The sequence below is a fragment of the Acartia tonsa genome, chromosome 13 (assembly GCF_053477335.1).
Source record: "Acartia tonsa isolate MP-2025a chromosome 13, ASM5347733v1, whole genome shotgun sequence".
NCBI classification, from domain to species: Eukaryota; Metazoa; Arthropoda; class Copepoda; order Calanoida; family Acartiidae; genus Acartia; species Acartia tonsa.
In genome coordinates, this window is record NC_137272.1 from 38,913,457 (window position 1) to 39,050,096 (window position 136,640).

General features: G+C 32.8%; 5 protein-coding genes across 8 annotated transcripts; 2 read left to right on the plus strand and 3 right to left on the minus strand.

Annotated features, from left to right (window-relative positions):
* Positions 1-726: 726 nt before the first annotated feature.
* Positions 727-30,677, minus strand: LOC145303737 (methyl farnesoate epoxidase-like). Its single transcript, XM_080145340.1, has 22 exons — positions 30,603-30,677; positions 29,721-29,790; positions 29,069-29,132; positions 28,516-28,560; positions 28,004-28,057; positions 27,671-27,775; positions 26,876-26,965; positions 23,088-23,164; positions 22,605-22,656; positions 12,352-12,382; positions 11,863-11,961; positions 9,134-9,210; positions 8,868-8,928; positions 8,188-8,264; positions 6,777-6,822; positions 6,216-6,347; positions 3,712-3,784; positions 3,270-3,309; positions 2,949-3,010; positions 2,564-2,599; positions 1,130-1,200; positions 727-839 (listed from the first exon to the last, which is right to left on the minus strand). The coding sequence occupies exons 1-22, from the start codon at positions 30,661-30,663 to the stop codon at positions 799-801; spliced, it is 1,464 nt and encodes a 487-aa protein (XP_080001466.1). The 5' UTR covers positions 30,664-30,677; the 3' UTR covers positions 727-798.
* Positions 30,678-35,654: 4,977 nt separating this feature from the next.
* LOC145303723 (uncharacterized) lies at positions 35,655-40,894 on the minus strand. Its single transcript, XM_080145328.1, has 6 exons — positions 40,837-40,894; positions 39,873-39,979; positions 38,344-38,442; positions 37,687-37,806; positions 36,973-37,055; positions 35,655-36,171 (listed from the first exon to the last, which is right to left on the minus strand). The coding sequence occupies exons 2-6, from the start codon at positions 39,938-39,940 to the stop codon at positions 36,077-36,079; spliced, it is 465 nt and encodes a 154-aa protein (XP_080001454.1). The 5' UTR covers positions 39,941-39,979; positions 40,837-40,894; the 3' UTR covers positions 35,655-36,076.
* LOC145303720 (uncharacterized) lies at positions 40,871-60,032 on the minus strand. Its single transcript, XM_080145325.1, has 32 exons — positions 59,947-60,032; positions 59,493-59,552; positions 59,179-59,259; positions 58,561-58,614; positions 57,573-57,646; positions 57,247-57,342; positions 56,825-56,888; positions 56,331-56,423; positions 55,920-55,979; positions 55,669-55,725; positions 55,173-55,262; positions 53,375-53,445; positions 52,712-52,864; positions 51,930-51,992; positions 51,605-51,664; positions 50,659-50,793; positions 50,267-50,367; positions 50,039-50,134; positions 49,499-49,610; positions 49,107-49,180; positions 48,680-48,737; positions 48,033-48,143; positions 47,566-47,677; positions 47,297-47,362; positions 45,880-45,999; positions 45,266-45,432; positions 44,732-44,868; positions 43,960-44,019; positions 43,507-43,573; positions 42,781-42,878; positions 42,186-42,292; positions 40,871-41,425 (listed from the first exon to the last, which is right to left on the minus strand). Exons 1-32 carry the CDS (start codon positions 60,016-60,018, stop codon positions 41,345-41,347), a joined length of 2,850 nt encoding a protein of 949 aa, XP_080001451.1. The 5' UTR covers positions 60,019-60,032; the 3' UTR covers positions 40,871-41,344.
* A 2,451-nt stretch (positions 60,033-62,483) lies between these two features.
* Positions 62,484-101,195, plus strand: LOC145304710 (uncharacterized). 4 transcript variants are annotated; one of them, XM_080146655.1, is made up of 32 exons: positions 62,484-62,536; positions 64,980-65,019; positions 67,161-67,207; positions 67,957-68,047; positions 75,210-75,247; positions 75,758-75,832; positions 76,384-76,493; positions 76,744-76,796; positions 76,988-77,070; positions 78,279-78,350; positions 78,613-78,666; positions 79,017-79,177; positions 79,780-79,981; positions 80,305-80,414; positions 81,738-81,909; positions 82,375-82,493; positions 84,716-84,791; positions 85,320-85,401; positions 85,801-85,869; positions 86,239-86,322; positions 87,582-87,657; positions 87,924-87,968; positions 90,209-90,274; positions 91,149-91,204; positions 92,566-92,625; positions 92,968-93,034; positions 94,326-94,430; positions 95,327-95,419; positions 97,317-97,433; positions 97,839-97,912; positions 99,386-99,442; positions 100,048-101,195. In XM_080146655.1, exons 1-32 carry the CDS (start codon positions 62,512-62,514, stop codon positions 100,169-100,171), a joined length of 2,703 nt encoding a protein of 900 aa, XP_080002781.1. In that variant the 5' UTR covers positions 62,484-62,511; the 3' UTR covers positions 100,172-101,195. The 4 variants fall into 4 exon arrangements, with proteins under 4 accessions (XP_080002781.1, XP_080002780.1, XP_080002784.1 ...); XM_080146654.1 differs by lacking the exon at positions 91,149-91,204 and adding an exon at positions 91,305-91,360; XM_080146658.1 differs by lacking the exons at positions 91,149-91,204; positions 94,326-94,430 and adding an exon at positions 91,305-91,360.
* A 7,127-nt stretch (positions 101,196-108,322) lies between these two features.
* LOC145335037 (speckle-type POZ protein B-like) lies at positions 108,323-110,539 on the plus strand. The gene is made up of 3 exons (XM_080180724.1): positions 108,323-108,402; positions 109,884-109,986; positions 110,313-110,539. The coding sequence occupies exons 1-3, from the start codon at positions 108,328-108,330 to the stop codon at positions 110,531-110,533; spliced, it is 399 nt and encodes a 132-aa protein (XP_080036850.1). The 5' UTR covers positions 108,323-108,327; the 3' UTR covers positions 110,534-110,539.
* The last annotated feature ends 26,101 nt before the right edge of the window (positions 110,540-136,640 follow it).

Below are 136,640 nucleotides of genomic sequence, written 5' to 3' on the forward strand. Positions count from 1 at the left end.
AACTGGTTTTCTTTTCATTTATTTCGTACAATGAGTCAACTATAAATAGTTTTATTTATAAGGATAAAACAATTGCTAAAATTCTTTATCGTAAAATGTACAAAACATATATTAAGCAATAGTCAGCTATCAATAGTGGAATTCTTAGGATAAAGTTAGCTTCCGGAATACTATATCATCAAAACATGTCTTCGCTTGTAAAAAGATCGTCGTCTTATTAGATTTCCTTTTTAATTTTGGCGGTTTATGGGGCCAGATCGACCATCTAGATATACTATTTCATTTGATAATACGTACTTTTCTGTAAAAAAAAAACAATTCAACGAGCTAAACTGTGTTCGTATATGTTCAAAGAGTTCAATCAAACTTAATATATTTTAGGGTAATTTTGTATGTATTAAAAAATAGTCTATAGATCGCGCAAATTGCTGATGTCTAGAGAGAAAAAGAGATCTCGCTAATCGCTGAACCGAAATGGTTCTCCTTTACTGGGTAGCTCCTCATAGGTCCTAGGATGTTGGTGGCCTCTAGGGCCGGGGGGTAGCCCCTAGTTATAAGATATCGTAAACTGCTCGACAGACCATTTCACAATTAACAGGAAAATTTTTAGGATCCGAATTTAAGGGTACATTAGACTAGAAAATTATACTATAAGTTTTATTTACAGGTTTTTTCATTATTATACTAACAACTTTGGGTACTTTTACGAAAATTAAGAAATAAAAACACTTTAATGTAATTTTTATTTCATGAAAAAAATTCAAATAAATAGTAAAACAAATATACAAATAGTGCTTTTTAGTTTCTTGCTTCTACTATGACACTAAACTTCTGCGGACCTAAAACATAAACAAATATGATTTGATTATTAAGCAAAAATTCAAATATCAATAAAAGATGTATAAATATTTTCTTTAATTAAGTATGAATAAAATGTTTAAAAGATTTTAGATTACTGAGACAAAATATTTTTTAGTTGTACAATTTATATTTATTTCTTTTGAAACATGATAATTTGCAGATAAAATTTATTAATACGCTTTAGTTTTTTAAAGAAAAAATAGAAGTAATAAAGAGCTAAATATGTGTCCTTACATTATTGAGACAATAAATGAGTACTTTCTCCTACCTATGGTTAAACCTCCTTCAGGATCTGTAGTCGGCAATGGGTGCGATTTACTCACAGAAAACTCAAAACTCCTTAAAAATAATATTTGTATTTGGAAAATTGGAAGAAGTTATTTTGCTATTAAAGGGTGCGCAAAAAAATGCGGACTTTTTTAAAATTGAAATTGCGCGGCTTGTGTTAATAGTAGAAAAATGTTATGCATATCGTTAGAACCGTTAAGAAGTCTATTTTTTAGAAATATAAGAACGATTCCTCTGCTACGTTTAGTTTAGGAGCTATATGTTAAAATGTCCCAACTGACTTAAAATTTGACTTGCGAGTAAATTTTGGGACATTTTACCCCCTAGCTCCTAGATTATTTGTAGCACAGGAACCGTTCTTATATTTCCAAAAAAAATACAGTTCATAGCGGTTCTTACGGTATGCGTAACATTTTTCTACTATTAACACAAGCCGCGCAATTTGAAATTTAAAAATGTACGCATAAATTTTTGCAAAATATCTTCTCTAATTTTTAGTTATAAACCCCTAACAAACATATTATGCAAATCTGAATTTTTAAAATAGCAGCGGCGAGGGTGAGGTAATAATGAGTAGCTCTCATGAGACAGCGGGTCAAGTCATAATGTGCTTGAACGTGGAGCTTGATAGCCCTAGTGGCTATACAAAAGTGTATCAGCTTAATCCATGACTACTTAGGCCCAAACCCTAAGAAACTATGGCTAATAAATCAATCAATCAAAAGCATTTTCCAGCATTGATCCACAGTATTTTTTAAGTGAATATCATAGGTTTATGTTTAATATTTGGTATATCGACTAAAAAGTTAGGTTTCACCATGGTTTATTTGAAAAAAAAACTTTGAAAAGTAAAGCATTTTTAGTGCAATATCATCAAATGTTTTGATGAGTTCAAACTGTTTATTAGAAGCTTTGACACAAAAGTATATTATTTTGATTAAAAATGTATATTTAGTAAAAGGGCGGGTAACTTGTATTATTATAAACAGTTTAATTAAAGTACTTTTGCAATTTACAGCATTTGATGCTTTTTTGCCTTGTTATTTTATTTTGTTCTTTGAACTCAACAAAGCATTTGATGAAATTGCATCATAAAATGATTTACATTTCAAAGTTTTTTCATATAAAACCATGGTAAAACCCAATTTTTTAGTCGATAAACCAATTAATAAACATAAACCTAATATATTCCCTAAAAAATACTAATGATCAATGCTGGAAGGTGCTTAGAATCACTTGCTCTTGTTCGTGGTTAGTTCCCTTTGAAGTAGTTGTAGGTGGAAAGCTTTAACCTTGTGTCATTTGGATTAAAAAACTTTACAGGTCTTATGTTAAAATACTTAACATACTGACGTTCGGACGGACATTCTCTGTTTAAAGAGTACCTGCTAAACTAAACCTAAAATTAGCTTACCTTATCATGTTGGCATACATTAAAAATGTGTTATTTCTGATAATATTTTTATTCAGTTTTTATTCTAAAAAGATTTTATTTATAATATACCTAGTATTTATTGTGTATTCCAATTCGTTTATTATCCGTTTAACTTCCCTCTAGTACACTGTACTGTACAGTTTACAGCTAAGAGGAAACTTGATTTTCTTGGCTATATAGCTGAAGTTTTTAGTGAAGATTTCTATGGCCTAACGGTTGTTGCCTTATTTCTCTAAAAAAAAATTTTTTTCATCAAATATTCGAATTTTAAAATTCTCCGATATTAATTGACGTAGATCATTAGATGTCCTTGTTAAATCTGCAAAAAAAAATATTTAAAAAGCTCAAGAAAAACTAAATATTCCTGGCAATATTTTCGCCAAGGCATTTCCTCTTTCCATATCCAAAAGGTTGCACCCACTCATCCTAGTAAAAATATCTTTTCATTTTTTTTTTGACTTTGTAACAAAATGATACAATTTTTTTTGTATCAAGGCATAATACAAGACTAGTACCGTCAAGGGCCCTTTGTGCATTGCTGACAAGAAAATAATTAGGATATAATGTATTAAAGGACAGGTTTTTAACAATAGTTCTAAAAGACTGAAAGATGGAATTAAATATTTATGAATCGAACATGTTGTCAAACGCGTTGGCAAAGTCAAAAGAATTCAAAGTAACAAACCTGCTTGAATTTCCCCTCACTGTCTAAAAATCTTTCTGGTCTAAAAGAAAATTAATATTGTTTATTGATCTACTTAAATAAAAGTAACAGGATGTCTTTCTTTCTTTGTATCTTTTTTTGTAACTTAAGATCTCGCTAACTGCTAGACCGATATGGTTCTTCTTTATCCTAACATTTTCTATAGGTTCAGGGAAGGTACCTCAAATTTCTAGGAAAAAGCGTTCATACCAAAACATTTTTTTATTTTATTTCCTGTTAAAAATTAAAATTGGAAGACAGGGTTGATTTTCGCCCTCCTGTCAAGGCAATAGGGTTGTAGATAAAGTGCCAAAGAACTAATTTAGCAGCAGTTAGAGATTGTTTAAATTGTTCTAATAGAATAAGAAATCATTGTTATATCTACATTTTCCTAGCCTTGTCCTTTTTCAAAAAAAATAACTACCTAAATTTGTGTGGCTCCACCCAATGTTCAGAATTTCTGTGCATTGCATAAAGATTCATTTGTACCAGGCTACCTGCAATATAGAAAATGTTGTGATTTTGAAACAAGGTATTAAAAATTATTCCAGGATGATAACGTTCAAGACAAGCGAAGCGTAACTTATATGATAAATTCCTGTAAAGCAAAGACTGAATTGTGGCTAAACGGCCAGCCACTAAGCACTATTTTTAAAAATCATATGACATTATGACAGGTACAAAAAGATCAACAAAAATGTGAAAAAGGATTTATATAAAAGGTTGAGGAAGTGCGCAAGGCATGTAATTGTTCTAAAACGTCCTTTACGCGCGTTTTCTCTTGTCGTGCGTTTCCTCTCAAATGTAACCAACAATTGGATCAATAATCTAAAAAATGTTTAGTAGTGCAATTTTTTGGGATGTTGGTTTTTGTACTTGTAGTAATGACTATTATTTGATCTAAGCTTTTTAAAGGAAGCCTGCAAGAAATACCACGCTTTAACTGCTGAAAGACTGCCACAAGTAGACCAAATATCCCAAATTTGAAGCCTTCAGCTTCTGTAACAAAAAAGTTCTAGGCATTTTAAAATGACATTTTATGTACAATGGAAATTTTGAAAGAATTGCAATGCTCATGTTGAAAACTTTAAAATTAAACTACGTGGCCTAGAAACAAAATTATAAGCTTATTTTTGTCAGGGTGGGGAAAAACCCAGGGTTTTTTTAAAAAGCCCAACCCAACCCGTAAAAACCCTTAAAACCCTGGGTTTTATTGGGTTTTTTCGGGTTTTATTGGGTTTTTTCATTTAGGAGTCAAATACATTTGATATATTGATGAAATATTAATGTTTATGTTGTTGTAGGTAAAAGGTAAGCAAGATTTCACAATAAACAAGATAGATAATGATAAAAACTGGCATTTCGATCAATTATAAACCCTTATTAGCAACGGTGCACAAAATATTCTATTAAGGGGGAGGGGAGGATTATGTAATTTACACAATTTATATATCATCAATTTAGTAGCAAAGCATTTTCTGAAATTAAGTTTTGAGAGAAAGTAATTTCATAAACATTTGAACAATAAGTAGAGCATCATTTTTATAAGGGGGGGGGGGGTTAATGCAACCATCTCGTAATCAATGATTAAATAGCACTTAGAATTCGAATTTCGATCTGAAATTTTTCATGAGTAATCCTTGGTATGTCTATTTTCCCTAAATCGAACATAAAGTTGGAAAAAGTAACGGCTGGCGGCTATGCCGTTTAGCCGTTTTTTGCCTATTTTGAGGGCAAATTCATCATTAATTACGTAGGAACTTTTTAAAACATATTTTGGTTTAATTCATGTTAAATGATAGCAATAACCATTTTTAAAATTTCTAGTACCTACAGCAACTAGCTAGAACCGTTTTTGAGCGACAAAAAGTATTATGTGGAGATATGTTTTGTGACTAATTTGCTCTTAAGATAGCCGAAAAATTGCAAAACATCTGAGCTGCCAGCCGTTAGCCATTACTTTTCCAACTTTTTGTTCGATTTAGGGAAAATAGACTTACCAAGGATTATTCATGCAAAATTTCAGATCAAAATTCGAATTCTAAGTGCCATTTAATCATTGATTACGAGATGGTTGCATTACCCCCCCCCCCCCTTACTTCATATTTTTTTTACGTTTTTTAGGTAAAATTTGCTTTAAAATGTTATTAGATCCTAGTCTTTGAGTAAATAGAGGTTTAATTTATAAATTTTAACGTGAAATTTCAATGTTTTTTCAAAAACCCAAAAAACCTTGGGTTTTTTTTCAATGGGTTTTTAAAAAAACCCTGGGTGGGTTTTTTTGGGTGGGTTTTTTGTATGCCCACCCTGATTTTTGTCATAAATTTAGGTTTCCAGTAACTAATTATATTTTTACAATAAAAATACCCATTTTTATAGTCAAAATCATTAAAAAAAATTAAGTTTTACTTGCGTTGTACCGAATGTACTGTAGCAAATCAGAAGTCTGAATCAGCTTAACAACCAATCACAGCTAAGCTTGTATTAGTTTACCCCTTTGTTTCCGCTATGATTTTCGTTTAAAAATGCAATTTAAATCGATTTTTTTTCATAGATTTTGACTATGAAATGTGGTGTTTTTATTGTAAAAATGTAATCAGTTACAGGCAATCTAAGTTTCTGACAAAGATAAGTTATAATTTTATGTCTAGGCAACGTAATTTAATATTGTTTTTTCTTTTATGAGCATTGGAAATCTTTCAAAAATTCCATTATACATAAAATGCTATTTTGAAATGCCTAGAACTTTTTTGTTATTGAAGCTGAAGGCTTATAATTTGGGGTATTGGGTCTTCTTGTGGCAGTCTTTTAGCAGTTAAAGCGTATTATTTCTTGCAGGCATCCTTTAAAATAATTTGTATCAGGATGTGTCTGTTTTATTGATGTTGAGACTTTTAAAGAAGACAAAATAAAGAGATAATTTTAAACCTTTAGGAATAACAAATCCGCCAACTGTGATATCGCCCGTTGTCTGTCTGGGTGGGGCTATGGGTAGAACAGAAGCCAGCCTGCTGATTTCCATAACTGTGGCTTCTGTGTACGGTAGGTTGGGTTTATCCTCTGTTAAATCAAATAATAAATAATTTTCATCAAGGAATTAGAATAGGAATCCTATTACCTATATAAAGTAGCAAGCTTTTTTGTTTGTAGGTAAGGATCTTGCTATCCGCTGAACCGATGTGGTCTTCCTTTATATGGAAGATTCTTATAGGTCCCTAGATGGTTTTAAAATTTAGGCTCTAACATTTTTATAAAGAGTCCGAGTATGGTTTTAAGCTATTTTTCTGCCCTCCATTTTCCTTCCAATATAGAGCCTCTAGATGTTAGGGGAGGAGTCGCTAGTTCCTTATATTCCTTGTGTGTTTACCTGACTATTGAAATTGATACAACATTACTTTCCTTTTTCTAAGAAGCTTAGCTCCTCTTATGCAAATTCTTTTACTTGTTTAATGATAATTAAAGCTTATCAGCTTTTATTATTTGATTTTCCTAATGTAACAAAATCAAGTCCAGCATTGTTTATTTCATCATATACCTAAAATCAAATATGATGTCAAATATATGGAATAAAATCAAAAAATATATATACAGGGTGGGGCAAATAAGACCGGACAAATTCTAACTTCTAAACAAATAAACATAAAATCGTCAATTTTAAAGATTTTATTGAATTTTAAAAACTGGCAAGCAAAATAGGTATATGACTAGTAGATAATTCAATAAAATTGCCGCCAGCCTCAATCACCGCCTCTATCGGCCTCCTCAACCGCCGGCAGGTCCAGGTCAAAATGTACCTGTCAAAGCTGGCGTAGGTTTGCTTGATAGTGGCAATGAGGGAGGTCTTTGTGGTATGGGCACGTCTATTGGTGCATGCTTCATAGTAGCCCTAGGCCCAAAAGTCCATTGAATTAAGATCGGGCTGCTGGGAGGCCACATTTCCTTAGGAACATGAGTAACCGCCAAATTGACAAAATCCATGTTTTTGCTCTCATTTGGGCTAGGATTTAGCTACAGTGGACTTTAAGTACTCAAAATGCGTGTCTCGATGAGCTTAAGACACACACAAAATTTTGAGTCAAATTTCCAACTCCTTCCCTGTCGGGCCCTACTGTTTGTGATTTCTTAAGGCTCAAAATCTTGAAAAATCGATCTCATTTCGGCTAGGATTGAGCTAAAATGGATTTAAACACGGCAAAATGTGTGTCTCAATGAGCCTAAGACACCCACAAAATTTGGGGTCAAGATTCAAACTCCTTCCCTATCGGACCCTACGTTATGTGATTTTGAGCATTAACCACCGGCGCATTTGGAATCCGCTTGTTGAACATATGCGCGGCCAGCTCAGTGTACACGTCTATCTTCGTCCCAAATTTTTTTTGTGCTAAAAGGTCATTACCTAAGCTTTTTATAGTGTGGTCAAACGTCCTGATTGGTCAAGTAGTTTTGGCGCTATGGCCGTTTAAAGTTTGTCCGGTCTTATTTGCCCCACCCTGTATATATTTAACTAGTTGCTTTGCCCTTAGCCTCAAGGGGTGGGCGGGGGAAGTTAGAAAAATGGCCAACAAACCAACCAGAGACATTTATATAGCTTTTAGGAAAAACTATAACCAATTTTAACCAGTAATTTCTGAGATCTTTAGCTTGAGACAAAAATCCCTAACTACTTTGAATTATAGGATAGTGTAACTTTCGCGAATATTGGGTCTATCCATAAGTCATAAGTAAGTAATTGCGAAATTAATTTAGTCATTCCACTTTTTTTCTTCTTAAACAATTTTGAAATATCTAATGCATAAAAATTTTCAACACTGAACTTTGCTATTTTTCTCATCTATATACAAATGTTTGGAGCTTCTTCTTTGTGCGCTACTTATGAACACTATTGTTTTAGTTATTTAACCTGTTTTGCTACATGCGGGTGTAATGTGGAGTAAAGAATTCCGAATGCCAATGTTTTACTCATTGTTCCACTTCCACCTAGTTGGGTAAAATAATGGATATAGAATACGTGGATTTTGTGACAGGGTAATTTTTGTTGTCAATTTAGGTTGCTAATATAGTCCTCATATATTGGCCTGTAAGTTCCTCCGTGGTCAGGGAGGGGATGGGGTAGAAATAAGGGGGTGTAAGCGTTATATTACCCAGCTGGGAGAAACATTTTATCAGGGTATGCGAGAATCTCTCACAATATCTACGTTTTAAATATGGTTGAAATTAGTTAGCCCTACTCTTCAACATAAGATGCGCTATGCGTTCAATAAAGAGTAGCTTCACTAACTCCGCACATGTATGTCTTTGTTTATATTTTTCATTTTTGAGTCTATTCTTCCCCTTAGATTTTTTAGGTACCATTTTTGATCATCTATTTGAATATTCTTTTTGTTTAAAAACTTATATAATAACCTATTTGGCCTCTATCGACACATTTTATAACTTCTAGATTGACATGGGTGTCATGTGTGATGTGTCTATAGAATAATCTAGATATTACTAGACATCCAGACAGACATACATCCTGTTACTCTAGTAAGTTTAATCTTTAAATAGATTATAATACTCAATAATAATACAACTTTATACCTGTGAAAAAATCAATTAGTGTTACAATTAGTTGTTCATCTTCGTAATTTTTACTAGAATCCTAAAAATCATAATTAAATAATATGTTTTAAATGATTTAAAAAACAGGGATCTTAAGGGATAAGACAATGGCTCATCTCTAATGATAATAAATAAAATTCCCCTTCTATAATTAAAATTATTAATTGACAATATTGGACAATGCTAGTTTAAACCACCCAATCAATATGCTGCAAACCGAACCCTGATAAAAATTCATGGCTTACCTTATTTCTTTCACTTAGAAAATAATCAATATATCCTTTCATTTCAGATTCTTCAAATAATGCTGTTTCTTTAGTCACTGAAGAATAAAATAAGTTGATATTCATAATAAAGATTTTGGTGCATTCCATCATTCCACCCCTCTTTTATGAAATAAATTGATAATAAGGGGCGGGGGTAGTGTTTTACCCTAAGCATAACCCCCCTGCTTAGGGCCCTTACCCTGCTTGGCTACTTAGCATCCGAAACAACCTTACCTGACCTAAAGAAATACCAAAATCGAAAAGAAAAACCCCGCCTTCCTTCACTTATTTTGTTTTTTTTTTCTATCCAATTTAAATTTAATAAAAGTACCCAAAGTTTTAGGATACTAGTGTAGGTAGTTTAAAGTCCAATGCCCACTCCCTTCCTATCTTGCATCTTGCTTATAAACCTATGGAGTTCAGTAGGTTATTAGTTAATCACCTCACAGTGGTCTAAGGCCGGACATTTCGCCAAAAATCAACATTGGAATTTCTCAAAATTAATAATTTATTTTGAAAATATATACCCTATCTCATATAAAACCGAAGAGTTTTAGTCTATTCAACTACTGGTTGATGAATTATGAACTTTGAAACATGAAGGTTCAGGATTATTTTCACGTCATAAATTTTACCTTTTGAATTTTCACCATCTTTGGAAAAAAAAATTTTTTTCAGTGTTGCATTGATACAATGAAGTTTCTTCACCTATTTATATTCATAATATTGCATGATATATTAGGAAACTGGGGTTTTAGTTATATTTTTTACTTTTTTCATCAATTTTATAGTTGTTTTTAAAATTTTTTTAGGTCATTTCCTAAATATTTTTGCAATAAATTTTGGCAATAATTTTCAGTTTTTTAAGTTTTTGACCAAAAACCGGGCTCCGTAACATACCAAACCATATATTATTCTTAATATACAGGTATAATGTTATAGTTTGATGTTTAGTTGAGGTTGTTACGGGGCCCGGTTTATTTCAAATTTTAACTTTAACTTTATAGGGAAACTCTAAAATTGCAATAGATGAAAAAAAAATTTTTTGTTTATTCTTTTTTAATATTAATCTTAAGTGCATTTTAACTTATTTCTTCTCAATAACATAATATCATTAATGTTTTAATTTGTGTGTTTGTTATGTAAGATATCTTAAACAGATTTTCGAAAAATAATTTGATTTTTGTTAAACTAGTAGGTATAATATCAATAAAAAATGTCTTGTTACATTTATCAATTCAAGGGCCAATGCGATGCTCATACTCTAAAAGTAACGTGCCTAACAAAGCTGCAGCCTTTATTAACGTCTCTAGTATGATTACATTTTACACAAAATAAAAACTAGCAAACGCATTACCCTTTATGCTGTAGCCTCGGGTTTCAGCTTGACTAATGGATATAGAATATACGTGGATATTATGACAGAGAAAAATTGTTGTCAATTTAGCTTGCTAACATGTTACTCGTTTATTGGCTAGTTCATTTATCGAGTAGGAGATGGGATGCGGTAAATGAGGTGGATTAGGGGGTCATGTTATTTTAGTCCGCTGAGAGTTTCCCTTGCTAACATGGAAATCGTTTATTTGCCAGTTCATTTATCGAGTAGGAGATTGGATGGGGTAAAGGAGGGGGATGAGGGTATAGTTATTTCAGTCTGCTGCGAGTTTCCCTTTTTTTGAGAACATAAAAATATGGTGTAACATTCAAGTAATAGTATATCCAATGCTAGACTAAAACCATCTGGAAATTTTATTTTCGTCAAAGATATGGCATCTAAGGAACAAAGCCTCAGGCTTTTCAGTCATCGAATTGAATCATTTTCCTTCCCATTTAAGTACTATTGAATGAGTAATCTAAAGGGATTAGACAATGGATGATTAATTAATAATGATATTCATCCCTAATAATGATGAACAAAATTATCCCTTTTATTATTGGTAAAAAAAAATTTGGACACTTCTAGTTTGAAACCAACCAATCAATTTCAATAATAAGTTTTTGGGCTAACAAACAAGATAACGTGTTTATAAAACTTTGGGTACCAGTGTAATTTACGGTCGTATGTCCCCTTCCTCGTTGCAATTGCATGCTGTATGAAATATTCTTTTGGAGCCAAAAAGATTGTCTTCAAGTAACATAACCCTTTGTATTTATTTCGTGATTAGAAGCAACGACTTGGGTTACCACAAAAACAACATTTTTAGATAAATTCCTTTCCAATAAAATAATTTTTGCCAGTAACCTACCCTTGTTCTTTATTACTAAATTACATTAAGTATTATTAATTATCTAAGAGAAAATAACTTCGTAAAATAAGGGCGAAGAAACTTCAATTAGTTGTATCAAATGTATGTTGTACAAAGTTTGGTGATAGATCATTTACCTTTATATAATCATTTCTACAGTAATAATTACTCATGCTTCTAGGACTTCAGAAAAAATTTTAAAAATATGAAATTTTAGCTCAGTTTCAAAGTATTTTCTAGGCCAGTTGGCTTTTGTTTTTCTTCTCTAGATGCATATACGAGTTGTATTAGGTAATAATAAGGCGCACACTTTTTATTTTGAACGATTCTATCAACTACAAGCTGAGAAAATTTACTTTGAGTAGAGGTAGGTGAAATGTCCACCAAAAGGCCAAAATAGACCACTGTGCACCTCTTAGAAACTAAAAATAAGAATATCAACACAAAAACTTTAATATTTACCTAAATTTCTCATATGTCCTTTAAATATATCCATGTTCTTTTTAACATTATTATAAATAAAACTGAATGGTGGAATATATCTCAGCGGTCTCATAGCAACTTAACAAAAATATAAAAGTAGTAAAATATAATTTCATTAATTTCATAATGACCGAATTTTATTATTGTTGCAATGATTTTAAAGTGGAAAAGACAAACAAACAGCTGTGTTAAAAATCAGATGGAAAAAGTTTTCATTTGCATTTTGTAATCATTAAATTAAGCTGTTGAAAAGACAAAACCAAAACATAGGTATAAATGCAGTAAGGGTAAGTATTACATAAGCTTAAATCTACCCAATAAAATAATTTTAATAGCAAAGAAACAATCTTTAATTGCATTTAGTAAATCTGAAAGACAGTCTCTAGTTATAATGCCACTGCGAAACTAATAGTTTAAAAAATTATGAATAGGATTTTTAAATAATCTAACGTGTTTCAAAATTCTTACCTAAGGGGCCTATGGCACTTTCCATGGTAAACTAAAAATCAAAAGTTTGTTAATAATTAAACCTCGATATTGTTTTCAAAGCTAGTTCCATAGATTATTGTATTGGAAGTATAATAGTGTGATGCGTTTGTGAACTCGAACCTTTATCCTTTTGTTTTCCTTATCATTAATGTCAGTTTGGAAAGCGGTGAGATTCAAATGTTCATAATTGGACGCGGCATTCAAAACAATGCTTGCACATGGACCATAAACAAAGCGAGCGTAGCCATCTTTAATCTTTCTTTCAAAATGTGCGGATTATCTGCGTGATAAAAAACCATGTATAGTCAGAATTGTGGTGTTGTCCGTACTGAAAAATACCTTTGAGTGCTTCCCGGCTTTACAGGAACAAAAACTTCGGTAAGAATTCTTTCTTTAAGCATTTTTAATGGAATGGAGTGAATTTTAAAAGACGGCAAATTAATCTTTCATTTTTACTTAAAGGGCGAATATAGGTTTGATATAATATGAGCTTATTTCAAAGGTGCCATTATATAGATTATAAATAACTTAAGGATATTGACATATCTAATTGTATAAGTCTGTTTATAGCTTAAAACCTTTCTAACTCAAGATAATATTATGTAATAAGTGTGGTTCCCTAAGAACCCAATTACCCTAGCATCACACAAGGCTTCGTAGCAAGGTTGAATTAAAAAGCTTTCGTAAAGGATAGTCGTAATAACGTGGAAACTAATTAATCAGGGGTAAATATACCCATCTTCTACCTTAATACAAATTATATAAAGTAAAATATTTAAAAGTTTAAAAAAACATCAAATAATGTAAAAAGTAAAAAAAAATAATTGATAAAATTTTCTTGGAGGAAGAATGATTTCAAATCCCTGTTTTTTTAAGGTTCGTGTGAGTGTGTGTTAAAATTGCGTACATCAGGGTTTTTATATTTTCCAGAATTAACCAATGATCTTTGTACAGAAAATAAACTTTAAGACGTATTATTTACCCTAGTCAAAACTTTTACGCAAATTATTTCTATGCTTTTAAAAAATTGAATTAAAGAGTATATAATCTAAAATAATAAACATTTAAATTATCTTTTAAGGTGCGTGCCATTGTAATAGTCAATCAAACTTAAGCAAAATAGTCAAAAAAAAAGTCTTGTAAAGGGCTAAAATAAACCATTTGTCGTCAATCTCATTTATCATATGTTCAATTGAAACAGAAAATTGCAAAATCTACTTAAGGATTTTTTTGAATTTTTAAATTTGGCATAGATATTCTAAAAGTATGAAATGGCACCTTTCATATAAGCTCATATCATATCAAACCTATATTCGCCCTTTAAATCAGACCAAGTAATTAATTTATTTTTGTATCAGAATATTTTAATCGTAGTCTATAATGATTTTGTTTATGAATTTCAAACTCGTATTTATTTTTGATTAATTTTAAGCAAAAAGTAAACCCTAGCATTTTATATATCTTAAAATATAATTTCGAAGTCACGCAACCTCTCATAATGAATATTTACTTTATTAAAAAAAGACGATTGTTCCAAATAAGAAAAGATTTATTCTCTTTTACAAGATTTATTTTATCATGTGTTTAACATTTTAATATTTGATTATTAATTTTTTTATTTTCTATTTCAGCATGACAGTTTTCATACAATAAATTGTATTAGTAACTATGCTGGTTTTGTCTCTTGTGGGAAGTAGCAGGTTTCGTACGTCTGTACGTAAAGATCTGGTAAACGGCCAGCCAAATGCCGTTGTACCGAAACAATGAAAACGGTAAGAAGTCCAGTCAGCCAGTCAAAGCCAGTGACAGTTACCGTATGTGTTGAATGTGAATAAAATTCTACATGTGACTATAGTTGTAATCAGTGTTAACAAAAGTGAAAATGGCACCTAAAAAGACTAGGTATGAATTATTGTCGGGCAGATTGCCTATGGCAGTTGAAGTGATAACCGAAGAGTTAGACAGAGTGATGCAGGTAGTGCAGCGGTCTTCAACAGCTGGATGTGTTAATCCAAGATGATATTAACCTAAAGGATTTTTATAGTGACGTTATCATGGCACAAAAGAACTATAGCGAGTTAAAACTTACATTAAGTGCCATAGATGAGCTAAGAGCGATAAACAATGAGGTCTTAGTTCTTGGTGATGATCTTGCAGCTCACAAAAACAGTTTGCAACAACGTTGTATGCAAATAGTGAAAGTTATTAAAGGTGATTATATACCTTTACCAACTAAAATTATTAGTGATATGATTAAACTGATGGAGACGCTGGCAAAGGCTAAGCAAGAGCCTGTTACGCCAGTCTCGGGTGCCTCGGTAGATCCTATGCTGCCGTCATTTGGCGCCCAATCGTTTGCTGCCAGTCCGATGTTTTCGTCTCATGGGTACATGCCACGCCTAGACAAAAAACTCCTTCCCAGCTTTGATGGGCAAGAATCTTCTTATGCGCAATTTAAGGAGAATTTCCAGAAGCTTACTACTGGATATGAGCCCAGCTACCTGCAGATGGTGTTAAGTTGTGAACGAGTTATGAAGGATAAACCGTTGAGGCTGCAGTTGCAACAGATTGCCACGCATGCAGCGCAATGGACATATTTGGACCAATTGTTCAAATCCAGAACCAGACAGATGTTGTGTATATTCAACAGCTGGGACAAGAAAGGTAAATTGTCCGAGAGCGGCCAGATTGTTAGCGCTCTTGCCGAGTTCTCAGGTGCCATCAACCAGCTCGAGCAGATGACCAAGGCTGATGGTAAGGATGCAGTTTCTACAAGCCAATGGCTCACAGTTTTATTGTTGGAGATGTTATCTAAGAAACTGCCAAAAGAGTTTCAGGATAAGCTCGACCTTGCACTCGGGAGCATGGACGTGCCTAAGCTGCTGGATATACTAGAACAGCAGCGTGGCGCATTATTGATGCGTAGCAGCCACGGCTTGGACACGCCGTCCAAGAGGAAAGGTAATCCTGCCGCAGCTGCGGCCGCCGTAGGTAAACCTGGTACACCTAGCAAGTTCAAGAAGAAGCAGTCCTGTCCGTCAGACGGCTGCAGTGGAGATCATTTTTTGTTTAAATGTTCGAAGTTTACAACCATGTCTGTTCCAGAACGGAAAGATTTTGTGATGAAAATCGGCGGGTGCCTTTTATGTCTTAATAAAGGGCACCGCGCCTCAGAGTGTCCGCGTGCTGAGAAGCTTGGAGGCTGCAGGATCAACAATTGTGGACAGAAACACAACTCCCTCCTCCATGAGTCCGTCGCCCAGGTTTCAGCTGTGTATGAAGCGCCGTTTTTGGGTGAGAATAATTACATGTTGATGCTCCAGAAGTTGGACGCCCTGGATGTCTACAAGAGGAAGGTGCCTGTGTCTGGGATGTGGGACACAGGTGCCAACCTCACCATGGTTACGCAGTCTATTGCCAAGAAGTTGCAGTTGCCCTCTACTGGACGTGTAGCTACCATTTCAATGGCTGATGGCAAAGTTCAGTCATGCACAACAGTTAAACTCTGCCTGGTTGACCGTAACAAGAACAAGCATGTTATGGAAGCAGCTGTTGTGCACACAATTGGACATACAGATGGGCTGCGCAGCATGGACCCAGTCGCCTGTTTGATATGAGGCCACAAGATTTTTCATTGGTCAATGGACCACTTGATATTCTCCTCGGGCATGTCACGCCCACGACGTTCCCAGCGGCGGATAAACTCATCGGCGAGTCAAGATTATACCGCAGCATTTTTGGTACAGGTTTCCTTGTTGTTTCAGCCGATGGAAAGCCTGTTAGCAAGCCAGTTGTTTGTAAAGTTACTAAGTTGGAAGTTGCAGCTATGGACTTCCTATCGTCGGAGGCGTTAGGCGTGCAGCCGCCGCGGCTGTGCAGTGGATGCACGGGCTGCAGGCATTGCCTGGCACTTGCGTCAGGCAAGTCAGCCGTTGATCAGCGAAAACAGGATCTGATAAAAGAAGGTTTAACATTGGATCTTGTGAAGAAAGAGTGGACGGCAGCTTATCCATATCGGCTGCCAACACATACGCTGCCGAACAATTCGCGGCAGGCGTATAATATCGCGCTTCGTGATCGCCGGCGCATGATAAAAAACGGCGAATATGACGTGTTCGTGAAGGTGTTCAAGGAGGCGGTGTCCCGTGGGGTGTACGTCAAAGCCACGCCACAAGACTTAGCATTTGAAGGGCCAGTCTATTTTAATTCATTAGTGACGGCCTTCAAGGATAGTATTTCTACCCCCTTGAGAATCTGCGCAAATTCTAGCTTGACCTGCAATGGTACAAGTTTAAACCATATTATGATGGACGGCCCACCACCTACCTACACTTTGTTTCACAATCTTATTCGGTTCAGAAGTTACAAGTGTGCCTGTGTGTGTGATGTCTGTAAATTTTACAATTCTTTGGCGGCCACATATGAAGATTCGCAGCTGAAGAGAGTGTGGTTTGCAGAGGATGAACATGCCAACCCCGAAGTTTACTTGACCAAAAAAGTTAACTTCGGGGAGAAATTGGCAGGCGATTTCGCCGTCACAGCCCTGAGATTGACAGCACAGATTTTTGGAGGGCGCAGCCGCCAAGATGTTCATGATGTTTATGGATCTGAATACGTCAAGGGAGCAGAGGTAGTTGCGAAGCAGGACCTGTGGAGAAGTGAGCAACAACCTACCGGTTCCAAATTTGTACTGCATCAGGATGCTCCAGCTATCAAGCTGGAGCAGTGTACCTACATTGATGACCATACTGGCGGTCATAATAGCAAGCCAGAAGCCGTCAAAATGGTCGAAGAGTTGAAGGAAATGATTGAACCTGGCAACTTCAGCTTTAAATCAGTTATTTATTCTGGAGATGATGTTGATCCTGTTAAGGTACTGGGCATACAATGGGCCCCCAGAGAAGATGTTCTTACTTTACCTGCTCGGGTGAATCATGGCGCCAAGATAAAGGGCCGAAAATTGCTGGAGGACCTTGATCTGTTAGATTTATGGAGAGCCATGCCAGATTGTGTAACGAAGAGAGAGATTTGGCGGGTCGTACAGCAATTATATGACCCTCTTGGCCTTATGTGCCCACTACTCCTGAAGTCCAAGCTTATACTTCGGGAGGTTTGCATTAGTGGCGTATCATGGGATGAGCATGTGCCTGCCAAGCTGAGAGATGATTTTGTTGACAGTTTGGCCGACAGGGCTAAGCTTGGAGAAGTGCCATTTCAACGTTCTTTAGTTCCTGATGAGCCACTGGGGCTCCCAACCATCATTGGGTTTTCTGATGCTTCAAGTTCAGCCTACGCAGCCATCATCTACCTACGTTGGCCAACGGCCAGAGGCTTCGAAGTGATTTTATGCAGTGGCAAGAGTCGTGTGGCTCCTGTTAAGATTGAGTCCATTCCAAGACTTGAGTTGTTGTCATGTCTATTAATGGCGAGATTGGCGGACGCAATTGTCCGAGCCCTGCCCTTTGCAGTAGCAGGCAAGATGTTTTTTAGCGACAGCACTTGCGCTATATCGCAAATAGTGTCTGAATCAGTGATGTTAAACATATTTAACAGTCATCGTGTGAGTGAGATCCAACAGCTGACCAGCCCAGAGGATTGGCGCTGGCTTCCTACAGATCAGAACATTGCAGATCTTGCCACCAGAGGTGCCTGTACCATTCAAGATGTTTCACCAGGATCCAGGTATCAGGATGGGCCTGAATGGCTGCGCCTGGAGCAGGACCAGTGGCCTGTAAAGACGGCGGGTGAAGTAAATCACCCCATACCAGAGGCTGAGATGAATCAGCGCATGGTCCGATTGAAGTGTATGGCCGTCCAGGTAGTTGATACTGATTTCTGGAGAACTTTAGCACGACGTACCTACAGGCAGGCACGTAAAACTATGCAGGCGGTGATCAGAGCTGCCAACTGTTTTAAGTTGTTGCTTGTTAAGAAACGAGTTCCGGCCAGGCAAGAGCCGATGAATGATTCGGTTCCAGCCGGACAAGAGCCGACGGGAGTTTCGGTTCCGGCTGGACAAGAGCCGATCAGTGTTGCGGTTCCAGCTGGACAAGAGCCGACGGGAGTTTCGGTTCCAGCTGGACAAGAGCCGCTAGTTGATTCCAAGTTTTATAGCAATCACACTTTTTCAATTACCTACCTAGATGTGGTGTGTGATTTATTCCTGGCATCATACAACCAGGAGAAGGAGATGGTTATGGAGGCTGAAGGTAAATATGATAGTCTTCAACCTTATTATCACGAGACTGAGGTGTACTGGCCTATCGTTGGTAATAATGGCTATTATCCTGTTCGTAAATTCAGAGTCCTCAAGATGCGTTCCCGTGGAGATGAGGCCTTGGAGGCAGCAGCCGAGGGGAAGAGAAAGCTGTTCAAGGATTCCCCTGGCCTTATTTTGATTGATCGTCACAATAACTTGGCCAGACTGTTCCTACAGCAGGCCCACGATGAACTTGGCCATGCCGGTCATAGAAAGACTTTGGTACAGAGTCGCAGGTATGCTTGGATATCACGTGGCCGCCAGGAAGCTATGAAGGTTGTCAAGTCATGTTCCAGTTGTTGTCTAGAGTATGCACGTCGTTCAGCCCCAACTATGGCAGACGTCCTGCCAGACAGGTTAGAATCTTCAGTTCCATTCTTCCATGTTCACCTTGACCTTGCTGGCCCGATGGAAGTTACAAGGCCTGGAGTCCGCACCAGGAAGAATCCAGCCAAGTACAAGGTTTGGTTGCTAATTGTTTGTTGTCGTTTTACACAAGCAGTGTTCATTGATGTTCTGCTGGATTACAGTACTGAGGCTGTCATTATTGGCCTCAGAAAGCTTCAAGCATTCTACAACATGCCCAGAGTCGTGACTACTGATCGCGGCACCAATTTTCTTGGCTCGAAAAGAATACTTGATGAAGTTATGAAGAAATCTGATGTGAGTTTTGAGTGGCACCTTGTACCGACTGGCGCTCATTCGTATGTAGGAAGTGTTGAGCGCCAGGTCGCCATGGTCAAGCGTGTCCTCAATAAGAAGTTGTGTGGAGCTGTTGTCAATCACAACGAGTTGTTGCTGCTGACTGCTGAAACTGCTAGAGTTTTAAACTCTAAACCCTTGAGCTATGCTACACAAGGGAATGATGTTAATACATGGAGAATCATTTCTCCTGCTGATTTGTTGGGTGGCAGAGCTAACGACGGGATTTGCTCGTTCGAGACCGGTTCCAGAGATCGAATTACACGCCGTTTAAGCCATCTGGAGGAGCTGACTAGACAGTTCCATGAAGTCTACAAGCAGCAGCTGCTGCCTGAGCTATTGCGCACGGTAAAGTGGAGGCGCAATCAAGTTCCGCTAAGCGTTGGAGATGTCGTTCTTGTTGACGGGTGCACCAACTTGGTTAAGAAGTATCGCCTAGGCAGAGTTCAAGACGTACGAGGCGGTGGCCGTACAGTTGTAGCCCGTTTCAAATTGTCCGATGATGTTGAAGCCACGGATAACGAGATTTCTTCAAGACGATTGTTGAAAGTAAACCTACCCCAAGATGATTCCCAAGACGATTAAGTATTTTTATTAGTATCGTTCTTATCGCGTATTTTTTAAACTTTCAACAATTGCATATTTTTAAATTTATAATTGACGCAAATTTCCTTACAAATTCGTTTAAAATTATAAATGAGCTCAAAATTTTATTTCCAATGCATAAAACTAAAGTTTTCTATTCGAATACATAAGTTTTCTTTACGGATTTATTTGATCGGGACCTGGGATTTTTCGCGTAAAAAATCTTAGGTACGTATTTTTTTTAATTTTGGATGCGAAGCATTATTGTCGTTTCTTGTTTAACAGACGTGAAATATGATATATACAGATAAGAATAGAAATGAAACACATTTGATCATTTTAAAAAAATATCTTTTTATATTACAAGCATTATAAATAATTTAATATTAACTATATATTAAGATTATTATATTTTAATTTCGTTCTGAAGATTACCTAAAAACAAAAAAGCAGTAATTTTATGAACATAGCAGATGCACTTAGATTTGTTTTGAAGAATTTAGCCTAATAAGACCGCTATAAAAAGCGTACGAGCTCTGTTTCCTCGGCTGCACTCTTTACATAACGGCAAAACTAAAGCTTAAGAAATATTTGATGATTTCAAAAAGATTCTTTTGTAGTTTCTTTGATTCCTTCTTTATTTGAAGATTTTAACTTTGGAACATTTTTCATTCTATCTTTTTCAGAAATGTTCGTGAATTGAGCCCCGCGCCAGGAATCCTGTTCACGGTTACACAAAAAAGAAACAAAACATAACCATAAACAGGACTCGTCGCACGTGGCATTATTATAATTGTAGTGCGTCGGTTTGATCTGCAAGCTTTCGAGGTTCAGGTTGAACTGAGGCCCCAATTGCTCTTAATTTTAAAAGACTGTATAAATAAGTACACAGAAAAGCTTATTATCTATTCAGCCAAAGAGAAATTGCCAAATAAACACTTTTTGAGACTTTTCTTTTACTTTGAGCTTAATTTAAAATTCGCATATGCAAAAATGCAATTTTACTTTCATTTTGATGTTTTATTGATGAATTAATACAGTTCTTTTATATGTTCTTAGATATAAGGATATTTTATTTTGATGATATGTTTATATTAAGGATAATTTTACTTTATTTGATTATTCTGTTTATCTAGATTTAAGGATTGTTTCTTATCTATCTTTTACATAAAGATTTGATCGAAGAAAGATTTACGTATGCATTTTCACTTTTCTTTAGCAAAAAATATTTGTTTGAAAAGAAGTTTTTTAAGTAATTATTCTTCTTTTATTAAAAAGTTTGAATGAATTATTTGATGATTAATGCAGATTATGTTTAGCATTAAGTTTATTTTAATATTAAGAATATTATTATTATCATTATTATTGATTAGGCACCTAATTAAAGTTTGGGTACTTATTTAAATTATTATTATGTATTGCATTACATGGTCTAACAATTTCAAATAACCATTTGTTTATTTCGAAAAATTGTGAGGCAATGAGAATAAGTGTTATGAGTGAGTAGTGAATGTGTAAGCTTTCAATGAAGAATGTTTTATTTCCTATTCCTTTATTCCTACATTTTTGTGGAATTGTGTCATTTGTGTTAGTGCGAGTATTCGTGAATATTACTACTAGCAGATTTGAGGCCAAAGGGCCAAAATTTAAAACTCTTGTAATTTATGTGGTTTTGAATTGTGACTTTTGTGGACATTGTCTGCACACAAAGTTGAAAATTTGAATAGTGTGGTGTTCGATTCCCCACTTTCAGGCGGGTGTGTATTGGAAGTATAATAGTGTGATGCGTTTGTGAACTCGAACCTTTATCCTTTTGTTTTCCTTATCATTAATGTCAGTTTGGAAAGCGGTGAGATTCAAATGTTCATAATTGGACGCGGCATTCAAAACAATGCTTGCGCATGGACCATAAACAAAGCGAGCGTAGCCATCTTTAATCTTTCTTTCAAAATGTGCGGATTATCTGCGTGATAAAAAACCATGTATAGTCAGAATTGTGGTGTTGTCCGTACTGAAAAATACCTTTGAGTGCTTCCCGGCTTTACAGGAACAAAAACTTCGGTAAGAATTCTTTCTTTAAGCATTTTTAATGGAATGGAGTGAATTTTAAAAGATGGCAAATTAATCTTTCATTTTTACTTAAATCAGACCAAGTAATTAATTTATTTTTGTATCAGAATATTTAATTCGTAGTCTATAATGATTTTGTTTGTGAATTTCAAACTCGTATTTATTTTTGATTAATTTTAAGCAAAAAGTAAACCCTAGCATTTTATATATCTTAAAATATAATTTCGAAGTCACGCAACCTCTCATAATGAATATTTACTTTATTAAAAAAAGACGATTGTTCCTAATAAGAAAAGATTTATTCTCTTTTACAAGATTTATTTTATCATGTGTTTAACATTTTAATATTTGATTATTAATTTTGTTATTTTCTATTTCAGCATGACCGTTTTCATACAATAAATTGTATTAGTAACTATGCTGGTTTTGTCTCTTGTGGGAAGTAGCAGGTTTCGTACGTCTGTACGTAAAGATCTGGTAAACGGCCAGCCAAATGCCGTTGTACCGAAACAATTATATATTTTTTCTTTTGGTAAGGGTGATCTATTTTCTCTCAGAGGTGGTGTCAAAACCAGTTCTAATCCAGATGAATCAGATTATACTAATATCTCTTTACCTTATCTATCATTTGAATTTGTTCTTTTAATTTCTCATCCTCATAATCAAACCTAGTGTAGAAAAAGCAAATGCAGTATATTCATGGACTAAAATCATATAAGGGTTTCGAATTAAGCTCTATTAAACCATTAATTTTAAATAAAAAAAAAGAATAAGTAATAAATAAACAAAACAAGGATGACAACATCCATAAAAGCAAAGCTCTGAAACAATAGGACAAACGAACATTAACACTTGTAGAGTGTCAGAACTGAATAATCAGAATAAAATGTATGAAATTAAAACACATTGAAAGTAAATTTGTTAAAAAACTGCTTAAATACAGGATAATGTTTAATTACATTTTTAGGACTTGATTATAGAGATTCTTCGCTTATAGTATTTTACTTTGTTGTCCTTAGAAATCAGTATTTTTTGCCTTAATTGGAAATTGAAAAAAGTTACCTTTCTGTCCCTTTATGTAATATACTTAAAGATTTACCTTGTTGAGTTAACTAGACCCCATATAATGTTTAAACATGGCAGATCGAAAAATGCATCCATTTCAACCAAGCTTCCCTAAAAATATGAAAGAGTGATCAATTGAAATAAATCCAATAATCGTTTGATTTTGTTACACTTGTCCTCGGATAGGAAAATAAAATAGGTTGAATTTCAGTTTTGTCCACAGGCCTATGCAATCAATAAATGGATTTATTGGCTTTTTAGAAAAAACTTTTAAACATGATTTGTTTAAGATAATAATTATATCCATCCAACAAAGTGATTAATGTACTTTTGCCTTTTATAGCATTCGATGGTATTTTTTCAGTGATCTTCTTTTACAAATTGAACTTAACAAAACATTTACTAGGTAGTAAATCGACAACAAAATCAGTTACAATTTTTATTTTTTTTACATAAAAACCGAGCTTATTTTTTATTGCACTTTAGTTAACAAAAAAAACTAGTTTATTCACAAAAAAAAAGTTTTTAACCCCACTGTTGGAAGGCACGCTTTTCCTCAACAGTTTAGCGGATTTAAAACCAACACGCATCAAGCGGCCAATGGATCCTATAAATATACACATTTGCTGAATCAAAACTGGTTTTACCTAAATTGTATCTGCTCCTTCTTCGTGTCTATAGTATTTCAAAGATTTTTAATAAAAATATGTGATTATTTGACTTTAAAATAACCTTTAATCCCTTTAATCAAAAATCATCTTATAGTTTAAAGCTTGTAAATATAATTTTGTCATATTTGTTGAGGCTTTAAAACAATATTTTTATAGACATTTCAACACTGCATATTTAGGATGTATAACAGTGGTTATTTTATGCATTATTAGTTATATAAAAAGCACTAATCCTAATTGATTAGATACTTAGTCGTTTATTACACAAAAGTCTATCTTTTCTGTTCTAAACCATTTTAAATTTTATATGGATAAAATTTTGATAAAATGAAACAGTAAGTAGGTTAATATATGACACGAAAGGTTCATTTAAAAACATTACTTTAAAAGACATACTTGAATACACTTCATTTACAATTTTATTACTTAATAGTTACTAGGTAAAGTAAATGTTTTTTGATTTTAATTGCATTAAAGTTGACAAAAATTTGATAATGATCATCTGATATGTTTTGTATGTAAACAGTATGTATTTTATCTGTAGCTTAAGATTTCGATAGCTGATTTAGTTCTACACTCTAGGAAAGCTTCACGTACATAGGACCCAGGATGGGTTCAGGCTATTTGATTTTTAGATTTAAGTCTCTGAATGATTTTATGCCTTACCCCTTAGAAAACAGACCAACTAGATGCTAGGGGCACAATCGCTAGGGTTATATAATATATATAGTATATTTTAATTTAACATCAAATTAATGTCTGGTGTTTTAAAGATTATTTAGCAATTGAAAACAATTTTTATTTAATTTTGTATCTTATTTAAGACATGGCAAAACCTTTTTCAAATGTGATCATAATCTACATAGGTCAAAGATTTTGGTCGTTGTGGATCTATAATTATAATTTAAAAAAAACATGACTTTTTCTCATGCTTGATTTTAATAGTAAAGCTTTTCTTTATTAAGGGTTGGTCTGTCTGTCCATAACGGATAGCTCTTATCATTAATTTAGGCCTTTTATAATTGTCCTATTGATTTCATACTTGGCATGGTTATTCCTTTAGTAGTAAGGTACGATTTAGAAAGCATAGCAATTCTACAAAAAGTTTTAAACCTTTTTGTAATAAGTACTACAACAAGGTACAGCGTTATAAACGAGGCACATCTATAATAAAGTCCTAAAAATGTAGGAATGTCCTTATACAGTATGTTGTATTTCGCAACAAATTTACTTAATAGTAAAACTATTTAATGTATAATGAACTATTCAGTTTTTAACTAATTAGACTATACTTATTAATAACTTTCCTTTGATATAATCAATTAAATGCCTAATTTCTTCAACAATCTATTGTTTATGTGTTTAATAACTTATACTATTGTGTCTTTCATACAAAATTTGAGTGTTAAATTGCTTATTGTTTCTATATAAACAAGGATGAAAACATCCATAAAACCAATCTATGAAACCGTAGGACAAACGAACATTATTAATTGTAAAGTTTCAGAACTAAATAATCAGAATATAAATTTATTAAAGTCTAAACAAAACTATGAGTAAATTTTTTAAAAACTGTTTAAATACAAGTTAATGTTTAAGGACATAATTACATTTTTAGGACTTGATAAAGAGATGCATCGCTTATAACATTGTACTTTGTTGTCCTAGGAATCAGTATCCCAAAATTCAGTTCAATCGGATAATTTACCACATAAAAATATGTTGTTTTAAAATTTTTAAAAATCAACAGTTTAAATTTGGCGTTCGGAAATTCTGGTAACGATTTAAGAGTAGCTACACTTTCTAAGTCGTACCTAAATACTACAGGAATAACCTTGCAAAGTTTAAAATCGATAGGAAAATTCTAAATTAACGGAAAAAAGCTAACCGTTCCACTAAAAAAGCTAACAATTCCACCTTCAAATCTAACTTTTACTGACGGACAGACGGACGGACCGACCCAAATTATAGAAAAGCTTCGCTTTTAATAACAGTAGATATGTTGTAAATAAATTCTGTCAGTATTTTTAAAAGCGAAGCTTTTCTATAATTAGGGTCAATCCGTCCGTACGTCCTTCACAAACGGATAGCTTTTTTCGTTAGTTTAGGCATGTTAGAGATGTCATTTCGATTTCAAACTTTGCATTGTGATTCCTTTAGTAATTAGGTACGATTTAGAAAGCATAGCAACTCTATAATCATTACAAGAATGTCCGTACATCCATTTTACATTTTACTTTACTTTACAACAAATTTTTATGTGATCTAATCATCCGATTTATCTGATTTTTGGATTCCTGGGACAACAAAGTATAATGTTATAAGCAACTCTATAATCAAGTCATAAAAATGTAAGTATGTCCATAAACATTATCCTGAATCAAGCAGTTTTCAACAAATTTACTTACAATTTTGCTTCGACTCTTATACATTTATATTCTGATTATTCAATTCTGACACTATATAAGTGTTAATGTCCGTTTGTCCTACCGTTTCAGTGCTTCGATTTTATGGATGTTGTCATAATTGTTTAGTTAAATAATATGTTGATTTTTCATTACTGTTTTTACTTTCTTAGTTTAAGATTTCAAGGTAATTTGAAGAAAAAAAGCATTTTTTAAAACCAGAAGGTACCGCCGTCGACAATTTCATGAGTTATAATTAATCTACAAAAAAAAGTTTTTAAAACTACTACTGCTTTCATGTGTTAGAGGTAATATACATTTTACATCAAAGGCTATTTTAAAGTCAAATTATCACACATTTTTAGTCAAATTCTTAAAAATTCCATAATCCGGAAGAAGGAGCAGATACAATTTAGCTAAAACCAGTTTTGATTTTGCAAATATGTCTATTTATAGAATCCATTGACCGCTTGTTGCGTGTTGGTCTTAAATCCGTTAAACTGTTGAGGAAAAGTGTGAAGGTGCTTAAGATTTATTTCTCTCGTACGTGCATTCACCCCTTTTATAATAATTCCAGAAAGGCTTCGAAGCCGAATAATAGCTACTGGATTGGAATCGGTTCTCATACATACTGAAAAAATCATGTATATATTCGTATTATTAATCTTATACATTTTAATATCCGCGGAAAGATGTCTATAACGATGCGATAAATAGCTTTATAGTATAATATAATATTATTTTACCTTAGTATTAATAAGATTGTTCATGTATTGAAGCATATTTTTAGTTTCTTCCAACATTTTATCTTCCAATGACGACTTTCCAACTCCTAACTAAAACATGGAATAGTTATTTCTCGCATCGTATTATAAACAGCTTTCCGCGGATATAGAATGTACAATTATAAGATTAGCCGGTGCCTTCGGCTAAAATAACTGGTTTTAATCTTATAATTGTACATTTTTATATTCGTAGAAAACTGGATATAATACGATGCTAGGCATAGTTTTTTCGTGTGGATGAGAACCGGTTCCTATCCACTGGATTCGAATGAATACGAGAAAAAGATATAACTCATAGAGCAGATGTTCAGTTGTCATAAAAAAGATTAAAGAACTCAAGAAAAATCACGAAACCTTTAAAAAAAGATTTTATTTCTTTTGAAGTTTGACTGATAAACAAACGGACAAAACAATGTAAAGAATAGATGCCCTTAGGGCATAGGAATTTTAATTACAAATCTCTATCTTCTATATCAGCAGAGAAAATCACAATTCCCTCAAATCGTTACGGACTGACTGAAAGACATAAAAATTATAAAGTAGCTTTGCTAATAAAATTAAACAAGGATGACAACATTAATACGTTGCAAAGCATAGGAATAAAAATTATTTATAACAGAATAGACTAAAGTTTTCTCAAAAAAGTTAGATATTATTGAGATTTTTTTTATCGAAAATTTTAAGATCCCATTATTATTTCTTCAACAAACAGGGCTAATTTTTTAAAGTGAGGGGTTGATTCTATTTATGTGTTACCTGTCTCAATGTTTTAACTCCAAATTTTCTTTGCTCCCTCCAGAGTTCGCCATCAGGAAAGATTATGCCAAGCGGACGGTCAAACGAATAGATCTCATCAAATGTCTAAATGCAATAAAAAATAGATAATGATCCAGCCGAAAAAAGAAATTAAAATCCGATGATAAACAAAAAAAATATGTAAAACCTGCAGGGCCTATCCAGACTGCAGGGCTACCCAGTTTCCAAAATAACCTAACCTTGCCTGACCTAAAGTAATAAACAAACAAAAAACTAATCTCCCTTATTTTTAAATTACTTCAAATAATGCAAGGGAGTTGATTTTACTCCTACCTTTGATGGAAGATGTGAAACTGAGTTCTCCGACATTGAAAATTCTTGAATCTCCTGGAAAAAAATAATATTTGAGTAGCTTTTTAGAAATCAAATGGACGTGGGCAAGTGTTGTCCGCTTTTTTGGAGGATCAGATAAATTTCTGTTAAAATAAGGATGACAATAACCATAAAAGTGAAGCTCTGAAATGGTAGGACAAACTCTTAATAATTACTCTTGTAGTGTTAGAACTGAGTAAGCAAATTATTTATGTAGGAAAAAATTGTATATGATTTTGCTGCAAATCTGTTAAATACAGGGTACTGTTTCCATTTTTAGGACTTGATTATAGAGATGCTTGGCTTATAATATTGTAATGTGATGTCCTAGGAATTAGTATTCCAAAAATTAGATATATAGGATAATTATATCACATAAAAAGTTAAAGTCAAAAAGGTTAAATCAACCTGATTGAAATGAACGTACGGATATTCTAATATTGAGTCACACAAATGACTGATTGTCAAGATACCTTAAATCCTGATAAAATAATCCATTGCTGTAAACCTAATCCAACCTAAAATATCAAAACTAGTCAAAATTCAAAACGATTAAATTAACTAAAAATGAGGATGTGCATAAAAACTATTTGGGCAGGGGGGGGGGGGGGTTACTTGAGAACCATCAGAGGGTGTGCTAATTTCGGATTTAAGCTTCTGTAGGACAAAAGTTACAATGAAGAATATTGGTGATCCCCGCTCTCAACATTCGCCGCCGTTTTCCGCAACTGTCAATTTTTTTTTTCATTTCTCGCCAAATTAGGCGATTTGAAATCATGTGAGACCATGTTTTTTTTTCTTCAAAAATGTTTTTTTGCACAACCCCTTTGTCATTCGAATTTCGTCAAATCTGAAAAGTACTTTTAAAATATCCAAAAGCTTTCTAGAATAATGCTTTAAATTAGGGATGACAAAATCCATAAGTAGTGAAGACTTAAGAAAGAACAGCCAGACAGATGGAAGGAAAAAAGGACGAACAGACATTTCGAACTGTAGAGTAGCTTCGCTACTAAAAATATATAACACCTTCATAACATTTCCATATTTAACAGATAACTTGTACATTGCTCTGTAGGGGTATGATAACATTCTAATGAAATAAATAGCAGTCAAACTATTTGGATTATTGTAAGCTTTTTATAGAAAACTATAATTTTCTCAGCTGCTATTATAAATAGACAGTTGATCTTTTTTATCAAGTTTTCTCAAACTGTAATTAGCTTATAAGAATAATACTACTATACTATTTATTTTGTCTGTCTATAATGTTAATTGACAAATGATTTGTAATTTTCTTGGCATGGTATCAAAATTGACTTCGAAAATTTTCGTGCATGGGATTCTCCTGATTAATGAGCCTCTATATTATATTACACTGTCCGTCTGTTTGTCCAACTTATATGTGATCGCTATTAATAAATGATTTCTTCTTTGACAATTAATAAAAAAAAATGCCACATTTAAAGGGCACAGCATAAACTAAACCAAAAACAAGCAGCTAAAAACAGTAAAAATAACTAGTTTACTTACACTTTGCTCGCCTGTCTTAAAATACCTGAAAGATTAAGACAGACAAGCTCAAATTAAAAAGTAGCTCCACTACTGGCAAGATAAAATAGATACACAATTTACAAAATTAAAAAAGGAGCGTAGCATTTCACTGACTGCTATTATATTCCTTGGTTCATATAACATGATGAAAGGTGCTGAGCCCGCCAGAGGTAGGAACCACGGTCCAGGAATTTTACCTGAATTATGTCAGAAATAGTTAACAAGAGCAAAACAGGGTGCGCCCCTAGCATACAGAGGATCAGTATTTGATGTAGGACACACTGTGCGCGAACCTTACCAATCTACACACTTCCAATCTCCGTGTGCATCTGAATCCTAACTTATAAGGATCAAGTCTACAAAATTACATTCACAGGATGTATTTTAAGGGGGAGGGAGGGGTAAGGAATAGTTATTTCTCGTATTGTATTATAAACGGCTTTCCGCGGATATAGAATGTACAATTATAAGATTAAAACTAGTTTTTTTAGCCCCGGGGTGCCGGAGGCACCGGCTAAAAAAAACTGGTTTTAATCTTATGATTGTACATTTCTATATTCGTAGAAAACTGGATATAATACGATGCTAGACATTGTTTTTTCGTATGGATGAGAACCGGTTCCTATCCACCGGATTCGAATGAGTACGAGAAATGTCTTTATCACATGTCAAGACTTTAATCTAGAAATAAAATCTTAAAAGTTTCGAGATCTAAACAGAGAAATAATAAAACTTATTCTTTACAAAACTACTGGCTATTTGATTCTTTGCTTTGCAGTGCAGTGGTTGGAATTAAATGGCCTAAAACCGAAAAAGTTAAATAAGATCTTTGGCGTTCTACTTTTTATCTCCCATAGTCCCTACAAAAAGATCAGGTATTCTAGATAGCTAAGACTTAACTTTGAACCTTTATTTTATTTTTACACCTTTGACAGTAAAAGACGATATTTTGGAGATCTTAGCAGAGTGACAAACAAACATCCCACTACTTCAGAAAACATATGTTTACCTGTATTATACTTTATCAACCATACTATAAAAACAAACAAAACTATAATGAATATAAACATTTTAAAAATCTGATGAAAAAATTTATATTTTGTTTTAACCTCAAAGATTAATACATGCAAAGAATTATTACAGACAAACAATAATTTGATTATGTTAACTTTTTTTTGTAAGTTCTAACTTTGGTTCATGTAAATAAGTTAATAAGCCAATTCACTAGTTTTTTACTTCTATGTGATGATTTCTCATGTTGATTACGACAAGGCTCGAACCAGTTACCTCTTCTAATGACAACTAGCGGACCAATATCACAGTCATGTTTTATCTTATTACAACAAAATAAGGACAAAATTTGTCCGCAGTAGGGCAGCACTATATGTTTTGAAATATAAAAGCAAGTATTGATATCTTCATAAGATTAGCACATCGGTAAATAAGCCATATACCTATAAAATTATAAAAATGTAGTAAGTATTTCAGTTTTTTACTTTTCAGAAAATTTTTATGTATACCATGGAATAGTTTTAGGCCATTTTTCCACTGAAATGTAGAAAAAAAGCCCCTACAGTTTAGGGGCAACGCCATTAGTTGTAAATTCATTACCAAATACTTTATTTACGGTATTTTTTTCTAGGCATGTTTCTCATTTTAACTCATGTTTACGTAATTTACAACGTACAATAAGAAATAAATGAAATGAACTGCTCACATAGTAACTGGTCTAAAGTTTAAACGCAACTAAAAGAAACCAAAATATTTTAACATACACTTCCCCTTTCTTCCAATGCCCTCTTACGACTCCCAGTTTTGGTGTTTCTATAAAACTTCTAAATATCTAAATCGCAACTTTAGCGTAATGTGTCCATAAAGAGAGGGTTAAGTTTCTGGTAAAATCCGTAAAGGTTATGTGTTATAAGTTAAAAACAGTAGTAGAACGATGAAAATTTATGTTAACTTAATTTTTTTTTGTCTTTAGTTCTTTTCAATAAGAAATACACATATTTAGTGAATATTATCGTTCTACTACTATTTTAAAGCCTTAAAACTCACACCTTTACGGATTCTACCAGAAACCTACCCCTCTCTTGTTTTAGTAGATACCAAGACGTTGTAATTTACATGAAAGAAAGCCATATAAATCCTAAAAATATATTTATATTTTTCTCATTATAAGCCAAATCGAAATAGATTTTAATAGACCAAAACCTGACCGGACTTACAATATATTTATTATCTCCTTCAAATTTTTGGACTCATGGTTCAGACGTATTTTAAATGTTTCTGGACACACATACATATAGCTATGAAAGTTTTAAATATTTGCTGTTTTGTAAGCAAATCTACTAAATTTCGTATACAATAACACCTCACTTTAAAGCTATACAATATTTCAATCCGTTCTATGTTCATATAGCAGCGAAGCTTTTACATTTAAGAAATAAGACATCTTCTTAAATAAATTAACAAATATTATAGCTATTGTCCTATCCTGTTATCTCAATAGTAAGTTTTTTTGTTTGTTAGAATCTCGCTAACCAATGAACCAATTGAGATTTCCATTTTAGAGGAACTTTGCATAGCTCCTGAGTTGGTTTTACGCTATTTTATTTTTGAATTTAATTCTTTGGATAGTTTTAGGGTGTTTTATTTTTTATGTTAACTCTATGATGAGTTTTAGTCCATTTTTAACCTTCTTCCCGCTCCGAAAATAGAACCCTTAAATACTGTTGGCGCTTGTAACTTTGTAACTAAAAAGGGTTTAAAATAGTTCATGTTACAGAGCTGCTAAACTCTACATGTCGTATCATTTAGTGTAATATAAGCCATACGATGGGACGTACTATGGTTTCTACATAGAATGTAAGTACTTTGTTCAATTTATACATAGCAAGTCAGGATCTAAAGGGATAAGACAATGACCAAAAAATTATGTACTACAGAAAATCAACCCTTATGTAGATTAAAAATTAGTGGTAGAAACGTTTGAACATTCAACTTGATAAACCAACCAATCAAAATTCAATAAAGTCCCCAAAGTTGTTCACCCAACGAATAAGAAAACGTTATTATAAAACTTTGGGGACTAGTGCAATAAACATCCCATTGTCCCCTCTCTCTCTGACCTAACACATATATGATACTAGAGGCGGCGTTCTTAAATTATCCCGCTATTGGCTAGATTGAATATTAATATTTTTCTTCCATTGTCCTATCCCTGAATATTAATCTTTTTCTTCCATTGTCCTATCCCGGAATATTTATCTTTTTCTTCTATTTTCCAATCCCTGAATTTCAACCTTTTTCTTCCAATATTTTAGGATCCTAGTATTTTTTTTGTTTCAAATTATCGTCCTGAAAGGGTTAAAATGTTTAGTTTAATATCTGAACACATTACGGACGCGTCACTAGTATCAAATTATTTTAAAACTAAGTTTTCTTTGATTTGATATATAGATCTGTCATGGATATTGATACAATAAAGCAAGCCGTTTTTGTAAAAATCTGTCAGAAATAATTTATAAGGTAAAAAACATAAAAAGTAGTCGCTCATATAGGCAGTGTGGCCACAACCAAAAAAATACTGATACTGAAGAAAAAAAAGGAAATACTGAAAATACTGAATCCTAAAATAAGAAAAAATACTGAAAATACTGAAGAAAAAAAAGGAAATACTGAAAATACTGAATCCTAAAATAAGAAAAAATACTGAAATACTGAACAAAAAAATACAAATACTGAATAAGTATTTTTTTATATGATTCCTCATTTCAAAATTTCATATATCATACCTTTATAATTTTTTGCCTCTTAGATTTTCTTGCACCAATTAAGCAGAAAATGACTGATAAATATTTTAAATGATTACAAAACTTAAATACTTTTTAGTTAATTTAAGAGCATGCTAAAAAACTTTGCCTTTAATAATCATGCAAAGTACTCACCTTAGATTATTCATTCTATTAATAGACAAAAAAAATATCTGAAAAAAAGGTACTACGTCAAACACTAGATACGTCAAACAGTAGATGCGACAAACGCTAGACAGACAAACAGTAGATGCGTCAAGCGCTAGACAGACAAACAATAGATGCGTCAAACACTAGACTACGACAAACAGTAGAATGTTTAATTTCGCGACAAACAGTAGAATTTTTAAAGTGCGACAAACACTAGAAGCGACATACGCTAGAATTTAAACTTAAAAAAGTATTCAAAGATTTTTTCGTTCATGAACACTAAATTTATATTACTATCAATGCAGGGATCTAAAGGGATAAGATAATGGCCGAAAATGTACATCCCCTATAGCATAAAATTAGTGGTTAAAACGTTTGAACACTCAACTTATTAACCAACCAATCAAATTCATTAAAGTGCCAAAAGTTGCTTAGCCAACGAATAAGAAAACTTTCTTATAAAACTTTTGACCCCCCCATCAACCTCATTTTTTATTTCAGTATATTTTAAAATATTATTTTTTGGGGGGAGGAGTAATTTCTTCTAGGGGCGAAATATCTGGGGAGGGTGGTGGTACCCTCCCCCAAAATAGTTATAGTCCTTCCCAGGACCTATGAGAAGCTACCCTGCTAAGGAGAATCCGATCGGTTCAGCATTTAGCAAGATCCTTTGTTATAGACAAACAAACATCCTTTTACTTTTTTATAAGGATTAATTCTAGCGTTTGTCGTTTCTATTGTTTGTCGCCTTTAGAAAAAATCTAGCGTTTGTCATATTCTAGCGTTTGTCGCATTCTAGCGTTTGTCGTATCTAGCGTATGTCGTGTCTAGGGTTTGTCTGTCTACTGTTTGTCTGTCTAGCGTTTGTCGCATCTACTGTTTGACGTATCTAGGGTTTGACGTAGTACCGAAAAAAATACTATATAAAAGCATCTCAAATATCTAAAAAATTTATATTTGAGATGAAATTGAAAAAAAAATGCAATTTTTTTTACCCCACCCAAAATTTTTACCCCGGGGGTAAAATTTGCTTGGAGGGGGGGGGTTAATTACCCCCCCCTGAAATCTGTTGGCAGGGGTAACTTTTTTTTACTCCCCCCAAAATTTACCCCCTGGTGTAAAAATTTTTTTTTTTTGGGGGGGGGGGTAATTTAAATTTTATTAAATATTTAGTATGATGCTGTGAGAATTGGTGCAAAAAATATGACGTAACAAAAAAAAATAGCCAATGAGAGGCCGTTATTGACCAATGGCGGCAATGGTAGTGGCCGCCATTGGTCAATAACGGGTAAAATGAAAAAAAATTTGGGGGGGTAATCGCCCCTTTACCCCCCCCCCCCTTGGACGTCTATGATTACCATAAAAAAAACCAAAATTAATGTACAAAGTTATAGGGTCATTTAAAGGAAATTAAAGTGAGGCGCGAAGCGCCGAAAAAAATCTGACATCAACTACTTGAAAAAACATCTTATTTATGCAAAATTTTTTTGGAATTTAAGAAATAATGAAAATACTGAATCATGAAAATTTCCAAAAACTGAAAATACTGAATAAAATTTTTAAATACTGAATATTCAGTATTTACTGAAAATACTGAAGCCCCAATTTACAAATACTGAAGAATACTGAAGATTTTCAGTATACTGAAAAATATGGCCACGCTGTATAGGTATAGAAAAATAAAATGATCCTATGCATGGAAATAATAATGTCTGTTTGTATTTGTTTCCGCCAAGATCTCGTAAACGGCTGGACCGATCGTGCCACAAATTTCAGGGATATTTTTACAATGGTCTAAGAAAATTTTTAAGATGCTTTTGCGACACCCCTTTAAAATTTCTGTTGTCAAGACAAAACATAAATTGAGGGGGGGGGGGATTACCACCCCCTGGAGGCGAAATTAATACAAAAAAAGTATAAAAATAAACAGGGGGTAAATCAACTCTAGGATCGAATTAACAAAGATAAGTTAATTATGAAATATGGGGGGAGAAAACAAGTTTTATGTTACAATTAGTACAGACCGACAGACAGAACAACTAGATATAGAGTAGCCCTACTACTACTAAAAACCAAGAGTATGAATAAAAAATAAGTTATTAATAAAAAGAAATACATGATTTATTGTATAAGTTACAGGTAACAAAATAACAAAAAAATAAGGGAAACTTTATAAACAGGTATTTTTATGCTCTCTTTTAATAAGTATTTTCTTGATTAAAACAAGTTCTGAGCCATGTTTTAAAAATTATGTAACATATTGCATTGTAAATAATTTTCCCCGAATAATAAAATAAAAATCATAAAATTAATAGGTATAAACATTATTGGTCATGTCCTCCGGCCCCCCAGGGCCAAAAAAACTTGAACTAAACTTACGATTTTTCATTTTCTATCCGCGGAATGCTGTCTATATACGATGCAATAAAAAACTATTAAAATATTGCAATTTCAATTTTAACCACTATTTCTCAAATTAAACAATCAGAGCAAAATTATAACAATAAAACAAAATTTGTTAGGGCCAGGTAATCTTTTTTCTTTTTGTTGGTGAGTCACTCCCCTCGGAAGATTCAGATTGGCTTCTTTTTTTACTACTTTCCTCTGAGGAATCTACAATTTGAATATCCGTTATTTTCTTTTATTTTCAATGTCTTAAATAGGGTTGGCAATTCGATGAATTTTTTAGTCTTAATCGGATTCTTACAAAAATCCGCCAAAACAAAAGCGGATTAATACGTGGATATTTTTTTATTTATTTTTTGTATTTATAAAAAAAATGCTAGAATCTAGTCCCTACAGTGGGCTTAACCTAACCTAAAATAAGCATGAAAAGCTACTGTGAAAATAAAATACAATAAAACTTTGGATACTAACCACCTTTTTACAAGAAACAATAGGATAATACTTTTTTTTTTGAGGGGGGGGGGGGGGGTTGTCTACTACACTTTAAATAATTTTTTTTTAAGTGCTAAAAGTCATAAAAATTAAAAATCCGATTACGAATCCGCAATTTGAATTGCGGATTCGGGGTCCAAAAAATAGGGCAAAATTGAGTGGATTACGGATTGCCAAACCTAGGTAATTTAAAACTAATGCTCTCTAACGCATAATTAGACATATTTATTGAATGTTCAGTTCTTGATTTGTTAAATTCAGCTTTCTTTAGGCCTTACATTGACATTTGCTTACAGGTATATTTTTTCCAACCCCTCTCCCCTCCCCCTTTCTTGTATAAGTTAAATTCTGTCCTTGATAGTCGCTAAACCTATAGCATTAACGAGAAAAAAGAGCTAGCAGTATCTGGGCATTTTGAAGCTTTCCTAAAATGGAGTGCTCAATCGGTTCTATGGTATTAAGCTAGATGTTAACGGACAGACAGTTAAACTTAAGCGAAAATTAATGGATAATTTCCTTTTTCACTGGAAGCTTTGCTTGATGAGAATGTGGAATATTTCGGTCTTGAGGGTGACGGGCTTGAACTTGGATCGGAAGATCTAAAAAAAGCATGTTCATGAAATAAAAGTTTAACTTGAGAAAGAATAACAGATATCAAATATAAAATCAAAGGGTAATGGGAACTTAATCATTTTTACCTATCAAAAAGTAAAGGGGTAGTTGCACGAAATGCATTTGAACATGAAATTAGTGAACTGAATATTTTTTTTCAAAGTCAATGGTTTAAACTACATATGCAGAGCATATTTTTGAAAGAATTTAAATTTTCTACCACGTAGTTTTAAAAATATCAAGACTTGAAAATCATATTTTGTGATAAATAAAATTTGTATGACGACTAAATTAGGGATGTCATTGTCTAATTGTTTGTTATTTATTGTAATATAAAATTATACATTTTTGATGGAATATTTGTAACTTATGCTTGTAATTATCTTTTTGAAATGCACTTTGTGCAACTATCCCTTTGAATTCAAACGAAAACCTTTAATATAGCTAATCTTTTATAAATCTACAGCAAAGGTATCGCATATTTTTTGGGAAATTTTATCATTGAAACATTTTGTTGTTCGTATAATTGGAATAATTTCTATAAAAATATATACATATATAAGGGGTTCTTCTTCTTGGAAATTTCCGTTAGTCAACCCAACAAAAAACATTAGGTACCTTTTATTATTGAACGCACTGGAAGTATGATCACTACAGCTGATTTTATCATGAGCTCTTTTCATGGCGCGATTTCTCTTGGTCTGCTTTTCCTTTAGCCTTTTACCAATCCGGTTTTCTCTATAAAAAAACATAAAGATCAAATTCAGCATTCAAGTATTGAAATTTAGTTTCTTTCTATATTACTTTAAATGGAAACTCATAGCACTGTAGTGTACTTTATACTGGTCCCCAGAGTTTTATAAACAGTATCTCTCATTCTTTGGATTTTAAAAAATGGAGACTTAATTGGAAATTTTATTTTGTTAAGTTTGATCTTTTCCACCAAATATATCAATCTACCTACAGAATTTAACGGGGTCTTACATCCTCCCCAAAAAGAGTTATAAACCTTGGTTTTTAAAAAACAATTGAGACTTATATGGAAATTTTATTTTGTTGAGTTTACCTAATCTTTTCCACCAAATATATCAATCTACCTACAGAATTTAACGGGGTCTGACATCCTCCCTCCTCCCCTTAAAGAGTTATAAACCTTTCTTAGACCTATGAGAAGCTTCAATGTAAAGGATAATCATATAGATTCAGTGGTTAGTGAGATACATATACAGACAAACTTTCTGTTACTTATGATAATGTAGAAAGTCTTGGAGCTACCTGTGTGTACGTTGAGGTTTTGGAGACAGGTTAACAAGAACAAATTGTACAAAATCTTCGTGGCTGGATAAATTTTGTTTCTTATACTGGGCTGCTATTCTGTTAAAATATCACAATTTAACCCGTGTATGTATAATAGATTAAGGATAGAAAAATGTCTACATTCTTGGGAATTTTTACCATGGCGAAGAGTCAAAATTTGTTTTTCAAGAGGTTTTAAAGTTTATTTTGGGAGGTTGAGGGGGTCTATGGCAATCCCAACTTTGGGGTAACTTATTATGACGCGAGGTGGGTTTTAAATAAATTAGGAGGGGGGTGGGAGGTTAATGAGCTTTTTACATCAACATTGAACGTGACCAGTTGACATGACGCATTACTACAGACGCCAAATCTATTACGAGGGGGGGGGGGGGGGAGTTTTGAAGGCCTCCAGGTTAAGGAAGCTGCAGGCCTCCAGGTGGTCTCTGGACATGTAAAAATAGAGAGAAAAAAATCATTTGAAGAGTTAGAGGTCAACTTATAAAACAAAGTATGCATCTTTTATCTTAGATCTGTAAATAACATTCAAAAAGATGAATATTTTGTTTTATATATTGACCTCTAAAAATTGTAATAGTTATTTCTTTCATCGTATTATAAACAGCTTTCCGCGGATATAGAATGTACAATTATAAGATTAAAAACAGTTTTTTTTAGCCCCGAAGTGCCGAAGGCACGGTTTGAAAAACTGGTTTTAATCTTATAATTGTACATTCTATATCCGCGGGGTATAGAAAGCTGGGTATAATACGATGCTAGACATTCTTTTTTTGTATGGATGAGAACCGGTTCTTTTACACCAGATTCGAATGAATATGAGAAAAAATTTTACTTTCAAAGAACACCTGGAGGCCTGCAGCTACTGAAAATTGAGGCCTATCCAAAAAATCTTAGAATTTGGGAAAAGGGGGGTTTTAGAGATAATTGGGTGAAATCTTTTGGGCTGGGTCACTAATTACCCCAACTATTGGTATCTTTCAAAAAAAACGGCGGCGGGTCCGCCGCTCCCGCCGTTCGCCGCCATTTTCCGCCGCCGCCAAAAAAAAATTATTGCATTTCTCGCCGAATTAGGCAATTTGGAATCATTTTAGACCATGTTCTTTTTTTCAAAAATTTTTCCCCTTGCATAATTCGGCGAGAAATGCAAAAAAAAAATTTTTTTTGGTGGCGTTGGAAAACGGCGGCGGGCGGCGGAAGCGGCGGTCCCGCAGCCGTTTTTTTTGAAAGATACCAATAGTTTGGGTAATTACTGACCCAGCCCAAAAGATTTCATCCAATTATCTCTAAAACTAAGGGAGTAGCACCCAAAATAAAATTGCTGGTATGTCGCGGCACGAGTCACCACATTTCCCCCCCCCCCCCCTTTATCATATCAGAATGATTTTATCCATTATAACCTCTCCTTTCAGTCCAAATATAAAGCCTTTACTTACTGTTTCAAAATACATTTTTTTTATGTCCATTAAGATCTAGGAATAAATTGTAGATTCCTGGAAAGCGTATAATCTGACAGCATCTGGGGGTTGCATAGCTCGAATAGGGTACAAATACCCTCCATTTTGATAATTTCTTTATTCTCCTGCGACTTACAGATAACCTTTTAGCAAAACAAAGTGAAGGATTCTATTAGGAAAAAATCCACGTCGGTCTTCTGACAAGTATTCGAGCTTATATTTATTAAAAATATCATTTTCTAATTTGCACTAGCTATTTGCCTTGAAATCTAAAATCTTAAAGGGAGTATGTGACACTTTTTAAGACTATCATAAAAAAAAGAAACTTTGACTAACTAAAAGAGAGAAGTAATGTGACTTTGCATGACAGTTGTTTTAATGTAGTACCATTTGGAACTCTAAAGAAACTACGGCATTATCACCACTGCCTAAAAATACACCCACATTCCACAACTACTGGTCAGCATTAAAAACAAATAAGGCAAGAAAATACAGTATTAAGCGATTTCGCCGCCGATTCCTCAAACTACAATGAAGCAAACTCCCAGTGCAGTGGTATAACTTTTTTCAGGGGTGTATATTCTGCACAAGATTTATTTTTTTTCCCCTGCTACAAAATTTTTTATTTTTTTTCCCCCCTAGTTTTTTCTCACCAAGAAGGGGGGAAAATGGAAAAATATTTAAAGAACTCTTTATTTTATTTATTTTATCCCTCCTACCACACATTTTTTTTGGTTTTTTCACCAAAGAGGGGGGGGAAATGAAAAAAATGTTTTCAGTTTTCTTGATTTTTACATTTTTTTTCTCTCCAACCACTTATTTTTTATTTTTTCCCCCCCCCTGAGCAGGGGATCCCATGTAGAATATACACCCCTGACTTTTTTTTGGAGGATTTTCTTTGGTTTTAAAAATTGACATTTCCATTTTCCATCTGATATCTTTTATAATGTGCTCCATGCGGAAACATTTTTGAATTTCAAATCCTTTTTCTGTTTCCTGCCTTTCACTATAACGTCTTACACATTTTTTTGTAGTTCTGAAAAAATTAACAAGTACAAAAATTATAGGTTGCCTAACAAATTATTTCTTTAATATGAAATTGATGTTTTTATCTAATGATCATTTTACAAGAAAATAGTTTTCTGTGAGAAAAAAAGATTATTGATGAAAAGAAAATTGTTCTTTATTTTACAAAGGTACAGATTTATACATAAAATAACAACAAACGAATATTTTACATAAAATACAAACAAATCATGATTTTTAATACCTACCATAGTTCTTTGAAAAATGTGGTAACTAATTTTTACCGGCTGCTGTAAAAATCTTACAGTAACTTGTTAGAAAAAGTGTAAACGAAGGGTAAAATGTACCACTTTTCGTACTGTAAGTACTAAGCATATTTTTGAAAGGTTAGAAAATCAAAAGCGAACCATTTACTCTTTACTGACACAAATAAATCTAATTCAATTTTCAAAGATTTCTTAAATGTTTGGAGGATTTTTGTTTTATTTTTTGTCCTTCTTTGATTTTGATTTGTTGACAAAATTCTCAAGCTTGGCTTTCAAATCAGCATCTTTCTTCTTATCCTACAATAAAATTGAATTTTATTTTGAAAATTAATTTATTTTCGTTCCCCTTGACTATAAAGAATTTTTTTTGACGCTAAAGCGATTGTCTGAACCGACATTATTAGGAACAAAGGGGGGGGGGGGGCGAAAGTGACACCAAAACTAAAAGTCAACAAAGGAACTCAACTAAAAAAAAAGAGTTACAGGTCTGAGATTTTGCATGGCAGTTGCTTTATAGGAGTAAAATATGGAACTGTGAAGAAACGGCGGCGCAACCGCCGAAAACCGCCGTTTCCCGCCGAATTTTTTTTTTGCCTTTTCTCGGCGGTTTTCGGCGGTTGCGACGCCGTTTCTTCACAGTTCCATATTGTACCCCTATAAAGCAACTGCCATGCAAAATGTCAGACCTGTAACTCTTTTTTAAGTGGAGTTCCTTTGACTTTTAGTTTTGGTTTCAAAAAGTGTCACTTTCGCCCCCCCCCCCTTTTTTTCTTATTTTATCTTAAGAATTATCTTTTGGAAAATGTGATTATCCCGTTTACCCTTATAAACAACAAACCTCTTCGAAAATGTTGGTTTATCCCGCTTATAAAGTTTAGAGGGAAGACTTAATCACATCCCCCCCCCCCCCGATGTAAATTTTAAACACTCCCCCTAAAACCAAATTTATCTCCCTTCAGAGAATCTTTCCACTTGAACGTCTTAGTCAACAGGCGACAACAGCCATAATATTCAAAGTTTATACTTAGTTCTGAATTTTATTAATCTAATGTATTACCTCTGATGTTGGTTTAGTTGAGCTGTTATCCGATGTAGATTTCTTGTTCCCACTTGACGATGACGACTTCTTTTCCTTCTCACCGTCTTTCGTAGATTTTTTCTCATCTAGTAAATAAAGAATAATAAATCCTAAATACAATGTTGTGGTTTTTATTTTAAGGGAAAATGCCGAGAAATTGTTTTATTGTTGCCGCATTTCTTGCCTTGAAACACAAACAAATATTTTCATCTCTTGAAAACTCACCCCAGATGTTAGTCTTTAATCACTCAATACATAACCACACAAATGTATTAAAAAAGAAAATAGTTGTGCAAAATAAAACCGTTGTTCTGCCAGGGGGTGTAAACAATAAAGGGAATGAAAAAAATAAAGAGGGGTGTTGATACTTCTTCTCCACAAGCTTATGGTTAAGACTAATACATTGATAACTATTGAGTATTGATTATAATTCAAAAATTAAGTCTTAAAAATTAAATTTGAATTTCAAAAATTAACTAATTTTTTTAAGAGACAAGCTCAAAAATTGCACAAATTCTTAAAACCAAATCAAACACAACATAAAGTGTATTAGGTATTGACATTTCTTGGTTACCTTTGCTATCAGGTTTAGATGATTTCTTACTGGATGATGATGTGGCCTGCTTGCGTTTCGAGCTGCTGCTAGAAGTTTTCTGGTCTTTCTTGCTGCGGCTAAAAACAATTTGTGTTTTTGAACATTATGAATAAATACTCTGAATAGCGGGACCTATTCGATTCGGACTAGAATTTATAATATTTCAGACTTAAAACTTTAATATTTGAAACAATAGAATACACCGTATGCCTTGTTGCATATGATGTTATATGCTAACTTTGAAAGTTAAGGTTAAAAATATGTTCCTAAAATTGCCTGTTCTTTTGTCAATAGCAGGGTGCCGGAGCCGTATAATTTTGATGCGGCTCCGGCGAGCCATATTTGGAAATATGGCTCCGGCTCCAGCTCCGGCTCCTACCTTAAAATTAATATATCAATTTTTTTTTCATTATTGAATTTGATAAAATAAAATAAATAATATAAAATATTTTGCTTTTATTTGATTAAAGCTATATAAAAGTAGAAGGATGTGTGTCTATTTGTTAAGTAACAATAGTTTTTCAGTTTATTATATGGAAATAGACCGTTGCCAAATTATAATATTACTTTAAAAAATCGTTTTTAGCTAGTCCGGAGCCGTTTTCAACGAAAAATACGGCTCCGGATCCGGCTCCACCAAAAATGTTGCTGCTCCCGGCTCCGGCTCCAGAACACTGGTCAATAGGTAATAAGTAAGAAAATAACCTGCTGCTTGACTTGTATTTTTTCTTTGCCTGTGGCTCGCTGTCTCCATCTGATGAGCTATCGCTATCTAAAATAACAAGAAAAATTTCAGTTCATTGTTGATCTATGAACAAATTAAGAATATCTATCTAAATAACACTTCATTAATATGTGATGGAGATGAGATTGGTTCGATCTCGGTTCAGCAACGCGTCAAAACTAAAAACGTTAAAAATAATTCTTACTGCTGCTGCTATGTCAGATACACGACCTTAATTATAGGAGTAAAAGGAAATTAATGTTTTGTACCAGTAACATGCACTGCACTGTGTAAGACAAAGGTCGTGCAAAAAATTGGCTGTCTGTTGGGTTATACTTAACTAATACCCCGGTTATTTGGCAGGAAAAGTAGAGATTATCATTAGCTCCCAATAGTTATCCTAGGTTGTTGAAATCTGACGCTAAAGTGTGTACCTGAAGAACTGCTAGATGAGGAAGAATCGTCCGAATCACTTGAACTCGAGCTTGATGAATCTGCTGACACAAATACTTATATTAACCATCCTATTATATAAAGTAGCAAGGTTTTTTTTGTCTGTCCGTTAGATCTTGCTAACCACTAAACTGATTTAGTTCTCCATTGTGAGGAAGCTTCACATAGCATCCCCACCCCCCTCCCCTCAGGTTAATTCTTATATAAAAGTATCAGGATGTATATCTGTCTGCTAGTTATTTTACTAATATATCTTGTCCACCGCTACACAGATATCATTTGGCTCTCCTTATAATTCAAGCTTCTTTTTTTCCTAGGCTTTGTTTTGTTTTAGACCTACACCTTCCAGAAATTGAAACAGGGGTGTATATTCTGCAAATTTGACCATGCTAAGGGGGGGGGGGGGGGTAAACAAAATGTGGTTGGGGGAGGGGGGTGGGAGATGTAAAAATTAAGAGAACTGACAACATTTTTTCCCCTACTTGGTGAAAAAATACTAAAAGAATATGTGGGTGGGGGTATAATATATGAATAAAATAAAGATTCTGAAAATATTTTTCCATTCCCTTCCTTGCTGGTAAAAACAAGGAGGGGAAAAAATAAAACATTTTGCAGCAGGGGAAAAAATGAATTTTGTGCAGAATATACAACCCTGAATTGATATAAACCTCTCAAAAATGTCTATAATTGGAAGCGAGTGTCAACCCCACCCCTCCAGGGGCGTAGCCGCTATCAATATAAGTATTAATGTCCCTGAATCGTCACTATCGCTGTCATCACTGTCTGATCCGCTATCGCTGTCCTCCGAGGAGCTGTAGTCAGAACTGCTGGATGAAGAACTTGACGGTGAACGGTTTTTGCGCCGTTTCTTGGCTGGTGAGGCTTTGCGTCTGGAAACAAATGAATAGGTATTCATTTAAGTTAATTTCTATATGGATTTTTTAGATGGGGAAACAACACATTATTATATTTTCCAGTATCGCTTCGAAACCGATTAATATCCGTTGGATTAGAACCAGTTCTCAGCCATACTGTATGGCATCGTATTATATCCAGTTTTCTACGAATATAAAAAAACGTAAAATTAAAACCAGTTTTTCAGCCCCGAGATGCCAAAGGCGGAAAGCTGTTTACAATACGATGCGATAAATAACTATTCACTAATAGTCATATATCAATGAATTATATAGGTATATTTTTTTGTTATAAATCTGAAGATTGAGCCTATATTTTAAATTGATTTTGACATTCTTGGTTATTTACCTAGTCCTTTATATTAACCATTACCTTGATTGACGTACAGGTTCGGGGCTCTTGCGCCTGCGTCTGTCCTTTGATGCGGAAACGGCAGGTGAACGACGACTTTTTTCTGCAACAATGGCGGGAGAACGGCGGCCTTTGTCTGAACTGCGCACAGGAGCGCAGTCTTTGGAACGACGCAGCTCTTCTTTTTCCTGCGAAAAAAAGAGTTAAAATTAAAAGAACCAATTAAACCAATGATTTACTGTTACTTTGCCTAAAAAGCTATTTTCCTTACCCCCCCCCCCCCCCCCCCCTCCTACATATTATTCTAGTTCATTCCCCAAGGATGTGAAAAAATGGGAAATAGTTTTTCTCGCATCGTATTATAAACAGCTTTCCGCGCCCCGAGGTTCCGAAGGCGCGGGCCAAAAAAACTGGTTTTAATCTTATAGTTGTACATTTTTATATTCGTAGAAAGCTGGATATAATACGATGCTAGACGTAGTTTTTTCGTATGGATAAGAACCGGTTCCTATCCACCTGATTCGAATAAATACGAAAAAAGATGTTATCACTCTTTATTTTTTCATCCCCCCCCTACTGCAGGTAATCCCATGCAGAATATACACCCCTGAGAAAAATAATCCACAACAGCCTACCTGTTCCATTTTCTTGAGTTTATAATTCAATTTATCGAGTAACTCTTTCTCTTGTGCCTTGACATCCTTCAACTCTCTCATACGCTCATCTATCTCTCTTCTCTCATCATCAAGGGAGTTCTAAAAATGGATATTGAATAGGTGGATATTGTGAAAGATTTTCGCATACCCTGATAGAATGTTTCTCTTAGCTGGCTAATATAACGATTCCCCCTATGCCGCCCCCACTCCCCTCCTTATGACTTTATTAAATCCCCTCTCTGACCGTGGAGAAACGTATTGACCAATATCTGAGGACTTTATCAGCTGCGACAAAAATTCCCCTGCCCCAATATCAACAATAACATATTCCTATTAATTGTTCTAAATTAATCCTATTATTTAAAGTAGTAAGAGTTTTTTGTCTGTCCCGAAGGATCTTACTAACCGCTGAACCGATATTGTTCTCCTTTACAGTGAAGCTTCTTATAGGTCCTGGGAATGTTTTAAACTATTATAGGTAGGGTCTTCACCCCCCTCCCCCCAAAAAAATATTTTTTTTACTCTTTTGAAACTCAAATTTAAAATGGGATGAGGTCGACTTTTTCCCCTACTACCTTAAGTGCCCCTAAAGGTTTCTAGGGGCGTAGCCGCTAGTATTATTATAAGGGAGAGAGAGGATATTGGACAATAAAATACTGTGGCACCCAATGTTTACAACTATCTTTTATGTTATCTTATTCTAAGGCTTAATAATTTTGTGTACATAAATTGAATTTTGGTTGGTTGGTTCCACACAATTAGTGTTCATACTTCAAACACCTTAAGACGCAATATACAAATCAGATTTTTTTTTTTTTTGATTAGCCATAGTTTCTTAGAGTTTGGATCTAAGACTCCTGGAGTATGTTGAGACACTTTTGTATAGCCACCAGGGCCAGTTCAAGCTCCACGTTCAAGTATGACTTGACACGCTGTCTCATGAGAGCTCCTCGTTATTACCTCACCCTCGCCGATTTTTGAGTATGGCAGGTGTTTCAGATTAAGTCACCGTAATGAATGACACTCTCCTCAGAGGAGCCTGGAATTAAGGGATGTGTTGCTATTATACACATGATTATTAGGCTTCCAAACTACCTAACAATCTCCCTTCCAACGCAACTGGGGGAGGTTGCGTGAATCCGCATTAGAGAATTTGAGACAACATGTTGTGATTGCAACACGAGTGGGTTTGAACACGAATTCTCATCACCGTAACTCTGTGCATTACCACAGAGCTACGGTGCCGATATATCCCAAAATAAAAAAAATTTAGTTGTTCGGATAGGACAATGGTATGTGATAAAATAAAATTAACACTATTCAAACTGTTCTAAAACCATAATTGAAACTTGAGTTTTCCTTTAATATGTCAAATAAAATATAAAAAAAATTAAACCTGAGATTTATCTTTTCCACGTTTATTCTCTTCTTTACGCCTTTCCTCCTCAAATTCATTTTTAACCTGATAAATAACAAGGACAGTTATACTTATAATGATAGATAGCACGGCAACAACAATGAAATATATTCTAAATTGTTTCATCATGAGTGCGAAATGAAATGAAAAATGAGTTGCTGTGTTTACTGTGTAATAATTTAGGCCCCGCAAGGATTTGGACATACAAAAAAAACTACCGTCAGGAAAAGACCCAAAGTTTTTTTTACCTTGATTGATTTTCCAGTCATACGTTTCCTAAGATCATCTACGGGGCTTCGAACCTTGTCCCTTCTTGAACTACTTGTGTCAACATCCATATCATGTTTTCTATCACGTTTCCTAGGACAACATGAGTTTATGCTTAAAGGTCAATGATCAAGAGAAAGTGGGACAGTAAGTTTTACCAAAGGAGTTCAACTTGACTAAAAAACAAATCGAGATTGGCTGAAAAAAAGTCAAGATTGTCACGTGTTTCTAGTCTTTGTCATATAAGTAACTTGTTTTTGCCTTCAGAATCAGATTATTCTGAGTTTAGTAACATCTTATGCTTTTTCTTACCTCTAGAATTACATGTAACATCAGTTGACCTTCTGTTTGATTCAGCTGATTTTGTATCAAGTGACTTACTGTGATTTGCCCTACCTGTTAGAATCAGCTGATATTGTGACACGTTACATTTTGTGAAAACCCTTACCTGTCAGAATCAGCTGATTTTCTGTCACGTGACATCCTGTCCCTAAGATCTCCGCTGGTTCTCTTATGTTCTAGGTTTTCCTTCGCTTCACGTCTCTTCTTCAATTTAGCCCTAATAATAAAATAATTCTTTTATTCTTATACAATGTCATTGTATTTGCTCACTTGTTTTAAAACTTTATCAAAACCTGTGATTGTTCCTTTCAATTTTAACAAAAATGTCATATCATGTATGACTAAGAAATCCCAAGAACTTATGAACTATTTATTATAACAATATATTAAATACTAGCGGCTTCGCCCCTAGCCCCAAGAGGTTTAATCAAACCAGTTTTTCGTATTTTAGATTTAAAAGAAAATAAAAAAAAAAAATTTTTGGACGGGGAGAAATTTTTTTTTGGGGGGGAGGTATTTTTCATTTTTTTTTTTGGGGGGGGGGGGGTCGGAGTGTCCCATCCCCTCCCCCCCCCCCCGAGAAAATTAAGTTATAAACCTTCCCGGGACCTATGAGAAGCTACCCTGTAAAGGAGAACCCGATCGGTTCAGCGGTTAGCAAATCCTTCGCTACAAAGAGACAGACAAACAAAAAGACATCGTTCTACTTTGTATTATAGATGGTTTAATATAAATAGTATTTTTTATAGGTACCTGGCATCAATTTGTCCATCATCTACATCCATCCTCTCATCCTGGTCAGAAGAATCATCTATTCAAATTCAGATGTATATTTAACACAATTATGTTGAGTTTTGCAGATTTGTCGTTATTTTTTTAAGTTAGTTAAAATTGAACTATTATTTTATATGAAACTAGCGACTACGGCCACCAGAAGCCTCTAGAGGCACTAAAGAGAAAATTTAAAAAAAACACGATCATCAAAAACTTTGGGACGATTCTAACCTATAATGTGGTCGGAATGTATCTATTGATTCGATAAATGGATTGTTATTTCTACATTTAATATATTCATTATTTTATCCAATTTATAATGTTACCCAAAAGAAACTGATTTTTTAATTAGTAAAATGGCATGAATAATGCATGTATACATAATAGATAATGATATACAACATCCCTGCACGAATTTGAATTTTCATATTTTCAAAAGCTCCGCCTCTGTCATCTTCGTCGGAATCCGGTCCGGCAAATCTAAACAAAAGGAAAATCAATAAAATAAAGAAAAGTTTTCTACAAATTAAATTTTTGAATTTCTTGTAGCGATTGCAAAAAGATTTAAAATAGTTATAACGTTTTCAGATAGGTAGGTACAAAATATGCTAAGTATATTTTAGGATTGATACCATACTATTTTCTTTTTAAAAGAACAACAATTTATATTTTTCTCTTATACTATCGTCGCTTTCCAGATACTATTTTTTTTTAAATACCGAACTATAAAAGTAAATTTCTTAAGAACAAATGAAAACAATTAAAAATAAAAATATCTTTTTAAAATTATTTAATCACCTATTAGAAAGACGCTTAGTAGCCTTAAGAATTGGTCTGTTGGTTTGTTGATTTTCAACTCTCATAGTCAGATGGTGGCGCAAATCTTCATTCTTGGCCTCCTCGAGTAAATCTAGAACAAGTGAAAAAATACATATCAATTTGATGAAAAATATAACGGAAGATTCTTTTTTTAAGGGAATAATGACCTTGATTTTTGAAAACAAATACCAATGATAATTCATTTCAAAAGGCTTCCTTTATTTAGGTATTCCCTTTATATACTTTTTATTCCAAAAACCTGTCTAACACCTTGTTTACCCATTAAATTCTAGGTTCATGTTCTGTAATAAATAATATTTACTTAGGATCATACTGTTACGATATCAGACGATTGAAGTTATTCAATAAATAAAATATAGGTAATGATTAATGAACAAAGGGCCGTAAAATTTATTTTTACATAGGTATTTGAATTTTAATTAGTAAAAGATGAATTTCAGATTTTCAAATAACTAAAGACAATTGTTTAATGCTGTGGTAATAATCTAAACACCCCACCTGGATCATTTAATTCATCCTCATCTGAGCTTTCTACAACTATTTTCTCTGATACAATATAGTTGTTGCTGATTTTTCTCTTGATTCTTGGACCAGCTGAATAGACATGCAAATTTAAAAAAAAAATATGAACCTAATGAAATATATTCTATTTTTTCACTAGGTACCTAGGAAACTGCTTATAAATTTTTTATTGTGTAATTTAGTGATGTAAATAAATTTGCATGCCTGATGTTTTCATTCTCTTAGCCGCGCCTTGACCGCCCAACAGGCGACCTTTGATGCCAACCTTCTGCTTCTGTTCTTCTATATCCGCAACCATACCTAACCTAATTCAAACAACGATATCAACATCCATAAGTAGCAGACAACAAAAAATCGTTGTAAGAATACGGATAAGAAGATTTTTTAAGCATTTAAAGAATCACGAAACCTTTCTCACTTATTTTATATTTTCTAAGATGTAATCAATCAATCACTGAAACAAAACTTCCAAGAAATCAATCAACTATTAATAAATCAACAAAATGTTTCTTAATGTTTTAACCCAATCGGTTAAGATACTTTATCAGCATTGCATCTCTATAATAAAGTTCTCTAAATGTGAGTACGTCCATTACCTTGGTCTTTTCAGCTTCTTTTTCCACTCCTCCTCCGTATCACTGAGCTCCTCCCCCTCCTCTCCACTGTCGGGTATCTCCTCTTCAAAAAATGTCTCTGGACCTTCATCCATGTCCTCGGAAAACTTTCTCTTCCTAAAAAATATAAAAAAACACACAAGAACGTGCAAGGGAAAGGAAAGGGGATTGAGTGTTGAATCAACTCACTATTGAGATTTTGTATAATCGAGTAAACAAAAATCTTGGACGTTTAAAGTTGTATCTAGTTCTTCTCTGTCAGATGCGCGACATTGATAGTATTATTGGATCTACTGCAGTTTACGGTAAAATATTGCTGGTAAGCAATATTTCCAAAAATCTATGAATTTTAAAGGCTGCTGGCTGCCAAACGGCTGAACGTACAGATCTTGCCCGCACAGGGTTTTAAGCAGCATAGGAAGGCCTACAAATAATCTGGAATAGCCATAAATCAATAATGCATAATTATCTCTCAGTGCAGAGAAATGCGCGAAAAAGACCTATTTTACGAACTTTTTCTTCAGTGAAGCTTTCCCTGTGCATAATTGGATCTTGGCTATTCCAGATTATTTGTAGGCCTTCATATGTCGCTTAAAATGGTGTGCGGGTATGATCTGTACGTTCAGCCGTTTGGCAGCTAGCAGCCTTTAAAATTCATCGATTTTTGGAAATATTGCTTACCAGCAATATTTTACCGTGAACTGCAGTAGATCCGTATTATTGTGGGGAAAACCAGCGCAACTCATAACTATACAATTAGAACTTCCAGACAAAGTTCTTCGAATCAAAGGACGATTTCATCAATCACCCCCCGAGTTGTTTATCATAGGTAAACTAGATTATCTGCAATATAAAACACTGAAATCTGCCAAACAAGGAAATATCTATAACATTTATTTAGTAGCGGAGCTACTAAAGAATATAATACCTGGATTCCCTAGGTCTAATCTGAACTGCATGGTGGGGATTTTCTGGATTGTCCCAATCTCTTAACATTGCATATATACATTAGATACTACTTTACTAAAATCAATAGCAAGTTTTAAGCTGTAAAACTAAAGTATCACCCTTCTAACAAACCCCCCTAAAAAACATTTTGTTAAAATAAACATTTTACATCATTTTCTTCACAGTTAAAGAAATCCATATCGATTCAGCGACTAGTTAGAGGGAAATCTTTCGGTACACAAAGACAGACAGACATCCTGTTACTTTTATATAAAGATTAATAAATGATTATTGTATATATGTTCCTTAATCCAGTGGCAAGTCTACGAGGGGGGTGGTCCAGATCTGCTAGATCTATCTCATACTCTCTGAATTAACATAAAATGAATTATTTAGATGATAAATCATAGAAAACCACAAAACCTTTGTAAAATAGTTATTTATGCTTTTAAAGCATGACGGACTAAGTAAATTGCATACTGGATGCTCATTGGTAAAGGAAATCTAATCCAAAAAATAGTTTTATTTGAAATAGCAGCCGAGAAAATTAAATTTCTACCATATAGCGTTATGGACGGATAGCGAAGAGAAACATAGCAAAACTTTACTTCTTGAAAACTATGTCCTAAGTAACATAACAAGTTTAAAATGAAAAAAGACAGTGCGATTGACTTATTTAAACAGTAACCAGGGGTGTATATTCTACATGGGATGCTCAGGGGAGGGGGGGAATAAAAAGTAAGTAGTTGGAGGGGAAAAAATGTAAAAATTAAGAAAACTAAACACATTTTTTCCATTTCCCTCCCCCCTCCTTGGTGAAAAAAACTAAAATAATGTGTGGTAGGAGGGATAAAATAAATAAAATATAGAGTTCTTTAAATATTTTTCCATTTCCCCCCCCCCCCCTACTTTGGGGGAAAAAAAAAAACTTTGTAGCCGGAGAAAAAAACAAATCTTGTGCAGAATATACACCCCTGACAGTAACTAAAACAAACTTAAAGGAAGATACTTAAAAATTTCAAAGGTAAACTGAAGAAAGGGCACAGGTACTAGTTGATAAGAAGATCAGCTTAAATTCAAATCTAACCTGTCTGTAGTATTTTTCGTAGCATTGGACCAGCTCTCGCTCAAATCTGCCCACGGATTTTTCTTGTCAAAATTCTTTCTGCGGATTTTTTCCTCCTCTTCGATTAACTCTAGATCTGCCGGCGGCTGTGCCTTCCAGGCACCGCGGGACGACCTGCAAAATAAGAACGATTATGTCCAATTTCATTTCAAATATTGAGGGTACATTTTTAATACAATACTTTAATCTTTGTAAAAAAAATATCAGGACTTCTTTCTGTCTGTACTATGTATATCATATGGTTTTCCTTTACATGTGAAGCTTTTCATATGTCCAATGAAGGCTTAAAACTATATTGGGGGAGGGACCTTCATTCTCAAAAGCGATATCACCCCTAGAAAAATTACAGAACGCCAAAAAAAGTTTGGTTTAAATAACTCAGAAATAAATGAAGGGAAGACAAATCAATATCAATAATCCCAAATATTTCAAGCTCCTCATGACAGAACACCCAAAAAAGTTTGGTTTATATAACTCAGAACTAACTGAAGGGAAGACAAATTAGAATCAATAATCCCAAATATTTTAAGCTTCTCATGACAGAGTTATGTATTGTTTGATGTTTCAATTGAGAAGATATTTTTATCTGCAATTTACCTAACCCTGTTGTTAATTTGAACGTACCTGTCATTTTGTAAGTAGTGTCCCTTCTTCAGACCTGCCTTCAGAGGGAATCTCATGAGTATGGCACCACACTAAACAAATTAATTTTTATAGGGAGATTTTTTGCAAAAAAAAAACAGGCAATATCCAGGGATAAGGGATAGGAAACCTGGCCATAAATTAGGTCTCGGCCTGGTTTTGAAAGGGATCATGCAACTTTTACCATTTGCCTAATTTAATGACCTTACTGGCGGACGGCTCATATTGGCTACCGCTCTAAACCAATAGTGTTCTGTGATTGGTTGATACAAAACAAGCCCAAATCACAGATGGCGGAAATTTTACAAGAAGACAATTCTAGAAAAAATAATGATTTCGTCTGCTACGAAAAAATAAATATAAATGGTGTTAGATCACATTAGTTTAATTATTAAATCTGCTTAGAGTTAAACATTAAAAAAGGGCCACATAGAAAAAACAAAAATAACGGGATTATTTTTTTGGAAAGAAGGTAGCTACGAATTTTCATTTGGTAGTTTATAAATTAGATGTTGTATTTTGAATTTAAAAAATTTAGTACGGAGTTGATACAACACCTTCACCCTAATTTTTGTACAATACAACACAGTACAGATATATCATTACATTATATCCAGTATAGTATCCAAAGAACTTGATAGAATGTTACCCAAGTGCATATTTATTTATTTATTTTGAATTTTAATTAGCAATGAAATTTTCAAATAAAATTTTTACTCATTAATAAAAATGCAAATAATACAAACTAAAATCTGTCTGAGGGAAACCCAACGATAGCTTTCTGACAGTTCAAATTACCAAAGTAAAAGATAAAAAATTTTGGGAGAGAAAAAACTTCATTTTAACAAAAGCCATTAATATATAGGTTTATAAAAAGTTATGTTTTTTACTTTAAACTAGCTACCTGAATTTGATTCTATACTTTATCTACACACACACACAGCTTTTTCATTAGCATTTTATACGAACCACTGCGCTATCCCAAAACTGGTTTATTAGGCTAGAAATAGGCCTGAAATAATATTTTCCTACGTTTCCCATCCCTTATCCCTGGCAATATCATGTTTTTTGAAAAACTTGGCATTGTTTCAACAACTTTTTTTTGTAAATTTAAAGATTGTGCTTAAAAATACAACAGTATAAAAACAGCATAATATCAAAATATAAAAGTAAAACAATGTATAATTACAATACACATATCAAAACAGTTATAACTTTTATTCAACTACCTAGTGAAAATGTTTGGATCTACTGCAGTTCACGGTAAAATATTGCTGGTAACGAATATTGCCAAAAATCTATGAATTTTAAAGGCTGCTAGCTGCCAAACGGCTGAACGTACAGATCATGCCCTCACACTGTTTTAAGCAGCATAAGAAAGCCTACAAATAATCTGGAATAGCCATAAATCAATAATGCAAAATTATCTCGCAGTGCAGAGAAATGCGCGAAAAAGGCCTATTTTACGCGTTTTTTCTTCAGTGAAGCTTTCCCTGTGCATCATTGGATCTTAGCTATTCCAGATTATTTGTAGGCCTTCTTATACTGCTCAAAATGGTGTGCGGGTATGATCTGTACGATCAGCCGTTTGGCAGCTAGCAGCCTTTTAAATTCATAGATTTTTGGCAATATTCGTTACCAGCAATATTTTACCGTGAACTGCAGTAGATCCATTTGTTTTAATTTAATAAACCCAAAATAAACGTTCCCCTGATAAAAATGTCATTATTTAGGGACAGTATTCAAATTATCACCCCTAATTTACAGAATATAAAATTACCTTTTTGTGGTGTTTGCCATATCTCCATTTTCCCTCTGGCTTCTCATTAATGGGTATATCATCTGGATGAACCATAGTGTCATATTCATCCTTAATAATAACAAGTATGAAAACATAAAAAGCAGAGACTTCATTATGAAAGATTGACCAATGGCCGTACAAAGTAGCTCATAATAGTCAACATAAACAAATACGGATGGTTTCACGATAAATTTCAGAAGACTATTTAATACAGCAACCAAGTATATTAATTTTTCACCATGAGAGTGGTTGCACAACTAGCATAAAAGAGAGGGAGGGCTGCAAATTACAACATCTGTAAACAAAGTTTTCCCAATAACATTTCCATAATTCAAAAGTAACGATTATTATACCTAAACAATTTTAAATTTTATCGAAAGGGGATAATTAAAGTACGCCCTTTAGAAATGCAGAAACAATAGATTGAAGAAGAAAAATCCTTAAAGTGCCATAAATTGTAAATAAATATATTTACCTTTACATCTTTAGTGATGACTTTTCTTTCTGGGGATCCATCCGCAGTTAAAACATGCTGGAAAAAAATTATATTAAAAGCGTCAACATTATTCTTTACCTAGCATGTGGTACAATTTCTTGCCAATAAAATATATTACAGGGAGTTTAATTCTTATTAGTACTGTATTTTTGTTTAATGTTGCTTGAAAAAAATAACAAACTGTGCGCTACTTGTGGGTAAAATTTGTTGTTGTTAATATTAATTATTACCTTGATAATTCTTTCTTCCTTCCTTGGTTCTCCAATAGGCTTAGAAAACTTTATCATGGCCTAATATTAAAAAAGAATTAAGAATTTTTCAATCTTATGATACTTCCATCCAACCCTTTGATTGCACGAGTGTTGGGTCAAGATAAAGACATTTGACCTATTTTAAATCCTTATGACAAGCATCTGACATAGCAGCAGAAGTAACAATCTTACGTGTTTTTATATTACGAACGTTGTTTGGGTGGAATTCGAACCAGTCAACCATACCGACGGACTACATGCAGGTGCACTGTATAATATTAAACGCTAAAGTGTAAGTAATAAGTTATGTTAATGCATGAAAAGACTTGCTAGGATAGTACCCCGTTGGATTAGGACTCTATAAATCTTCTAAACCAAGAGAAAACTTACCCTAAAAGCATTGATATCCGTCCTGAACCTGATTATTCCTGTTTCGTCGTCGAGAAATCTCACGTCCTCAAAGTGATAATGTCCGAAATATTCCTAAATTAAAATGAAAACATTTTAAGCAAAGAGTATCAGATTCAGTGATTCCATTTCCGCAGCAAAGCTACTCAAAATGTCAATCATCCGTTTGTGTGACTGTTAAAGGTACGTTTTTACTTTAGAGATTTATATCCAAGTTTATTGTTAATATTCCCATGACCAATATTCATCTACTCTGGTACTTAATTAGTCCGAACTTCCATTCATAACCCAGTAGTAGAAATAAAAATTACATCATAGCTTCTAAATAAAGTTAAATTTCAGGCTTTTCTTATAAAAATTTCCATCTACCTTTGTCCGCCTGTCATTTGTTTATGATCTATTCATAATCAAGCTTAAATTTCCTGACATAGGTATTGATATTGTAATCCTTATTTGTGAAACAAAGTGAAACTTACTCTCAAATCTTCTTCTCCTACACTAAATATTCCATACATCTCAATACAATCAAGCTTGTAACGTCTGAACAAAAACATTTACTGCGTTAATTGATTAGTATTTTATAATAGGAATTGAACTGACACTTTGCAATTGAGAACTAATTGCTTGTCAATAGTTGTAGAAACTGAACTGTTATGAACCAAACTAGACATTTTTATCTACAATTATATATTTCATAAAAATGATGATGCTCAAAATTAACGTGCATTAGACTACTGTGACGTAGAGGACTTAAATAAAATTAACGACAACTAAAGCTTTTGTATATTTGCTGTATATTTATGTTCAGTACATTCTCTGTCGCTAGAAATATTAACAACATACATACATTCCTTTAAAAAGTACAATAGAGTAGCTGCACTACAAACAAAATAATTACCCTTGTGCACGTAACTCTCGTTCTTCAATGGGAATGTCCAAGCTACGCAGGATCCTGTTACAGTCCTCGATGGAAATATCATTTTCTATGTTGAATCTAATAGTATCATATTTCAGGCGTTTGTGAAAAATAATTTAGTTTCTTGATATTTTTTTAATAAGTCAAATAAAAAAAACTATTTGAAGTTTATAAAATCAAATGTTAAATAAGTACCTAAAGTATTATCAATTTTATTGACAAAAAAGATTTAAGCAAAAGAGTATTTTTCGTTATTGTTGGATTACGTAGGTATATTTTTATCTAAAACACGCCATAAAATAAAATTCCTTTTAGCTCTTTTTTCAAGCCTCTCTATGTTTTCTGATGTTGTAAAAGGATCATCTTCGTCGTTGTCTATTCCCTAAAATATCTCACTTCAGAAAAAAGTTGGGTACGAAAAGGGTGATGATATTCAAATATAGCAAATTGCAGAATTTTTTAGAGCTCCGATATAACTGCCGTGTAACCCATACATTCCGTACTTTGTGAGGTCTTGGCTATACAGGATATTTGTATATCAGGTTCTAAATTATTATACAACTTACTATTGGCTACGCCCATAGAGGCCTTTATTTTTAGTTTTATTAATGAAAAGCAAAAAAAGTTTAGGGAGAGGTTCATTTTTTTTTTTTTGGGGGGGGGGGCGACTTATCTTGGAGGTATACTCCCATTAAATATTTATGAGAGGGAAAATTTGTAATGGAGAAACTAGTGATGGGAATCCGGATCCGGAATCCGAATCCGGAATCCGCCCAATTTTCGGCCAATTTTGGAATCCGAATCCGGATCTGGAATCCGTTTTTTATAGCGGATTCCGGATTCTAAATTGGTGTGCTAAATTTAATTTAAATAGGTTAGAAAATACCAAGCACATTTTTAGGACATACGTAGCACTTAAATTTTTAAATTTACTAATGTGATGTGAATGTTTTAGTTATGCTGGAAGTCAACACTTTAAACAAATCAAGGCTTCAACCAAGTAACATAGTGATAATTAACGAAAAAAGCTATCCCTCTGTGCCGGACGGCCTTTTAAAATACTGCTAGAATCCGGAATCCGAATCCGGAATCCGCCAAAAATAAGAATCCGGAATCCGCAAGAATCCGTCACTTTTTTTGACGGATTCCTTCAGAATCCGGAATCCGAATCCGGCCCAAAAATTCGACGGATTCCCATCCCTAGGAGAAACATATCAGTCAAGCAGTTAAAGAGATCCTTCAGTAAAAACAGACAGTCATACGCAATTACGCACACATATAGATAAGAGGATTTACCTGAAGAAGGTCAGGTAGATGGACTCTTAATGTTTTGTGGCTCTTCTTTTGCTCCTATAAAGATAAAAAAATGTATGCAGGGGTGTATATTCTGCACAAGATCTATTTTTTTTCCCCTGCTACAAAATTTTTTATTTTTTCCCCCCTAGATTTTTTTTAAAAAGTAGGGGGGAAAATAGAAAAATATTTAAAGAACTCTATATTTTATTTATTTTATTCCTCCTACCACACATTTTTTTAGTTTTTTTAACCAAGGAGAGGGGCGAAATGGAAAAAATGTTTTCAGTTTTCTTAATTTTTACATTTTTTTTTTCCTCCAACCACTTATTTTTTATTTCCCCCCCCCCCCCCCTGAGCCGGGGATCCCATGCAGAATATACACCCCTGAATATATGTGAAGACTAAAGACACGATGCTTCATAAAAAGTATAAAATTGCTTCCAATGTCACAAATAGTTATAACGTGTAGTTCTTCTTTACCTATTTGTATCATTTTTTATATCTATCAATCATAGAAAGTCTTTGCCTAAATACTTCTTCAACTATATTCTATATATCTTTAACATATGAAATATTCAAAATTTCTAATCCAATTATCTATGTAGTCACATTTCATACCTCTTCAATTTCTCCATCTTCAACGCTTCCTTCCTCAATGACCTCTCTTTCATCGTCTAAACCTTCATCTTCTACACCAACCTAATATCATAGAAGTTTATGTTATCATCAAATAATTAAAGAGTTCTTAAGCGTAACCCTTTCAAAAAAAGTAAAAATAATATGCTTAGGTATTAAATGTCCTTTCAAAAAACAAACAATAGTTATCATCACTGGAATTTTATTCTCATAGTACTAAGACGATTTTCATGAATCATTATTTTATAGTGGTATCAGAATTTTTTATGTATATTTTATGATTTATTCATAAGAACCTGGAGGATATCATCATCTGCTGAGTCTCTGAGCTTTACAATTTTCTGTGGCTCTGGCTCCTATAAACATACAGATAGAGTTAAGAGAGCCCTGCAGGGCTTCTTCATCTTATGCTACAGGGACGAGAAAGGAGTTTTATTTTTGGACAGAGGAATAGGTTTATTTTTTTTTATAGATTTGTAGTTTTACGATAAATGCAAGGGATATTAAATCTACCTAACCTAGATTTAATAGAAACCAAATACGCTATAAGATAATTTTCTATTAAGATCGTAATCCTAGATTTACCTTAAACTTAAATGTTGTTTATGTAAAGGATTCGTCTTACTAATAATAATCTGACAAGCATTTAAACACGTTCTACGGATGGGCGTGCATACGTACACTCAAACACAGGGACACGACATTCACTAATTGTAACCACCAACACGCCATGGCCGTAGTATGACTTACCGCATGCATGCTCTCTTCCTCCTCCTCTATTATTATATTCTCCTCCAACACAATGTGGTCATCATCATCCATTTTCAACCTGAAAAGTAAAATTGGAAAATGAAAATGTCCAACTAAATTAGAATTTACTTATGTAAGCACATAAACAAATTCACCTTTTTAATTACTATCTCGGCCATTTGAACAAAATTATTATGTAATTTGCCGGTTAATAACACACAAATATTTCGATTGGTGAAAACGATTCCATGAAAAAACTTTACAAAAAAATAAATAAATAAAATGAAAATTTTACATTTTTATGCTATATTTACGACTATTAATTTAATTACATGTATGATATTCTATATATTAATGATTTAAAAAAATGAATCCACAACAGCAATGTTTTGACTTGACTTATAATTATGAAAAGGTACGCGGCATTCTACGCTTCAAAGGCTTATAGTAAAACTTTTAATTATAGGCTTGTAGTAAACTTGTCCTTTTATTTTTATTATTGCAAAGTAGCCATATTAAAATAAATCAAAATATTATCATGGAAAATTAAAAGCTTTTCAAATACCCTAAAAATCACTAAGCAACTATTGTTTGCATTTTAAAGATTATTTATATAAATATAATGTTTTCCTTTTGGCAGCTTCATGAAGGTCACGTGACTTTGTTGCTATGACGTAAATATTACGAAACAGATGTGCCGGATAAATATTATAATAGTAACATTTATAAAGAATATTTATATTTTTTATCATATAGTTAACAATAGAGTGGTAAAAATGTAAAAATAAAGTAAACATTAATTATATAATTTTTCGCAAAAAGATTTTTTAAACAATACGGCAACTCTGTCTGACTGCCTTAATAGGCCCAAAGCCATAGAACAGAGTACTTGAAGCAAACAAGTGATTTGACAAAAAAAGTTAAAATAAATCAAAGTTATGAAACTATAACCACCAACACACGCTGTTATGCCTTGGCAAGGTAGTTTTTACCAGTGAATTGGCGTTCTTATAGCATGACTCACCAAATTAAGTGATCAAAAAAGAGATTTTATGTTAAAAAGTGATTTTTTAGACTTTTTGAATTTATACAGTTATATAATTGTGTATAGGTATTATATAAAACCTGAATTGATAAAGTGATATTTAGTGATTCATTGATGCAAATGTGATTTTAAAAGAGTGAAAATGTAAAAAAAATATAAAACAAATAATAATATATAATAAACCAAATTATATATATATAATTAAATATTTATTAGGTGTATAAACTATATTTATAGAGGATATTAACGTATTTTTAGATAGATAAGAAGATAATAACTGGTTTTGTAGCTTATATCCTTTTTTATAGTTATAAATTTGCATTTAAAAGATTTCATCATTTTTCATGGCCCGATTTATTCATATGCGGAAGGGTTGGGGTTAATAAGTACACTATTCCCCCCTTTTGATCATTCCAAGAAGGAATCTATCTCCAATTTTAAATAGTATGGGGTGGGGGCGCGATTTAGTCAAGTTATTTAACTCCACTTATCAAAGCGTTCAGGAGTGTGTGGAATGCAACCTTTTTTTTTGGGGGGGGGGGGGCGGGGGTGATAAAAAAAATTCCTGCCGTTATGTTTAGAATTCTTTTTTAGATGATTGTCAACAACCTCCCGCGCCCTTAGTTTTGCTACGCCGAGTTTGATCAAACGTTTGAAAGTACAATACGTATATACAGGGTGCCGGAGCCGTATAATTTTGATGCGGCTCCGGCTCCTACCTTATAATCAATATATCATTTTTTGTTCATTATTGAATTTGATAAAATAAAATAAATAATATAAAATATTTTGCTTTTATTTGATTAAAGCTATATGAAAATAGAAGGATGTGTGTCTATTTGTTAAGTAACAATAGTTTTTCAGTTTATTATATGGAAATAGACCGTTGCCAAATTATAATATTACTTTAAAAAATCATTTTTAGCTAATCTGGAGCCGGAGCCGTTTTTAACGAAAAATACGGCTCCGGCTCCACCAAAAATGTTGCTGCTCCGGCTCCGAAACACTGCGTATATATAACTGCTTGTTTTTTTTTTACTTTTTAGTATTTTAATAGAATTGAATTTATCTTTTAGTGTAAATAATGTCAACAAAAAAAATATATTCATATAAGGGGGGAGGGTGGTGTTATGCAACCATATCGTAATCAATGCGCAAATGGAACTTAGAATCCGAATTTCGTTATGAAACTTGGCATGATCCTTGGTATTATCCCTGATTTGATTAATAAGTTGTAAAAGTAACAGCTAATGGCTAGCGACTCAACCGTTTGGCCATTTTTAGGCTATTTGCTATAGAAAGGCTTGTGTTGGATTTGCCCGGAAAATAGCCAAAAAATGACTAAACGGCTAAGTTGTTAGCCGTTACTTTTCCAACTTTTTATCTAACAGTTTCCCTTTATTATAAATTGTTTTGTCATATGCGACTAATAAATAACTATTCTAAATTATATGATTAAATTGATTAATCACATAGTAAAAAAGATTAATAATTTATTTTCAGAAATTAAAAACATAAAAATGAAAAGTTCAGAAGAAGAACAACTAGGAATTTAAATGACTTAGAATTTAATAATATTTTCTTTTTAGTCTTGAAAAGCCAAATAATTAGATCAAAATTTTTTATATAATCATATATTCTAGATATGTTTAGAACAGGTTTTTATCCAGCGGCTATGGAGCTGCGACGAAAAAAACCGGTATATGTTTTATTTGAAATTTTCTCATCCAATAAGTAGACCTTTTATGTTATTTCTTCACATATATTTATATAAGCTCTAGTATTAGGATTTGCGTGTTAAAGTCTTAAGTTTGATCAGCAAGTTTTTTTCCCTAGTACTAGGTTGATTTAGGATTATTTCTAGTTTTGATGATTTTGTGTCCACAATCAAGTTTTTAATTAAAATAGCGAAATTAAGGATAATATATAATCTAATTTGCCTTTACGTAATTAAATATTTATACAGTAGGTAGATACTTTGGTCGAAAACATGATTTTTTTCATTGTCACAGTAAAACACAGTCCCCTTGAAATAGATTTAAAAGTATTGAACTCAACCATTTATGTATTAATAATGTAGTTTGATTTAAGAAATATTGCATAAAAACAAAACATGTCAAAAAAATACTACACGGAATAAGTTTGAGTTACTTTTCTCGAATAAAAATATAGCAAAATTTAGACGTTTCCAGCTCATTTTAAGGTATATCCCATACTCTTACTTTTATTAACATGTGCCTGGCATAGAGGTAGTAGAAAAACAATCATTAACTTGTATAGTATATTGTAATGCGGCCTATAATCGAACCTGGCGACTCCAAGCGACAGTTTACTGGTTTACTATAAATTATCCTTTCTCACTTTAATAAATCATGTTGCTGTGCCGTGGTTGGAGTTACTATAAATGAACCAATACAATAAAATTCCATAACCGCAACTCGTTGCAAAAGCAATGTTTTGACCACCAGCGCGCTGAAAGGGGGTGCAGAGGTTGTGTGTTGTTAACTCCCCCTCCCCCCCCCCCCTCCACTTAAAATTCAAAAGGTCAGCTTTCCCTTTCATAGCAAAACCCTCTGCACGCCCCGTTTTTGTTTTATTTTAGATCTGCAAAGTGTTTCAGTTTCATATTGACAAAAAATAGCAAATAATTTAGAAAGGGCGTTTTTCAGTCTGACATTTGTTACAATGGAATATGTTACAAAAGAATATTTTGATTTTAAGTGATTCATGCTTTAGGTTTTTTCGTGGCAACACCTTTATGTTTTTTTTTTATTTTTTATAGAAGACATTTAGGGATAGGCATATTGAATATATTATTTGATTCTTTATTTGTCTTAATTATATACATAAAAAAAGTTTACATCTGAATTATAAAAGTTATTATAACAATATTAAATAAAGATTATTCCAAGATATTCTCTTTAAAAAAAGTGTTAGTTGATTTTAAACCAGAAGTAAAAAAAAAGAAAGAAAAATTGCCGTTTAAAGTCAAGACTATTGAATATAGATATGAAACAGATAGGTATCTGTCGTATACATATAATAGGAAACATATAAAACTTAATGTGTTTTAAGTTGTCCGACAGTCAAAATTAAAAGTTTCTTTTTAATGTTGTTTTTATAAGCAATAAAAATTAGAGTCATTTTAAATTGGCTGAAAAAATAAGGCAAAAAAATTTCTTTGTGTGTCATTTGTATGTTATTAAAAGAGAATTTACGATAGTTATACTTTTCATTGTTTCCCTGATTTTTGTACAATTTGTCAATGGTCGCATTATAAATCAGGGGTTTTAGGGATATGTAATTAGTTTTATTTTTAATATCCACACATAAGTATTTCTTACATGGTAATAAAGAGAAAATTTCTACCTACTTATGAAATATAAGGGGAAAATTAATTTTATTTTTCATTGTCCTATCCCAGTATCCATGGATTTAATGATGAGTCATTATTTTCCTAATTCTCTGTGCAATTTGTACATTTTTTTCATGACAATATACAACTTTAAAATGCAGCATTGCAATCATACAATAGTGTTTAAAAGTAATTATATTTATTTTGGATTTGAGGGTTTATAAAAGATAATTTTTTCTAAAGGGAAGACATATTTTTCTGGATTTTGTTAATTCGTTACCACTTTTTTTTAACCTAAACCCTACACTTGATCTAACCTAGGTCACACATTTAATTTGCTTATACAGGGTATAATGAGAATTTCATAAAATCGGATTTCAATATTTTTTTTTATATTTTGCATGATTTCCAACCTTTAACATAAAAGTACGAAATATTTGTGGTGAAAAATATGCAGATTACTTTAAGATTAATCTATTTATGAAATAAACAAGCGTTACAGACATTCATAAAGACAGACAATTAGAGGGATCCTAATCTTTATAGAATACGCTTTGCGTGCTAAAGATATAAACCTTTGCGGTTTAATAGTTTTTTGCATTTCTATTCTAAGTCATTTAAACTTATGCTTCGTAGATTTCCTCCTGTCTGTGGCAGCTAATAGTTTTGACAGGTAAGCTTTTTTAAAACTAGGACAATTATTTCCTTAAATGATATAGAAAAAATCTAAGTATTAGTGTTTCTGTGGGCTAAAACTAAAAGACACATTAGGACTATCCTATTATTTAAAGTAGTTAGGTTTTAGTCTGTCTTTTAAGATCTTGCTAACCACTGAACCCATTGAGTTCTCCATTTGGTTTTAGGCTTTTTATTTTGAAATTCTCAAATCTTAGGATGTATTTGGGTCATTTTACTGTCCTTCCTTACATAGATGTTAGGGTCGAAGCTGCTAGTATCCTAACAACAAATGATTAAGAGTAGGTGTTTAGAGATGAAAAGATAGAAGTAAGGAGTAAGTTTTGCTGTTGTTATAATATGCAATTAACATGTGTTGAGGAAAAACCAGAAAAAATATTAATCAACTAAAAAAAAACTTGTCTGAATATCTTTTACACAGTCCTAAATAAAAGAATTTTATACCTAGTTATTTTAAGTTAATTTTTATTATTAGATAATAAAACAACTCATTTTTCCCAATGCTATGCGCACGATCTTACAATACGTTTACAAATCCTTTCAATTGGAAACAAAAATTATACAAAAAGTCAATAATTCCAAGAAATCAAATTTTGATGTATATTTAATGCAAACAGATTATCCTAATTAGATATATGCTTTAAAAAATTGTATATTTTTTAACATATTTTTTATTTATTAAAATATTTCTGTCATGGGAGATTTCTTTCATATAGTTTCCATGTTTTTCGTGTATTTGTGTTTTACTTTAATTTGCTTAGATTAGGTTCTATAGGATACTGGTTAGGACACATCGGTTTTATATTTCTTTGTTAGGGCAGGATAGGTTACGTTATATTGGTTACTTAGTAACAGCCACGCACAAGTTAGGAATAGGGAATAAAACTTAACTAACTTACTCCTAAGGGATGGGTGTTTCACTTTCATTGTTTAACAATTTGAATGAGAGCTCAGATTTGCCTACTAAGAATGCACAAAACATATCCTTTAACTTATATGAAATCAAAGAAAGTCAACTTTGTTTAGAATTAAATGCCCACAAACTTTTAAATTATGAAGTATTTAGAACTCTATGATATTTAACTCTTTATTCGCAAATTTGAATTCTCTTATCTTTTAAGATTCATTAATAAGTTTTATAATATGCTTAATTATATTTTTACTATAATTCTTGTAAATCGGTCCATTAGTAAGCCTGTCTTTTAACCCGCGACCGTGGCTCAACACGTAGCGCATCCGCTCGTCGCCGGGAAGGTGATAGGTTCGAATCTCGGTCCGACACCGCGTCATAACTAAAGACGTTAAAAATTGTTCCCACTGCTACTATGTCAGATGCGCGACGTAAATAGTTAGAGTGGGGGGAATGCCTTGGCCCAAAACAGGCGCAACTCGCTACCGTGCACAGTTGGGACTTCTCAGACAAAGGTCGTGCATCTCAGAGAGTTGGTTGTCTGATGGGTGAATGGACGCTTTACACCGCAATAATTGCAAGTATGTTCCAAGGTGCGTGGAGATATAGGTCTAGTACCCGAAGCGACACCTAGCCCCCTAGAGTCTTAACTCTTAAGCCTGTCTTTAATATACTTAAAATTGTCCTACATTTTTATTTTTTTTTATTATGAATCACCGGACAAGTCAGTATATACTCTGAAAGCACAACTTAATCGTTTCAGCGGTTTGCAAGATCTTAAGCTTCAGACGAGGGGCGGGAAGAATTTTTGCTACGCAACTTATAAAAGTTCTTGATATGAATCCTATCCCTCGTTTATTCTTTTAACCTGTATTTCAGAAGTTATCTTATTTTCGCGGATTTTTATATATTTCTTTTTATCTTTTCCATTTAAAGGTCAAGTGCATTAATTGGCAATTTCCCTAAAATTGTCTTGTTGAGCATAGAAATACCCCCTTCCCTTTTTTTTGAAATACATTAGAAATTCGGGGTGGGGGAAATTTTTTGTTAGTTTATTTCTTTAATTTAGGTTAGGTTTAATGGGGAATGGGTAGCCCTGCAGGGGTTAGACATGGTATAAAACATCCCCATTATGTCACAAATAAAAGAAAGGGCATACAGTGCTCTATAGGAGCTTTGAGGGAAAGCATGTATTTAAATTTTTTTAGGGGAGGAACAGATTTTATTGAAGGAGGAAACTCGCGGATTCTAAACTTTCAGGAAAATAATTCATTTAATTTCCAGATTTTTAGATTTTTATACCTTTTAGTTAAAAAGTTTAATATAGAATGTCAGAACGCAAAATTGCTTTCATATTATTACTAAAACCTGCAAATAAAGCTAATACAAAATACAAATATTTAAACCAATGAATGCGAGAACGTTTTTAATAAAACTTTGGCTACTAGTATTATTTACAGTCCAATGCTCCCTCCCTACCTGCCTAGTGAGTTAAATCAATAAAGGGGGGGGGGGGGGGTTAATGCAACCATCTCGTAATCAATGATTAAATGGCACTTAGAATTTGAATTTTGATCTGAAATTATTCATGAGTAATCCTTGGTAGGGCTCTTTTCCCTAAATCGAACAAAAAATTGGAAAAGTAACGGCTGGCGGCTCAGGTTTCATGACTAATTTGCTCTTAAGATAGGCAAAAAATGGCAAAACGGCTGAGCCGCCAGCCGTTAGCCGTTACTTTTCCAACTTTTTGTTCGATTTAGGGAAAATATACCTACCAAGGATTATTCATGCAAAATTTCAGATCAAAATTCGAATTCTAAGTGCCATTAAATCATTGATTATGAGATGGTTGCATTAATAAACCCCCCCTTAGAAAAAGATTTTTATAAAACTTTGGATACTAGTATGATTTACAGTCAAATATCGCCTCCTCAATCCCCATACCTAATCCTGGCCTTTAATCTATGGGTGAAATTCAAATTCTGTGTAGTAAATGAATGATAATTCAGTCTGAGCTACAAGCGTTGCTTGACCAGCAAGAGAAGCTGGAGGCAAATAATTCTTCTGTGGATAATATGGACGAAGACATGCAAGGGTAAGTCCACTAGGAGTGCCTTCACTTCCGCATAGGGTTTCATTTTCGCAAAAACACACGAAAGCAAATTAAAAGTTTTAAAATGGAGTAAAGCTAGGCGTGAGGACTAAGTGGAGAGATTATTTGTCCAAGTAAATCTGACAATTAACGCTTTGATTGCATGACTTTTGTTAAGCAGTCCTATTAGTTGATTCGGGTATAGTCCTTTCCACGACATCCCTCCATAAGGAGCGATTGTTCGTATTTTTAAAATGGCTTTTTACAGTTTATTTTAGGTTAGGTTAGGTTATATTGTGTTAGGTGATTGCCCCACAGGGTTAGGTAATTGGCCCCGCAGGGTTAGAGCCCCCCCGCAGGGGCTAGAAATAGGAGAAAAGCTACTGTGAAAAATACGAAGAATCGCTCCTTATGGAGGGATGTCGTGGAAAGGACTATACCCGTTGATTCCTTTTATTTGCAACTGAGAACGCGACAATTTGATTTACAGCCCTTTCTTTCTTTCCAAAATATAATTAAGTTGATTATGTAATGCTGATGTAAGTATTGACATACTTACATGTTAAGACTTAGAAGATGCTTTGCTCATAACATTATGTCTAATCGGTCTAGGAATTAATAACTTTTCCACAATCAAATAAATACTAAATGTAATTTAAAAAAGCAACATATGATTATTTTATAAATTAAAATACTGTCAGTCTGGTAATGATAATAGAATTGATCTGAATTATCAATGTTTCGGTATGTTTTCTTGTATTCCCTGGCAAGTTCGAACCCATTAATCCCTGTTTCCTTACACCAAATTTCCTAGAGAATGAGTGTGTTACGCGGCATTCCTAACTATCTCCGCGCGGCGCGTGGCTTGTAAACGGACAAAAGAAACGCGCACTTATCCTTTGATTAGTCCCACGTGAAGAGCTACGTGATTGAAAATAATGTATTGCTTGAATATACATGCGCTCTGATGTGTGGAATATCTCAAATAAGCCTTCTGCTTAGTTTGACATCATAATGTGGTAAGAATTTATCTTTAATTCTTAATAATAAGTGTAGTATGGTATATTTTTACGAAGAAATTTAAAACATTAATTTTTCAACAAATAGACCATTTAACTGCTAACTTTTGACATACGAATATTTTCCTTAATTTTATTGATCATTTGAATCTAAAATTATCAATTTCTGATGCTGTTTAATATGTTTCGTGCCAATTTAAAGTTTTTTAGAAATTTTATATTTTTAATTAAATTGAAATCACGCAACCTTGATCTACAAAAATAATAAACCATTAATACTATGTAATTAATTTTTATATTTTTGTTTTAGATTCACCGTTTTCATGGTAATAAATACACATTTGTAAACATTCACATGTTGGTCATTCGGAGGGCTTGGAGATTAAGATTTCGTGTACGGCAAGGCATGCGTACCGAAACAATGAAAACGTGACAGAACAGATGCAGCTAAGAACATTCTGTGAAGTTTTGTGAATGTGTTGGTTGTGATACCTTACCACACATTATTATTATAGTCATAATCAGTACAGTTAACTTTAGTGACAATTATGGGTCCTAAAAAGAATAAAGGTGATCAATTGAGTAAGCGGCTGCGTCCAGCCGTTGATGCCCTAACCAGTGAGCTAAATAGAGTGATGAAGTTGGTCAGTGATACTTCAGAACTTAATGTTAGACATCTCACTAAGGAATCAATCCTTGTCCATGACAAGTTCGAGACATTTGACAGCATCATGGTCGGTTTTAGCAAGCTTGGTTTGAGAATCCAAGAGCTTGATGAGTTTAGTGACATTTATTCTGATATAGTTACTGTACAAAAAGACTATAGTTCTTTGAAAGATGCTCTTGATGCTATAGAAGAGCTTAGTGACATTCAAAGTGTTGTTGATGTTGTTGGTGATAATTTGCCTAACCATCAGGCTGAACTTTATGATCGATGTTTGAAGATTGTGAAAGTTATTAAAGGGCCATACTTTCCCTTGCCTGATGCAATTATAAACACTTTGTCTGCTTTGATGAAACGTCTGGCTGAGGTTAAGCTTGAACCTGTGAAGCCACCCACGACGACGGCGGGTGCCTCGACAGCATCGCCATTTGTGTCACCGTTTGGCACACCACAGTTCGTCGCCGGTTCTGTGTTCACGCCAGGATATATGAATCGTGTCGACGAACGTCTTCTTCCATCGTTCGACGGCCTGGAAGCTTCCTATGTAAGTTTTAAAGACACTTTTAAAAAGCTTACTGTAGGACAAGACCCGTCGTATTTACAGTTATTGTTAAGCAGTGAAAAGGTCTGTAAAAATAAAGAGCTGAGACTCCAGTTAATTCAGATTCAATCGCATGAATCTCAGTGGGCCTACCTTGACGCACGTTTTAAGTCCAAAACACGTCAGATGCTCTGCCTTTTCAACCAATGGGAGAAGAAGTCTAAACCGTCGGACTCCAACCAGATTGTGACTGTGTTAGCAGAGTTTGGCGGAGCAGTTAGCCAGCTGGAGCAGCTGACTAAAGATGATGAAGATGATGAGGTCACCACCAGCCAGTGGTTGACCGTGATACTTCTTGAGATGTTATCCAAGAAGTTGCCACGTGATTTTCAAGATAAGCTCAATTTATCATTGGGCTCGATGGATGTCCCAAACGTCCCAAAGCTGTTAAAGATTATTGAAGAACAGCGTGGCGCCATTTTAATGAGGTGTTCGACTGATATGGACACCCCCTCTAAGAAGAAAGGTAACCCTGCGACAGCCGCTACCGCCGTAGGTAAACCTGGTAAATCTAAGATGAAGCAGTCATGTTTTGTAAATGGCTGTAATGATATGCACTTACTTTACAAGTGCCCAAAATTTCATGACCTGTCAGTGTCAGACAGGAAGAGTATTGTGGAGAGTGCTGGATGCTGTTGGATTTGTTTGCAAAAAGGGCATAAATCTGTGGATTGCCCGAAGGCAGATGTAATAGGCGGCTGCAAAGTGGACAATTGTGGTCAGGCCCATAACAACCTTTTGCATGAGAGTGTTGATATGGCTGCCGCCGTCTATGAAGTACATACTTCCCCTGAGGCGAACTTAATGTTAATGTTACAACAATTAGACGTCGTTGACATTAATCGCCAGAAGGTCCCAGTGAACGCTATGTGGGACACTGGTTTAACTACCACAATGGTAACCCAGTCACTTGTTAATAAACTTCAGTTACCTTTTACTGGACGTTCAGCAAGAATTTCTCTAGCTGACGGTGAAGTTAAGAGTCTCCCGACGGTCAAGTTATGTTTAGTTGATCGACACAAAAATTATCACATATTAGAACCTGTGGTAGTGCCTCTCATTGGTCCAAAAGAGGCGATCTGCTCCATAAATCCTGTGGAGGCAGCTGTTTTGTTTGATATGAAACCTGAAGATTTTACTTTGGTTGATGGGCAGGTTGATTTGCTCGTAGGGCACCTGCACCCATCGATGTTTCCCTACTCTGAACGTTCAGTAGGAGAAACCATGCTTTACTCCAGCCTGTTTGGATCTGGATATTTTGCTGTTAGTGCTAATGGTTTAGCAAAGAGTAGGTATGTTGTCTGCTCAGATGTTCAGCCGCAGCTGACTGTTGGTGCTGCTTGTGATGCTATTATTGAACCTGTTGGTTCTGTTTGTAACGCGGCTGATGAACCTTTTGGTTCTGCTATTGCCGCAGCCGTTGACAACATGGCTACGGCGGGTGTTGCCGTGGCTAATATTGATAATGATGTTAGTTGTGCTGCAGTTATTCCTGATGATATTGGTAACGATACTGTAGTCGTTGATAACTTTGTTACGGCGGGTGTTGAGCCGCTGAATGATTCGGTTCCAGCCGGACAAGAGCCGACGGGAGTTTCGGTTCCGGCTGGACAAGAGCCGATCAGAGTTTTGGTTCCAGCTGGACAAGAGCCGACGGGAGTTTCGGTTCCAGCTGGGCAAGAGCCGATAAGAAATTCGGTCTCGGCCGGACAAGAGCCGACGGGAGTTTCGGTTCCGGCCGGACAAAAGCCAGTAGATGATTCTAAGTTTTATGACAGCCACACTTTTATTACGTGCCCTGGTGGTGTTATGAATCAAGAATCGACTTGGTTGCTGCCAAGCTGGCCGCCCGACGCAGGGTAAGAGGCCTGCCAATGGCGGGTGGAAATATGGCGGGTGTTGCCGCCAGAAAGTCATTGAAATTTTTCAAACCACACATATCTAATCTACGACATAAACTATTATGTGAAAATGATTTTAAAGAAAAAATTACAAGTTATATATTAGGCTTGTGAAGGGAACCAAAATGGGTTCTGTAAAGAATAAGTATTCATTATTCAACTAATTTTATTATTCATACCTAAGCACAAAAATTCTACAAAACTGTTTAGACTTTTAAAGCAGATTTTAAAAAGATTTTGTTTCTTTAAGTATGATTTTGAAAAGCAAAAGTTCGTGTATATTAAATACCAAATGATTTTGCAGATTTTAAATTGAGAAAAATAGATTTTTTTTACAAATTATTTTTCTAGTTTTTTTTATGATTCACGTTTACTTAAAAAATGTTATTTCTCAGATTCTCATATGAAATAATGCATTAAAGTAAAGAACAATATGTAATATTATTATGATAATGTTTAAAATATTCCCCATTATTATTTTAAAAGATTATCGCAAAAAATCAAGATATTTGTTTAAATTTGTAAGCGAATCAAAGATTTCCTTTCATTCCGGAGGCAGAGATTCTTAACAATTCATGTACAAAAGTTTTTTTTTTTGTTCACTCCGGGAGCTGGGATTCCTATTAATCCACGCGTAAAGATTTTTTTTCATTCCTAGAGCAGAGATTCGTAGTAATATACGTACCTAGCGGTTTCGGACAATTTTAAACCTTGAGAAAATACTTTAGCAATTATTTTCCTAAGTATATATATTTTTCGTTCATGTTTAAGCATTTATAATAACGAACGCGATGTATGGTATTATTAAAATATTGATTATTATTTTATCTGAATGCCACAGAATTAATTTAAGATAAACTATGCATATTTTAAATTAACTCTACCTTCATTTTTATCGTATATATTAAAATACTGCTGCAATGTATTTTTTTTGTAAAAAGAAATTAACCATTTCTTAAGATTTATAAGTAACGCAAATTTTGATACAATTTCGTTTAAAACTTTCAAATCGATGAAAGATTTTTTTCATTTGAAATGCAAACTTAAGTTTTTTATACGTTTACGCAAGTTCTTTCAATGATTTAAATCTTTCCGGGACCAGGGATTTTTTCGCGGAAAATTTCCTAGGTACCTGCACAGATATAAACATTTTTATCCTTGTTGGATTGAAATTTGATATGATAAGAAATTAACAAAATGAGAGTTTTACATCATTTAAATATTTCTTTATGATTTATTATAATCACATAAATAATTTAATATAACATTTATATTAAAATTATTACTATTTACCTTTGAACTGATGTACCTAAAAAGAAATTGCAGATTCAGCATTTTAAAGTTCTTTTTTATATTGAGCTTTTGTTTTATTTTGGTAATTTAATTTGCATATTTCAATTGCAATTTTATTTTACGCAATTTTGATTCACGAAGATTTAAAATTATGAAATTTTAATTTTCCGATGTTTGATGATTTTTATGGTCATATTTATTTAGATTTAAGTATCTATTTTATTAAAACATGTTAGATTTAAGGATCTTACCTATCTTATCTTAAAAATGTTTAGATGTAAGCCCGAGTATTTTTCCGCTGGAAACAATGCTAATTATTGAGAAGTTTTTTATGAAATTCTACTTTTCTTTTCTAGCAAAAAGATTTAGTAGAAAAAATGTCATTATTTAATCTTTCTTTCTTTTGATGAAAAAAGTTTGAGTTGATTATTTAATTATTGATGCGATTTTTAGTATAAAAATCATTTACCTATTTATTATGTAGGTGCCTAATTGAAGTTTAAGTACTATTGATTATTAATTCATGTATTCGCAATTACATGGTCTGTAATTCTAATTTTATTGAGATTATGAGGCCATGATATAATGAGATGTGTGAGTGGTAAATGTGCAATTCATGTATATTGAATGCTTTTCCCATTCCTTATTCCTATCCTTATGTGGTAGTGGACTCGGTTTGAGTTATTGTGGTATTCGCGAGTTACCATAATTAATTTTAGGCCTTATGGCCATAACATTTTAAACTCTTGTGATTTATGTGTTGTGAGATTGTGATTTCGTGGACACTGTCTGCACGTATATTGCAAAGATGAGGTATTGTGTTCGATTCCCAGTGAATAGACGGGTGTGTTTCGGTATGTTTTCTTGTATTCCCTGGCAAGTTCGAACCCATTAATCCCTGTTTCCTTACACCAAATTTCCTAGAGAATGAGTGTGTTACGCGGCATTCCTAACTATCTCCGCGCGGCGCGTGGCTTGTAAACGGACAAAAGTAACGCGCACTTATCCTTTGATTAGTCCCACGTGAAGAGCTACGTGATTGAAAATAATGTATTGCTTGAATATACATGCGCTCTGATGTGTGGAATATCTCAAATAAGCCTTCTGCTTAGTTTGACATCATAATGTGGTAAGAATTTATCTTTAATTCTTAATAATAAGTGTAGTATGGTATATTTTTACGAAGAAATTTAAAACATTAATTTTTCAACAAATAGACCATTTAACTGCTAACTTTTGACATACGAATATTTTCCTTAATTTTATTGATCATTTGAATCTAAAATTATCAATTTCTGATGCTGTTTAATATGTTTCGTGCCAATTTAAAGTTTTTTAGAAATTTTATATTTTTAATTAAATTGAAATCACGCAACCTTGATCTACAAAAATAATAAACCATTAATACTATGTAATTAATTTTTATATTTTTGTTTTAGATTCACCGTTTTCATGGTAATAAATACACATTTGTAAACATTCACATGTTGGTCATTCGGAGGGCTTGGAGATTAAGATTTCGTGTACGGCAAGGCATGCGTACCGAAACAATCAATTAAACCTAACTGTTACAGTAATCATCAAGCCAATTTTGAAATCGATAGGACGATTCTACCACGCCTAAGTTAACGGACCGACCGAACCTAAGTGTAGAGAAACCTCGCTTTTATTAATACATTTATTTCAGACGAGAATTGAGCGTTGATGAAATTCAAAGAATTCTAGGTAAATTAATTTTGGATCATTTTAATAATTTCAGAAAATTCATTTTTAAAAATCATTCTATTGTTGCATATAAAAATTAAAAAATACCAAATGATTCTAGGGCATACTAAAAAAGTCATTTCCTATGAAAATATAACGAAAATTAAAAAAAGACAATACTTTTAATTTGTTATCTGCAGACAATTGTATAGATTTATTTACATTTACTTTTTATCTTACAGAAAATAAAGTATTAGGAAATGAAATTGACTTTTTCTTTTTTTTTCAAAAAATTTTTGTTTATTTTTGTATGGCAAATAAACAGTTAGATTTAATGTCTTTACATTTACAATACTGTCATTGCTCTTTTCTTACATTTCAAAACTTATAGCTAAAAAACTCTTGTATTCTTAGATTATTTCTTTAGATTGGGAATTATATTTCTTATTCGAGTTATTAAGATAAAGAGGGGAGGAGGGATCAAACATAATTGTGTACACGCGCCTCTTGAATACTGAATTATTTGTTTAGATTTGCCCTCGTATGCTATAGAAGATATTCGAACCCGTCACCAACGACAAGAGCCGATGGGTCATGGTTTTAGAGGTACACTTATCTTTTTTTAAGTCCCTGTTATTATTATTCTTTCCTGTTATTAGCTGACATAAAGGGAGTTCAGTAGTTTGTGCTTGTATTGCGTAAAATCCGTGAGTTAGCTTCAGTCGAAAGCATTTATTATGCAATTAATAGTTTAATTAAACGCATATTTAATAACAATTAGACTTAATAATCGCTTTTGACTGAAGCTAACTCACAGATTTTACGCAATACAAGCACAAACTACTTTTCCCTTTGACATTTATTCATTCGAATTGTTTCTGACAGAGTGAGGTTAGGGCTACTTAGAGAACCCGTAAAAACAAGTGTTTAGTACGCACACAAAGGGCGGAGGGGGGGTGGAGCACAGGAATAATATCCCTCCTTATTTAAAAGTTAATTAAAAAAAGGGAGGTAGCTTTTCGTTTTAGTTTAGGTTAGGGTATATTGGTACTGGTTAGCTCCTCATAGTTTATGCAGGGGTTAGACATAGAGGGGAAAAAACTCCCTCTTCCACCTATTTTAAATTTTAAAAAATTCAAAAGGCACTATATGTTCAGGTGGAGGAAGATTAATGTCTCTGGAGGAACCTGAACAGCACCAGTACGGAGGTGGAGGAGGGGAGCATCCGGATGCTCTGCTGGTAGCTACCAGCATACCATATTCACAGGTGGGTCACAGTTTATTTGTAAGCGCAGACATTTTAAATGATTGGCTTGTCTGAACGTCAGTTTGTAAAAGTCACTCTTTGGGATAAGGGAGAAAATAATTTTTCCATTTTCAAACATCTACTCCTCAATATCTTGCTTTCCGTACGCATTTGTTTCATATTTATGAGCTTCGCTTCCAAAGAATGATATCATCTTTGTTTTAATGAACATTTAGATTTTTTGTAGATTTTTACTTTTATTATATCATAGGAATATACTGATTCAAATGGTGGCTACGTTCTCAGTCCTGAAAGTGGAATAAGGTTAGTTATAAAGCAGTTTTGTTCTTCAAAATAACATTGAAACCAATAAAAGATAAATTGATATTTACTCCAATTAAATTTATTTATCCACCAAGTATCTTAAGAAAATAACAATATTATTGATCTATTTAACTGTCCATCCATCCATCTATTTGTTTATCTATTAATCTAATAAATCTTTCTATTTATAGTAGCGGATATGAACAAGGAAGCCTAACCAACCATAGCAGCCCTGCCAGCCATGTTAGCATTGTTCTTGGTAGTCCACATACTGGTAGTGGTATGTAGTTGTTTCTTGTAGCAGTGTTGCACTAGTCACTACATAAATAGTGTATTTCTCTGCTATTATCAGTTTTAAGTAGGGTTGGGCCGGATATCCGGTTTGGACGGATATCCGGCCATTTTCTATATCCGGGCGGTTACCGAATAATGAAACTATCCGGATACCGGATATCCGACTGATATTTCCTGCCGGTTATCCGGTAATTTTCCGGATATCGAGCGTTGGCCAGATATCCGGCCGGATAACGGATATTGAAACTAGGGTTGGGCCGGATATCCGGTGTTGCCGGATATCTGGCCGGATATCCGGCCATTTTCAATATCCGGCCGGATACCGGATACTGAAACTATCCGGCCGGATATCCGGCTATAACTTTTTTTATATTTTACACCAAAAATCTCTGCTTTTTAAAATTTTAAATGGCTATAATTTTCTTATTATTGAAGCTAGAAGAACATTTTTTGAATTTGTTTATCTTTATGTAAATTTTATATATGAAATCTCAAGAGTTTATTAATAAATTTTTTTTGCTACTTTATCTGGTAATTTAGCCGGTTATCCGGCCGGATATCCGGTAATTTGGCCGGATAACCGGATATTTGCCGGATATCCGGCGTTTGGCCGGATATCCGGCCGGATACCGGATATCCGGCATTTGAAATCAGCCGGATATCCGGTATCCGGTATCCGGCCAAAAAAGTATCCGGCCCAACCCTAATTGAAACTATCCGGATACCGGATATCCGGTATCCGGCCAAAAAAGTATCCGGCCCAACCCTAGTTTTAAGGCGTCATTTTTGCAATATTATATGCTAAGCTGATAAACATCTAAGATAGGCATGAAGAAATTGTTCTCTTCTTTTAAAGCTTTTTTTTAGCCACTCTAAGTACTGAAACCTTTATGAAAAATTGGGAGGTATGTTGTGCTATAATTTCGTAAGGGTGTGAGACTGAGTTTTAGGGCTTAAAAACAGTAGTAGAACGATAATTAATATTCACTAAATATTTGTATTCCTTGTTGAAAAGAACTTTAAACTAATTTTTTTTGTAAAGTTAACATAAATATCGTTCAACTACTGTTTTTAAGCCTTAAACTGAAACCTTTACGGAATTTTAGCACAAACTACCTCCATCTTTTTAATTTATTACCTACATTTTTACATATTTTATACATATTCTTAAATTTTTTTTTATTTTAGGCAGTATATTGATGGGGGGCCAAAACTCCGTGGGTTTGGGGGGCGGTGGTAGCCCCGGTAATAACATGTCAGGTACAGATTTAAGTACAATTTATCAATTTCAATTTCAATTTTATATTTATACTTAAGTAAAACCATATTGTTGGTATTTTTAGTTCAAGTCGAAAACGAACACTATTAAGCCAAAATGTATTGTTTTTTGTGATTGTGCAATCGTAACTGCAATTACAACAACACACAAAAAAAACAAAGCTTAATATACTATTTAAAGATTCTATATGTCAATAATATGAAATCTGAGAAATATTTTGTTATTAATCTGTGAATAAACTAGGACACTATGGCAATCCTATCATCTATGAAAGTCCAACACATACGGACGATCAAGGTATAAGTCTGATGGAGCTTCACATCTTCTTTAATTTTGCCTACACGTCTTTATGTAATTTAATTTACAAGAGTATTTATTATTTAAAGATTTTAGTTGAGTCGTCAAATACTTTGTTGTAGTCTAAAATGCACAAAGATATAACAAATCCTACTTTTAATTCAGTATTTTTCGTATTTTGTACCTACCTAGTCAAATATTTCAAAAACATTTCGGTAACTTTTTAAATATAATTTTAATAGGTAATGTCTTACGTTAATAACCCTTATAGGTATAATTTTAGAAAATGTTTTTGTTGGTGCATTTACCCTACAGCTAATTCCGTATACTCTTAACAGTCCTCCTTGCAGGTCTCATGTTCCCTGTTAGCCCTGGGAGTGTGCTGTTGTCCCATTCACCAACCTCAGCCTCTCAGAGTGTGCTGTTGTCCCACTCCCCAACCTCAGCCTCTCAGAGCGTGGTTATGTCGGATTCGCCGCCTTCAAGCAGCCAAGGAGACCAAACCAACAATGTAAGGATTTTGTTGTTTTTGTGTTGACTTCAGTGTCAACTTGTGTTGTTTTAGTGGCGTCGCCCATACCCTCAAGAGTTTATGGGAAGTCCCCCCTCAATACTATTTATATAGAATTATGATATTTTTTTTATCAAGTACCTAGCGGGTTTTATCGTATTTTCACATTAGCTTTTGATAGGTTATGTTAGGTTAGGTTTGGTAAATATTAATGATTGTCCCACAGGGGCTAGAAATAGGAGAAAAGCTACTGTGAAAATAAGACGAAACCCACTAGGTACTTCGTTTTCTTTCCATGATCCTATTTTCTTTAATCTGACGGGTAAAAAAATAACGTATAACCAACACAGGGCCAATATCTGTATTCCCTAAAGGTAGAGCAAAATCGGTTCAGCGGTTACCGAGATCCTAAGCTTTAAACAAACGGTCAGGCATCCTTCTACTTTGTGTTATAGATAAGAATAAGATACAGCACAGCCGTAACCAACATTGGAATTCTAGAGTGTTCAACAGGACTTTATGTGAAAGAACCTAGCTTGCCCATTTTGAAAAAGTTTAATTTCCTAGGTGTTCTGCATAATTATCTTAATTCACTGTTTTAGATTTACACAATAATTGTGCCACAACAACCGGGCAGAGAAGCGTTTAAATTTGACGCTGACCGCTTTATGGCGGCTGATACTGACAGCTTTATAGCCGCCGACTCGGTCAAGAGCCAGCCTTCGGATGTTTGGACATTCAACACACAAGAACAAGTGGCGTCAAAGAATGAATATCTTAACATCAATATACCTCAAAATTTCGGTAATTATTATTATCTTTTATTAACAGAATAAAGTGAGCTTTTCCCCTCTCAATTTCTCAAGCTTCATATGATATAGTAACTTTTATTTGAAATATGGCACCCCAATATAAACATTTTGTCCTAATTATTTTGTCAGATTTATCTTGGCAGCGCGCGCAGCTACTAAATAATGAGGGTGTGTCCGTAAGCCTCTTGTGAGTAAAAGTGTTAAAAAAATATCCAGTTCTCATTCTTCACTATCTATCTCTATGTTAGCTAGACCGTCCTTAATTTCTTGCTGTATAATAATTTACTCATCTTTTATAAACTATAAATTTTAAAGGAACTGACAATGAAAAAACCTACAATACAAGCGAAGTCTTTCAAGCCGAGTGGCAGCCAAAACAAGAAAAACCTCTATTTTCGTTGCCGGGTTCAATTTCTTTCAGTCAGGTTAGTGTGTACAGCATTAGAGTAAAACACTAGAGGAAGGAAGGGTTAACATAACTGTAGGTATCTCCCCTGCAACGCAACCGCCTTGTGCAACCTTTCTATTGGGTCATTGAAAATCAACCAATGGTGTCGCTTATATTAACACAGCCAAGTAGATGAAAATAATTAAGAAGCTGACGAAAGAAGTCTTTGAAAAAGGAAGGGATGTCAGTATTATGACGCGCTAATGCAGCGTATTACAAAGCTCATCCTATCACAGATGGTTAGGTGATAGTAGTTCGAGTCTCAGCCCAAACTGGGTCATAACTAAAGACTTAGAGAGATATACTTACTGCTGCTATGTCAGATGTGCGATATAAAAAGAAAAAGGAGTGGAATGCCCTGGCTTTAATTTTAACAGTGACTTACTTATAATATTCTAACTTAGGTATCATATTAAAACTTATGAATTATACATAACCCGAGAATCAAGATGCTATATGTATTCTTTAACCGGCGGCTTCCCCCATGACGATCGCCCAAATCACTCCCTTAACCAGTGTTAAATTTTAATCCGTTCTCTAAACTACACATGTTATCTTTTTCTTCGTGTTTTTCTTATCTCTCCCTAACAAAGTTTAGTTTCTTTGCTACTACAATGTTTTAATAGAAGTGAGTATCTAAATGTTTATGTTTTGTAACAACTTTAATGTATTACTTTTCTACTACTAGCTTTTTGTTCTCCTGTTTTCCTTTTTATATTTTTGAAACTACCTGAGCTGAGGCCTTGCACATTTCTATGATTATTTTTAATTTTGGTGCTTTTACCTAAAGTATTTTCTCGTATTCATTCGAATCCGGTGGATAAGAACCGGTTCTCATCCATACGAAAAAACTATGTCTAGCCCGAGCCATCGGCACCTCGGGGATAAAAAAACTAGTTTTAATCTTAAAATTGTACATTCTATATCCGCGGAAACCTTTTTATAATACGATGCGAGAAATAACTATTCTTGACACTGTTAACCCCCCTCCCCTTTTTTGAGAAATTAATTGGAAATAAGTGGTGGGAGGTGTTTGTTTTTTGGTTTGTTTGTTTATTATTCTTGGTCAGGTGAGGTTAGGTTATATTGAGTATTGGGTAGCCCCGTAGGGTTAAGGCACCGGAGGTATAGGCAAAACTTACCCAACCTCGGTTTGGTTAATATATTTTTTAAAAATAGTGGAGGGGGGGGGGGTTCAGAACTTAACATGAACTTTTGTGTGAAAGCAACTTCCTTTTCTTTATCAAACTTTTAATTGTCAAGTTATTTGATTATTTTTCCTACATGTTTATTTATTTAGGAGAGTGTTGATAGCGTGTATATTCCTCGCAGAGCTTCAAGCACAGATTCCAACGGATCTACGACAGGTGTCTCCTCTGGATCTATGACAGGTGTCTCCCCCGGCTCTATGACAGGTGTCTCCCCCGGATCTATGGCAGGTGTCTCACCCAGAGCCGTTTCATCCACTTCAGGCAAACATCAAAGTTTTGTGGATATAATAAAGGATGATTTCACACAAAATGCCTGTTGAGTACTAATACCCCCCCTCCCCTTAGTTTTTCAAATAGGTGGTGGTTTTATTATCCCTATCCCTGCAGGTCCTTTACTTGCGGTAATCTAACCCTCAGGGAATACCCCATTCTCAACAGAATGTAATCTAACCTAACCTAAAATGATAAACAAACGAAAATTTATACCCTTTATTTTTAATTTATTCTATAAATAAGAAAGGGGGGGGGGTGTAGAGATATAAACAAGATTTTTTTGGGTGAATAAGCCCAATCTCAATACAAAATAGAATAAAATTCCTCATGGCCAATTTCTATAAAAAAAGGACATTACAATTGTTTTTTGTCGTTTCCGAGATCTAACTGGATAAACACAAACATATAAAGTTACTTTGAGTATTATCTTAAATATTCTTTGGTGTTGTACAGGAGTATCACCGAGAGCTGCAATAGTTTCCGACAACCAAGTATCCTCACCCTCTTCAAGCTATACCTTTGTCAACGACAAGGGAGAGACAGAGTATTTCTGCGCGGTCTGTGGCGATAAGGTACACTTTTTAAATTTTTTGTAGTTCTGCTGTTTTATATTTTACTTACTTAAATTTTGGGTATATGATCTGATACCTCTACTAGGATATATAAGTTGGAACGAATTTTAATGTTAGAGGGAGATTTGAAATCTGCATCAAATTTTAAGGATTTTTTTTTATAAAATTCGTTTTTTTGTAAAATTCTTTATCTAAAAGCGGAAATACAATTTAAATTAATTAATTTTGACATCTGTAATTGGTGGATTTAAAAAATCTGCGATCTAATTGGAGAAGCTTAAGTGTCGTCCATAATTCAACCAATTAGAGCGCACGTAGTTTCCAATCAACCTCTTTTAGATAAAGAATTATACAAAAAACGAATTTTATAAAAAATCTTAATTTGATGCAGATTTCAAATCTCCCTCTAACATTAAATTTCCTTCCAACCTCCACCCTTTCAAGATGAATCGCCCCTGGATAAACGTACCACTCCCAAATTTATTTCTTTGTTTTGAAAACTAAAATGTAAGGTGTAGGGTCCCTAACCTTTCCTCAAATATCCCTAGAGGCCTCTGGAAGCGCATCCGCTAAAGCCAAGGTAACTCCCCTAGTAATAAAGAAATAGCGAAGCTACTAGACAAAATCAAATCAAGCTTTTATAAACTGTTACTTAAACTTTAACAAAGTACAAAATACAAATTGATTTTGTAATTTACTTAAAAAAAGTAAATATTAAAGAAAAGACATACAAAAATGTATACATAGGTAGGTATAATATATATAGTTCATTGTACTTACAAAACCAAACATGGTATTGTTCATAACACCTAAAGATTAGATTATAGAGTAGTCCGTACATAATAAATAACAAAATGTCTGTGCCTGTACTGAAAGATCTCGCTAACTTAACCGCTAGACCGACATGGTTCTCTTTTACAGTGAAGCTTCCAGGGAAGGAGTATAACTACCAATTGTAAATGCAAGAAAAGCTAACGAAATTAAGCTTTGTAGAACCTGCTGTGCGTGTTACATTTATGTTCATTAAAAATATGTATGTTTGTGCAGTGCTATGTTTATTTAATTGATTATTCTTTTAAACATGGAAAGATTATTGTCAAAAAAAAGAAGGTAGGTAATAGATGTATAATGTATATCCAAATTATGATTCTTAATATTAGTATTTATTCTTTGTATTGCTTTAATTATTTTGATTAAGGTTTAGGTTTCCTAGAAGCGCAGGGGTTAGAATCTACACTAAGCTCATATTTTATTTGTACAATCATTTTAAAAATCTTTATTCTTTTCCAATATAAAATTATAGTAATGTATTTCAAAGGTGTATAATTATCCAATTTTTACTTTGTAATGAAGGTATGTAATATATAGACTATATTAATTTGTTCCATTCATAATTCACTAAAATCAATATGGTTAAAATTCTGTATAATATCTTTGTAAACCTCTCTCCCCCCTCCTCCTTATAACATTATAATAACAAAATTACAAAATTTAAGGAGGGCAAGATATTGTTACATGTTTGCCTAACAAATCGTCTGATCGTTGGAATAATTTGCTTTACCATTATATGTTCATTTCTATATATTAAGTGTGGGGAGGGGGTTGAAGTCACATTTCAAGGGAAAATATTTAGTTTCCCAACAAATGTAAATAAAGAGTTATATAAGCATTAAAATATTACAAGTTGTATTTCTATTAATGGGGTATAGTCCCTTTCGTGGCAACGCCCCTTAAGGGGCGATTCGTCGTATTTTGAAAATGGCTTTTGATAGGTTATTTTAGGTTAGGTTAGGTTTTATTGGGTTAGGTGATTGTCCCGCAGGGTTAGGCAATTGGCCAGACAGGGGCTAGAAATAGGAGAAAAGCTACTGTGAAAATACAAAGAAACGCCCCTTAAGGGGCGTTGCCACGAAAGGGTCTATACCCTATTAATTTTTTAAAAACTTTTTTTATACTTTTCAAAACAAGAAAGTTCTTAACTAAATTCTCTCTTAAAATATCTAGCTCAGGTTTAATATTTATCTATATGTTCATCAATCTTTTAGGGAAGATTTCTCTTGGGAGGGTGATTGTACCCTCCCCAAAAATAGTTTTAAACCTTCCTAGGAACTATGAGAAACTACACTTTAGAGGAGAATCATATCTGTTCAGCGGTTAGCGAGATCCTTCAGTACACACTGACAGATTTTCTGTTACTTTTAAACAAGGATTTAACTTTTTAGGCTGGCAAGCACTCGTACTATGGAGGACAAGTGTGTGCCTCCTGCAGAGCATTCTTCAGAAGATCAGTTCAAACTAAGGAATTATATTCAACATTAAAACGTTTTACAGAATTTGTTAATTTTTAAAAGCACAACCAAAAATTAACAATTAAGAGTGGAAGATTTTTTTGTCCCATAAGATCTCAAAATAGTTAGAAGGTTATAGTTCTGCATTCAATATTAAGTTGGTTATTTTGTGTACTCTTGACTTAAACAAACTGTTTGGTGATATTTTCTAAGCTTATTTTTACAAAGAAAGAATAGTTTATCTTTACCAATTTTTCTGGTAGCCTAGAATTAGATCCCAAGTCAAGTGCTAAATTCCTCTAAGTGCATACAAATCAATGAAAATCAAACTTAAAAAAAGATAATTGGTTTTCCTCAGTCACCCCCATATTTGAAATATTACTCTAGGTCGGATTAAGTTAGGTTATATTGGGTAATGTGTAACAAAAGTATGGCTTCAACCTTATTTTCACTTTATTTTAAAAATAAGGCGGGGGGTTCTATGCTCTATAGTAACTTTGAGGGAAATCCCTTGTTAATAAATGTAATTGTTGCTAACAGTACTATGAGCTGTTTGCCTGCAAGAAAGAGGAACATTGTGAAGTTAATGTCAAGACAAGAAAGAACTGCCAATTCTGCAGGTAATGTAATCAAAATTTGTGAAAGGTTTGGAGATTTTTCACTTTATTTATGTGGTATTTAATAAACTAGAGTGAAAGTTAGGGAAATCGATAAAAATAAATAGTTATAGTTAATTATTAAAATCAATATTATTCCCAGTATGGCTCCGAAACCGATTTCAATTTGCTGGATTAGAACTGGCCTTTGTGCCATACTGAAAAAAATCATGTGTTGTATAGTGTTATAGACAGTTTTGTACGAATGATAAAATCAAATCCTAAAATGAATACCAATTTTGCTGGCCCTGGCCTTCGGCCTCTCAGAGCCAACATAACTGGAAATAATCTTAAAATTTTTAATTTTACTAACCGCGGAAAGCTGTCTTCTATAATACGTTTTGATATATATAACTATTATAGGTTTAAGAAATGTTTGAACAATGGTATGAAAGTGTCCTGGGTACTTTCTGATGAAGAGAGAAACAGAAGGTAAATATATTATACCTTCCTAGGACCTATGAGAAATACCCTGTAAAGGAGAACCTGATCGGTACAGACAGACTTCCTGTTGAATTTTTATCCAGTTATTTACATCTAACAAGTTTTTTACAAAAATTAGAAAAGAAAATTTACGAATTTTATGTAGATTTTAATTAATCTACCTACCAATTACTTATATAAAGCTTTATACGTATTTTGTAAGACGTGTTAATGTACAAAACAGAGGTTTACAGAATTTTCATTTCTAAACAAGCTTTTTTTTATGCTAATTTGCGACTTTTCTTACTAGAAATGTAAGATGTCACGCGCCTGTCATTGCCGCAAAACAACTTTAACAATATAATAATTTATTTTTAGATTTAACAAGTTTAACAAGACAGGAACAAGCAAACAAGAAGCACAAAGTATGGCGGTGCAAAGATTTAATTCTAACAAGACAAGGTAGTACACTTTATACTAGGGTTGGGCCGGATATCCAGTCTGGCCGGTTATCCTGCCGGATATCCGGTAATTTTCAATATCCGGCCGGATACCGGATATTAAAACTATCCGGTTACATGATATCCGGCTGATTTTTGACGCCGGATATCCGGTTATCCGGCCGGGTATCGAACGTTGGCCAGATATCCGGTATCCGGCCCAACCTTACTTAATACAGGGACGGAGGGGACATTGGGCTGTTTTTTTTAAAATAATGTTTTCTTATTCTTATTTGCTCACCATATTTGGGACTTTTATTGAAATTTAATCGGTTGGTTTATCCCTCTATTATATATTCCAGACTAAAGGAGACTATCCACGAACAAGAGCAAGTGATTCTAAGCACCATACAGCAGTGATTCTAAATATTTTATGGTGAATATACTAGGTTTCTGTGAAATATTTTTTGACTATATATCATCAAATGTTTTGTTGAGTTCAAACTGATGTGACACAAAAGTAAACTATTTTTTAAAAATGTTAATTTAGAAGAAAGGGATGGAAACTTGTAAGATTATAAATAGTTTTATTAGTTTACTTTCGTAATTGAGAGCAACAAAACATTTAACGATATTTCGTCAAATAATGCTTAACATTTCAAAGTATTTTTTATATAAAACCATGGTGAAACTTGATTTTTAAAATCGATATAGTGATATTTTACAGAACCCTAGTATATTCACCAAAGAAACCAGTTAGAATCACTGCTGGAATGTGCTTAGAATCACTTGCTCTCGTTCGTGGGTAGTCCTCTTGTGTTTAAATAATTAGAAAATTGTACCTAATTGTTGCAGAAATCATCATAAAATTAAGTTTGCAAGCGATATGACCCGTCTAACATTCCTAAATCAACGAAAAGATTTAACCAATATGTAAGGGCAGACGTACGTAAAGAACCTAATCATAGAAAAGCTATTTCTGTCTGTCTAGAACAAAATTAAGTACCTGACCCTTCATTTAATTGTATTTCTCGTATTCATTCGAATCCGGTGGATAGGAACCGGTTCTCATCCATACGAAAAAACTATGTCTAGCATCGTATTAAAAACCGCTTTCTGCGAATATAAAAATGTACAATCACAAGATTAAAACCAGTTTTTTTAGCCCGTGCCTTTGGCACCTCGGGGCTAAAAAACTGGTTTTAATCTTATAATTGTACATTCTATATCCGCGGAAAGCGTTTTATAATACGATGAAAGAAATAACTATTATGTTTCTAGTATGATTGCACAACCTACGATGACCTTCACAATGGAAGAATTCAAAGTTCTCGACGATATTCTTAGAAAATACGAGGTACAGAACATATTGCTATTGCAGCTTAGCCACCAAGATTGATAATACTTAATAATTAAGTATATACCTATCGAAGCTACTCTATAACAGGGGTAGCTATTCTACCCAACAATTCTACAAAAATCACGAAACCTAGGCTTATAAAGTATGTAGTGGTATAAAAAAAATGTTTAAAATACATATTTTATAAAATTCTTTACCTCTAATGGATGTAATCATCCTTCAATTTTTAATCCAACTTTTGATTAAAGGTCAATTATTTTTAGATTTGCAAGGATACGTTTGTGCATAACATCATCACTATGAGCAAGGTAATTAAACAAATTCTTTTTGATATCAATCTTTTGGAATAGTCCCTTTCGTGGCAACGCCCCTTAAGGGGCGATTCGTCGAATTTTTAAAATGGCTTTTAAAAGGTTAGGTTAGGTTATATTGGGTTAGGTGATTGCCCCACAGGGTTAGAGTCCCCCGCAGGGGCTAGAAATAGGAGAAAAGTTACTGCAAAAAAACGAAGAAACGTCCCTTAAGGAGCGTTGCCACGAAAGGGACTATCCCCAATCTTTTTTTTGACAAACTTAGTGGTTGTTTAGCTAAGACGTCCATGTATTTTTTTTTGCGTTTGAGGGATTGGAAAATTCTTGCACCACTATTTATAGTATGAGCTTTGATAATTCATCATTGGATTTCTATCCAAGATCTTGCTTATCTAGCTATTGTTTCTTATGCCGCGGACAACAGATGTCATACATGAATCCACCTTCGTTTATGAGACCTAGCTGTTATTGGTAGTCTAAAACTATTTTCCCCCTAGAATTTTAAGCGTTTGTCTTGTACCACTGACATACTGAAATCTTTCTTACAGTTTTACAACTAAGCCTAATCAATATAGTGGGGATCCGGAGCCCGGAGCCGCCATATTTTGCCGGAGCCTTAGCCGTTATTTTCAGAGCGGCTCCGGCGGCAGCTAGAAAAATATCTGGAAAGAAAAGTTTTTTATACCTTGATAAAACTTATTGTTTAAATTTTATAATTTGGAAACCCTTTTAAGTTTAAAACCTTCAAAAGTCCAAAATAGACTTGGAATTTTTTTTAGTTTTTTCTTGATTTTAGGCAGGAGCTGGAGCTGGTGTCGGGGCCGTTATTTTTAGAGGCGGCTCCGCGGAGCCGGAGCCGCAACAAAATCAAACGGCTCCACATCTCTGTTATAAGGTATCAGTTGTTATGGTAACTAATCTTATTTTATATGGGGTAGTTGCACAAAATGCATTTTAACTTAAATCAGTGAACGGCATGTTTTTTCCTGGTTAATGGTATAAACTACATTTGTATGGCAATGGCATATATTTGAAAGAATTTCAATTTTCTACCATGTAGTTTTTAAAATATCAAGACTTTTAAATCGTCTTTTTTGATATATGTAATTTCTATAGGTAGCTTATTTTCACAAAAACAGCATGACGACTAATTCAGTGATGCCTCATTGCTTGTTATTTATTGTAATACATTATTAAACATGTTTGATGGTATATTTATAAAGGGATAGTTTCACGAAGTGCATTTAAAAAAAAATAGTGAACTCTAAGTTTTTCCTATTTTAATTAACGTAGTAGTGCATAATATAAAGTTATTGATTAAAATTAAAAGATTTGACCAGGGATTTTCCTTAAAAAAGAGTTTTTCATTTTTATTTTCAACTTCGTTGCATGTTATATTTGTCAAAAACTTTTTTGTCATAAATACAACTTTAGATAGCATTTACTAGTTAATAGAACTTCAAACTTTTTATACAACAAAATACACATGACAACAAAGAATGACCAATAAAATATTTAGTATAGTACTTAGAGTAGTGATCTTATTATATGTCTTAGTAGAATATATTAGGCATTGGATAGATATGATTGCGATAAAGAATTTTAACATTGACCTGACCGAACTTTTTTTATTTGACAGTATTTCAAAAAGTTAGTGATTTGCAACATAAATTACATGAGAATGGTCTTTTTATTTATATATATGAACCTGACGTTATTTTTTATGTTTTTTAAGTAACTTGTCCCAAGTAGAACCCCTGTTCAATTTTTTTATAACTCTTGTGAAATATGTGGGAAAAGATTCTCTGATATTGGTGTTTTGGCTATGCATATTTGGAAAAAATAGACCATTCTCATGTAATTTATGTGGCAAATCACTTAAACTTTTTAAAATAAATAAAAAAAGTTTGGTCTGGTCAATGTTAAAAATTCTTTAACATATAATCATATCTATCCAATGCCTAATATATTCTACTAAGACATATAAAAGTTCACTACTCTAAGTACCTTAACTCTTTAAATACACTTCGTAGAACTATCCCTTTTGCTTAAAATATTTTTGTTAAAATGCACTTCAGGCAACTATCCCTTTACCATCAAGTTTATTGTTCCTTTAGATTTCTAGTAAATATAAAAAAAACGATAGATTCACTCTGCCCCCCCCCCCCCACCTTAACTCCCTCCAAAGAAAAAAATGTCAATGTTGAAGGAATTATTCATTTGTGTAAACTTTTCAGAGAGCGGTGAAAAGTTTGATTGAGAACGCGTATGACCTCGGGGTCATGGAATACCAAGAATTTCAGGCACATTAGCATTTTTAAAATTAGCTACCATAACCTTTTAATTTAGCTATCTTTATATAAAAGTATCAGGATGTCTAACTGCCTTAGTTATCCTTCTTTAAAAGTAACAGAAGGGGGGGGGGTTTAATGCAACCATCTCGTAATCAGTGAGCAAATGGCACTTACAATTCGAATTTCGATCTGAAATTTTGCATGAGTAATCCTTTGTAGGTCTATTTTCCCTAAATCGAACAAAAAGTTTAAAAAGTAACAGCTAACGGCTCAGCCGTTTAGCCGTTTTTTGGCTATTTTTAAGGCAAATCTGCCATAAGTAACGGCTAACGGCTCAGCCGTTTAGCCGTTTTTTGGCTATTTTTAAGGCAAATCTACCATAAGTTATGAAGAAATCAACTTTTTGAAACATATTTTTGTTTTAAATCATGTGAAATGATACAAAAAAAAACATTTTTAGATTTCTAGTACCAGCAACTAGCGGCTAGAACCGTTTGAAAACGTTTTGGAGCAGCATAGATTATTATGTGGAGATAGGTTTCGTGATGATTTCCCTTGAAAATAGTTTTAAAAATGGCTAAACTGCTGAGCCGCCAGCCGTTAGCCGTTACTTTTCCAACTTTTTGTTCAATTTAGGGAAAATAGACCTACCAAGGATTACTCATGCAAAATTCCAGATCAAAATTCAAATTCTAAGTGCCATTTGCTCACTGATTACGAGATGGTTGCATTAACCCCCCCCCCCCCCTTATTTACTGAGTTGGATAACCAACTCTTTTATATATTGGCTTTGCTCGAAATTGGGTTTTTAAGATATTGTTTTTGTGGGTGTAGTAATACTGATATAGGTGCCTTATGAAAACTAATGCAATTTTTTGGTCAGTGCTTAGTGAAGATTTTGAATCACATCCTTTCCAACACTGTTATACCTCATTTCAGGTACAGAGGGACATACAGACAGACAGACAGATATATAGACAGACAAGTAGAAAGATACTTACAGATAAAATAATATATTCTAATGCATTTTTGTGAACAGTGCTTAATGAAGACTATGAATCTCATCCTTACCAACACTGTTTTACCTCAGTTCAGGTACAGACAGACAGAGAGGTGGACTTACACATTTATTGACTGACAGATAGATAGACAAATAAATTCTACCAACAACCTTACACCTCAGTTCCGGTATATACAGACAGATAGACAGTTAGTTAGGCAGATTGATATACTGACAGTTTTTTAGATAGTAAGACTAACAGACAGATAGACAGAAAGACATCCACACTGACTTACAGATTCACAGTCTCTGTTATATCTCAGTTCCGATACATACAGACAGATAAAAAGTTAGTTTAACAAATGGACAATGAATAATAACATACAGACTGATTGTTAGATAGGCAGACTAACAGACAGATAGACAGATAGACAGAAAGACATACAGACATAAAGAATGACAAACAAATAGACAAACAAATCTAACCCTGAATCTTAGTTTAAGTACATATAGACAGACATATAGATAGATAGACAGAAAGACTTACAATGATTTACCTCATTTTTGGCACAGATAGATATAAAGACAAACAGAAAATCAATTGAAGAACTAAGGGGGGGGGGGGGGTAATGCAACCATCTCGTAATCAATGAGTAAATAGCACTTAAAATTCGAATTTCGATCTGAAATTTTGCATGAGTAATCCTTGCATTGGTAGGTCTTTTTTCCCTAAATCGAACAAAAAGTTGGAAAAGTAACGGCTAGTGGCTGGCGGCAAAGCAGTTTAGCCATTTTTTTGGATATCTTTCGGGCAAATTAGTCACGAAACCTATTTCCACATAATACTCTTTGCCGCTCCAAAACGTTATCAAACGGTTCTAGCCGGTAGCTGTTGGAACTAGAAATTTTAAAAATGGTTATTGCTAATATTTAACATGTATTAAACCAAAAATATGGTTTAAAAAGTTGATTCATATGTAATTAATGATGAATTTGCCCTGAAAATAGGCAAAAAATGGTTAAACGGCTGAGCCGCCAGCCGTTACTTTTCCAACTTTTTGTTCGATTTAGGGAAAATAGACCTACCAAGGATTATTCATGCAAAATTTCAGATCGAAATTCGAATTCTAAGAGCCATTTACTCATTGATTACGAGATGGTTGCATTATCCCCCCCCCCCTTGGTAGACAAACTACCGATTGACAACTCTTTAAACAAAATGAAAGATAATGAAACCTATACACACTAACAAATATTCAAACAAAAAGACAAGTTTTATTACTTTCCTTTTATATTTTAGTGAGATGGGCTCTTTAACATACGTGGATAGAAATGTCCTTATGCAGAACCAGACTATGAGGTTTGTCTATTTGAAAATTGTAAAAAAAAAACAAGGATGAAAACATCTGGAAGTAGAGAAGCACAATAAAATCATAGATGACAGTCAAAGGGAGTTATGGAGAAAATGTTTGTTGTCATAAGAAAAAGATTAAGAAAAAAAGATTATAAGGTATAATCACAATAAAAAAGATTTTGTCCTTTGGAGCATGACCTACGGACCAAATAAATTAAATACTGGATGCTTCACCAAATTTTTATCTGAAATAGCAGCCGAGAAAATCACATTTCCACATCACTGGGTGGCAAGATCTTTAGGTACAGACAGACAGACAAAGTTAACCCTAAATAAACTTTAATTTAGGATATTCAAAGCCCAACTAATGATCGACACAGAAGAAGAAACTGGCATTAAAATAGAATGTAAACAGGTCAGTCTTTGGCAATTTTTTTAACGAAAAAGGGTGGAGGCCATTTTCTTCACGTTTTGTGCCAAAATATTTAGAGAAAGGGGACAATGGGCTTTTTATTACACTAGTCTCCTAAAGTTTTCTTATTCGTTGGCTTAAAAACTTTTGAGACTTCGGTGGATTTTGATTGGTTGGTTAATTAAGTTGAGTGTTCAAAGGTTTCAACCACTAATTTTAATTTACAGAATGGGTAATTTTGTGTATCATCATTAGGGATATACATCAATTTTCGGCCATTGTCTTATCCCTGCAGATCCCTGCATGAGCACACAAATAATTTGCAGGTATAAGACAATGGCTGATAAATTAATGTATATCCCCAATGATCATACATAAAACCACTCCTCTGTAGATTAAAATTATTTGTTGAAAAGTTTAGACACTTCTTGTTTTAAATTAACTAATCAAAATTCATTAAAAGTACCCAAAATTTTGAATCAACGAATAAGATAACATGGTTAAATTTTTGGGTATCAGTGTAATTTATTTTCATCAAAGATTTCAACTGCCTTCAAGGAGCATAAAGTATTTGTTTGTTTTATTGTATAATTGTAAATTATTTGGGCAAATTATGGTTTGTTGTCCTTTTTAAAACTTTATAATGTACTATGTATGGGTAGGGTTTAACAATAAAGATCCCAAATATATTCAGGGAAAAGGGAATGTGATTCTGACAACTCTAAGTGATAATTTCCCCTCAACCCCCTTCACTTTTTTCTCCCCTTCCTACTCACTTCCCCTTCAGTTACGGCAAAAAGCAAGATTTACTCCAACTATGTATACTCCAATAAAATATTTAATTTGCGGCAATTTCAAATGAAATTAATTGTCTGAATAGCAGCCCCTGCATATATTACAAACAAATCAGGGATATAGGGATAGAGCATTGGAGGACAAAGTAATCTTACCCATAATTCTTATTTTGTAAAGATTAAATCTTTTGTTAGTGTGAGAAAGATTACTTTATCTGCCATTGTCTCTTACCTTCCTGAATTTAACTAATGTTTAAAACTAGGGTTGGGCCGGATACTTTTTTCCCGGATATTTGGCTGATTTCTAATGTCGGATATCCGGTATCCATCGGGATATCTTGCCAACGTCGGATTTCCTGCAAATAATCGCATATCCGATATTAGAAATCAGCCGAATATCCGGTATCCGTATAGTTTCAATATCCAGTATCCACCTGGATATGCGACCCAACCCTATTGAAAACTAATCCCGGGTCATAAAGTACAAGGCTTGTTTTCAGGAGCCTGACCCAGAGCTGGAGGTGGAGGGAACCGAACCCGAGATCACGGACAGTGGCTTTATAAAATGTTTGGAGAAGGCACCCTCTTGTCCCATGAAGAAACATGTAAGGGCTTTGTCACTGTCTTGATTTAATTATTATATTTATTCTATTTCAACAGTTTCTTTTAATAAGATTTTTTTATTAGGGGCTCAGCAGCCTTTTTATGAGCAAGTCACAGATGAATGTTCAATTTTGGACTATATAATGGCTACAAAATCCTTGCATAAACTTACTAAATAAAATGGAAGGTTCCTTAAATTTTAAGGCAGCTTACTTATTGTATATAACCTATAAAATTACAGAAACATTCTATTGTACTTTCGCCTTAACATTTACATAGACTAACCATTTTAAGATTAGTATCAATCTGGTTTGGGAATGTAAATATTACATTCATTTTTACTTATTTTTAACATTGTAATAATTTGTGGAAAATTTCCCTCCAACTGAAATTGGACCAGAAATAAACTTTTTGATTGAAAAAAAATTGCAGATAATTGAAAAACGTTTTTAAAAGTTAAAATAAGAATGTGGCAATTTCTGTGGTTCAAAGGTCGGTTAGAGGAAAATTTAAACTTAATGAAAAAGGGGTAGTTTCACGAAATCCATTTGAACTAAATTTAGTGAACCGCATATTTTTCCTAGTTAATGGGTTAAACTACATTTATATAGCATTTATTTGAAATGAATTCAATTTTCTACCACGTAGTTTTTAAAATATCAAGACTTGAAAATTGTCTTTTTGTAATGTATGTAATTTAAGAAGACGATTTTCAAGTCTTGATATTTTAAAACTACGTGGTAGAAAATTGTAATTCTTTCAAATAAATGCCATATAAATGTAGTTTAACCGATTAACCAGGATAAAATATGCGGTTCACTAAATTAAGTTCAAATGCATTTCGTGAAACTACCCTTTTAATAACAGACTTAAATTCTAATACATGATAATTTACAAGGTGAGGTCCATGTCGATGGACAAATCATTGATGAACAGTTTGGGACTGGATGAAAAGCTTGCTAAGCTTAATATCAGAGAAGCTTGCCCCAAGGTAAGTTTTGCAGCTTTTAGCAGCTACTGTTCAATAATTAGAGCGTTAACGTCAGTCCACCACAGTCAATGTATTCTAACGGAAAGGATATAAGGTACGTATTAGAACAAATAGCATGTATATCTTACATACAATTACATGTAGTACTTTTCAGCTCCTCAGTTGCGCTAGGTGGCCCGTCTCCTCCTTTTTATAGAGTGGCCCTTCATAAGAATGAGAAAAGTTATTGGGATTAACAGCGAATGCAGCTTGAAAATACGTTCTTGGTTTAACATACATTATATACCTATTAAAAATGAACGATGAATGAAAATGGTACCTACTGAAAACATTTTCTTTTCTTGGGGAAAATCATTATATATTTTGCAGCCGGGAAAAAATTAATTTTGTGCAAAATATTCACCCCTGAAATTACAAATCTCTAGATCTTTACATAGGTCAAAAATAACAAAAGCTTGGGAAACACTAATTAATATCTATAAAACTCAAAGAGGGTCAATTATTTCGCTTATTTTCGGTAAAGTTGTGTGTTAGCGTTTAGTCAAATGTGCTTTTAACTCAAACTGTTCGTAATTTTGACCATTTCATATACAGGGTGGGGCAAATAAGACCGGACAAACTTTAAACGGCCATAGCGCCAAAACTACTTGACCAATCAGGACGTTTGACCCCACTATAAAAAGCTTAGGTAATTACCTTTTAGCAAAAAAAAATCTTTGAACGAAGATGGGCTCGTACTCCGAGCTGGCCGCGCTTATGTTCAACAAGGCAGATTCGAAATGCGCCGGTGGAATAATCTGGATCCTCGACTAGGGCCCACTAAATCGGATCTCAGCCCATCTGTAGATGAGGTATAGTTATGCAACTTGCTGGGGATACTGTTAGATACATAAATAAGACACTAGAAAAGACTAGAGCTCTCTATCTAAAGTGGCTTGGCTGTAGTACTCCGGCAAAGTGAAACATGGCAGATTTTAAGATGTCAAAAATTGTGTGAAATCGTGAAAATTTCTCGGTTCTCGACGTTAGAGACCCATATGGAACTTAAAAACTCATTTTAGACTATGGATTGCGCTGACAACCCTAGCTAAATCTTCATGCCATTTCGTCGTTCCAGCTCAACTGTGGTCCAAATAAGAGCCTCCGTGTCAAAGGGTAGCGTTAAAGTTGGGTGAATAGGGATCCTGCGGTTACTGACGTTCCTAAGGAAATGGGGCCTCCCAGCAGCCCAATCTTAATTCAATGGACTTTTGGGCCTGGGGCTACTTTGAAGCATGCACCAATAGACGTGCCTATACAACAAAGACCTCCCTCATTGCCACCATCAAGGAGAAATTCGCCAGCTTGGACAGGGACATGTTGACCAGGGCCTGCGGGCGGTTCAGGGGGCGGGTGAAGGCGGTGATTGCGGCTGGCGGCGATTTTATTGAATAATCTAATAGTTATATACCTATTTTGCATGCCAGTTTTTAAAATTCAATAAAATCTTTAAAATTGACGATTTTATATTCATTTGTTTAGAAGTTAGAATTTGTCCGGTCTTATTTGCCCCACCCTGTATATGCATTTGGTCAAAATTAGGAACAGTTTGACTTAATAAGCGCATTTGACTAAACGCTAACACAACTTTACGGAAAATACGCAAATAATGACCCATTTTCTATCTATAAAACTCAAATTTACACATAATAAGATGTACTAACAGCCGGATAAAGATAAGCTGCATTGTACAAAAGCAACACCTTTGTAGATATTTCAGATTTGCCCTTGATTTTTAATTTTACAGCAGAAATTTTATCAGTAAATGTCAAGAAAAAATTTCATATTTTGTTCAATATTTTATATTTATTATCTATCCTTATTTTATTTATTAACGGATATAAAAATTTTATTTTAGTTACCAAAGTACCGTCACTTGTACCGTCCTAACTGGTCCGGTGGTGACCTCAAGGCAGAGGAGAGACACAGGGAGCTGACGGTCAAAATAACCTGCTGGCCTGTCGTCAATAATAAGGTGAGACGCGCGCCTATTGCCACTAGAAGAGTAGCTACTCTCATAACTCAGGGATCTAAAGGGATAAGACACCCCCGATGATGATACAAAAAAATATCTCAATCAAAATTCATTATAAGTCCCCAAATTTGTCAAGCCAACGAATAACAAAACGTTGAAAAAATATTTAGGACTAGTGTTATAAACAGCGCATTGTCCTCTTCCTTTTTGCATATAACTAATCTTATTGGACAATAAGAACTTTGAATCAAAATCACCTCAAACATATTAAGCTAAACATACCTATTTATTTCAAAAGATAAATTAAGATCTCGCTAACTGCCACATTTTAAATATTTTTTTTGGAAGTGCTACAAAAGTCTTCAAAATTAACAATCCTAACAACGCTTCTTATGATATTTGTAGATGGATCCCAAATTGATTGCCTTGATGACCACCATTCTTATCTTCAACGTGGACACTTCAGAACTTGCAGACAGGTATTATTGGTCCATTAAGATCAAACAAATAGCACTGAACAAGGCTAGTAAAAATACTACACTTTTTTTGTTGAAAAGTTATCTCATTTACTTTCCAGTATGACTTCGAAACCGATTGATATCCGCAGGATTAGAACAAGTTCTGAGCCATACTGAAGTATAATTTATGTATTATAACACATTGTAGACAATTCTCTGCAAAAATAAAATAAAAAACATAATTTTTTATTTTACTTCTCGAAAAACTGTCTATAATACGATGCGATAAATAACTATAATTGTATTTCTTAGAATTATAATGATTTTTTTTTATTTTAAAAACTAAATATCATCTCCACAAATAAACTTCAAGGCCTATAAGAATTTTTAAAAAATTGTTTGAAATTTGGGTTATACATTCAGATAAAGTGCAGTTAACGGTAAAATGTTCCTGGTAATCTCCAAAAATCTCTGAACTCTAAAAGTTGTTAACGGTCTAACGTATAGATTAAACTCGCACAAAATTTTAACCGACAAAAGAAAGCCCACAAATAATCTTTCATGAATGCCCGAGAAAGACTTATTTTATGCACGTTTTTCTTCAGTGAATTTATACCTGTGAATCATTGGATCTTGGCTATTCTAGATTATTTATGGACCCTTTTCTGCAAAATTAAACCGTGTGCGGCCATGATATGCAATGTCATCCATTTAGTTGCTAGCATCCTTTAAAGTTCATAGATTTTTGGAGATAGTTGTTACTTGAAACATTTTTCTGTGAAATGCACTAGATCCAAACATTCATAATTTGTTTTTTTAAGTTTAAAAAAATGAATCCTTTAATTTAAGTTTTATTAAAGCACAGAAAGTAAAAGTAAATTAAACATATATATATATACCTTTTAAGTAGCGATGCTACACAATAATTCAATTTGTCTGTCCGTCAGTCCTTCAGTCCTTAAAGGGGGGATTTCTAGGCTCCTATTGAAGATAGGCTTCTGAAAATTTAAGTTAAGATTCTTATGTCATATGGCATCTAGTATATTCATTGTTTTCTTTGTCCGTCTGTCGTTCATGCTTTAAAATTCATAAATCCTAATTTGTTAAAGGTTTCGTTATTATATTTATTTGAGTTTTACCTACTTCTCTCAATTTACCATCTGCTCTTTAACTCACTTTGTCCGATTGTCAATTCCATGATTTCATTTGTATGGTTTTAATTGCCACGAAAATTTACCATTTAGTTTTCTGTCTGTTATTCAGGTACACTTTAAAGACTTAATTAGACAAATTTTATCTACTTTTTATAGCTAAAGGGATTTTTTAGTTTTAAAACTTAGTTTCTATTACCTGGATTTAGTAAATTACAGATAATTTCCATTGGCTTATAGGGTTTGTACGTTTGTATATCAAGTAACGATTAGATTATTTTTTTGCCAAACCAAAAGTAATACAGTTTCATTTCAATTTTAGAATAATTAATTTTAATTTTAGACACAGCGTTGAGAAGGTTCAACTGAAATATCTGTTGTTGCTGCAGAGATATCTAAAGTAAGCATCTTATAGTAAGCACAGCTACTCTTTAGTTATATAGGTTCCAGGACAAACGTCGGAGTGTACAAATGCAGGAGTTTCTAAAATATTAAATTATTTTAGTATTTCTATACAGGTTATTTATATTAGGCATTTAATAAATCTACGAGATAATTTGAAATAGGTTAGGTGTCCATTCCGTCATTTGTCATTCACACATTTGTCCTTTGACTGTTATTTAGGTATGTCCGTAAGTCTGTCCGTTAATCATTACGTATCGCGCAGTTATGTTTATTCGTTCTAATTTGCTCTTTCAACTAATTATTATCATTAATAGTAATACTAATGTCATAACGTATTTTTGTTTCTAACTGAATTTCATAAAAATTGTTTTAAGTTTATTTTTAACTAAAAGTCTAAAAAAACACTAGTCCGTACTTTCGTGTGAGCTTTTTTGCTGATGTTTTTACTAGTGATTTTTTTTACTTTTCAGTTTTATTTTTCAATAAATTCTGTTAGGTATTTATCGACATATTTTTGGTTTATTTTCGACCAATACTGAGCTCAGTCCAGCCGTTGACGAGATACTTCTAGACTTATACACGTGTATTTAACCTTTTTAGATCAATCTTACCGCCAAAGGCAGCCAATGAAAAGTTTCTGGAGGCAATGTTCTTATTATCCTATACAAGAGAGCTAAGAGACCTGGAACAGCTTCATGTCAACAGGAAACAGATTGTCTGTTAATTAAGAGCTCTAAAACGTCTCCTTGTATTATAAAACTCAGAAAAGTGGTGTAAAGTAAATTTACAAGCAAATAATGATGTAATTGTTAAAATTGATGCGATTTAAAATTGTGTATTATAGGATTTTCTTTCTTTGTACTTTCTATGTCAATAAAATTAAACTTAAGATTTTGTACTGACTTAAACAAGTTTAAACCTACTTTTTAACATCAAAATTACTTCAAATTCCTTTGGAAGCAAAATAATGTAAGGGTTGTTAATTATTAATGTATTAAAACCTATATTGTTTTGACTTTTGTATATATAATCAAATATGTCAAAATACATTTGCACTGAAATCTATGGCTATGGCTAAAGAGAATTAAACAGACTAAACACACTAGTTTTGACATTTTATTGGAAAAAAATCACCCACATAGTCCAAAAATGTATTTTACTGTTCTGAACATTGGAAAACCAAAAAAACGGATTAAAACAGTGAAAAACTATTTTTCAAAAAAACAATTTAACCAAAATGTATGGATATGTTTATAAAAATATTGTTAAGCCAAGTATATTTTATTTTTTTTGTTCTTATTGTAAATAATATCCATATGTTTTTAATATTAGAACATAACAAACAAAGATTTAAATGCATATTCGACTGAAAAACAATATGGTATTTGTACATAAAAGGGTACTGTGTTAATATAAGCGTCTAATTCCCCTTTTCCATGGAAATACACCCCCCTTAACAGCCAAGTGGGGTGTCAAGCTAAATAAGTCACACCTCCCTAAATTAAAAAAAAAAAAAATCCTGAAGTTCACTTATGTTTAGCTGACTAAAACATTTGCTTTTATAAACTGAAAACTTTGTTTGTCCCATTCTGATATTTGTTATTCAGTATCTTTGAAACAAAACCAGTGAAATATTTGAAAATTGTGATTTAGAAAAGTGATTTGAATATAGTTTATACAAATTGTGGCCTTTTGCAATGTGATTTTAGTCAGAATAGACTTAAATTGAAAAAAAGTGTTTACGCAAATTCTCTATTTTTCTCTCTTTAAAAGAATATTTTAGATGATTTGAAAAGTGAAGCTTTTTTTATATTAATGGTTGGTCCGTCTGTACATCCGTCTAGATCGGTTAAGTCTTTTGGTTAATTCAAACATGTTAGAATTGTCCTATCGATTTCAAACATTGCTTGGTGATTCCTGTATTAGATAGGTACGAGTTAGAATGCGTAGGGACTCTATAATCGCTACCAGAGTGTCCGTACTTCCATTTTAAACATATTGAATTTTAACTTTTAACTCCTAATTTCTATGTGATAAAACTATTCGATTTATCTGTTTTTTTAATACTGATTTCTAGGACAACAAAGTACAATGTCATAAGCGAAGCACCTCTATAATCAAGTCCTAAAGATGTAAGTGAGCCCTTAAACAATTTCTGTATCTAAGCAATTTTTCAACAAATTTACTTTAAATTTTATTTCTACTTTAATACATTTATATTCTGATTATTCAGTCTTGACACTCTTCAAGTGTTAATGTTCGTTTTGCCTACCGTTTCAGAGCTTCGCTTTTATGGATGTTGTCATCCTTGTTTAAAGATATTTTATTTGTTAAGATTTGTGAATATTTTATTTTATTATTAACGGGAGCTAATTATAGCAGTAATTATTTTAATGTATGTATATTTAAAAAAAAAATAGGACACTATCAACTATACTTATAGTGAGTAACTGTGCTATATATTAATTTTTAGCCTTCTAGGGTGTTTTTGGGCCCTACATACCTCTAAGGCATTATTAAGATACTCAAATGAAAAAAAAATCGCCGTATCAATGCAAAGGGGGGGGGGGGGGGGAATGTGGTGACTCGTCACACGACATACCAGCAATTTTATTTTGGATGCTACTCCCTTAGTTTTAGAGATAATTGGATGAAATCTTTTGGGCTGGGTCACTAATTACCCCAACTAGTGGTATCTTTATAAAAAAACGGCGGCGGGACCGCCGCTCCCGCCGTCCGCCGCCGTTTTCCGCCGCCACCAAAAAAAATTTTTTTATTGCATTTCTCGCCGAATTAGGCAATTTGGAATCATTTGAGACCATGTTATTTTTTTCAAAATTTTTTCCCCTTACAATCAACCCTGCTTAGTCTTACTTAGTCATTTTTTTCAAATTCTCGTTTTTCAAGGTATATCTTAAATACAGTAATTCTCCTGTGATTTTGAAGATATTGAAACAAAATCTTTTTAGGTTGGTAAGTTTAAAATATTTGAATTAAGAAAACGGCGGCGGGACCGCCGCTCCCGCCGTCCGCCGCCGTTTTCCGCCGCCACCAAAAAAAATTTTTTATTGCATTTCTTGCCGAATTAGGCAATTTGGAATCATTTGAGACCATGTTATTTTTTTCAAAAATTTTTCCCCTTACAAGCAACCCTGCGGGGGGACTTTTTTTTAAATTCTCGTTTATCAAGGTATATCTTAAATTCAGTGCTACTCCTGTGCTTTTAAAGATATTGAAACAAAATCTTTTTAGGTAGGTCAGTAAAAAAATATTTGAAAATATTTGAATAAAAAATGGCGGCAGGACCGCCGCTCCCGCCGTCCGCCGCCGTTTTCCGCCGCCACAAAAAAAAAAAATTTATTTCATTTCTCGCCGAATTAGGCAATTTGGAATAATATGAGACCAAGTTATTTTTTTTCAAAAATTTCCCCTTACAAGCAACCTTGCTCCCGCCATCCGCCGCCGCCGTTTTCCGCCATCGCCCCAAAAAATTTGAAAAAATAACATGGTCTCATATGATTCAAAATTGCCTAATTCGGCGAGAAATGCAATAAAAAAAATTTTTCGTGGCGGCGGAAAACGGCGGCGGACGGCGGGAGCGGCGGTGCTGCTGCCGTTTTTTTTGAAAGATACCAAAACTTGGGGTAATTAGTGACACAATCAAAAAGATTTCATCCAATTATCTCTAAAACTAAAGGAATAGCTACTGTATTTAAGATATACCTTCATAAACGAGAATTTGAAAAAAATGACTTAAGTCCCCCCGCAGGGTTGCTTGTAAGGGGAAAAATTTTTGAAAAAAATAACATGGTCTCAAATGATTCCAAATTGCCTAATTCGGCGAGAAATGCAATAAAAAAATTTTTTTTGGTGGCGGCAGAAAACGGCGGCGGACGGCGGGAGCGGCGGTCCCGCCGCCGTTTTTTTTTAAAGATACCACTAGTTGGGGTAATTAGTGACCCAGCCCAAAAGATTTCATCCAATTATCTCTAAAACTAAGGGAGAAGCATCCAAAATAAAATTGCTGGTATGTCGTGTGACGAGTCACCACATTTCCCCCCCCCCCTTTTCGGCCAAAATTGATTACCTATTTATTAGAGGTAGGACATATAATGATATAATACTACCACTTTTTTTAAAAAAATACTCATTTGCATATATGGCTCTGAGTCCGATTCATTTCCGTTGGATTAAAACCGGTCCTGAGCCTCACTGAAAATAAATGCATCGTATTTGTAGCAGACAATTTTTCTCAAAGAAGAATATGTATTGTGTATAGTTCCTTTCGTGACAACGCCTCTTAAAAGGACTCTCCACAGAAAAATCAACTTTGGATTTTTGAAAATCTAACCTGAAACTATTATTCTCTGTTCAATTTTAGGCATTTTTTGTTTTTGTGGCATCGCGATCGAAGCCCTTTGAAAATTTTGTCCGCCGCCTATTTGTACTGCCGCTATAACAATATATACTACACTTTCCTCCACTTTAATATATGTTCGCCGCTAAAGAACATTTGCTCCATTGCAACCGGCCGCTCTACGATTTATCCTCTTCCTTGACTGGACAATCCTGCCGCCTCCATTTTGTGTTCGCCTCCGCCAAATATAACCATCTTTTGCCGCAGTTGCCGCATTCATCGCCCTTCTCCGCCGCTACTCCGCTATACATTGCGTACGTAGCTATACACAACACCCCCAGCCTCCATTTCATTTCTGAACAAGGGAGAGGGGAGCATGTATTAAAAAGCGACGTACAGCGGAGTAGCGGCGGAGAAGGGCGATGAATGCGGCAACGGCGGCAAAAATAGAAGCTAAAAATCACTAAAGCAGCACAAATTAAATGGCGGGAGGATTCACTTAAAGGAGGTAAAAAATTTCAAAGGGCTTCGATCGCGATGCCACAAAAACAAAAAATGCCCAAAATTGAACAAAGAATAATAATTTCAAGTTAGATTTTCAAAAATCCAAAGTTGATTTTTCTGTGGAGAGTCCTTTTAAAGGGCGGCATTTCGTCGTATTTTTACAGCTTTTCTCTTATATCTAGCCTCTTGTGGGGGGGGGGGGGGGGGCTCTAACCCTGCGGGGTCAATTGCCTAGCCCTGCGGGGTCAATTGCCTAGCCCTGCGGGGCAATCATCTAACTTAACCTAATTTAAAATAATTTAACCTATCAAAAGCTACTGTGAAAATACGACGAAACGCCACTTAAGAGGCGTTGTCACGATAGGGACTGTAGCCGAAAATGTCAATAAGTATAATATGACAAAAAATTTAACCTTGGATTAAAACCAGGATGTTTCTGTGGCTCTGGGCCGGTTTTTATTTCAATGAAAATTTATTATGTTAAAGAAGAATGATAAAGAATAAAATTTGGTGCAATAATCTTTTTAATACACTATTCAATCTATCTAAATCGATAATATTAAGTTGCAGAATTTGTTCTTCGATTTTACTCACATTTAATCGTGTAATATATGAGGGATATTTATTAGCTGGTAAATATTAATAATAACCTTTCTCGTATTCATTCGAATCCGGTGGATAGGAACCGGTTCTCATCCATACGAAAAAACTATGTCTAGCATTGTATTATATCCAGTTTTCTACGAATATATCCGCGGAAAGCCGTTTATAATACGATACGAGAAATAACTATTCTCGTATTCATTCGAATCCGGTGGATAGGAACCGGTTCTCTCTATATGAAAAAACTATGTCTAGCATCGTATTATATCCAGATTTCTACGAATATAAAATGTACAATCATAAGATTAACACCAGTTTTTTTAGCCGGTGCCTTCGGCACCACGGGGCTAAAAAAACTAGTTTTAATCTTATAATTGTACATTCTATATCCGCGGAAAGCCGTTTATAATACGATACGAGAAATAACTATTCTCGTATTCATTCGAATCCGGTGGATAGGAACCAGTTCTCATCCATATGAAAAAACTATGTCTAGCATAGTATTATATCCAGCTTTCTACGAATATAGAAATGTACAATCATAAGATTAAAACCAGTTATTTTAGCCGGTGCCTTCGGCACCTCGGGGCCAAAAAAACTAGTTTTAATCTAATAATTGTACTTTCTAAATCCGCGGAAAACCGTTTATAATACGATGCGAGAAATAACTATATTTGTCTTCTCCCTGTAGATATAACTTGAATGGGGTATTCCTGTCCAGTTTTTTGTTTAGGAATGAATATTTCTTACCCGAGGGAATAAATGATGGACCGATAGGTCATCATTTATTCACGAGGGTAAGAAATATTCATTCCTAAACAAAAAACTGGACAGGAATATCATTCTCCTTTAAACAAAAAACTCATTTTTTTATGCTAAAATGTGGTTTAATTTTAGTTTTTAATTTTCATTTATTTCCCGGCTATGATCATTTATATCCCTGATATCAAGTTTCTTTTAATAATTAATAAAAATTCTAAAATCTTCCAAAAAAAAAATTAAAAATCTTCTAAAAATGACTACCTCCGGGAAATAAATGAATATTTACATCCACTATTTAATGGGTCGTTTATATGGGAATGACTATTTCTAATCAAATGTGTATTTTAATTAATCTTCTATATAAAGAACAAGTATTTGAAAAACAATTAGCAGAGCAGAACAAATAAATCCAGAAGTTTTTTTTTAAATTTTGATTCCCAATAATGATACACAAAATTACCAATTTTGTAGATTAAAATTAGTGGTTGAAACGTTTGGACACAAAACTTATAATTAAAATTCAATAAATGTCTAAAAAAATTGTTTCGCCAACGAATAAAAAAAAGTTTAAAACTTTGGGGACTAAAAATATAATAATGAAAATCTGTTCTACTAATTGTTTTAATTATTAATACTTGTTTTTAGAAATGTACAAATTTTAGATATAACATTTATGTATTTTAAGCATTTATCAGGTATATCATATATGTATGTTTATTGTAAACTATAACATAAAATATATTTATGCCTTTCATTTTTTTCTCATGCTCATCGCTTGATAAAATGATGATAACCCCTCATCTACCTCCCTTCTTCCTACTGGATTAACGAACTGACCAATAAATGTAGCAAGCAAAATTGTCAAATTTTCACCTGTCCCTTATCCGCCTATATTATGTATCAATTGTTATTACTCTTTCTTCAATGTTACGCTCCGGCTCTAGCCTAGCTCCAGTGAAAAAAAACTTAGATCGATGTAAGAAATGTGAAGCCGCCTTTACTTTTGGATGGCTTCGGTTCCACATCGCTGCTTAGGACTGAAAATTATACCGTCTCCTGAGGTCTACTAATTCTGCCATTCGTCAGCTTAAAGTAAAATTGGGGGTGCGCAGCGAAATAAAGCAATATTGAACAAACGGGTGTAGTCCCTTTCATGGCAACGCCTCTTAAGGGGCGTTTCGTTGTATTTCACAGTAGCTTTTATCCTATTTCTTACCACTGAGGGGGGCTCTAACCCTGCCGGGTCAATTTCCTAACCAAACCTAAGACAACCTACCGAAAGCTATTGTGAAAATACGACGAAACGCCCCTTCAGAGGCGTTGTCACGAAAGGGACTATACTAGAACAAACAAGTTCACAAGGCTAGACTAAGAGTTACCCTATATTATACATACCTAAATTGATATCGAGCAGATGCGATACTTTTTATGCCACACATTCGCAGGTTAAACAATAATTAGTTTGTGAGCTTAACTTGTAAAAAATATGTATTATAGTTTTATATGTTAGTCAGTTAGTTAAGAGCAACAATCGCGGCTAGTCGGCTAGTATTACGTCTAACTCAGCAAAATATTATTATTCATTAAATTCTAGTGTTATAATTATGAATCAAATTGTGAAAAATATTTTTTAGTAGCTAAGCTACTTAATAATTTAAAATGTCTATCCCTCCGTAAGTTATGCGATGGGGGAACATGATTTTCTACGCACCTATTCAAGTTGGCGACTGAAACTTATTGTTAATATTTCCATCCTTTTTGAGCATAATTGACTATAAAACTCCCATAGTGGTTCGAACACCATATAAGCTGCTTTTTGGCTGTTTTTGTATGATTTAAATATTTCCCCATATCTAGTGTTATTGGTCCGATTTTCAAAATTTTAGCGGAAAATACTATCTCAATTAATTTCCCCTCGGGCAAGTAGCTTTATTTTTCACATATTTTCTCATATCTTTGGTGTTTTTGTCTGATTTTTAAAAAAAAATCTGGATTATAGTATAAAAAATAAAGGATGACAATATCAACAAGAGGAGAAGCACAAAAATATGGATTGACAAAGTGAATCAATCACATGTTCAATGGTCATTAAAAAAAGTAAGAGAAAGAAGGACATAAGATAACTGAAAAGATAATAAAAACTAACAATGGGGGATAAAAATAGTTTCTTTTATTCGAGGTGTAATAAATATCTTAGTATTAAAGTCTTTGAAAATTAGAAATATCTTTTTTCTCTCTCCTCTTCGTAGACAAAGAAGATAGAAAATAGAAATGATAAATTTTGCCCAGTGATCACCCAAGGGTCAAAAGAACTAATGTGTACGTAAAATAAGAAATTCCATTAAAATTAGAAAAATCTTAGCCCTTCAAATCCCACCTGGTATGATTGGCATGAGAATTTAAATAAACTATTTCATTATTTAAGATAATTAACAAGAATGGCTACTTATGGAAAAATATCCACTGGTAGTGATTTTGTTTATTACTGGAGATTGGACAATTTTCTCAAGCTACCAGAGGGGATCGGAGAAAAGATTCTCTCTCCAAACTTTGGAATAATTGATAATAATTTTAAGAACCTCTTTAAAAAATTTTTGAATAGTAAAATTGAAATGACAAAAAGTAGAAATGAAAAATTCCATTTAATCAAGGCGATGCTGAAAGATGGTTTTAAGGAAGGTGAAACTGGTATCATTAAGATTGACAATATAGATTCTGATGTGGTCAAGGTAAACATTATATATTAGAAAGTAGTGATGCCACTGTAAGTGACACATTTGCATAACTGTGAGAATAGGATCTATCATTAGAGTTAGATGATATGTTATTTACTTTTATGACGATTTTTACTAAGATTTGAGTTTATTTTGAGTGGTTTTCATTTTTAGGTGTCCAGGTTGACTTTTGATGGGTAAAATTTATTTCTTAGTCAAAAAGGGGGTCATTATTGGGTCATGTGCAGGAAACGAAGTTGCAGGTTTTGTCGTATTTTCACATTTGCTTTTAAAAGGTTATTTGGTTAGTTGATATCCCCGCAGGGTTAGGCAATTGGCCCCACAGGTGCTAGAAATAGGAGAAAAGCTACTGTGAAAATATGACGAAACCCACAACTTTGTTTCCTTTACATGACCCTAATTTTTTCCATATTTTCTTTAAGTTGTGTGAAAATATGTTAAAAAAAACCCTCTTTTATAGGCCAACTTAATAGATTGACATAAAAATATCTGAGCACATGGGCACAGGAAGAACATAAAAGTCAACCATGTTTATCCGAAACCCATTTCATTCACTAAAGATGTGTAATATTATTTCTAGAAGGTAATTAACACTACTTCTTGACAGTATGTAGTTCCCATTTGTTGACAAGAACATTAATGAGCATCTACTTTTCAATTCATTTTGGCAGAACACATTTGTGTAACTTTTAAACTAATGTTAGTAAAGAAGCTACTCTAATATTCACTTTATCATTCCATCTGTCAGTCAGTCAGTCTGTAACACTATGAGTGAAACATGATTTTGACAGCTCCTATTCAAGATAAACAGCTGAATTCTTTAGGGATTATACAAGTTCATATTCATCATATTTCAACCAAGTATCATTTGCTTATTGGTTATGGTGCTAGATTGATTCCTAGATTTTAAATTTTTCTTGATTTACTCAACTCCCGTTTAAGATAGATGTTTACATTCTTTAGATTTACACATAGTTTTATTATGATTTGTCTATTAATTGCGGTGCTAGATCGATTATTAGATTTTTAAGTTTTTTAATTTCAAATGTTTATCTTTATTTCACTGCTCTTTAGTTGATTTTTTCCTGATATCCATTAATATATCTATATGAGGTATTACTCCCTGTAACAACCCATCCCACTTGGATTTCCTTGACTTTGTATATAGAATTACTTTGACAAATCCTAATTTAGAAGTTCATATTATTGGTATTACCTGCTCCTTAAAGCCAGTTTACCTGCACGTGCACACCTATGCCCATTATTTATATTTGTTCTATAGTTTACCTTATAAGAAAGTGCCTCCCCCTCAGTATGATTTAAATTTTGTTACCTAAGTATAAAAATTCAAAAAAATCTTGAGTTATTTCTTGATTTACCTCTCCACTAAACCTAAAACCTTTTATATATAAAGCCAAACTTTCCGGAGATTAGAGAGCACACATACATTCCTTAGTAAATATATCTATATTTAGGATGTTGTTAAGTTTATGTACTGTGGGAAGTTAGACAATATAGGAGACAATGCTGCAGAACTGTTCAAGGCTGCTGATATGTATCAAATTCATAATTTAAGAGGTAGAAATAAACCTTGCCATGTTATATTTTCTTGGAATGGAGCTTTTCCTTAAAGTGACTATCTAGCACTGGGGGTGGGGGGCAGATTTGGAGCCTGACACCAACAAGCAGTGTTTTGGAGCCGTGGAGCCACCATATTTTGGACTTATGAAATTAAGGAAATTGCTATTTACATCTTGAATTTTTTTATTGCTTTAATTTGATAATCAACGAAAAACAGAAGATCAAACTAAAACAACATTACATAACGGTATACAAATCTTATACAGTAGGAGCTATAAGAGTTTCAATTTTTGTTTGTTTTTCTCATTCAGTTTATATTTTAGATATTTGTGGCAGCAACATGAAGGAAAACATTTATGTTGAAAACGTGCTTGACATGCTCACACTTGCTGACACCTACAGTTATGAAGACCTCAAAACTGCAGCAATGAACTTCATTGTTAAGAATGTGAAAATGGCAGTGACAAGCCCAAAATGGAAAGACATGCCTCAAGATCTAGTAGTGGAAATATTAATGAATGTTGTAAGCCAATATGTAATATAATTATTTTTCTCCAACAGTCTGAATGTGAAGGCAAGAACAAACCCGCCCCCCCCCCCCGCATAATTAAATAAGGGGGGGTTGTTTCAGTGCTTGTTTGGCACATTAAGGGAAAGCCCCAATAATCTAGTGAACTCATTTGGCATATCATGTAGAATAAATGCTTAGGTCTGATAGATTTTGGTCATTATTAAAAAAATGTTATTACTTTTACTTTAATTATATTTGTGTTTTTTTTTAAATTCGTAATACCTTTTTGTAATAATCTTGATTCATTATAAAATTTTAAAAATTAATCTTACAAAATTGGAAATTTGTGCAAATCTGAATCAAATCAAAATCAAAACATTTATTTAAGTCAATATATTAAACACAATGATAGGATTAAAATATTTAACTAGAAATATTAATATACATTAATATAAATTTTTATATACAGGGTGATTCAGAATAAACTGCGTTTTCCGATTTTCTGATACAACCAGAAGGAATGCAGAAAAAATAATTATACATCCTTTTTCTGTGTTTAAAAATACATTAATCTTAGATAAGGTGTTTTTCAATATTTCTGAAAATAACGGCACATTTTAGAGCATAAATATTTCAAAAGGTGCATATGATGCTTTTTTTCTGGTAGACTTTTGTGATTTAAGGTTGGTTTTAAAAAAATTATTTACTTAAAAACAACATCTAAACATGGCCAATAAAATATTCTACCAATTACATTAAAAATTTTATTTAAAATTTCTTTATTGAAAACAAATATTCAATTTATCTTTTTGTATACTAAATAACCATAACCTTAAAAATGGCTCATGTTCGTTAATCCCAACCCCTCATTTATTTCTATAATCCTTCTATCTGATTGACAGATTAAGATATAAACTCATAATTTATAAATAATTTGTAATTAAATGTTTTTATAAAAAAAATTCTAACTTCAATAACTTTTTTGTCTTTAGAGATTTTTTTGTCACATAAAAAGAGTTTTTTTTTCTTTGTACTGTAAGCTACGTTATTAAAAAAATTCTTAAACTGCAAATGCATCACAATCAAGAATTGTGAAAAAATGACAAATTGTAGTTTCTTAAAAATGCTTTTGTGGCAAGTTAAAAAGCATTTTATCTTTAAAACTCATTAATGTACTTTTCTTAAACCTTTTTCTAAATTAATATTAGTGAGAATCACAAACGAAGATAAGTGTTCCTAATGGTATTTTCTTATGTCAGGCTTATGTAAGCTTTTAGTTAAGTATCCCTATGAAGTTTCTAAGTTATTGTTAAGTATTCCTAAATGTAGTAATGTTAAGTAAGACTTAGGAAAGCTTTAAGGTACCTTATGAAGTTTACTAGGGGTTCCTATTTTGTTCTTAGTTACATTAGGTTAGGTCAAGAAAAATCAGGTTTGATACACGAGTACCTTTTTGGTTATGTCTTAAAACAGCCAATTGTTTTTCTAACTAAAGATTTTTAAAAAATATTTCTATCTTTTTTAAGTTTTTGAGCACGGTTCCTTGTAAATTCTGCCACATACATCCTATCTGTGTTATACATAATAGCAATTAACCATCTAAGGCCTCTTTAAAGATATTTTTTTATTTTCATAATTATAAAGAATGGTTACTTTAAAATATTTTTTATAGGGTGATTTTTTTAGTAGAAAATATGGTAAATTAACCTCCCCAATATATATAAAAAACACAAATCATATTCAAATATTGGAAATGGGCAGGTGTGCTAAACATTTGCAAATTATTTTTTTTTCGTTAAAATGAATGAACAACAAAATAGATGTAATTATTTGATTCTACATTTAAAGAGCTATAATTCAAATTTTATTACAATGAGTACACTTTTAGTTATTTATAATGTTTCTTTTTTTCTATTTATGTAGACGAAAAAAACTTTACTCTAATTAAGACTTATCTTTCATATTTTTTAATTTTATTTTTTAATTATTTAATAAGGGTTACATAAAATTACTTAGGTATACTTAACATATAAAAGGTATCTTATCTAGTTAAGTCAGGTAGAAAGCAAGTACAAATTCTAAAATATTACATTAGTCCCCAAATTTGTATTATAACGTTTTCTTATTCAATAGATTAATAACTTTTGGGACTTTTTTTCGAAATTTAATTGGTATGTTCATTAATCTAAATATCCAGCCGTTTCAACCACTAATTGTACAGTACAAGGACGTCCAAGCCTTTTTTATATGGGGGGGAGGTAGATCAAAATTCAAAAATTTTGCCTAGGCATCCCAAAATTCAATTTGGGCGGGGTATCAATTTATCTACTATTGTCTTATCCCTTTAGATCCCTGATTTCATCTACATTTAACTGATTGATATATTCATTTGTGTTCCTTCATATGCGCTAAAATCCGTATACTAAAGTAGCAGGATGTTTGTTTGTCTGTGTGTCTGTCTGTGTGTCTGTACCAAAGGATCTCGCTAAACGCTGAACCGATCGGGTTCTCCTTAATATGTAGATTCTAATGGTTTCTGGGAAGGTTTATGACTATTTTAGGAGAGGGTACAACCAACCTCCCAAGAGAAATGACAAAAAATCAAAATATTTAAAATATATGGGAGACTTCATTGTAACATAAAGAGAATTATCGTAAAATAAACAAGTAATGTAGAGACTTTAACAAATAAAAACATCTAAAGTGCCACTAGAGGCCTCTAGGGGCGTAGCTGCTATTTTAGAAATAAAGTAAAAGTGAAGGTAAATACAATGGTCATAAAAAAAGAGATATAATCAAGGATGTTTAAAAATAGGTTTCTTTTCATGGAAGCTTCTTATATGCCATTAGTTATATTTAAAAAAAGGAAACTTATTCTTGCTTTAAAAAACTTTTAAAGATACTAAAAACTGTTTTCATGCGTAGTTCTTAGTCCAGTCCTACACACACAGACAGACATACACCATATCTTTTGGCTACCCCTCTAAAGATATTAGATTTATATGAATTGCTTCAAAATGTTTTGTACAGGATGATTTTTAAAAGCGAGGCTTTTCTATAATTAGGGTCGGTCCGTCCAAGATAGATAGCTTTTATTCGTTAATTTAGGCATGTTAGAATTGTCCTATTGATTTCAAACTTTGCATGATGATTCCTGTAGTAGTTAGGTACGATTTAGAAAGCATAGCAACTCTATAATCATCACCAGAATGTCCGTACGTCCATTTTAAACATGTTGATTTTTCTACTTTTTTAACAACAATTTTTTATGTGATCTAATTATCCCTTTGATCTGCTTTTTGGTATATTGATTCCTGGGACAACAAAGAACAATATTATAAGCAAAGCAACTCTATCAAGTCCTTAAAATGTAAGTATGTCCATAAATATTATTCTGTATCAAGCAGTTTTTCAACAAATTTACTTACAATTTTGCTTCGACTCGTATACATTTATATTCTGATTATTCAGTTCTGACACTATACAAGTGTTAATGTTTGTGATTTTTTCAAATTAATTTCGTTATTGGTATAAGCTGGTAATAAATAGCCCATTGTTCCCTCTTTCTCTATTAAAATAAAACATGTGATGTTTTATTAGCAATTTTCTTAGCACAGTAAAAAATGTTTTCAGTGTTCTCTTTTCCCTAAATCAACACTTCATAATAGATAGGCGAAGCATTGCCGTAAAAAAATGTAATCAAAAATAAGTCATTTAAAGCTGTCATTCAAGATTTGAAGAAATAAAGGAACACCAATAAAGAAATTATCAAGTAAGAATTATTAAAAGGTATAATCTAGATACATACTCCCAAATTCAGCCAATAGGAATACAGGGGAGGATCAATCTACCATATATTGGTTAGAAAGTAAACAAAATTTGGTTAGAAAGAGCAATTATCCTTTGATATCATTCGCAAAATGAATCATCTATAAATAGTCTTTCATAGGATAAGCCTTTGCTTTGGTCATATGGTTAAAAAATTTCTTCCCTCGCATGATTTAAAGCATATATGACATAACATATATAAGAAGTCATCTTTAAATAGTTAACTTTCTTGGGATAAAGTTACCTCTTTGGATATTTCTTATTAAGTTTCACAACTTATTGGGCCCGATTTACCATCTAGATCTACTATATCTATTGGTTCATTATACTATACTTTTGTACTTTCTTGGTAGAATATTTTTTTAAAGGTTATTATTTAAAACAGCTAACTGTTCTTTTAGCTAAAAAATCATAAAAATTATATAGCTTTCATTAGTTTTTAAGTAGTTTCTATTCAAGTCCTGTCTGTGTTATACTTAATAGCTACAACCCCTCTAAGCTTTAAAGTTGTTAGATTTATAAAGAAAGGTTAAAAAAAACGTTTTGTAGAGAGTGATTTCTTAGCTTGGTAAAGGCACCATGTAAAATATAGGTAAAACACATGACATATAATCAAATATTAGAAATAGGCAAGTGTTGAACCTATCCCAGCCAGAAACGTCGTAAGGAAAATCGTAAGGAGATATTTACTATATTATAGCAAAAATCGAATTTACGATTTTATAGGGATTAATTCGAATTTGTAGTAAAAATCGTGACTATCGTATGTATCTCGCATTTTATGTTTGTCAACACACACATACAAACAGACACACAGCCAACATTTTCAAAATCATTGTGTGAGAAATATAGTTTATAAATTGGCCACTAGGTATTCACATTACTTTGTATAGACAATTATAATCTTTCTGTTTTCAAACAAAATAAATTAAAAACTAGTATAACATAATATCAAAATGTGTTAATGGTCTTTTATTGAAAAAAAAATTTTTATAATCATTTTCATTTTAAACAACAGCAAGTGTACAAAAATGTCTAAATGGCAATTAAAATAAGATAAATTTAGTAAACAAATCCAAGTTCCTCACAATTTTAATCATAATGGAAACAGATTTAAAATCACCCTTATAATTTCAGAGGAAACACAGAGATTCACCCTCTCTTTCTGTATGGAAAGTACAACTTGTATATGTTATGAATATAATTATTTTACGTAACCATTTCCTTACCTAAAACTAATAAATTTTTTAATGTACTTTTTATTTATGATTTTGGTACGATATCGCGCGCGATACTTACAATATCACTTACGAGTTTGTAGGTGTATCGCGCAGCTGTAAGTACCTTTTTGACCATTTATCGTAACATATCGTCGATGTGCATTGGACGACTATTTAGCGATATCGTAAGCACTCGTGCTCGATTGCTACACGATATCGTGCGCTATAGTAGCGCGATAGTGACGCTACTTTCTGGCTGGGATGATACTTTTTTGTTAAAATGTATGAACATCTATATAGATGTTAAAATTAAAATCTACAAAGAGCCACATGTTATCAAATTTTATATGTTTATTACAAAGAGTAGCTTTTAGTTCTATATGATCTATCCTTATAGTTTGTTTTTCTATTATAGTAAAATTAAAAATAATCCACACAAAGTTTTGTTGAAAAAACATCAAATTGTCATCCTAAGAAAGAATTTTATTTCTTATTATTTTTAAAATTAGTTAAGGTACCTTTTTTTGATAAGATACCCTAGGATTTTTGATGGAGAAGTGGATCAAAAGGGATGATTCATATAAGGTAGGGGCATCGAAAATAGGGAGGGGATTAAGCTACCTTTACATAAATAGTTAGGGATTCCTAAACCTTTCTTTGCAAAGAAAGCAGGTAGAAATTAATAGGGAAGGGTGGTAGTGGGGGGGGGGGGGGTGATAAAGGTTACTTTCAAATTTATGTAAGCTTTTTTAGTACAACTTTAAGGTAGGCTTACATTAAAGTTAGCGATGCCTAAGGGTTCTTAATTCAAAAGAAAGCAGGTAGAGGTGGGAAGAGCTTTGACATCCAATGAATAGATATATAAGATCTAGATGGTCTATCTGGCACCAAATTCTGTCATACATATAGAGGTGTAAGACAAACCCTTTTGTTTATTTGTAACTGTATAAGTTTCATTTTGATAATTTCAGCAACAAAATGTTTAGATGATATAAATTTCTGAAATGCTTTTGATTATTTAGACGTATTTGTTTAAATTCAATAATTTGGGCAACAAAATTTTTAGATGATATATTTTTTCCTGATTCTTTAGCTTTAACCCTTAACAGTCGGGCCCCTTGCCGCACCTTAATCAGTCGGGGGGGGGGGGGGGGGGCGTTCAACGCCCCCCCATATTATCTCAGTTCGTATTGTACAAGTCCCCTGTGTTATGATGAATTTCCGACCTTAAGTAAGTCAAAGTCAATTTTCGCTTCCTTCACCCTTTTATTTAACAACCTTTGTTTTTAGGTCCTTTTTTACTTAAAAATTTCAAACGGCTGTAATTTTCTTATTTTTGAAGCTAGAAGAACAATTTTTTTTGCAGAAAATGTTTATCTTTATGTAAATTTTATATTTGAAATGTCAAATTATAAATTTCAGCGGCCGCAGCTGTACTTGGCAACTGCCAGCCGCCGCAGTCGGCGGTCGGCGGGAAAACGGCAGTGGATCTTTATGAAATTTTAATACGTTATGTAGACATGTAAGAAAAGCTTAAGTTTAAAATTTGAAGTCTCTAAGTCAAAAATTGAGGCCACAGGAGCCTTTTAAAGATTTCTGGAGACCTGGAGGATCAGGACCTGGAGGATCATACCTGGAACCTGAAATTGACTTGAACACCTGTATTTCATATAAGGATGTACTACTAGAGGATATTTTAGTATTTTGGCAAGATAAAATACTTTGTTTAAGTCAAAAATATTTTTGCTCTTTACCTGAATGACCCTGCCAGGTTTGCTGGCATCCTGTGCCCGCCAGGATGGAGATATTCAAAAAATTCCAACTCTCAGTTATGTGTCATACCCAAACTTAAAAAGTCACGCAGTTTGGGCTCTTCATCTTTCACACACAGAAAATGAGATAGAAAAAACCGGATGGGGGGGCGTTCAATGCCCCCCCCCCCCGACCGTTAAAAGTTAAATACTCTAGGAAGTAGTCCTATAGCCAAAAACCTGCTAAAAAGCACTCCAATTACCATGGATGTTTCCCTTAGAGCAATAAGAAATTAACCCTTACAGATTGGGGGGGCTAAATTAGCCGCCCCCCTCTAGTTTTTTCAATGTCACTTGCCTTCATTACATCATGACTTTTTAAGTTTAGTAATTATACATTTTTATATAAGCCGGTGCTTTTATTAAGTAGTAGATGTAAAATTTTTCATAGAATTCAGTTATGCAATTTTTAAAATAATTAAGTTTGTTTTTTTTAAATTAAGTCGATCTTAAGGTACCAAAACGCAACAAAAAAAAGGAAGAAAATGGGCATTATGAACAAAAATAGTAAGATCTTTAATTTGACACCTTACTTTTTGAATTTTGTCAGGTAATTATTGAAAAAATTGATTTTTTTAAACCCACGAGAATAAAAACTTTGAACTTAATTTTATCATTACACAGGTATAAAAAATATGGGTTCATATATACCTTTAGAATCAGAAAAATATTACGAATCCATTATAAGCAAAATTGAAAAAAAGTAAAAAAATAAAAAATGGCCTAATATATTATTTTGTACAAGCAACACTTTCTTCATCCCCTCTTTACCCCCTCTTTACCCCCTTCCCATTTTTATTCTTAAAATAAGAAATAAGATGGTTGCCTGTATAATATAACATAATATTTTTATATAATTCCTTTTATTGTAGTTTATATACTACAGTGTAAACTTTTTATTTCAATTTTGCTTAGAATGGATTTGATATATTTTTCTCATTCTAACAGTATATATAACGCCTATTTCTTATGCCTGGGTAATGATAAAATTAAGTTCAAAGTTTTTATTCTTGTGGGTTTAAAAAAATCGATTTTTTCAATAATTACCTGACAGAATTTAAAAAGTAAGGTGTCAAATTAAAGATTTTACCATTTTTGTTCATAATGGCCATTTTCTTTCTTTTTTTTGTTGCATTTTAGTACCTTAAAATTGACTTAATTTTTTTAAAAAAACTTACATTACTTTAAAAATAAGAGGTCTACAAAAAAAACGATTGCATATCTGAATTCTATGGAAAAATTTACATCTACTACCTACTAAAAGCACCGGCTAGCTATAAAAATAAAAGTAAATACACCTTCTTTGGTGCCACCTAACCGACTTTGACCGGACGCCATGACCGACACAGACTAGATATCCTTATAAGATCAACTCTTGCCGACATATAATTACTAAACTTAAAAAGTCATGAAGTCACAACTCTCTATCTTACCTACAAAAAAATGACATTGAAAAAAATAGAGGGGGGGGGGGGTCAATATGACCCCCCCCTGATCTGTAAGGGTTAATAGATAATTATACTTCTTAATATGAGAGTGTTGACAAAAAGTTACTGCTGTATATCTTGAATAGGAGATGAGATAATCATATTCTCTACATTTTTGTCTTTGAAGGACAAACTGACCGATAGACAAACATTTGGATCTAAAGAGTAGCTTCACTACTAAAAATGATTTACCCCTTCATCAAATGTTGGTAAAGATTTTATTGTGAGGGTAATAAAAAAAAATTTTTTCAAAGCATTTTTAGGAAGATAAACAACCATCCCTCCCCCCCCCCTTCCCCACATATTTTGACGTCCTCACTTTTGTACAAAAATCTGCACAATTTTTAACCAATAATATGGCCGAATTATTGCTACATTGTTTTCCTATTGGCTGCATTAGAAAATGTGTATCTAAATGTCCTATATCTATTCAATTAAGGCAGGTTCCTAAAATCTAAAATTTTAGAAATAACAATACTAATAAGATTGGGAACATAAATGTAATTACATAACAAATTTAATTGAGAGAATGCAACTTTGTATTTCTCTTTTTAAAAGCGAAGCTTTTCTATAATAAGGGTAAGTCCGTCCATCTGTATCTGATAGCTCATATTATTAATTTAGGCATATAAGAATTATCCTATCAATTTCAAATAATGTTTCCTGTAATAGTTAGATACGATTTAGCAACTCTATAATCGTTATCCAAATGCCCACATGTTCATTTTAAACATACTGATTTTTAAAACTTTTTTTATAAAAACTAATTATTTAGTTATCCTATTCATCTTGATCTTATATTTGAAATAATGATTCCTAAAAAATGTGTGTATGTCATTATCCTGCATTTAATCAATTTTACATTATAATTGTTTACAAATTTAGAGCTTCGCTTTTATTGATGTTGTCATTCTTGTTTAGCAACTCTCTAATAAGAAAGGAAAAATGCAAAGAGTACACCCAATAGACAAATTCATGCAAATAGATTGTTAATTTTTTTCTGTTGTAGTAAAGTTAAATTTAATCTACAATATGTTTTGTTAAAAAAATGTATCAAATTGTCTAGCTAAGAAAGAATTTCATTCATTATTATTTAAATAAAATAAGGAAAGCCTTATTTTTTCTTAGGGTATCCTATCTTTTACAGAAAAGATAGGAAGAGTTTTTATAAATCAGCTAAACAAATGTTATCTTTAAAGTATTAAAAACAAGATTAAGGGAGAAAAGAAATAAAATGCTATCTTTAAAGTAGCAAAAACTAGATTAAGATTAATGGGAAAAAAGGAAAAAAAACGTAAGATACAAATGTACAGCCTCAATCATGATAACTTTTAAACCCAAAATGAAGAACACTAAGGGGGGGGGAGGTGGGGGGAGGATTGGCCTAGTGAGTGTTAACACAAAATTAAGGTACACTTATTGGGGGGAATCGGTTGAAAAGGGTAGATATAAACGATTGGGGGGAAAAGAGAAGCAGTAAGTAAAGTAAAAGAGAGAGGGGAAAAATACATTGGTGGTGCAGCCTTATAATGTCATGAGGAAAACTAATAAGAGTTAAGACAACATCTTTTCCAATATCATTTTTAAGCATATTTTCATTTAATGTTGAAATTAAAATGAAGATAAAAGATAAAATAAATTGTTTTCAAATCAATCAGAACCTTTTCTATTAAAAGCAATTGAACCAAAATGGCTTTCTCAAATATTAAATTTCCCATAAATGTTTCCGATGGACAGACATAAATTCATATTATATAGTAACTTTGCTAATAAAAATCTTTTAAATCCACGATATTAGTAGGTTTAAAATATTTTTTTAACAATTTAATATCAAAATTGTATAACAAAAGTTAATTAATCTTCTTTAAATTCTTTTAGTTTGGAAAGAGGTGCAACAACAATATGGTTTAGCACAGCAAAAATGGCCAGGCCTACTTATTTTGTCCATTCTTAAATTCCCTTGATTCCCCTCTTTTACTTTTTTCTCTTTGCCTTTATGAACTTTTAATCATACAAAGAGTTCATTTCTACAATTCTATTCTTACAAATAATGCAAAGAGAACTGTAATTTATTTATGAAATACTTTTTTTTAAATCCACGTTATTTTACATAAACAAATACATAAAGGATAAGTTAAGAAAGATTTTAAAATATTCCTATTTTTTATTGCAAGTTGATGTAATAAGGAAGGTTTAGTACAGGCTTATGTACACTTGTTTATGAGAGGTTTATGTAAGGCTAAAGTATGCCTATCAAAATCTTTACTTAAGCTTGACATTACTAAATTTAAGGGTAGCCTATCTCCCCCAAACTAAAGTAAAGCTTAAGATACCCTTATTTTTAAAGGGTTCCTAATAAACCGTTTGTGATTAGCTCTATTGAAATTTTATGAGGTCGCATTTTTAGAGATAATGAAAAACACCTTTACAAATTATGATGTACTTTTTTTCAGAGAACTAGGACATATAATAATTTTTTCTTTATTCCTTCTGGTTGAATCATAAATACGGAAAATGCATTTTTTCTAAATCACTATGTACATATGTATATATTTTAATACACAAGAAAATCATATTGGTACAAAGTGGATTACCTTTTGAATAATAAAATTATAAACATGTAGTAAGAAAAGATATATCCCTATTCAATATTTCATTTAATAAAATAAAAATGTGATAAAAGGTATATACCTTATATTTTAGAAAAAAATGTAAATTTGTAATCTAAAAATACTATTAAATGTCTGAGAGAAAAATTAACATGTTTTAGGTTATTTTACTAATTTATTACGGATTTACATGAAATTATATGCTATTGTCTAATCTCTATAAAACCCTGGGTTCTAGAGAATAATGGAAAATATACACCCCTGCCTAAATTTAAATTATATTCCATTATCCCCTCCTCTGAATTTTATGTCAAGACTAGTGGTTGCCCCTTAGCAACTAGGGTCACGATATTCTAGGAGTATGGAAGGACAGAAAATAGCCTAAAACAATCTCAAAACTTATAAGAAGCTTCACTGTAAAGAAGAACTACATATATCTGTATATCTGTTTAGCAGTTAATGAGATCCTTTATTACAGACAAAAAAGTTTGCTACTTTATAAAATTGGATATTCAAGTTGACTTTAGAAAAGCATTTAATGCATAAAAATTGTCTGCTATTCAATGTATGGACAATTTTCTATATCATTAGAACAGCTTGGCAACTGAAAATATTATTTAAATAGTTTTTGTTATAAAATGTTTAATATAAGGTCAAACAATATTTAGATACATTATTTCAGAGATCTAAAGAGATAAGAAAGACAACGGCTGATAAATTGAAAAATATTTCCAATGATGATACACAAAATTACCCCTTCTGAAGATTACATTTAGTGGTTACAACACTTGGACACTACTCAATAATCCAATCAAAGTTCCCAGAGTTGTTAATCTAACAAATAAGAAAACTCTCTTATAAAATGGGGTCTAATGTAATAAAAAGCCTAGTGTTCCCTCTCTCTCTTTGATATTAATATTTTGTGTACATTCGCTTCTGCCCAATGGTATAACATTATCAAATCATTAGACAGATATGCATATTATCAGTAAAAGAACAGAAAGGGAACTACTCTTGGTACCAAAAGTTTTAAAATCACAATAACTTATTTCTAATCTCTATTACTTTGAAATCTGAAATAGTGTACAAACTTTTCAACCAATAATTTGACATGCAGAAGGCTTAATTTCGTTTTTTTTATATGTTTAACATTGTCTTATCCTTTAAGATCTCATATCAGTAAGAATTACCGCATTCCATTAGCTTCACTGTTACTATTATGTCTTAATACTAAGCGGATAAGATATTATGCGGAAGTGAATACCCACCCAAATATAAATTAGTGAGAACTAAAATCATATTTAAGATTACTTATTAGTAAAATATCCATAAAATTTGAGGTAATAATAGATATTTAAAATTATATTAATAATCCTTAAATAAAAATATCAGGATCTCCATATATCTTTCTGTACCGTACGTTCTTGCTAACTGCTGAACCGATAGGGTTCTCCAATACAAGGTTAAACTATTTTTAGGGAAAAGTACCACCACCCTTCCAAGAGAAATCGACCCTGGAAAAAAACTACCACCCCCACAAAAAAATTTCTTTTAAAACAAAAATTAAAAGTGGGGCTTGATATTGACTCCACTCAATCCAAAAAAAAAATTTCTAAAATTTTCTTTTTGAATCTAAAATAAAACTTGGGTTGTCAAAATAGATATTTGATATATAGTATCAGTAGCATATTATGGCGGAGGTTGGAATAGTTTACCCATCACAACAAGAAAAAGGACAAAGCCCAAAATACATAACTTTTGCACCACTTCATCTTCCTGTGACGTCATAAAATGAGGGAGATGAGAGGAAAGTGGGAAAGAAAATCCATAATAAATATAGATGGAGAATATGACATCACAGGAAGACGACGTGGTGCAAAAGTTATGTATTTTGGGCTTTGTCAGAATATACATAGTTTTTACTTCTTCCACCAAAAAAAGGTTTATTGTTTGTCAGTGGGAATATATTTTGTAGTTGATGGTCCTACTGATCCCATTTTTAGTTAAAACTAAAAAGGGAATTTTTGCAGACAGAAACTCTTTTTACATTTTGTTATTTATGAGATACGGCAATGAAATTCAAGACAAATTCATTCGATGATATAATTTTTAGAAAGCTAGCTTTATTAAAAGACTTTTATAACTAACTTATATGTTTTGTCATATAATTATACAATGGAAGTAATTTTTATACGAATTTATTTACCCAGGAAAAGCTTAATCCTAATTTAATGACTCATATTGCAAACTAAATGGAAAAAAATATGATCCTAACGTACCAAGATTTTTGAGATATTTCAATAAATGAGATATCTTGAATGTTCCTTCAGTGTTCTCCTGTCAGGCCAGTTAGACAATATTTCTTGTGAGTAATTCTATTTCCATGGGTCAAACATTCGGGTGTTAAGGGATGTCTTCTTTGACCTGTAATCTTTGAAGTAGTTTTATAGTATTATTTAAAATTATTTTGGGGATGCTTTCTATTATGTATGTGGATAAGTGTTACTCTCCCCCAAAATAAATATAAAAAGAATAACTTTACTTGAACCTACCATTTCAGTTGTTAGTGAGGTATTTTGTATAGTAAGTTATTTGTTTAATTTCATTTTATGATAAAACTATTGCTCCGGCTTGGCTGTGATATCCTTGTCTATATCGGTTCAAAGGTTTGCAAGATCCACAAGATAAACACACAAACAACCTGTTACTTGTTTATAAGGAAGACACACTTCTAAATTTAGGGGTGTGCTTTCCTTATCACCCTGGCAAAACCCTATGCACGCCACTGTGTCAACATAAACCATGAAAGCGCAAATCAACAGAATGTCAATTGTAATTTCTTATAGGGAACGTTAAATAACATTTCATAATGTATAAAATAACTAAAATATAGAAAGGAATTTTTGTTGATCTGAATATTTGAAAATATATTTTTAGTTATTGTTAATTATTGTAAGTGATTAGATACTAATAACCTTTATTTATATTTATATTACTAGTAGCGGAGCTAGTCTTTATGTCTTACTTTCCACTGAGTCTTTTATCAGGGATCTGAAGGGATAAGACAATGGCCAATAAATTGATGTATATATAATATACAAAATAACCCCTTTTGTAGATTACAATTAGTATTTTAAATGTTTGGATACTCAACTTAATGAACTAACAAATCAAAATTAAATAAAACCCTCCAAAGTTGTTTAGCAAACTAATAGCGTTATTAGAAAACTTTGGGGACTAGTGTAATAATCAGTCCAATGTCTCCTCCTTTCCTGCTAATTATAGAAAAGCTTAGCTTTTAAGCAAGGAATAAAGTTCCTGTTCAACAACTCTTAAAATGAAATTAAGTACCTCATTGCTTATAAAGATGATACTAGCCATTTATTCGACAATTGTTCTACTTTCAATCAGGAATGATCATTTTTCATAATCAGTACCAAAGAAACTCTATAAATAGTGTCTCTTTTTTGTTTGTTCATCCAATAACGGCCAAGTTTTTAAATTTATTCTGTGAGGGGTGGGTTAAAATGAGGGAATGTTTTTTTTGGTGTGGGGGGGGGAGATTATTATCTATAATTTTTTAGAGTTCCTAAAATTTTGTTTTTTACATCCAAAGAAAAATATTCCCTGTCACAGAATACAACAATTATAAATCATTTATACTATCTAATTTGCTTAAAATAAAAATTTGACGCTATTAAATATATAAAAAGCTTTGAAAATATTTTTACTGTATTTCTATTAAATATTGTACAATTCTGTGGACATGGAATGACAATTGTTACAGTATGAATATCAACTGTTTGGAGTTAAATCAGAGTGTTCATTTTGTTAATCATTCCATTTTATAATCATTTTGCTGATAAAATAACAGCACAAAAGATTGACAGGGTCACAGCAAAATTTGATCATTGATTAGACTTTCCCTGATGTACCAAGTTATTCTGGATACAATATTTGCTATTCTCACTTTAGGTAATCTTAAATAGTAACTTTACAATTGTTTGCATATTTAGTATAATTTTATGACAATATCTCAAGCTATTATTGATGTGATTTTAGTAAGTTAATTCAAAATATTCTATTATATAATATAGTAAGGTAACTGATCTTTCATAGTTTACCCGTTTAAGAAAGCTTCACATAGGTCCTGGGATGGATTAAGGCTATTCTATTTCTGTTTCTTACTTACACCTTTAGATACAGAGCCCTTAAAAGCTTGGAGCGCTGACACTGGTTTCTAATAAAGTATAACATTCTTCCAAATATTTCAATTTTAATAATAAAAACACTGAAGGATTTAATTTTCCAAGGAACTAGGACAGTTAAAACAAAGGTACCAGGTTTTTAACCATGAGATACTATCCTAAGAAGAGTCTATTATCTTTAAAGGGGAATATTAAGGCATAAGGAATAAGTATATCAAAATTTTTAAAATTAAAAAAAAATCTAAGAGTATAACGCCAACAACTATTTAAATTTAATTTTCTTTTAAACTAAATCTCCAATCTAAAAAAAAATGATGAAATGGAAAACAAAATATGGATCCTAAGTATGCTCCCTCCCTTACTAATGGATATAAAACAAGTGGATATTGTGACATGGGGATGGGATGCGGTAAAGTCATAAAGGAGGATAGGGGGGGACATCATATTAGCCAGCTGGGAGTAATATTTTATTAGGGCATGCGAGTATCTCTCATAGTATCCACGTATTCTCTATATCCATTATTGTTTTAAGCTTGTTCGCTGTTCTACATCCAATTCCTGTCCACAAGGAACATTGTTGAGAGAACCCTGATGAACAGGCTCCTTATGCTCAACTTCATATTCAAGATCATCCACACCATCTTCACCTACTACTTCACTCTTGCAAGGAATATGGGGATAATGCATAAGTAAACTTTAATCACCCTGCATAAATAAATCAACCTTTTGATTGCATTAACTAAAAGACTTTCTTGAAAATAATTTTACGTTTTCTTGATTTTGGGCAAAGGCATCTCTAGCTAATAATACTAAAGGCCTGATAATGCAAGACAATGAATGGTTGAAATTATATCACACCAACTTTTACAGCCTAAATTGAAATAAACATGGCAAAAGTGATTGTATCATACATTAGCATCTTTAAATTAGTTATAAATATTAAAGGGAGTGTGAGCGTAAAAATTTCTCATCTGATTATCAAATCTTAACATTTTCTAAGCACATTTCACTACACTGATAAACCAAAAACGTCCTAATAACAAAAATATCCAGGAATAATGCCTTGATTGTATGGTATTTTGGGAGGAAAAAAGGTTAAAAACAGGGAAAATCTGAACGTTTTTGTTTCTTATAATGTTTGTAGGGATATTTAACTTGTCATATATAGTTGAAACAATTTACTCACTGTTAAGGATTTATTTTATGATATTAAATTGCCAATTAAACTGCAAACCAAAAAAATAGGCAAATCTGAATTTTCAGAATAGCAGCTTCATTTTTCATTTTTGATAATTTTACTGTAAATATGAAATGTAGATGCATCTTTTGGTTACAAGTTTCCACTGTCAAATTTTTATTATTTTTTTTTTAGTTAACACTTTTATCAGACTGAGAGATGGGCCATCTAAAGTTAATTGGATACTAAAAAAAAACTGTTTCTAGCTTTGTTATTGTATTTGGTTTTCAAAAAAAAATATTGCTTATTTTTATCAATTTCTAAGTAACTATACATTGGTTTAAAGCAAGGATTATGTTAAAAGTCAGCTTAACCATTAGGAAAAATCAAGAACTATGTGAAAAAGTTTAATTTTAGCTATAATGGGAGAAAAAAGCAATTTAATGCACATTTATATAGTCCGGAAAATTTCTTCCTTTTCCTGGACCTTATAAAAATCGTCGGAAAAAGCCGTTTTTTAAGCAAACAAAAGCACGTGAGATATTATGAATGAGATAATGTTAAGATTTGATATTAAGATAAGAAAAATTTACGTTCACAGTCCCCTTAAGAAAATTATGCGATATTATTGTTAAAACTGACTGACAAAAAGTTGGGATAAGCTAATACTTCTGTAAACCATCTCTGTCCTTTAAAGATAATGTTTAGTTTATGGGAAGGAAAATAAACACAAGGCAGTTGACATAAGAAGCATTTTGATCACATGCAATTTAGTCTTATCTCTGGAATTTATCAGTTTTGTGACCGGCAGCTGTTTTGATCTTGAAATAATTCCATGGCATTTCATTTACATACTTTGCCTCAGGAATTTTGTTTAAAACATCTGCTCATTACATGGAAGGTACAGGTTTGAGTCTTAGATTAATTAAAGCATGTGATGTTAGATGTCAAAAAAGGGCAATGTAATGACATATATATACTTAAGTAACAGGATGTTTGTCTGTTTGTTTCTCTGTGTGTCTGTACCAAAGGATCTTGCTAACCGCTGAACTGATCGGGTTCTCCTTAACAGGGTAGATTCTCATATGTCCTGGGAAGGTTTTTAACTATTTTGGGGGAGGGTACCACCACCCTCCAAAGAGAAATCACAAAAAAATCTAAATTTTTTTTACCTTCTTGATTTTAGAAAGAGAGTTCAACGCAAACATAAACGTCAAACGCAACGTAGACATATTTTAAATATAAAAAAAACATTTAAAGTGCCACTAGAGGCCTCTAGGGGCATAGCCGCTAATGACATATAAAGAGTTAAAACATACAACTATGCAATCATGTTCTCAATTTTTAACTTTATAGACTGTATATGGTTGTCTGCATTTGAAAAAATCATCATGCTAGGAGCCAAAATTCGTTAAATCATTTAGGAACCAACATTTGAATTTGAGCTAGCAATGATAATTCAAAATCATCATGTTAGGAACAAACACTTGGATAATACTTTAGAATAGGAACCTACATTTAAAAAATCATCAGATTAGGAACCAAATAAAAAAATTCAGGTTAGATACTAACTAAAAATATAAACATGTTTAAAAAGATAGGTTGGATTATTGATTATTAACATAGAAATTATAAATACAAAAAAAAAATCAAATTAAACATTAACCATGTCAACAGAATATCTGGAATAATAGAGCTTAGTTCCGACCTGTTCATGTCAATAGCTAAAATGTTACTGTACTACAAAACCAGGCAACTTACCTTATTTTTTTTTGTAAGGGGTACCAAGTTTTATTAAGTACCTAGCACATTTTCAGGAAAAAAATAAAGATTCTGCAATTTTAGTATAATATTTCTAAGGAATTGTGCTTTAAAAACCTATATGCTAATTTGTCTATCTATCTAATATCTATCTAGAACTTTGATTTTTATTATAAACCATAGCTTAGATACTCTTTAAATGTAAGCCTTTTATATTTTCCCTAGTCTAATAGTTACCATCAAATCTCTCCCTATCCCCCTTTCCTTCACCACCCCCATCTCCAAGCCCTTAAAAAATCTTAAATAAATATCAAAAATACTTTTTCATCTAATAGTTTTTTCTGTGGTCTTTCCCAATTGCTGAAAACTAAGGTAACTAATTCTGAAACCAGTTTGTATGTGAACCTAAACTCATCTTTAACAATTACATTGGCAACATTTCTGGTGGCTCTGTTCAATATCATGGAGATGGGATTTCAAGGTTCTCAATCAAATCCATGTATTTTATTATTAATTCTCACACTTCTAATGTTTTTAGGGTTCTTAAAGGATAAGACAAAATAAAATGGAGAATACACCCCATGATTATAAGTAAAATTACCCATAATTAGATCAAAATTATTGGTTGAAAAGATTGGACATTTTAACCAATAAAGATTCAATAAATGTAACTAAAGTTATAAAGCCTACCTAACGGAAAATGTGTTTACCAGTGTAATTCACAGTCCAAATATCCCTTCCCTCCCTGAACAGTATAAAAAGCCAAACAATGACTAGAAGAAAGGTGCACTTTTAATAATCTTTGACAGACAGGTGGTTAGGCATATTTTAAAGTTTCTGTGCTGGTGATTTGATTGAATAATCACTATAAGTGTCAAACTATGTCTCTGGAAACTGTTTGGATTCTATGATTTTTCTCATGTACCAAATTGACACCAGGTTATACTTTGAATGAGATCTAGATTACTGAATGTTTGCAGATAGGGGGATTCATATCTCTTCCCCCACCCTCACACACAAATTTGGATTATGATATAAAAAATATCAAAAGGAACTTATTTACAATCGAATGGTAAACCTAGGTATTATTTAAATATTCCTGCTGGGTTTCTTAAAAAATGAAAAACTCATTATTTTGATCACCTGTATTTTTGTGTAGGCAGGAGAACTGTACTTTTCTTGTGGAGAAAGGTAAAAATCCTCAAATTACTAAAGAAAATATTCACAGCAATAAAGGTTATTTCATTTTAATCTAAAGCAAATAAAAGAATAGATTCTAGTCTTCACGATCTCTAACCTCAATGATGTAGAAAACTTCTTAATGAAAATTTTTTAAGGAACCTAGAACATCTTAGTGATGAAAACAAAATTTGGGGAGTAAATTTTCAAGAAGGGGGATAAAATTATCATAAAACTATGATAAAGCTGTTAAGAAAATACAAATAATTTAGGTACAACAATTATTTAACACGTCAGGGGAAAATTAAATCACCGAAATTACCAATTAATATTTTCTACATAAGATACTTAATATCATTTTAGGAAATTCTTCAGCATTTAAAAACAGCACAGCTGAAGTAATTGTACTACAGGGTGAGATAATAAAATCATTACTCAAAAAAGTAAATTTTTTTTCCAATAATCATTCAAAAATCAAAAAAAAGGAATATCATATATGCTGTCTGGAGATTTAAAGCCCCAGATAGTAGGGTGTAGGTACATGACTATTTATATTTTAATTGGCATTCTATTTCTCCATTTTCAAAGCCTAAAATATGGGATCAGTAATATTTGACATAATATCATTTGACATAAATTCATTTCACATAAAACATTTGGCATAAAATCACTTCACATAAAGGTACATTTGACATAAAAACATTTGCCATAAAGGTACACTTCACATAAAAACGTTTCACATAAAGATACATTTGACATAAAGGTACATATGATATAAAGGTACATTTGACATAAAGGTACGTTTGACATAAAGGTACACTTGGCATAAAGGTACATTTGACATAAAGGTACACTTGGCATAAAACGTTTCACATAAAGATACAATTCAAAGTGTACCTGAGGTAGTCATTTTTTTCCCCGAGCATGGCAACCGGTGAACAGAATCTCAGTTCTGCACCACAAGCCTTGCACGACTGAAGTTCCCATGTCTATACAGTCATATTTATATGAAAATATTTTTAGAAGATTTTTAAATTTTTTTTGAAGATTTTCCCCATGGTAATTTTGCTTTCTTTTAATAATAAATAAAAATTTCTAAAATCTTCAAAAAAAAATTCAAAAATCTTCTAAAAATATTTTCATATAAATATGACTGTATAGACATGGGAACTTCAGTCGTGCAAGGCTTGTGGTGCAGAATTGAGATTCTGTTCACCGGTTGCCATGCTCGGGGAAAAAAATAATACTAGGAAATAAATGAGATACCAGGGAAAAAAAGAATATTTACATCCACTATTTAAGGGGTTATTTATATGGGAATGTACCTTTATGTCAAATGTATCTTTATGTCAAGTGTACCTTTATGTGAGATGTACCTTTATGTGAGATGTACCTTTATGTCAAATGTATCTTTATGTCAAGTGTACCTTTATGTTAAATGTACCTTTATGTCAAGTGTACCTTTATGTGAAATGTACCTTTATGTCAAGTATACCTATATGTGAAATGTACCTTTATGTCAAATGTACCTTTATGTGAAATGATTTTATGTAAAACGTTTTTATGTCAAATGTACCTTTATGTCAAATGAGTTTATGTCAAATGATACTTTATGTGAAACGTTTTATGTGAAATGAATTTATGTGAAGTGATTTTATGTCGAATATTACTGATCCAAAATATGTCTTGGATTGGGTCCATGCTATTTTATTTGATTTTAAGTATTTGGTTGGTTTTAGGCTATTTTACTGTAGAAACCCTAATTCTTCGAACTCATAGATGCTAGGGGTGTAGCCTTGATTTTCTTTTAATTCAGTAAGGAGGTGGAGGGTTATTATCTGTTCTTTCTGGAGAAGAGAATGATGTACCTTTCAGAGACATGGTCATGAAAAACTTGTACCACTTTTCAAATATAATTTTTTGCAGTTGTTTCCTAAATGTGCAGATTTTGTTATTACATCTTGTAGATAATGGGGAACTGTGCAAATCCTTTCCAATCTTCAGAATTTTGCTGTTCAGCACATGTATTCTTGAAGTGGCTAAGATCATTCCAGGCAATATATATTAAACATTTTTGGTACAGAAGTTAGTTAGAGTTCATATTTGAAGATAGATAGATAGTTTGAGATTTCCAGTATAAAAGTATTATTTAATCCTCATTTATCATTTGAAAACCTTAAAAGTCATTTCTTCTTATCACAACTTCATCCCCATGATCAATTTCAATTTAAAACCCTCTCTGTAAAATTTTATTGTATCTATACTGGGTAATAACTGTTGATTTTTACCAAATTAAAAGGAAACTTGGAATTCCTATTAAAACAAGATTAAGATATTAAGCTTTGAATGATGGTATAATGTTCCTAAAATATTATTGAATAATATCTTAGAATTGGTGAGATCAACAAAGAAGTATATATCACAGTTACAAAAAATCATGAAGGTGAAAGGAAGTGATGAGGTAGGAACATCTCCTACAGTGATTGCTTCTCTTAACAATGAGCTTGATACATCCTTCTCTCAGGATAGTAGTATTAAATTACAATTGAATTAAATGTCCATTGTGAAATAAATGTTAATCCATCCCTAGTCTGCTATGTATACATAATCTACACTACAATAACAAAGTAGATCAATGTCTGTCATTCTATTCATCAGGCATTCCAATCATAAGATCTTGCTTATTCTCAGGTTATAACAAATGTTAAGTTTTGATGGTAAGCTAACTAACCCTCCCATAATTAGAAGCTTCTTTTTGACAATAAAAGAAAGAATCTACCTAGTTACTTTGGCATTTCTTCCTCTGTTGAGAATATATAATTTAATCAAAGCTAAGTATATAAATTAGGCTCTGATTTACTTGCAAAGAATTTAGTTAATTTGTCATGCTACTACACTATACAGAGACTAAAAATAAGAAGTAACAGAGTTGCAATACAAGACACTAATAATTCTTTTGATGATACTAATAATCAAGATGGTAATCTTAATCCCACAGCTTCTACTAGCAATGAAGGAAAATAAGCTCAAAAAAATAGTAGATTAGCAATGCAATATTCTAATAATGTCATAGTCAATTCTCAACCAATCCTTAAAATGATTTTTCAGTGTAGATTGCACATAAAATCTGCAGAAACGATATGTGTTCTGTAAAATACATGAGACTAATTATTAAAATGTTCTTATTACTCTTATTAATTATAATGACATTTCTAAATGCTAGTTAAAAACTTTTATTTTGATTTTTCTTATTAAAGAACTTTCTATTCATTTGGCTTATTTTTAAGTGCAACAAAAAATTATTCATGTTCAACCTTACAACACTGATGATAAAACAACTAATGCCACTGAAAATGAAGAACAAGATAAATCAACTGTGAATGAAATAGAAGCACAAGAAAAAACAATTGGGGATGTACCAGATGTTAATAAGATCCTTACAGGAAGAGTTTTTTTCTGATAATTTTACCATATTATTTTTTTCTTGGATTCTTTCACATTGAACTATGAATCATATGTAAGGTTTGAAAATATTTAATAATTTTTTTGGAAAGAGGGTAATGGATGATTAGGTTATTCATATTCATGTCCTTTCTCTTGCTGACTCTTTTTATGCTTTGCTGTTGATAGACATGAATATCTTTGTTATTGTAAAAATTGTAAAACTCTCTATAACAATAGGGGATCAACAAGTTTCCACAAATATAGAAGATGAAGCTGCTAACACAGTTCAAGTCAGATTTGTTGGACACATCTTTTACTTTAACAGGAATTTATTAGCTTAGTTTTGAATCTTTTGAATTTTTATGAAGGGTGATTTTTTAAATCAGGAAATTAAGGGTTATATAATTCCTACCCAAAGATGATTTCTTTAGTAAAAATAATTTTTAATGGTTTGCCAATTGCCATAAAATTGCTTTGTCAAAATTTGAAGTCTCATTTCTGCTTTTAAATAATGATTTGTCTAGACAATAGTTCTTTATTTTAAGTAGATCACTTTTAGGTAAGAGGTATAGTAATTATTCATAAGTCCTTCAAAGACACATTCCTAAAAACTAAATAAAGCTTTGATATCAGGAAAATGATGGTGTCTACTTTAAAGGAAATCCTGCACAACATAATCCTCAGGACATCTTCTATAACTCTAATTGTCTTTGCAATTCTTGGAGTGGCCTGGCAAGGTCAAGTATTACAAACTAACTATACCATAATCAGGGGATGTGATCAACTAATTAATTCCATTTGAAAGAAGTTGTATCAACTTTTTTGCTTTTTATTTAAGATAGCTAGCCGGTCCTTTCAGTAAGTAGTAGATGTAAAATTTTTCATAGAATTCAGATATGCAATCGGTTTTTTTGTAGACCTCTTATTTTTTAAGTAATTTAAGTTTTTTTAAAAAAATAATTAAGTCGGTTTTAAGGTACTAAAACGCAACAAAATAAAAGAAGAAAATGGCCAGTATGAACAAAAATAGTAAGATCTTTAATTTGACACCTTACTTTTAAAATTCTGTTGAGTAATTATTGAAAAAATCTATTTTTTTAACCTCGGTTTAATAAAAAATTTAGACCTAAATATTTTCTCAAACAGACATAAAAAACATGGGTTCATATATACCTTTAGAATCAGAAAAATATTACGAATCTATTCTAAGCAAAATTGAAAAAGTTTTATAAAACTATAATAAAAAAAATAAGTTTATTTTAAGAATCATAATTTTCGGCTTTAAAGGGTTAGCTTGAACCAAACCTGAACAAAACCTAAACAAAAGACAATGCAATGTAGCAGATATTTTTTAAACACAAGAAACAATAATGTATTTTTAACTGCATTGTTTTGAAGTTTATAAACAGACTGATGCATATTTGTTCATAATTTTTCATTCTTTACATTTTCTTTAATATCACTATATTTATTGTAGTATCTATTGTATATATTGTATGAACGTTCTCCTTTTTTTCTGGCAATTCTATAGGTTAATTTTATAGATTAAGCTTCCCGATTCGTCAATTTTTGCGATTTGTGATTGGCTAGTTTAGTAGTTACAATTCTTAAAATAACTTTTTTATTTTTTCTATTTTTTATTACAATTTTTTTAAACTTTTTCAATTTTGCTTACAATGGATTCATATTATTTTTCTCATTCTAATGGTATATATGAACCCATATTTTTTATGTCTGTATGAGAAAATATTTAGGTTTAATGTTTTGATTAAACCGAGGTTAAAAAAATAGATTTTTTCAACAATTACTCAACAGAATTTTAAAAGTAAGGTGTCAAATTAAAGATCTTACTATTTTTGTTTGTACTGGCTATTTTCTTTTTTTATTTTGTTGCGTTTTAGTACCTTAAAACCGACTTAATTATTTTTTAAAAAACTTAAATTACTTAAAAAATAAGAGGTCTACAAAAAAACCGATTGCATATCTGAATTCTATGAAAAATTTTACATCTACTACTTACTGAAAGATCCGGCTAGCTATCTTAAATAAAAAGCAAAAAAGTTGATAAAACTTCTTTCCAAAAATTAGATATTTTGTTGGCGTAAACCTTGTTTTTTGATGTAGCTGAAGGGAAGTGGGTAAGGATGGGGGGTTGTTGGAAAATTTTCACTTAGAATTGTTTGTCTAAATCACATTCCTTAGTCTCTGACTATAATATAATCCTTAGAACAAAACCATAAATCTCATAGCATTAACATAGTCCTTAGAACATAAGCAAAATAAACCAAAATGGCCGGATATCATATTACATAATATTAGTTATTTCATTCTATTTGTTTTTCAGGATCAGGGCACAGAATAGCAGAATTGATACTGAACATAAAAAGACAGGGAGCTTACTTCTTTCCAATCTTTTGGTCCGTCACAGACGAGAAAGCTGTTCTGTTCTTTAAATCTCAATTTAGAAAAGCTCAAAGAATTTACTATTTCAAATGAGAAAATTAAAGTTTTTGCATGTTCATAATTTATTTCATTACATAAAATGGCAATTTGTGCCATTTTTTACAATAATTGCATGAAAGGGACATGATAAATTACAAAAGTTTCTAAATGAATCCAGCCTTTAGACATTCCAGTATTTTACTTCAACTTTTATTTAACTTAAGAATCAATCAATTTCTAAATCGGCTCCAAATCCGTTTTATTTCCGCTGGATTAAAACCGGTTCTAAACAATGATAAAAATGTCCGCATTTTTTAAAATCTAAGGTTCCTATGAATCATTTATGTATCCCAGGACAACTTTCTATAGAACCATATACATTAAAGATATAGATTTTCGTATAGTTAATAAAATATTGTCTGCGTATACAAAAATAAAAATGGCATATGTTATATGTTACAAAACAAACAAGTGCTGGATCTTTAAATCATTTTAGTGGTGAGCCAGATCTGGGTGAGTCGAATTTTAGCCAATCACAGCGCAACATTTCATAAAATGCTGTGCTCTCATTGGTGGAAAGTTGGCTCACCACTAAAAGGAAGATTTTATTTCTCTCGTTTCTGTTGACAACTGTTGAAGACAAAGTTTTTTGTTCATTGCTTAAAACCAGTTTGTTTTTAATGGATAAAAAATGGATTCGGACCAATAAAGGGCAAATTTTTTTGTTAAAATTTTTTACATTTCATAAATTTTTTTATCTTCGAGGTATTTCAATTAAATATAAATAACGTATCAAGTTATGTTAATTTACTTAAATCTAGTAAATAGTGTTTAAGTTTATATTTTCTCTCCTTTATATTAAACAAAAACTATACACTATTTCTAATAAATAATCAAATAAATTTTATGCCTTAGGTCAGAATTTAAAATTTTAAAAAGTATGAAAAAAGTTTTTTATGGCTTAATATTTTTTT

What these genes read in the sequence shown, in the direction of transcription:
- LOC145303737 (XM_080145340.1), bottom strand. Translation starts at nt 30,663, where the DNA reads ATGTTTATATTCATTATAGTTTTGTTTGTTTTTATAGTATGGTTGATA. An exon ending in CGGATTTGTTATTCCTAAAG is followed by an intron (nt 3,785 to 6,215) that starts GTTTAAAATTAT and finishes TCTATATTGCAG; the next exon opens with GTAGCCTGGTACAAATGAAT. An exon ending in CTTGGCGAAAATATTGCCAG is followed by an intron (nt 2,600 to 2,948) that starts GAATATTTAGTT and finishes AAATATTATCAG; the next exon opens with AAATAACACATTTTTAATGT.
- LOC145303723 (XM_080145328.1), bottom strand. Translation starts at nt 39,940, where the DNA reads ATGGAGGGTATTTGTACCCTATTCGAGCTATGCAACCCCCAGATGCTG. An exon ending in TCAGATTATACGCTTTCCAG is followed by an intron (nt 38,443 to 39,872) that starts GAATCTACAATT and finishes ATATTTTAACAG; the next exon opens with AATAGCAGCCCAGTATAAGA. An exon ending in CAAAGCTTCCAGTGAAAAAG is followed by an intron (nt 36,172 to 36,972) that starts GAAATTATCCAT and finishes TTCAAATTGTAG; the next exon opens with ATTCCTCAGAGGAAAGTAGT.
- LOC145303720 (XM_080145325.1), bottom strand. Translation starts at nt 60,018, where the DNA reads ATGGATGATGATGACCACATTGTGTTGGAGGAGAATATAATAATAGAG. An exon ending in GAAAATTCAAATTCGTGCAG is followed by an intron (nt 48,738 to 49,106) that starts GGATGTTGTATA and finishes GAATTTGAATAG; the next exon opens with ATGATTCTTCTGACCAGGAT. An exon ending in GATGGACAAATTGATGCCAG is followed by an intron (nt 48,144 to 48,679) that starts GTACCTATAAAA and finishes TTTTATTATTAG; the next exon opens with GGCTAAATTGAAGAAGAGAC.
- LOC145304710 (XM_080146655.1), top strand. Translation starts at nt 62,512, where the DNA reads ATGAAAAGTTCAGAAGAAGAACAAC. An exon ending in CAGAAGATCAGTTCAAACTA is followed by an intron (nt 84,792 to 85,319) that starts AGGAATTATATT and finishes ATTGTTGCTAAC; the next exon opens with AGTACTATGAGCTGTTTGCC. An exon ending in ATATTCTTAGAAAATACGAG is followed by an intron (nt 87,658 to 87,923) that starts GTACAGAACATA and finishes AATTATTTTTAG; the next exon opens with ATTTGCAAGGATACGTTTGT.
- LOC145335037 (XM_080180724.1), top strand. Translation starts at nt 108,328, where the DNA reads ATGCTGAAAGATGGTTTTAAGGAAGGTGAAACTGGTATCATTAAGATT. An exon ending in TAGATTCTGATGTGGTCAAG is followed by an intron (nt 108,403 to 109,883) that starts GTAAACATTATA and finishes ATCTATATTTAG; the next exon opens with GATGTTGTTAAGTTTATGTA. An exon ending in TCAAATTCATAATTTAAGAG is followed by an intron (nt 109,987 to 110,312) that starts GTAGAAATAAAC and finishes TTTATATTTTAG; the next exon opens with ATATTTGTGGCAGCAACATG.